We start from the raw sequence: 116,640 nt of genomic DNA on the forward strand, positions 1-116,640 counted from the left end.
TTCACCTCGAAGAAGAAATACTAGGGTGTAAAAGAATCGTCTTGGATACAAAACACCCCCATCTGCTTACCTACGTTAGCAATTTCCATAACAAGTAGCACCGTAGGTTTGAATTTGAAGAAATCAATGGATTTATAACATGTTCTGCCCACTCTACAAAACGTATAAAATGCATTGTTCGGAAAAACCTTGCATTAACCAATTCCATTATTGCGAAACTACGAGTTCATCGAGGAAACATTACGAACGTCGGAAGTTTTTCAATCGTGATATTGATTGGCGCTGTACAAATATAAACGGTACAACGTACAAAATTGAAGTATACCAGTCATTTACAAATCTGACGATATCCCGTTCGACTAGGCTTTTTAAACACGCTCGAACATGGAAACGAGAAAGCGAGGAAATATCCAATTTTTAGAGCACATTGGACGATAAGAGACCCACACTATAACCAATTTTAACGTTGTCAACAATAGATGAACTTTGGAAAATGGAACTACGCTCAAACTTCTGACAAACGTCTTCCTATCGTGAAACTGTTGGCATTAAAGTCAGTCGGACATTTACATACAAGTACCTATTTGTATCCTGATCGATCAAACGAGTCAAATCGATTCGCGAGTCTGACTAGTGATATTCATGTTTGGGCCAAAATCTTCATCGCGAGTCAGAGTCGTTAAAGTACGGGAAGGGGTTAACATAAACACATATGGTAACAATATATCGAAATCAAAATCAGTTAAACATTGACAGACTTCGTCAAACTCGTTCAAACTGTTTCAGACCATGCTAAATGGAAAATTGTGTTTAAATGTGTTTGAATGAAACTAGAAGAACCGGAGTATTTTCTAACGCGTCGAATGGAAGGTTTGAACCCGCCGATATCACTATATCGATCTAAAATCAAATCGAGACATCGGAAACGGTACACGCTCGTCGAAGGGAAGACGTAACGATCGTGCCAGGTCTGTCGACCGTGAAATTGACTCGCGTTACACAAATACGCTCGGTAACGACTCGTCGAAATGAAAATCAATCAATCACTCGTAAACCTGCGGCTCGACCCTAACGATCTCTAGCTCGAAGAGTTCGCGACTCTCGTCGAGGAAGATCCGTAGCCGCGGCACCCGGAAGCGTCGGCAGAAATTCACGGTCCGCCTCGGCGGACAAAAGCGGAGGTTCGCGGAATAGCGAAAGGAAAGAAAGAAAAAAGAAAACGAAAGAGGAAAAGCCAGAGGCCGACGTCGTCGCGGCGGAATATCTCTCGCGCGTAAGAGAGAGAAAGCTCTCTCTGCACACGTGTCTGCCCTTCCTGCGTCACACGTTTTCCCCAATAGTCGGCCACGTAGCGCAATCTCCAATTCGTCGTCCGCGGCATCGGTGTTCCTCATTCGCGTGTCCGTGTACACGTTCACAGACGGAGCACGTCGGAGGGCGCATGTCTGACCGACGACGACTAGGAGGGCGCGAGCAAGAGGGTAACGCGAGGGTTAGAGGGAGACGAGAGCCCAGTGTTAACCCCCACTTTGCCTCTCGCGGCATCCGGCACTGCCGAGCCCTGGTCACTAGTCCGACCAGTCTGCCCTGTCACGTTACGCGTATTCGTTCGTCGGATTCCTTCTCTGTCTCGTCCCGTACTCTGCTCGTGGTCGATTGGAAAAGAAAGAAAAATAAAAAAAAAATATATAAAAATAAAAAAACAGTCCGAATCACGATCGACGCGTCGCGTCGCTGTGTCGGCGTCGAGATCGAGAAACGCCGCGACACGGTCCGCGTGCACGCTTCGCGAGGACCGGGGCCGTTGATCGGCGATCGTTCCCTCCGATCGACGATATATCCGCGTAGTCTGTTTGGAACTCGAAACTCTCGAAATCTCTAAATCGAGTTTAACCCCGACAGCCTTCCCGGAAGTCGAAAACGTTATAATGCATCGCGACGCTCGTGGGAAGTTCAGTGGCACGCGGTTGGGGAATTGAATCGGGAGAAGCGATCGAGCCGGCATCCGTGGAACCTCGACGCCAGTGATATGGAGATTACCTGAGTCGACGCGAGCCTCGTCGTCGGAATTTTATGGGATTTCAATCGTCGGGATTACCGCGCGTCGCTCAGAAATTAAGTTACGGGGCTGGAAAGCCTGCCGATCGATGCTGCTAGTCGCTCGAGAGGAGACAGTCTCGACGCGCGAGAGAGGAAGGCGAACCTGGAGAAAGTGAAGCGAGAACCGAAGTAGATGTTTGACGACCTCACGTGCGTCGAGGTTCGCCGAGGTCGTCGACGGTTCCTGGTGGACGGTGACGCGTGACCTTCGACTATGGTTCACGCGTCGGCGACCGATGCGCTTGATTTGATGCCGGTCTGTCAACCCTCGAAGGCTCGAACGGGGCCGCGGACTCTTTAAAGAAGATTAAAGGAATCGATAAATCGCGAGACGATTCGCGTTAGGAACGTTTGGCGAGTTGCATTAGGGATTTCGTGGACGACTCGATCTCCTGCCGGCTAATTGGCTTCGCTTATATTTCACAAGTGTCGCGGCGAGAGCCGTTTAACAAGGCGATTGGCGCGTTTCGCGTCTGCCCTTGTATCAAAGGTTGATCGGTCAGCCTGCACGTTCAATTTGCTACGCGCATTAATCTCCGTGTATTGGCTGCTGAAACCCTCGCACGAAGTGGATACGTTTCGATCATTAACGGGTACGATTCGATCAGCGTTTCAGTGCTCGAAATTCGGAAGACGGTTTGCCTTCAAAGACGTCGGAGAGGAATAATCAGCGTACCTTTGTGCCAATTTGTACACGGTTGAATCGAATACAGAGATAGAACAGACGTTTGATTGTTCGTCTTTGGAGGGTTAAACGTCGATTAAACAAATTGATCTTCGTAATATTGGACCACGGTGTCTGTATTTCGACTCCATCGTCGTGTAAATCTCGCTTACGCGTGTCACGTGTTTAAACGTCTCGCAAGGTGAACGATTAAGGAGACTAGCTGCGAATAAAGTTCACCTTCCTACGCGCCGGAGGCGGTGGGTTTAATTCGAGAAAGTGTGATCATTGGGGGCGGTGATGAGGAAATTCCGTCGAGCAGGAAAAGGAGCGGACCGAGGACGTCGTTTCCACGTGGCTATGATTGTGTCCCGGATCGGAATGTAATTTTAGCGAATAGATTCCCGACAACGCCGAGGAGGGACCTCCACCCAAGACCTTGCGACTCGTGTCTGCGTCACGGTCTCGACATTATAGGCATTTATCGAACCACGTAAACAAAGTTGAAGCGATTTCGATAAGCAAAGAATCGCATCGCGTAATTTTGGATAAAACCGCGTTAATCGCACCTCGGTTGCGTCAGAAATCTTTAACGAGAATCAAATCTGTTCATACTTGAGCGAAGTATCATTTTACCACGATCAGGGTAGTCGATCGTTTTTAATTATCTTTAAGCAGTAGACAATCACCGATGTCTGTCGTCTTGAGAACCTAACGACGGACCAAATGTATCACGCAACCCCTGATTCTGCTCTAAGCGATCGGAAAGTCGATACGTGGACATCGAGGACGTAAGAAGAATTCGTTCAGCGTTCTGGCTCGATTTCTGCAGCGGTAGGAACGAGAACGAGCCGCGTCGAGGTCACTTATGATGGGCTGCAGATCGGCAGCTAAGTCGAAGGCGGAGGAAGGGTGCGGTCGCGGGCAGCTCGAAGCGGCTTCCTCGTCACCGAGGTGTACCGAGGTCATCGAGCTTCCCAGCGAGACGACGATCGTTCAGAAGCGGGAGGACCGCGGTTCGATCAGCGCCGGTGAAACGGACGAGGAAGAGGAAGACGAAGAGCAGCGGACGTGGTGGTTCGAGGAAAACAAGTCAGAGTCCAGCAGATAGCTGCCAAGTGAGGATGCAGAGGCTGCGCTCGACCTTCAAGAGGTCGCGCACCCCGACGGGAGCCGAGATGAAGTCGCAGTCGAGCCTCGAGGTGCCGAAGCAGGTCAGGTCCGCCTCGTTCGACGAGATCCAGCTGGAGGCTAAGCGCCAGGACGACGTCAGGGACGCCAGGTCCACCAGGACCACCTCGTCTTCGTCGTCCTCCTGCTCGCCGGCCAGATCGCAGGATTCCTCGCGCGGGAGACGCGCGTCGACGCTGAGGGTGCCGCAGCTGCAGAGCAGCCAGCGTTCGAAGAGCTTCGACGTCTGCGAGAGAAGCTGCGGCTCGTCCTCCAGCCAGCAGTCCCTCGGTGGCGTACGACGACCGGAAACGCCGACGATACAGGTGTCCGGCTGCTACCACTGTGCCTGCGTCGAGGAGTATAAGAGCCTGTATTCGAGCAGGGAGGATGACGATCCCTCGTCGAGGGAGGACGAGGCGGCGGACGACGCGAACGACACTTCGGACGACGAGGACTCCGAGTTGGATCCGAAGAGCGAGGGCAGCCCCGAGATCAGGGTCACGCTGATGACGTTCAACGAGAAGGATCTCGACGATCGGGACGCGACGACGGATACGACGCCCCCCGCTGTTCCGGAAATCGGTACGGAGGTCGCTCAGGAGAACGTCGATACCAGAGACGTAAGGGGCGGCTTGTTTCCGGAGAGGCAACGCAGAAGGTCGATCGCCTCGCCGAAGCTCGCGCGACAGGAGGCTCTGACCTCGTATCCCGTCGAGCTGCCCACTGTGGTCAGTTCGACGGAGGACGAGGAGAAACCTGAGGACGAGGATGACGACGACGACGAGGAGGACAACGTCGGCGCCAGCAAGTGCAAGTTCGTCGTCAGGGACATATTTCTGATGGTCCCGGAGCTGAAGAGGGACCGGGCCGCGTCCGTGGACTCCTGCTTCAACAGCAAGAACGGGAACGGCGAGGACACGGACACCCTGACCGTGCCACAGCAGAACATACGCTCGAAGAGCGTCGATATCGTTCTGCCCACCGAGGCGCAGACGAGGTACACGGCTTTGCTGCCCGGCACCGAGGCTCGACCTACAAGAGGGTGGGTACGTCTGGTGAATGGAACAAGAACCCTTGTTCCGAATACTTTGAATCTTTTAAATGTTTCTCGCGAACGCCTCTTTCGCTTAAGCTCGTCTCCATTCGGGGAACGCTTCTCGTTACTTTCGCCGCCCCGTCGATGTTGTTTTTTCTTTGTGCCTCTTCGCTGTTTTCGTTGTTGCTCGTTGCTCCATCGTCGTTGTTTCCCCTGTCCAGCCCTCGCATTTTGAAATTTACAGGGGAAAAAGTTACTGAGAAATTATAAATTATCTATACTCGTGGTTGAGTTGCGGTAAAATTTACTGTTCGTAAGATGTGCGACATTACGAGGAATTTTAATTAAAAGAAAAATATGTTTCCTTGCAATAACTTTCCTGGCTAGTTAATAATATTTTTGGTACAAATAGTCACTGCATTCTATCCCTGATCTGCTGTTTGTTGCTTGCTGTAATTATTTGTGTGTTAAATAAATTACAAACCGCGATCGTTCGAATCCAATCAGTAGATCCAGGTTGAAATAATATGATTCTTCGTACCCGAAAATATTGCAGAAGAAAGTTCCTTTTAATATACTGAGTGTCCCGTAGTATGTGGAACCCGCTTCAGAGATGATAGTTATTGTTTTCTTGTATAGAGTCTATCTCTGATGTGTCCGTCTAATCCACCCTGTGATAGAGGGGGCAGGTTTTCACGTTTGAAAGACGCTGGTTGCAACGACGCGGCAACGATCGAATACTTAATTTGACAGATGTTTACCGAAGGATTTACCGGTATTCTGTCGACGATGAATGTTCATTGATAGCTGTCAGTGGAAAGATTTTAGAGATTCTTGAAGACTCGAGGATCCTATGGTTTGCGTACTAATTGCATCGGCTGACAAGCTGCACGTTTTTCGTGACTCGCCACTCGCGTCAGTTTGCCTGTAGAGTAATTTTAACACGGTTGTAGACACCGAAAAACTAAATGTTTATTTAGGAGTGTGGGAGGAGGTTCGTTAAAATCCTATTTAAATTTACAACAAGTGCTCGAATTTGAAAACATGACTCATATATTTTCATTTAAAAAATACTAAAGGAGAACTACATATTTTAAACCTTTAGTATTAAATATACAATAGTTAAAGCGACTAAAGTTAACGGTTGTCAAATTTTTAAAGGATGTTTTATTTCAATCCTGGGCTTCGTACAGTTGTAGCTACGTAAACATTTAGAACAGAGCACGTGTTCGTGTATTTTTCAGTAGATACCTGTCTCGATAAGTTGTCTTAGTTTTGCATACTCGTTATAGAACGCCTTGCTCATCCGACAGCGGTGTATTAATTACCGTTTAAACGTTTAAATGACTGCCAGTGACAGGTTTTATCAACTGTACATAAATTGTCGTAGGTTACGGAGTATTATTCTAAGACCGAAAATTGTTGTGTAATAAATATTAATTTCTACGTGTACTACATCATGTTTTGGAAGTCGATAATATCATTTTAGTAATTAATATTATGAGGTCCCTTGGTTCAGAGTTGGAATATATTTGGTTAAATTTCGATTAAGCTTTTAAGTACCTGGATTTCGATGAACCATTTTGGCCGTGATTGTGTTTGCATTTCTACTAACTTTATGAATTTTATATATTCATAATTCGAACCATGGTATAGTAACAGTTCAAACGCCATTTCGCAAATAATGATTTTTATTTTATCCAGGTAATTATATTTAAACAGTTCATGTGTTCGTGCCTTATTAGGTCTTGATAAATAAATTTCATGTTAAAGTATGGTGGTTAGACTTACTTTCGATCGTAATATAAAAATGTTTTAAAAGGAGAATTCGGATAAAGAAGGTTTTATTGTACTCGTGTGGGATTGAATAGGAATACATTGCTATGAAGTTTCGATGCTACCTGAGATATGCTTGATCCTTTCACTAAATCATGGAAACTCTATCCAAGAGTTCACTAATTTCATTTCACTAACAAACTGTGCGGAGTGAAAGAGAAGCGACAAGTTACTCTCGTAAAACATTAACGTTTTATTAAGGCAGGAATGTAGAACTAGCGGTCTTCTGGTACGTTGAGTACGGTCTTCTCGCATATTTCGTTAATCACCTCTTCGTTTATAAATTACATTAGGTTGTTCAAACTATGCTTTCATTACATTTGCGACGAAACAAACCAGTGTCCATTGAAGAAAAGCAAGGGGTGGTTCTTCAAGGAAAAATAGGTCGAAATATATAATAAAATTTTACTAACTAAACGTTGTAGTAATTTGTACGATTATTTTAATAATTTACGATATTTTCTTCACCGTTATTCCTTTTCAAGATAAGCAGAGACGCCTGTATCCTATTGTTTTTTGGTCCCAAAGGGTTAATTCGAGCAGTATCGAGTATCTGTTCGCAGTATTGGTAAAATCGAGGGTCTTGCGAGGGTTTATAACGAGGAATCCGTGAATCGACGTACGACCTTCCAGCGTCGAAAGGTTCTCCGCCCTCGCGCCGGGCGTTCGACCGTTGCAAAAGTTCATACGCGGTGCGTTTAATCGAAGCCAATTTAATTTTACTGCCGTTACGTTTACGGCGACTCGATATCGGCGTCTTTTGTGCCACGGCGAGACTCGCCGCTCCGGCCTTTTCTATTTCGGGAAGATCAAGACGTCAATGATTCAAGAGAGAAGTTGATTAGAACTCTGACGCGTCTAATTGAAGCGCACCGGCGCGCAGAATTTATTGTGGCGCGGCCGAAGTTAGTTAAACGTTAAGCTTCTAAAACGAAAGTTTCGTGTTACTGGAAGTCAAGCGAAGTCGGATAACGAGATTTTTATCACCGTTGTTACGTCGAACTATGATGCAGGGATTAAACGCAATTTGTCCAGCTAATTTTGTCGTCTTCATCATTTTTTCGCCTCACGTATTCTTCTTCTATCATTTTTTTTTCTATTTTTTTTTTCTCTCGTTCCTTTAATACGAACATTCTTTTCTCGCCATTGTTACCGGCTGTGTTACGTAACCGGCAGCAAGAATATAACTGAAACTTTTACACCGATACCGTCGTGTCGCGTCGGTAAATGTCACTAAGCTGTAATTTAGCAATTTTACAAGCCGCTGGCTATCTAAACGAACGCTCGCATCCGTCGCGAAATGCCGTCCGACGGTATTCCACGCCCCGTAACTTCGTTCAGGTTGCGGGGAATTTCATTTAACGATTTTTTCCTTCGAACGTAGGACGATGGTGAAAGCGAGTTTATTATTGTCATCTTGGCCTTATCAGAAGTCGTATTCCTAACTTTTATCACCGTGGCGATGATGTACTTACCAACTTGCTGGGTAGAAGTCCTGTAACCCGTCCATTACGACCCACGCAAACGGATGACCTATTTACATCGTTGCTGTCGTCGCGAGAATTCGTTGAACCGTGTTATTAAACTTCGCGATTGTTGAAAAACATTGGTTCTACTTGGTATACCTTGTAATTGAACTGGACTATAATTCTATTCCCAGCGAAGTTAGAAGAAAATTACGCAGAATAATTTTCTATCGATCGATTGTTTAATCAAATCGAGACTGAAGTACATTTTAAGAATATTAAAATGTCAAAACAGTTGTCTCGATGCTATATCAGTTTTTATAAAAATAGATTTATCGGTTGTGTATACAGGTTGATTGCTCGTGGTGCAGAAAATGAAAAACTAAGTTGGAAATGTAGAATAAAATTTTGTCGTACAATGCATCGTTTTCGAGATAATTGAATGCTACTTGGCTGGCGCGTCTGTCCATTACTCACTGTTTCTACTTGAGTAGATCGCAGTTGAACTCTAGTACGCGCGAATATGTGTTGAAGCCTTGAGTTGCCGATGACTTTATCTCGTACCTTTGATACGCAGAAAGATTTATGTAAAAACAATCATTGAGTCCCATTACAAAGGAAAGAGCAATTGAACTTTGTAACGTGAACAAATTTTTATCTGTTTTCTTACAATTTCACTTGGTATTGTTGTAGTTCGTTCCAGTAAATTCTCTTGCGTCGATTGAAATCTTTAGAGGTTTGGAAGATTGTTAACCTTCCCAGGAGTATTAGCATATACATTGCCGTTCAGAAGTTTGGAGCAGCTTTCTATCTTTGAAATTAATGACTCTTCTTTTATACATACGCAAACGTTTCATTGAAAATATTATCCCTACATATTAATTGGGCATTACTTCCGTATAATTTCGCGTGGAAAGTATAATTATATTTTAATTCATACATTTTAAGGTCGTTACTTTTTAACTATCTTCCTCCGTGAACTTTTTTAAACTATTGCTGAATAATAAACGGTTATACTAATGGGAATTTTGCGATCAGCAAAATGATCGAACTCGATACAGTTTGTATTTATTTCGATAAAACACATTTTTTAATTTTCGTATTTTTATTTAAGAATATATTTTATTTGATATCGCATACATTATTCTTTTTAATATGGCGCAGTAAAATTTTCAGTGAAATATTGGAGGGTTCTCCAAACATTTGGGAGGAATCGTATATGTACGTTCAGTTTCGTAATTATTTTAAATATTACATCGTGAATATTACTGAATAAATTTTCAAAATAAAATTTTTATTTTTCTCCTTATTTGTTATTGTTCAATTTATAATTTCGGAAAAAGGAACTTCTACTCTCGAGCACTATTTTTATTTATAAATTTCATAAATGAAGAAGAATGTTTTGCGAGCTATTACTGTCACCCCTAAAATGTGTTTGACCGAATTACTCACACTCCAATTACTGTCAGCTGACCAAATACTGTCAGGATAAGAGACTCAATTACTGACCCCTTAATCAAAAATCAAATTCACTTATTAACGAAGTTCGACAATACCTTTGTGCCATATATTTTTATAAATTATAATACTTATGATAATCGTAGACTAAAACATAAATTCTTCTTTTTATTTACATTTCTCTTAAATTTTCATTGCAATTACACAATCGTAGTCGCTCGTAAAAAATGAATGGAATTTATAATACTTTGGCGATGTCTTGGTGTTTATAAACAAATCGCGGGAAATCGCTTCGAAATCAACTTCCAGCGGAGGCTTTGCGGGGATTAAAACTTCGTCTTGCCTCTTTCTACGGAACTTTACTGTTTTCGTCAATTTTAATTTCAACGAGCCAGCTCGCGACGAAGTTTCGGAAGTTCGCAAACTCAATACCCTCGAATGTCTAACCGGGGAAAAATTATTTTCATATTCTAGGACCTCGATATCCTCCGAAAACTGTCCTTCATCGTTGAAAGACGATCCTCTCGACGAGTTTGCTCGTTGAACGATATCGAACTCTCGTATAAACAAACGTCCGCTCGCTGGAACGATATCAGCCATTTTTGTTTTTTAAGTAATGTAAATTCAATTTTTACAAATTAACCGATACGAATATAGATCCAGAAACATTTTACTTTACTTTAAGTTATATTTTTGGTCTTTAAAATATAAATACTCGAAGTTCTGTTCGCAAAGCGTCGACTACTGTTTGTAAAAAGGATCGCACAACAAATCGACGCGTTTCTGAGGGAACAGAAACACGAAATAAGCGTATTGGAATTCACGAATACGTTTGAATCAATTGAGACGCAATCCATTGAAAGTATCTCGAGGCAAGGAAATTTGTACCGGCACTTTAAATGAAGAAAAGCTGCTCGTATATCTCGTTCGGTTAAATTTAAACGGTTCTCTTTGTGCCTTTTCACCGCACAACGAATCGTTTGATTCGCGTAAATAAATTTAACGACGATACGCGGCGGGCTGTACGTCTTTCGGTACGGTTTCCGCCCGGTACCGATGAAAATCGTCCGTTTATTGGTGGGAACGATTGATCGCGGCGGTCCACAATACGCCAGCAATTGAAACACGCCGAACGAGACTTTTCATTGCCGGGAGAAAATGCAGTTGCAGTTTTACGCCTTCGAGCGAGCTATTTCCGGTTAGCTCCTCGGATAACGAAGACTCGCAATCGAATTACGAGCGATACTCGTTCCATTCGGTTCGCCATGGACGAAGGTGGTATTTTCGCAGAATTGCGTCAAACTGTGCGGGGGAGTTGGTCGTTTAATTGACGTTTCTTTCTTTCTCGCGCTTGTTAAATCCTGCGAATTACGAATAACGAATTCAGACCATTTACCTCGTGTTGTGTATAAAATTAGTTCCTAATCGACGCTCTTCTTTCGTTCTATCAAGTGTTTCCGCCTACAGAAATAAATAAATATGCTACTCGTATCATGCATTTCGCGTTACATGTTAGGTTTGAAAATAGCCTTTGGCTGTACCACGTGTCTTCCACGCAATTAGGTCGTTACTCTGTTATGTCACGTGCTCTTCCTCCCAATATGCGTAATAACGACGTTACGATAACAATAATAATTTGCTGTACACAACGCGAAGGACGGCCATCGATTCACTGTTTGTTGCACCCTCGGTGAACCTAACTTGGGAACGTTTTTTAACGATAATACGAGCACGAGGCAGGTAACGGGGAAGTTTTGTCGAAGATACTCGTGGAAAGTTTTAGCAATTTTCTCGCGTTCCAGTTTCGTACCCCACTTGATACGCGCGTTACAAACTGTCGATACTCTTATCCATTTTTCGCGTTATAAAAGGCCCAGGAGAGAGCTCGTAAACCTGGACACCAAACACGTTTCAGCGATAAAGGTACAATTTTCAAGCGTCTACGATAGCGCAAGTTTCGCGAAATTCTCGCGTTCCACTTCCCCTTTCAAGGATTTCTCATCCCGATCGATGACCGGACCGCACAAAGCTTTGTGAAAAAAAGAAAGAGGAACCGTGATCGACGAGGAAATTACGTCGAAGGACTTTGAAAAAGATTGCCACGATCCTTGGACGCGTAAAAAGTTAAAAATTGATTTCAAACTCGACGAAACGTCGTTTGAAAAAGCGATCATGAACACAATCAGCGTATTGTACGAGCTTCGACAAATTTATTTTCCATTCCGCGTACTTTAATTAACCGAGGGATTCTATATGGATTAATTAACTAGGGGATAATAAATTATTGCACCGGTCCGTTTGCTGTACATGGTACATGAATATGCAAACGTTCATTTAAAACACTGATTACAACATCGCGACGGAGCTAATTACGTTCACCGTGTACTTGTACCTTTTCTGATAGTCGAAGCAGATTGTACTTCCGTGGTCCCTTACGCAAACAATACTTGCATAGGTATTGTTTTATCTGTAACAATAATTCCTCTTTATTACGTTTCGAAGCAAAAGTAGATATTTATTCGATGCAAAGACGAGGTGCATGCTATTATTAATCTAACCCAGAAAGCGTAATAAGAATGAAATAAAATAATATAGAGTAAAGAGAACGGAGGAAGAAAAAAACGAAAGGTTACAAGAATTTTCCGAGCTGTTATCCATTTTTAAATTACCCTATTATGAAAACAGTATAGTTAAAAAAGTGAAACTCTTGCACATGGTTGCTAATTATTTCATGTTACTATTATTTGGGAAAGAAAAAAAAATTTAGACGACGAGAGAATTTTCGTACAGTAAATTTTACGTTGCGAGGAAAGAATAATTTCTTTCGTTCGTTAAGGATTCGACATCTCGATTTATTCGACAACAGATTTGATAAACGAGATGAATGCCAATAGGGGGATCGACTTTTGAATATTGAGAGGTCTCGAAAGGACCATAGACCGACGGACAGAGTGCGGTCTATTGGCAAATGAAATTTTCAGGTTCGGTATTACAGCCGCGTATCCTCGAGGGGGTGCTCGTGAATCCTTAATGACTGCAAAGCGTTCATTATTAAAGGAGTAATTCTACATAGCGTACAGTTCCGCAGCTAACTTCCGTTATATTTAGAACGTATTCACGAGCACAGTAACTACACGTGCTTCGACGTTTACTCGCCGTAGACTCGCGTCCGGATTGTTACCTTTTTTGGTCTAATAATGATCGAACGATTTCGTAATCGAGAGCAACGAAAGGTTCTTCTCGTTTCGTTCGATATCGAAATCTCTATACGGCTGTCTACATTTACAACCAAGAATTCCGATAGAATTTTCGTTTAAATTTTTGTCGTTCACGGATAAACGGTATTTCTGTAATTTATTCTTTTCAATTTTTAGTACCGGATACTTGGACAGGGATTCGACAGTGAAATCCTTGTACGGTCGAGTAATGGTCTTAAATACGTAATTAAATCGGGTGACCACTAAATCGGGTACGATGAATACAGAGTTCCAATTTGTTTCGTAATATTTGATTATCGTGTACGAAATGACAGCCCGGATATTAAGTTATTACCGTTGGAACGATGAAATCGAGTTCCTGTATTGTATTACCGTTTCCCTTGACTCGTTTTTACTACTTCAGTGCAGTCATTTTTATCGTAGACAAATGTAGGAATTAAGAAACCAAAAGAAACCAAAAGAATATGGGTTAAAATTGACCTTTCTCTGGACCATAGAATAATTTTCCAGTAACAAATATAGTTTTCTCCATCTAATATCGCTGAATCGCGCACAAACGTAATTGAAAGTTCCCCGAAATTCGTTGCTAGATGCTCCCAAGTCCGGAGATTCTAATTAATGCTATGATTCGTATTTCAACCAGAGAGACGGGGCGTTTCATATATTGCGACCCGACTGATGGCGAGCCTTGATGATACGGACGGCGACTGCTCATTGGGGGTTACATAGATGGGATATTCAGTATCGCAGTAAATGCTTGTGCAGTAGTAAATACGAAGTGCTCGGTATAATTGCTGATTGCCAGTTGAGAATCCATTTGGTACGTCGAAACGGTTATGTCGTTCTCGTAGATCCGGTCTTCGGACTCTGGTGACTCCGTAGGGACCGAACGGGTATCGATCTATTTTTTGATCGCGTGCCACGCGAACTTCCAGTAACGTTGTCTTTAACGCTACAGCGCATTGCAGATCATCCACGGGTTTTCGAACCGAAATCGTGACAGAATTTCGCGACGGATGTTTGAGTTGGCCGGCTAAACCTCGTACTTGAAACACGATTCGTGTACATTGGTTTTCAGACGACTTTGCGAATGGAAGTTTCAGTATGATTTTGCACGATACCCAGCGTCGCTTTAATTTGAAACGTTTGCCAATGAGCTAACGAAACCGGATTAAAGCTTCGAATCTTTTTTGTGCTTCTTATACTACTTTTGATCGAAGCACGGCGTCGAGCCGTGGATAATTTCTCTTCTGTAATTAATATCGTTCATTTTTCCACGACCAAAGTAATGCCTCGCGTATAATTAATATAATGCTTGGCGCATTAACGTAGAAGATATCGGGGTAATATGTACCCGTTTCGCTGGAGGGCTGTTAGTCATAATTAATTCCTTGGATACCGGATAGGGGAATTTTCTTGTTCGATGCGTTTTAAATTCCTAAGTTTCGATAATAAGCAAGCTCGCATATTCTAGCACTCGTTTCAACGTAAACTTTGTTTACTGTACTAGTTTCCAACTCGATAACGATTACGACTGATCGTTGCTTTGCGAACGGCGGTTGCATAATATTTTCGATACAGCGTCTCGAATCCGATCGAGGCTTTAAAATTATAATTTCGTATTTTATTCGCCCTGGTTCCGAACCATTTGATCAAACCATTACGAGTTTTGTGGTTAATTGCAGCTATCATATACGTCCAAGTACGAATATGTCGAGTTTGATTGCTATGTTTACCACGAAATTCGGGTCACGGTAATTGAAACCGCGACAGCTCGATCGATATAATAAGTTTTCAAATTATGCATACGTAATATGAAAACTTTTTCCCAAACAGTACTGTCAATTCGATCAGAATATCATTGTGTTCCCGAAAGTTTAACGAAACGAGTCTTTTTCTGTTTTCTTTAGGAAAACTTTGCGCGTATTCGCGCAACATTTATGGGATTCGATTCGAAATGTGCGTATCGAACCTGGCCACGTGAAACTACGTCACGACGTGTTCCGTTTCCCTGTCTCGTGTTCGACCCAGATATCCGGTAATTTCCGCGGACTAATTATGCAGAAAGCAGTCACGTAGCTGTGCGCGAACTCAACCTAAAATTTTTATATAATCGTCCAAAGGGACTCGAAGTCCAAGGGATGGCATTTGTCGTTAAAGTTGCACGGCGCGGCGCGCATTATGTTCCGCTTGCGTCTCTGAAATTTAAAGTGTCCTTGAATTTTTCACGAGCCTCTACTCTCAGGAGGCTCTATAGGATGGTATTAAGTCTCTCTTTGGTCGTTATGTCGTCGAAAATACTGAGCAACGGGCGAGTTCAAGTTATTCTCGAAGTTTTGACGTGCCGTTGCTTGCCCTTCTAACAGTAAAATCTGAAGAATGCTCGCTCCTAGCGAGGCGCAGTTATAGCAATGAATAATCACGGAACAATTTTGATAGGAGAAATTTATCAGAAATTTCATTAATAAATTCTTTAAACAGCATACTTCGAGGCAACGATCGCTTGCCAATGTCTATACAGAGTGTTCGGCCACCTCTGGAAAAAATTTTAACGAGAGATTCTAAGGGCCAAAATAAGACGAAAATCAAAAATAACAATTTGTTGATCGAGGCTTCGTTAAAAAGTTAGTAACGTTTAAAGTTCTGCCTGTAGACGGGGTATACGAGTAGACCTTACATCCAATGTATTTTTCAGTCAATTTTTCTGGGGCCCTACAACTACATTAATATGCATTATTTGCATTTTGAAACATTTCTGATCACACAGTATATTTTCGGTAAAGAATTTTTTTCTCGAAAGTGGGTAGGAATTCGGTGGTATCTCTATTGACCAAAAATAATTATAATTGACCTCTGCAACTAAAAATAATTTTTTTAGAACGATTTGAAAATTTTTTTTTTCTCGACATATCGATTGATCCTCAATCTTCAACAAATTGGTATTCTTGATTTTCGTCTTATTTTGGCCTCTAGAATCTCCCATTAAAATTGTTCCCAGGGGTGGTCGTACACCCTGTATAATTCTAAACTGTGTGCAATGTCTTTATTTAAATCACAATTCACGAGTAACAGTGTTCACAGGACGAAGACTCGCACAGCAAAGTAGTCGATCGAACAAAGGTAGCGGCTCAAGTTTAAATGAGCATTATTTTTGTTTAACGCTAATCATTATTCGCATTAACAAATCGTAACTGTGTGTAATGGACTGCGGATGCTCGTGGGACTCTGACTTAAATTTATTTCGTCATTAGAGGGATTTAAAACTGGGCCTTTCAATTTGTATATTTTGCATATTTTTGTCGATTTCCATAGTAGTCACGTTTCTAGTTCTTCCACTATAATTTTTAAAAAATTACTATAAAGTCCAATAATCATACTTTTCACCTTCTTATTGACCAAGCACATCACGTTTCTCGAAGGCACTAGCTTGGATCTTCTTCTCCATAATAAACGTAGATTTTCGTACATTACGTGCATACGTTAAGCGCACAAATGACATGTGTTATTTGCATATTCTGCGTGCACGAGCATCCGCAGTTTGGTGGTCAGCATGTCGAGTGGCGGAATGTCGCAACGCTGGAAGCTGCTTTTATTTCAGTGTCCAACGGTTTTGATTCGAGTGTCGATGCGTAACAAATCATTTGTCCTTTTTTTCTTTTTGTTTACCGCTCGAACGATTAATTGTTCGTCGTTCTTTCGATTTTACCGCCGGTTCAAATTTCCGTTTCGGGGACAGTCGTTACTATTCTTGTCGGGCACGCATTGTTCGCGCAGCGGTGGGATTTCTGTAGAGGAATTAACGTCAGCTGCAAGAATCTGCCCTCGATATCGAAGTGTCACTCCCTAATCGAGTGTCTTGCGGTTTCAGAGGGAGAGAAGAGAGCGGAACGAGTGGCGGCCACCGTGAACCTCGATCGACGCCCGATTGGGGTCCTGGTGCAATTAATGGAGAACATCTTTGGGTACCAACGTCAGCTTCCGGTGATTTCTGCTACGTCAACGACTGCTCGGTGAGTTTTACAGCCATCGTAAGCTCGGATAAGCATCGAGGACGAAGAAAATTTGTATTTTAAGAAAGCTAACTGGCTCAAATTTCGTTAAATTATTTTTCTAGGCGGAATATAATCGCTGTTTCAATTTAAAATTTCTCCCGTTAATATACATATTACAGGAACAAACTCATGTTTACTTTCCTCGTACTATCGTACAGGTTGCGGATTCGGTTATTGTATTATCTCGAATTTCGAGTTTCGCGCGATACCTACGAGGTCTGTATTAGCCAACCTGTCCGAATGGCAAATGGCTACCATTTCCGAGTATTAGGATTAAGGGCGAGGAATCTGTTGTCCGTTTGGACGGTCCAGCGAGCATAGTCGAACAGTATCTGAAAATGCCGAAACTAGTCTGTTCCTCCATAAATCAATCACGTGAATATTATTAATTCTACGTTAACGTTCTAATTAAAAAAAAAAATGATCGAAACGTTTATATTCCATCTTAAAATATCTGCTTGAAAGTACGAATGCTCTTGGGAAAATTCGAAACGGAACAGAGACGGATCGAATCGTTGGAAAACAGCTTTTATTTATAAAAGTTAACGGTTTCGTTCGATCCCTGGTTTTCCAATCGCTGGCTGAAATTGTTTCGTCGACACGAGGGAACGGCCAAGTCGGTATCCGTGCGATGAAATTGAAAAAATTTGCATTCGAACAAGCGCATCCCGTAAAATAACAGCGAAAAAAACGCGTTTCATTTATATCGCGCGTCGGTTTGCTAGTCGCGATATTAAAAAAACCGTCGAACGAGAAATTAATTGTCGCGTAAACTATATTTAGATGATACGTCTGATAACGTCGCGTATAATTGATGTCGTTTTGTCGTTACGTCGCGCAAAGGCGGAGGTGTGAGCGAAGCATCGCGACGAACAATGGCACGTTAGGTCACGACTATTCGTGTCACGCGTTGACGTTACCATTTACCTGATACCTTTAATCTGGGAAGTGACGCACGATTAGAAGCATCCCTAGGAGAGAAAGGAAGGATCTCGCGCGAATAAAACGAAGGTCGTGTGTTTGTTGTGCATCATTTTTTTTCGGGGTGCGAATGCATCGCGTGCACGAAGGCGAGAGAGAAAGAGAGAGAGAGAGGGAACAAAGATTTCCCGGAAACAAAAAGACATTGTTAGCGATAACAGGGAGGTATGAATGCGTTACAAAGTGTTTCAATTAACACATCGCAAAGGGGGACAGTGTACGTGTACACGAGGGCCAAGGTAGCGAGGCATCGTTAACAGAAACCAGCGAACGCGTTCTGCTACAGGTCGCATTGTGTGCGGCAGAAATGATCCACCTAGTTCCTGAAAAATTCCCGGCAATTAGGGGCGTCGTTAATTTAACGGAAATGCACGACGCTTTTTTGAAGTTATCCGTTTAGTTCCGCGTTGGTTCTTCCGTTCCTCAAAGTCCCTAATTGCCCTTGTTAGCTTCGCGCGAACTCGGGTTTCTTCTACTTAAATTAAACGATTAAAGATTTTTCGATTTAATAGCGATAAACGATAGCCAGGGTTACTGTAATATTGACCATGTGAACATTTATTTTGTACGATCGAGGAATGAGGTGCATTGGATAACTGAATCTCATTATTTCGAATATAAGATAAAGCAGACTAAGCAGTGATTTAATAATACGCAATATTTATTATCAATTTAGTGTCTGTTGCAAACTCTTCTTTCACAAACTTATTCTATATTTCACCAGCGTTTAAGTATAGACTCGTAAACACCGTCTAAAGCGGTTTATCGTTGAAAAGAGCTCGAAAATTCTTTTAGGAAGGGATTACGAAGCCACGAAACGGCGTATATATTATAGAATGGAATATACCGAGTTTCGAGCGATACTTAAATTTTGCCAGGAACTTTTGAAAATAAATGGATTAAAAAGCCAATCTGGATCTCGGTCGAATAACGTAATTTCAAATGTTTCGGCGAAGCAATGAATTTTGCAACACGCAACGGGCAACAAGTGCGAGAACGGAGTAACCGCTCTATTTAATCTCCCATGATTTATGTTCTTTTCGCTGCAAATAGCATCGTGGAGACAGGAGAGACTTCCGTAAATGCGGCTTTAGAAGGGACTTATCCAAACCAAATGGTGTCACCGAAACAGGAAATTAACTAGCGGTTGAATACACTTTTGCCAGAGAACACGTTCATTGTCTTTCTGGCATTGTCGTTTCGCGCAAGTTTTTGTTTAATCGCGTCGGACTGGCGGTTCCATTGTCGGAGATAAAAGCGACGACGAAATAATGGTGAAATTTGCATGCGTCAATAAAAACCTCGTTTACGAACAATCGCGTTTCGACGTCGATCCGGGCACGTAAAATCCTTTTCGATCTCGAAATTTACATTTTAAAACAACGATACGATAATTCGTATCGTCGCGAATAAGAATTTCGACAAACTTGTACGATAGATTACCTGGTACCTTTGTTAAATCAAATTTTCCAAACAAATGACACTCGTCTCGGTCGATAGGAGACTCGAGTACTATAACTTACGATCGAAGTTTTTTCAAAACTAATTGGACATTTGGAAAATTTTTCTTGTCAATGAACATCGTTCACTCTGCTCGTCGAATGGTATACGCTCAGCGTCGATTCGAAATAATGGAGGTCGATTCTAGGAATAAAGTTCTCCACCGTCCCTCGTTAAATCGCTTCGAACGGAACAGAGTTTGAACATTTTAACGAGTGACTACCGTACGCAATATTGTGCGTGTTTTTTTTATCTCAACAGCTTCGGTGTCAGCAGTTTTCATAAGCACGCTCTGATGAAAATATGAATAAAGCATGGTTTCCGTCCTTGTCGCGTCGCAGATCCTTAGTCGGATGTGGAATCGTTGGTTCAAAGGGAATGTTTAACCCTTTCGTTCCCGCTGTAGCCAGTTAGAATTAAATATCATTCGCATCTACTTTCTTTCGAGTCTAGCGACACGTACTGTTGCAGTTACAATCCGTTCGATTATTTTATTGCATATATTTTACTTAAGATGTTTAATTTAATTAAGAAACGTTAAATATATACGTTACAATGGTAAGATCGTGCCGGAACTGTGACGTAACAGACTTATGCAACGAGGAAATACAAGTTTCTGTTGTGTGCAACTTCCTTGGAGAGGAAATTGAAACTTATGGACGAAACTGGCATGTGGACGTTTGAAGTTTCCGCCTACAGTAGTAGATGTTGTTTTAAGGAAAGTTTCGCAAGCTGTGTTCAATAATTCAATAGGTTAGCCTGTTATGTCGATTGTTTAATTTTGGTAAAATTAAAGGAAACAGTAATAACTCCCAACTTTCATGGGGTTGCTTTATTCTGGATCCATCATTTCAACTTTTGGTTTTTCCTTTTCTCCTTGGTGGAAGTTTGTTTTATTCCGAAAAAAGATTCTCGAAACTGTTTAACTCGTGAAACGTTTATCGAAGCTAACAAGATTCAAACAATCCCTTTTCGTCTTTCGATTCGTTACATTCGTCGATTCGAATTTGCAGCGAGACTCGACAGTGGAGGGGAACGAAGGCGTCGAAACGATTTTTAATTACTTCTCCGTTGGCCTGTTTTTAGCGGAATCGCATGCTCCGCCGAGGACGGTGGAGACACTTTATCGGACTTTCGCGCGTTACTCAAAACTCGCGATTCCTTCGTATTTGTTGAACTTTTAATTACTGTTTAATTCAGAAACACGAGGCGGCCCGGCCCGTTTGCTAATTATGCTCGCTGTTTTCTCACTGGTTTTTTATTTTCTCGTCCCGTTCCTTCGGCTACGCCGTACCAATCTCGCAGCGTTACGATCCATGTTACTTTTCATTAGGGCGCGTCGTCGTTTCCAGCGCACGCAAAGATGAAAATGAGTTAGCAATTTACAGTGAGGACCTAATCTATTCGCGCGACGCTCGTTGTTTAAACGTTACGCTTGTTTGTTACTCGTCAGGGGTACGAAATCGCGCTAACAAGATCACCGTTTCCGATCGATGTTACGCCGCGATGAAGATACAGCAGACTCGCTAACATCCAATTTTTATCCGTGTCTATACTTGATAGGTTTCTTCGTCAGTTTTTAAAATCGCGAACGGTCTCTTCTGGAGAAATATTCCGAAAAGAATGTCCTGTAAAATACGTTGTGCGCCTCTGTATAATAACAAAACTGTTAACGAAGTCTTTTGATGGTGGTTTAATCTGTTTTCGAATATTTAGGATTACGGCGTTGTCTGTCGGAGAGTTTTACGCAAACACACGACCGGAGTCTTCGTGCTGGAAAATAACCCTTAACTTTTGAGAGCATAACTTTCCAAGTGGATCCCAGGAACAAGTTTGTTTTCAGTCTACCGACGAGATAATAATCATTCGGGGTCAAGTTAAACTCGGATGGAATATTAAGTCCCATTACGCTTTCCGAATCGTTTCTCTGGGGCATCCGCTGAGATTATACCGAACGAAATTCCACGTTAAGAATTAGTCTTTCGTACGTACGATACAAACGATATTCGCGAATATTGCGTATCAAACGAAAGGAAAGACCATCCTTTGCTAGTTCTGTTAATTCTTTACGCAGCGTCGCAAGAGAGACAATTTGTAAACGGACTGCCTCGGTGTACAGGCTTGTGTAATCGTAAAAACCAGGAGGAAAATGCTGGGGAAGAACGGAGTCCGGGAACCGTGTTTTTCAGAAATACGGACTGCCTTAAACCCCGAGAAAAATGCAGCGTGGTTGGAGATGAAAAATAGCGTCTATGAAACTGCGTTGGGTACTCGAGACGGAGAAGAACTGTGACTTGGAGTTAAAACAACTTTAGAAACTTTGCATTTTTTATTAACTGGATAACGGGTATGTTCGTGCAGTCTGCTACCTTCGAATCGAAATAGATGGATACGATACTTCTTGACACGTAACTTTACCGATATTTCAATTGAATTTTAATGTTTATTTGAGACTATGAAGAAAATATTCAATTCCTTCGAAGATCTGTGTAAAACGTTTAAAATACAACTTATATTATTTAAATATTTTATGAATTTCCATGTTGCAGGAGTTACGTAATACTTGATATTAACGATAAGATTTTAAAAAAATTTTCTCGATTACTCTTCTCCCGTGCAGGTCGAGAAGTAAAAGGTTTTCTCGCGATCGAGCAGCTATTTTTGGAAGCATCAAAGCAGAAGATGAAGTACTCGAGGCAGGTAAAAAGTTAATGCGACGTTTTCATTGGGCATATAAAAGATTATAGTTGAGAGGAGAGTTGTTTTAGAGGCTCTCCTTTGCAGCGCGAAACTGTTTCTTTCGCATTTACGAGCAACATCGGTCTCGGAAGTTGCGTCCCGTTTCGGTACCGATGCTGCAAATGACATTTTCATTCTGCAAAATATTTTGTTTACGCTCCGCGACTGCAAATGAACTTCTTTTTTCCGCGCGGTATATTATTTTTTCCGACGTAGCGAAAATTAGACCAGAAATATTAAAAAAGTTACATCTTCCTCGAGGCGCTGCGACACGGTTTTCGTTCGAAGCGGTTTGTTCAAAGGAGCTGAGTACATATGTTATACAAGAGATGAATTCACGAAAAGCATTACGATTAAAAAAAAATTTTGTAATTACGTTCCACTTGACGGTCAAATTAAAAGAGTAATTACGATGTTTTCGACTAAATTCCGTGTACATTTTAATCGCGGAATTAATCGAGTCGTGTAATTGAATGCGTCGTTTCGGACAAATTCCCTACAGTTTTTAAGTATTTGGTTCACAGTGGACGTTATTCCGCGCGCATGTTTAAGTAGAAAAATGCCAGTAAATCGCTTCCCGAGGATGACTCTGTTACCTCGTTCTTTTTAAAACGAAAGATGAAACTTTTCAAATATAGAAGAACTGTCTTACGAACTTTTTAATAACGTCATAACGGAAAATATTCTTCCTTATAGCGAAAGATTATGACTCTTACGTAACGACGATTTGACATTAATTTTTCAATTTTGACCTGTTCGCGTCCAAGTATTCGCGAGTTCTTTGACTTTTCGTCGTCGAGCGCGCCACCTCATTAAGTTAATGCAATCCATTGATTTTACGCCTTTCCGTCGTGCCGGTTATAGTATATTAATTGATTTCTAAGAATGTATACGCAATATCTATTTATAGGATCGTCCGACGAACGAAAATAAACATTGTGCCCTTAAACAGTCGCGCGTAGAGTTACAATAACATTATTTTAGTACCTCTGTCAAAATTCTAATTACTTGGAGCATCTTGGCTTTCTCGAAATTTAAAAGTATTCAACTGTTGCGTTTATTTGCCGTTCGCTCGCGCTTATAGCGAATGTTTGTTACGGCCGAAATAAAAACGGGCTTTTATTCTCGTACGCGTATAGGTTGACGCTCGGGCTACGTGCATGCAATTTCTTCCACGGCTGGCGGAAGATCTCGTGGGACACGATACCAATTACCTCGGCTTTGTGGGGCTCCGATAATGAAAATCTTCGACTCGTTATATACGGTAGAGACTTCGTGGAATACGATAGAAACGAACACCGACTCGGCAGACACGCAACAGACGAAAGGGAACCTGCGTGACCTGGCCCGGAGATTCCACGGATATCGCGTAGATTGTACTTCCCATACTCGCCGCCAGATGGCTATCCGACCGATCCCTTTCTCGCAAGTTCTCAATCTATCGTGGAGAAAATGAAAACTACGAAAGATAATCCAGTACTCGATTACATAACGAGCTTTGGATAACCAGCTGATTATCGAACGAGAAAAGTTAGGCGTGACGGATTCGAGGCGCGGCAATAACGGAAATTGGCAATCTACGTAAACGCTTTGGCCGCGTATTAAGGAAAAATAATCGGTAGTGGCTCGGTACAACATTTTCGCAGCTAGTTTGCGTGATTCGAAATCAGAAGTTGCCGCGAAGTGTGCTCCCGACCGCAAATTTTGCACGTGACCGAAGCTCATCCAGTCGATGTTCGGGTTAACCGGGAGGAAGAAACGACGCGAACTCGTTTCGCGATAATCCAGTTTTTACGGCAGAAGTATTACGAAGCGAAGCAAGCCATGAAAAATTGTTCGAAGTAAATTATGAAACGTGGAGCCCCAAATTGCTGGATGGATTCGATGTTAAACGTGATTAAGAATAATTGAAATACATTCGAATATTTCGAATTAAAGTTCATCGAATTATATTTTTGCACGGTTGAGAGCGTTTCGTCGTGCAGCGTCAACTTACTTTCCGCGACGAGTGTACATAAATTAGATGAAGACGTTTAAGATCGTTATAACGGGTTATGTTTCGTAACGGAAAGGGAATCCTCTTTGCCATTTTTCCTTGAGAACGTAGAGGCGCGGCGGGTTGTATAACAAAATTTGCAGAACGAGGAGAGACGGTGTTTCTTCGTCCCGTGGCACACATCGCGAAATAAAACCGGCGAGAAGACACCGTTCCGATGACACGTGATCAACACCGGAAAAAGAAGCAAGGCGTGCACTCTTGACCCGAGCGTCGTTTATATATTTGAGGCTGCATAAAATGTAAGGACCCGTCCAGCGTAATTCCATTGCGGTGTCGCGAAAATAAACTATCGATTCTCGCCGCGGTAGTAGAATCTTTGTCTGCTACGCATCCAGTTCGGTCTGATTTAAAATTATTTGCCGTTTCTATAAATTGAAGTTTTCCGCCAGACGGCAACGGGTCCTTAATCGTAACGATCCATACTTTGGAGAAGAAAATATCGAGGGCCAAGCTCGAAAATCTTCACAATTACTTTATATTACTGCATCGTTTTACACGAGTGGAATTCGTTACCACAAATACGAGATCGCCTGATTTATTGTTAGTGTGCAATTTTTACAAATCAGTATTATATTTTCGTGAAGTATAGTCTGAGAAATTCACGGGAGACGTTGAGATATCCTTTAAGACATTTCTTCCGTATCGCTATACGTATACGACATCGCATTAGCCTCGCGGTTTGTATCAATTTGTAAACTGTTGCTCGCTTATAATGTAGCATAACCAAATCTGAAATCACTTTATCTTCCACTAATATGCGTACACGCGGAAGTTCCATGGATCATTAGCAAACAAAGCTTTCCCTTAACTCCGCGAAACAAGCCCTATTTATATTAAATTACAATTATTCCTGGTAATATCAAATTTCGTTTAACGCACTCTGAAGAGCATTTAAATTAATTACGAACCGATTCGTTTCATTATCGAATTCGGATTCTGGAAACGGAACAAATAGAAATAGTAGATATTGTTTTCCTTTATTTTGTGCCTTCTTTTTTCGACGGTGTAAATAATTTTTTATTTACTTTTATTTACGGATCGTCCGGAAAAAAGTATGTTTCGCCGCTTCTAAATTTAATTACGTTTTACGACGCGCAACGCCAGGATTTCGAGACTTTTGCGGTCTCGCGTTTCTCCATACATCGCACGTAATTTCATTTTCGCCACGACTGTACCTGCAATGAATTTTTTACGATATTAATTCTGCTTTGCATGTTACATATTTGTTTGCTACGTTCGATCCAATTATACAGGCGATCGACGAATATTCGGATTCGGTTTTCTCGTTGACGAAGCTTCGAATAAACACATTTTACACGTTTTAAATACAAAAGACAAGTTGTAATGTCCTGAGGCCTCTTACCTCTTGCTAAAAAGAATTTTAAGAGATCAGACAGCGAGGAAATGCACGCAGAATAATTGTTTCTGGGTGAAAAATTGGAAAGAGCCTTTATTGGGATCAAATGCTATCGTCGATGGGGTTCGAAACGACGAGAAAAATGCGGCGAACGAGCATCGGGGCGAGCACCAGGTAGCTCGAGGATCTACCTACGATTTATAGAACTTCCGATTGCACGATCCACGGGCAGCAAGGAATGGCCCCCGTTTAACTGCAATTTTCGCAGCGCGGAGCGGTCGAAATCGGTAGCGAAGAGCAATTTCGACGCGATAAATAAATCTCACGGACCGTCAGCGCAGACGAGATATACGAGTAGACTTTTCACCCAATGTATTTTTTCGACCCATTTTTCTTACCATTTTCGTGTCACTCGCAACATTATCAACAGATTTAGAAATAAACACAAGAGGACATGAGACAGAAAATGAAATTACAGAAATTTTAGTATTTTTTAACGGAAAGAACGCAGCCATTAGCTTATATTATTTGTTATGTAATTAATAATTATATTAATTACATAGTAAATAATATGACCCAGGTCTCACCGCGTGAAGGTTGCTGCGTAAGGAGACCCGCCCCAACCACCCTTCCTTTGGCGAGGAATTCGAATACCTATCTAAGAGAGAAGCTATCGAAAAGTTAGAAATGAGCTACAAAGGAAGAGTTCTTAAAAGAACAGCCCAATCAAGAGATGAAAAACCTAACAAAATGTCAGTACATGTTTTCTAGAAACGAAATTGAAATGTGCAACTGCACGTACGAACTCTGACTGATGAAGAGATCAAAAACCTAACAAAATGTTGATACATGTGAGATAATCTAGCACGTGTTTTCTAGAAACGGAATTGGAACGTGCACGTATGAATTGGGGTAGAATTATCTGTTTGCCTATCACACTGATTCGGTGAGTTTCTCAACTGACCGACATCCATGAGAAAAGGACGCTAAAATCACTTCTCAATTTTTAGGTCGGTATGACAGTAAATTTGGGCCACGAAAGTTCATAAAGTGTAAGGACTACTCGTATACCTTGACTGTGCCGTCAGCAGCGAACTGTTTTATCCGCGTCGAGAGGAATCCCAACAGCGTGTACCGTAACGAAGATTGATTCTACCAGTGGCCCCAGACTTTGATGAATCGGCAGTCGTTCATCCGCTGAATTTTCCATTTAAGTTTTCCGCTCATTGCGACCCTTTCTCTCCCTAGCTTCCACGTACGCCAGGCCACTGTACAAGTACACCTCGTTCGAGTGTACTTTTCAGATCTTTCAAGTTCACCAGAAAAGTTCAACAACTAGAAAGAACGCCTTTCTATTAAACGAGAAAGTTTTGGTACTCGAGAACTTCTGAAATTTACATCTCTTCTTCCCGCATATTTTTCCGCGTATTATTTCAGCGAGGTCCAACACGAAACTCGACGACTTTCGCCTCCGTGTTCTCTATAGATTGCATAACTTTTTACTGGTACCGGTATACCGTAACACTAACAATGCGATCAAGATGGAACAGTATGTTAGAGACTAAAACTATGGAACGGGAGAAAATATGTACATAAATTAAGTTGATTAATGTGGCGAATTCGAAGTCTAATAGAATACAATAATATTATAATAATGTATGATATTAATTACCATTGTATACGATATATTCGTACGCACTGTGAATTGATTTTGGTTAATAGACGGCATAATACAACACGTTACATGATCCTACATTAATTAAATTCGCCGTTAGTCAGCTCGTTATTTTCCTTTATTTTTAACCACTTTATTTTGTTTGTCCTCGTCCACGGTGGAAGCATAAAATTTTAAACATCACCCCAATGCTTTATTCACCGTGGAATACTCGTTTCGAGCGATGCAGCGTCGTAAAATATTCGTAAAAATGCCGTCTGTCTCGTCTCGCCGTCAAAATCGCTGTTGTTTCGTTTTATTTTCGAACGCTAAGTCCGACCGTGGCAGCACGCCATTTTGTTTGCCTCCGTTCACGGTGGGAGCATGAAATTTTAAACATTATCGTATGTTTTATTCATCGCGAAGTGTTCGTTTCGATCGAGCGTGCAGCGTCGTAAAATATTCGTAAAAATGCCGTCTGTTTCGTCGTCGAAATGGCGAGACCACCCCCTCTTTGTATGATTGATCGTCACGCACTTTACTCTCCAGACGAGTAAATTCGAGGCGAGTAAATTTGCAAAGTAATCCCCGTTTTGCCCCCCGAAGGGGCACGGAGTTTTGGCACGCTATGATTCGCTGGGCGGGGGTGGATCGACGCTAGACGACGCGCGATTAAATTTGAAAGGTTCGCACGATTCGACGCGACCCGGCGCGTACACGCAATTAAAAGTATTGATTTAACGATTAACGGGTTGAATTGACTCGTGCATTGTTCCGCGACAGGTCCTACCTTCTCGTTTCTCTTTTTTTTTTTTTATTTTTTTTCAACGCAGAACAGAGCGTTTGACGAAACGCGCCGCGCGCACGGAGCTTTTTAATTCCCCGGAATGTCCAATTCTGTTCGCGTTACTTCTGGAACAAAGGGCTCCCCCTCTCTGGGCGTTTTTTTTTGTCCTGTCCACCGGACGGACGGACTCGCGATTAAAATTAGCCGAAAAGCGTTCGCGTCCCGTGGTTTATATTCGGGACCCGTCCCTTTATGCGAAAGATTTTCGATTACGTGCTAGTAAGAAATTAACGATCCATAGAACGTTTCTATCGATTTCATCGGTTTTATTTCGAATAACGTGGACAGGTTAGACAAAGGGCCCCGCGGAGCCATTCGTTCTGTTAGATAACCGTTTGTTCGAGAACTGTCTGGGATACTCGGTTGAAACGGGACGCTGCACCGTCATGAATAAATCACACGCGACGCACAATGTCTGATGGAAGTTCTTTCAATAATTCATACAATTCATTACGCAAGAAATTAACGTAAGATCGATCTGATAATCTCCCATTAAAGATAACGAGGAGTTATCGAACACAAATAATTGAAGATTCAGTTTATAATCCTCACTTGACATTCCCTCTTCTGAAAATTTCTGATCTAAACTTTATGTTCCTCTTATCGTGTTCCTTGTTCGTTATCTTAGTTCCGCTTGATTATCTGGCGAACGTGTGCTCGAGTTGACTCAGGCGCGGCGCTTAAGTGGTTAACTCTACGGTGCGCAGTTTTTTTTTTATCGCAATTCTATCTGAAGGAAAGTGATGTCAGAAGGACGAGACGAATAGTAATTATTCGAGAAATTAAGAAATCGTTCTTAATCAATATTTATTGCTGCTTCGAACTAGCAACCTGTCTTCGAAACGTTCGAAATAAACGAACCTTGGTATTTATAATGTTTTCAATAACGTCAACGACGTAGAATTCGTAGTCAACGCGTTTATATATTGATATTCTACGAACCTGCAAACTCCTGCACGATCCTTCAGAGACGTAGTACAGTTCCAATGTTCTTGTTGCGAGACTGGGGATTCCAGGATCTTGGAATAGGCGCGGGTGTTATAGGACAGAGCAAGGTTTATTGCATAGTGTTTCGGAGCATCCATCAGGATCTAGTGACGCAGGTGCTAGGCTGACGCAGGATTTAGATGGCGTAGAATTTGGGTGATGTAGAGAAAGGTCGTGTTCGAATAGATACACAGTAAACCCTCGATTTAACGGATTTCGGATTTAACGGATAGAAATCTCGTATCGGTGAATCCCTAAGTCGTATGTTATTTCCGTCTTCGTGTTATTTTACAATTGCATAATTTCTTGAGGATCGTATCTTTTTGATCTATACTGGAAAATTGTGTGTGAGAAGTCTGTAAATTCTTCGCTGAAAAATTTGTAATTTAATAATTATATCACCCTACATATATTATATATATACATATATATAATTGTACGTGTAAAGTCATTTTGCTTGGCACTCCGTTTTTGAGATAATTGAATTCGTCTGACCATTCATCGATATTTCTACTTGATTTTCTCTAGAACACGGCCACAAGCGAAACAAAATGTTATTTTTTTCCCCCCACTTATTTTTATACATTGAATTATCCTTGCTCGATTGCACCACCCTTCTGCCCTGTGTGCTACAATATTAAGATCCAAAGTGTCCAAAGAAAGCGGATCGAAACGTCGATTAAATAATGCGTTCGCTAACAGCGAAGGAACTGCCTTCCAAAATTACTAGATTCGATCAAATAAATTAAAGGTCCCATTCGTATTTGCTATTCGATTCAACGAAAATGTGATTTCTTTTCTATCGTACGTCGAGAATCCTCTTCTTTTTCTTTCGGTAAATCGTTTGAACGACACGATCGATGCACGTTTCGTAGGCATATATTAACTACGACGACTGAGCAATATCGGAAGGGAAAAGCTTTCTTTGAGAGGAACAGAAACGACGGAGAAGAGGTTCGACGAGGGTCTGTCGACCAGCCTTGACCCTCTAGAAACCGCTCGCTCCTCTACTCGACCGCGTTTCTCACTGAAATCGTCACAATTTTAGAGCACACCCTTTCCACTTATGCAGCTATTGCTGCGGGAATAGTTTGTTTGACCTCCCTGACCGTTTATCGCTTTCATCATAGACAATGGGAACCGATGAAGCTTTTAAATCGTTTGTAACCGCGCGCCGAACCGACCGGCGCGGTTTACACGTGTATCGTCGATTTTCGAGTATTCCACGAAACCCTCTGTCCCGTTTTTCCTGTTATTTTTCTAGCACATGCTTAAACCAAGTGTGTAATTTCTGTAACGTTTCCCGTGGAATAAACCTCTCGTGGAAAAAAGTCCCTGGTTATTTCAATAAACGTGTACGTGTCAACATTTTTGGCAGGTTTTTAAAACTTATTTCATCCAAATCCTCGCTTTCGAGAAAATAGATCTTATAGATTCATCGCGTACGCGTGGAAAGAGTACGACTCGGACTTCAGCGCAAGTAGAAATAGTGATTAATGGACAGACGCGCCAGGCAAGTAGTATTAAATCGCACTCCTTTACGACAAATTTTCAATTTCAGTTATCTCGAGAACCGCGTCTCGAACGAAAATATGTTATTCGTTTTGTCCACTTATTTTTACGCAATTTACGTTAACAAAATAATTTCTAAGAAGATTGCTAAATCGCGTTTCGATAATTTCGATCGATTATATAATTAAAGTCGTCGACGAGACCACAACGCTTTTTTTTTAACACAATTTAATCCGATTTCGCGCAAACTGTGGGTTTTATTTTCGGAACAGCCGGTAAACTTAATAGGATTATGAATGTATTTATGAATTTTTTCTTCCCTTGTTTGGTAAATAAACCGTAGCCCGGATATTTTCTCGTGAAATTTAAGATCTTTGATGAATTATTTACTTCTTATTACCGAGACGAATGTGGAACTTAAAATGTAAACAGTAGCCTTTTCTACCAGACAATTTTTTAGCAACCGAGACGGTTAATTCGATTTGATCAATCGTTGAAACAGTAATATCGAAACGACGTCATACAGAAGCTTTCCATAATTGCATATTTCGTTTCTTATTTGCATTTACGTTGCTCGTACAGGTGCTCGGTAAATAAATAATTGCACTCGCGAGTACAAACGCGAGGAACGATACAAGTGCCCTCGCGATTGAATAAATTTAGACATTGTTTGTATCGTGTACGTTCGCAGCGCCGTTTCTGGTGCTATATTTATCTTAGTATGTAATACATAATTCAACGCTCGCCGCTGCTTCAGCATCGGTAGGCACACAACAAAATTGCACGGCGCGGTTATGCGCAAAGTGTTCACGATTTCGGTACCTTGTAATTGAATAATCGTGTAATTGTATAGAACTGTAAACTTGCGTATAAACGACATGGAATTTAGAGAGCACGTTAAGTGCTCTATAACCAATAACGGCGAGAAAAATTGTTCAAGGCAGCCAGACTGTGTACTCTTAATTGCGCGTAACAGTATCGAGACGGTCTATACTATAAACGAAGCGAAAACGAATTTGAAAAGAGACAACTAGAATTAGCAAAGATAGATCGTAAGAAAATTGTTTTCAACCAAGTAGAAGAACTCGTCTCGATTCCAAGCCTCGTCGACTATGCAACCACAAAACTCTGCATAAGCCACGAGGAACGTCGTTTTAAGTCTCTTATTTGGGTCTCGGAGCGCGCGATCCATTTGCACTTTGCGGTTCTATTATTTCTGCGCGCTGAATTTAGACTTTAAGTCCATATTTTATTCATCCGCGACACGGATGAAAAAAGAGTACGATCGAAGATCGATCGTCGCAGCAAGAACTGTACTTCTTGGGTACGGTTCAATATAATTAACAATCTACGGTTGCAAAGAACGAGGAAATCGTGGAACACTGTTACCGAGGAAAATATAATTGGGAGGGCAAATACATACGCTATGGTTAAATTGCTTTGTTAATTATAGAGTCGAACATCGAAGAGGAGGGACGTTTTATCGATGAAAGGTTAATTTTTGATTTCAGAAACACGGACCTCGAATGAAATGCGCCGCGTGTAGAGTGGTGGCCCACGCAGTGTGCGCGGTCAGTTTAAATTTCGCCTGCAAATCGAGTTTTCGGGACGTGGGCGTCCGACAGTATCGCGAACAGACGAACACGCTCCACCACTGGGTCCATCGTCGATCGCAGAAGGGAAAATGCGGGAATTGCGGCAAATCCTTTCAATCGAAGCTGAGCTTCACGTCGAAGGAGATCGTCGCGGTGAGCTGCAGCTGGTGCAAGGCCGCCTACCACAACAAAGAGGCGTGCTTCAACGTGCAGAAGATCGGGGAGAACTGCGAGCTGGGCGTCCACGCGTCCATAATCGTGCCACCCTCTTGGATCGTGAAGCTGCCCAGAAAGGGTAGCTTCAAGAGCAGCCTGAGGAAATCGCCGCGGAAAAAGAAGTCCGGCGAGAGCAGGAAGAAGTCGAAGGACAAGGACAAGGAGCAGGAAAAAGATCAGGGGAGGCTGTGGGTGGTGAAACCGATACCGACCGCCACCGTGAAGCCGGTGTTGGTGTTCATTAATCCCAAATCCGGTGGTAATCAAGGAGCCAAGTTGTTACAGAAGTTCCAGTGGCTCTTGAACCCGAGGCAGGTCTTCGATCTCACTCAGGGTGGACCTAAAATGGGGTGAGTTTGTGGATAACGCGCAAGATGGACCGGGAAGGGCAGCATTACCAGCGTTGTGCTCCGAACTGATCGAATTACCTCGAATATATCCCTCTATCGCACGATACCCCTGATCCGGGAACGCACAATAAGTTTGTTGAAACTCGATTCTGTGTACATTCTTATAGAGATTCGCCAAGATTTTATTTAAATTGTCTCAAAAAACGCCTCTGAAATTAAGCTGGTCTTAAAAATATTCAGCGACGAAATTATAGAAGATTCGTGCAAGATGTAAAATCGTTTTGCTTTTTTAAAGACAGTGTTTTATATGTATAGAAGCATAGGAATGAACATCGAGCCAGAGGATTTTGAGCGACAGTTTTAAATTTAGAGGCTTAAGTTTTAATAGAGAAGCGGGTTATTTGAATGGAAATTGAGTTGAAAATGAATTGACTGAATGGATTAGGCGAACGGGGGGTCGGGATATTGGAAAATATGATAAATGAACAAGAGGTTTAATTAAAGTTCCACTGGCTGGTTCGCTGGCGGGAAGTAGGCGAATAAAGGTGAACAGTTGTCGCTATGGTATTAATGAAACTTTCTCGAGAAGCTTATTCGAAAGTTCGAGCATTTCGTTCGTTTGCATTCATGGGGACGTAAACAAGAGTCAGTGAATAGTATCGCAAACTAGTTACTGATAAAGGCGCTACGATCCTTCGTTTCGCTGGTCCTTTGCTCTTTTCAGAAACCGTTCGATTCTTCCTCGAATATTCCACTTTTTAAAATAACGAAACTCCATTTCCATAAACATTTTCAGATTATAACGTAATTTCCGAATCGCTGAAGCATTTACGTTTGCAATATCGAACTGACGATACACGAGAGCCACGTTAAAAGAGAATTTTAAACTTTCCGGTGTACAGCGAGTCGTGAAATTATTATTCGATGAAATTACATAACGTGACGAATAAGTTCTCTTTGAAGCACCGAATTAAAAAAATAATTCTAGGCACCGCTCAGATATTTTGGGAGGATATCGTTGTATGAGGTTGGAAATTTCGATTTTTCCAGGCTGGAGTTGTTCAAGACAGTTCCTAATCTTCGCGTTCTCGCTTGCGGGGGCGACGGTACCGTCGGTTGGGTGCTGTCGATACTGGATCAAATCGGTGCATCGCCGCCGCCAGCGGTCGGAGTGCTTCCACTTGGCACTGGGAACGATTTGGCCCGAGCCTTGGGATGGGGCGGCGGTTATACGGACGAGCCAATCGGGAAAATCTTGTCGAATATCGGCGAGAGCGACACTACGCTGCTGGACAGGTGGCAGCTGGTCGTCGAGAGAAATCCTGACGCTCAGGGCGACGACGACAACGGCAAGGGCAAAGAGAATCTACCTCTGAACGTCGTTAATAATTACTTCTCCCTCGGCGTGGATGCTTACATCGCCCTCGAATTTCACGAGGCCCGAGGTTAGTGTCAATCGCAGACGTTTCATTCCGAAGTCTCTCAATACGTATATAGTTAATTAACGTAACGTAAATATTAATTGCTGGCTGTACCCGTCGTTCGAAGAGCAATTAATCTCGCCCGAGAGCGCGCGAAATTTTCCATAAAATCGATTCCCCCTCTGTCGCGAAATTAAAGAACAGTATCTCGAACAGTAGATTCGATACTTATTTTTGTAAGTTTGCTAAAATTCGTAAATCCTATCCGAATTTATTTCCCTCAACATCTGAACTCGAGAATTAATTTTTCTTGTTTCACAGTGGAAAATCGGTGAAAATGTTTTTAAAAATCTATCGAGAATAGATATCTCGTGGAATGGTTTTGTTCCCTTTGAAGACACACGTGTACGAAAACGGAGAATCGCGTTGTATTGCAGAGGCGCATCCGGAGAGGTTCAACTCTCGACTGCGGAACAAGATGTATTACGGACAGATGGGCGGCAAGGATCTCGTGCGACGAAAATGGAAGGACCTCTCGGAATTTGTGACGCTGGATTGCGACGGCCAGGACATGACACCGAAATTGAAGGAGCATCGCGTTCATGCCATAGTCTTCCTGAATATTGCCTCTTACGGTGGCGGAACGCATCCTTGGGGCGCGGCCAGCGGAACCAAGGAACCATCGACGGACGATGGTATGATCGAAGTGGTCGGTTTGACGACTTACCAACTTCCGCTTCTTCAAGCGGGCGGGCACGGTACTTGCATAGCACAATGTAGCGCGGCTAAGCTGGTTACCACGAGGACCATTCCAATGCAGGTTTGTTCATTCAAACGATAAAAACGCTTCTTCGAGTTAATTTCATTAGCCAAAGAATTAATTTGCACTTATTTGCTTCGATGGTTTCAACCCAAAGAAGGTTGGTTTTTCGAACAATACGAATTATCGCGTCTCGTCCTAGATTCGCTAGGCTCACACAGACTTTTCTAGTAGAAAATCTCTATGTTTTTATACAAATAAAATCGTCGAGTAAAGATTTCAACATCTTTAAATTATTTAAAACGCGATTAAAATACAGATTTACAAAGGGTGCATCGCGTCGAAGTGCTCGGTTAGAATTTAAATCAAAGTTTGGAGAGTTTATACAATACAGTGTCCCTTGGAAACTGTAATTAGGATTTCTCTAAAAGCGGGAGTAATTAAGGTGGCTCAGCATAGAGAAAGTAGAACGGGAAATGCAGCGAGACGGGCGATCCTTCATAATCCCATTTTTAAGGTTGCCTCGACCTCCGCTTGTTTAATGATAATTTAATGGCCACGGGTATCGGTACGGCGCTTTGGAAGTTTACTTTTTTAATTCCGGCGAACGGAGAATAACGGCGTTATCGATCGCCCGGGGCCGTATTAAAGAAAAAATGTAATTTCTAACGCAGGTTGACGGAGAAGCCTGTCGCCTGCTGCCATCCATCATCGAGATGAAACTGCTGAATAAAGCAACGATGTTGGCGAAACGGAGAAACGCCGGCAAGCCGCAGCAGGACGTCGTTCAGTTGGAGAGATTGAAATTGCCGGTGATGAAGATAAAGATGTCCGACTACGAGAGGTATCATCACGATAAGGACATGTTGAAAAAGTCGGCGACGACGTGGATATCGGATCCCCTCGATCTCGACGCCACCACGGATCTCGAATCGCTAAGGAAGATCCTGGCCAAGGATCACAACATGGACGCGTGTTGCTTCCTGGACTGTGAGTGTCGATGTACGGTAAATTAAAATTCTATCGCGCCACGATTCCGATCTTCTTTTACAGCGTGCACCGCGGAGCGATTCTTCAGGATCGATCGGGCCCAAGAGCAGCTGCACTACGTCACCGACGTGGCTGTAGACGTGGTTTACGTCCTCGAGGAGGCCGCGGTCAATCAATCATTGGGCGAACCCGAAGAAACGAAGCTTTCCCCGAACCAGGAACCGAAAACGGCTCAGCCGTCGCCGAGGTACTCCAAGATAATCCTCTCCATAGATTCGTTCATCATTCATTTACACGTAGCTTCATCGTGGCTGTACCGTCCTCTGTAAATTCTGCTCCTTTCGAGAGGGTTCTTCGTGTCTCGAATAAAAAGAAATACTCTCTTTTGGCGCAAAAGTTATTAGAAACCAATACAGATAACTCGTACAATAATAATTTTTTTTTTTTGGTACTGTACTGGGGTACATCATGAGCAACTCTTTTACCATTTAAGTAAACTATTACGGAAAGTTTCAGTTTAACATGTCCGTATATTTAAAAAAGAAAAGGTTTTAAGACACGAGGAAACCTTGCGTAACGAAATACACGTTTCGTGTTCGTCGTATAGCGATATCTTGTTTCTCCATGTGGTAGTGACTTAACTTCCGTATTTCTGTGTGTTACAACGACGAGCATAGCTGTGAAATTTGAACGCGTAGTCGCATTTTATACATAACTATGTGTAATAATGATACCTTGGCTCCAGCGTCTTGTCCCCCTCACACATTCGTCTGTGTGTCCATGATAATGTAATGGTAATGGAATCGTATCATTAGATTAATAGAAAGAACGTGTAATATAGCGAAGAACGACCAAAGACAAATGCAGCCATGACAGAAGAGCCGGTTAGAGGCGAACCGGCTGAAGAAACACCAGCTGAAGAAGAACCAGCTAAGGAAGAACCGAAGGCGCGACCGAATCCGGTACCGGAGAGCACAGCGCCAAACGATCGAGACTCCACGAAGTCTCAGGAATCGATAAGCAAAAGTGCAACGAGTAGCGAACCAAAGAATGCAAGAAACGGGGAGAAAGCGTCGGTTAACGCGAACAGAGTAGCTGGAGACCCTATAAAGCAAAGTAGTTCCTCGAAATCGATCTCTGCGACGGCTGTCGGTCAATCGCAACATCAGGCACCACTTACCTTCATTAGGTGGGTCATTTGCAACGGCTGCACCTGAAATGGCTTCGACTCGAAGCCAGAACGCGAGAAACAGCTCAACGTTCGTTTGTTGCAGTCCACGCGATAGGCTTTTCGGTCTGAGTTCTGAGGTCCACTCTTTTAGCACGGGATTACTCGAGAAAACCAGCGACGGCATCCTGAAGGCGGCGAAAATCGGCGATTTTCAGGCTCTTAAGGATCTCCACTCCAAGGGTTACTCCCTCTTGTCTATCGACGCCACTGGACAAACTGCTCTTCATTTGGCCTCCAGGCATGGTCACAGGGATATCGTCAGATATCTCATTGCTTGCGCACCATCGACCATTCTCAACATGATTGACAACGATAAGTAAGTTTTAATTTTGTCGTCGATTCTTACGCCGAGGCGACCTCGTCTATTCTGAGATTTAATTCGACGTTTCGCTGCTTCGAAAAATAAGTCGAAGTCGAGGAATAAATTGCTTTGGAAATTTTTCAAATTGTCAAAAGCGATACTAGCGTTTGTCTAGAAGTTTGAATCGATTGAACTCTATTTTTTAAATATCCTGTACAAGGCGACATCAATATTGGGAAGCGACATCGTCTGAACGGAGGATGTCGCCTCGACATTGTTTACGGAGGATGAGACGTCTCCGCAAGCAGAACTATCGGGTATCGTTAATCCTATCAATTTTCTGTTTGAAAATAGCGACGGCTCCGTTAATAACGAAACCCACCGAAATTCCAAACGAAAGCGGCACCGCGTAAAAAACTAGTTCATAAACTTAACGACGTCGATACGGTAAACGAGGACATTTTAAAGTAGAGAGATTTTAAATAACAAAGTCTGATTTAGCGCGTTCGCGAATCGAAACGAAATGGCCCGTAACGAAGCATGTAAATGTACTCCCACGGCTTGGAAACAGTTCCGACGTGGTTCCCCAGAGTAAATTCGTGGGCGATTATCGATATTAGCTCCAGGAACAAAAGCGAAACTTGTCCGAAAAATTAATTAAAATACGTCACGAATATGAAAATATTAAAAATACAAATTCGAGGCGTTATGAGGTGCGTTTTTTTTTAAACTCCTGGGGGCCGTTTGAATATGAAACATTGTTTAACGGTAAAATCATCTTCGTTTTCTTGCTCGGTCCCCGGCGTAAAAGAATCTCCGAGGAAATTCAGCGTAGGAACGCGGAAAGTAGAAGCCTTTAAAATAACCCCGGGAAGATTATTGGACTCCTTTCCTCGGAGTTGGAATAATACGAAGATTATTACGAGCGACAGCGTGTTTACGGGATTTCCTCGAAGACCAGTCCCTTGGCGGAGTAAAAATTTATTTCGACTTGTTTTCGCTTTTTCGAGAAATCGCTGTTCGCTAAGTTTGTTTATGACGGGGCGTAATGTCGGCCCAAAGGGCACGCCTATTCTTGGCGTGTAAACAAAAATCAAATAAAAGGAGAGATTTTTTTCTACTTGCAGAGGTCAGACCGCTTTGCATAAAGCGGCTCAATATAAGCGTCGTTCCATTTGCTGCATGTTGGTAGCAGGCGGTGCTACTTTAACCATCGCGGATCGACACGGCCACACGCCTCGTGATCTTGCACTGCAAGCGGAGGACCGCGACCTCGCAGCATATTTATATAGTGAGTGTTTTGGTCTTTTTCTCTAAACGGACGTTATTAAGGAAAAAATTCTACCCGGATAAATAGAACGACCTTTGCACATAAGGTCGCCAGGATGCAGGCTTTAGCTACTCGACTGGAACCACTTCGTCGACTTCCTTCATACATTATTTTCGATTTTAATTACCAATTAATTAAATTAATTGCATTAACTTTGTAATCGTTGCTACTATTCAAGGTGGACACAATTTTTTTGCTCGTGAAACGATTAATACATTTTCTTTTTTATTTTATTATTTTATTTATAGAATTATCGAAGTGATTCTAGTTGCCTGGCATGCCTCGTATAGCAGGCCAAAGAGAATTTCCAAATAAAGCTTTCTTTTTATTGCGTTGTGCCATCATTATTTGCCGTTTTTTAATTACTTCGCTTTTTATTCGGAAGATTTCGAAGGAGGGGGAGTATAATAGAAATATCACGACAATGCGCGCGAATTGAGGAATGGAAACGAATAAGAAGCCACTGCTCACGTAAAGATTTCAAGATCATTTTTACGATAAATACACACAGCAACGGTGGTGTCTAAAAATATTGTTTTACCGATTTGAAAGAAGGCAAATAATAATCGTACCGCTCAGTAAGAATACTCGCGTCCATAATTTTCGATACTGTTCAAATCAACCTGATCGAGAGTTTCGTTGGATCGAACGAGATTCGGAAAAGTTAAATTAGCGTCGCTTTCGGCGCTGTTGCCCTTTCGGTGGATCGTTAAATCGACGTTGTTCGGTGATCTAGGTCAAGAGCAGTTCCAGCTGACAACGGAAGAAATGGAGAATGCCCTTTGACCTCCGATCGTAATTGGCAGGGCCTGAGCCAACCCTAGGTGAATCTGCCGTCGTTGGAATCCGGACGAACCCTAGTTCACGACGATCTACCCGATCGTCGCGTAAGCCGCGCGTATTTTGTCGACGATCTCTCGCGTAAGTCGCAACGTGATAAATCGATATTCTTCTTCGATAATTTAGGTAATGCGTATTTTACCAGGTGCTCTCCAAAAAAGAAAAAAAAAAGTGTCTTTTTTTTTTCTCATCGAAACCTCGAGATCCACTTTCCACGAGCGTGTTAACGGTACATTATACATACGTAGGTAATTCTGCGCTACACGTACGTGTTATATACAAAAGGTAGCGATTTTTCGATTACGAGTCTATACATACACGTGCACGTATATTTTTAAATCGCATGCCCATATACACCCGCGCAACGAGCATATACGTAAACAAATTATACGCTCGTTTCTCGTCGTCGACGGAACGACGCTCGCGTTTCGTTCGTAAATGAAAGACAGAGAGAGAGAGAGAGAGAGAGAGAGTGAAAAGAAAAAGGAAAAATGACATTCGACAACACGAAGATGGGGAGAGAACAAATAATATCGGTAAGAGATTTTTGCTCATTTGCGATCTTGCTCGCGACAGCGAGTCGAGAACCCGAAAGCGATCCAGACCGAATCAGTGAGAAACTAGGATTAAAAGGGAAAGTTTGATCGGATTTTAATCGTGAATACTATTATTCGCATCTTCGTTTGTATAATTTTTATTTTATATTTTTCTACGTTCCATTTTTAGCTTGTCTACCGACAGAGTGGCTTTACCGGTTTACCTTTAGTCCGCGATTTTTACATTTTCCTCCGCGTCTAGTGATAACGTATAATATTTTCAGCGCGGAAAGAAAATCGAACCTAAGTAGTATTTCAGAGAGTTGGACAGAATCTTCGCTTCTATTCCAATTATTATTACGAAAACTCGATCGTTGGCATCGTTCTTGTAGACGATATTGTTAAAATTTTTATTCGACGTAACGATTCGAGCGGGCTCCGAGTGCCACAGATTTATCGTACGCGATTACCGCGTTGAATATGCATAGTATATATATCGAGAGAGAGAAAAAAAATTCTATCCGACTCTGCTGGGCGTCCAACGTGTATGTATTTCTATTCTCCCGTTGAATTCTCCTCGCTTGTTCTAGGATATCTCGTTGCATCGGATACATATCTTTTTCTATAAGTGTCGCGTTACATATACATATATTATACATATACATATATTTTCTACGTACGGTTAATAATGGATATATTTATTGTCTCTAAGATGCAGAAGTTTCTTCACGATACTGTTTTTCTTGTCCGTGAACGCTCGTCGAACTTCTTGACGCTGCTTGGACACGCATACAAAAACAAACAAAAAACACTCACACACGAATAAATACACGTGAAGAAGAAGAAACGATACGCAAAAAGCAACCAGCCTTCCGGAAAGGATATTATTCATCGTTCGACTCGAAAATACGTTCGGATCGACGCGTGGCCGATCGATCTCTTACGCATCTTTCTCGATCGCTTTAAATTTAATCGACACGTTTTCCAACGCCGTAAATAGCAGGTCGCTCTTGAAAGAAACGCGGAAGTTTCGGGTTGCCAAAGCGCCGTAGATCGTTTCGCTTAGCGTCGATCCATCGATGTACACATCACTCTAAGGACGACGGGATCCAAGGTACCAAGCAGTCTCATGTTCATCGCGTAGGCACGTTAAACTCATTTAGGCGTTAATCGATTGAGATCGACGAGGACGAGAGAATGAAAAAAAAAAATATTGAAAAAATAAAAAAACACGAATGCAGCGCGTTCGAATGAAAGGGGCGAGAGAGTGTGAGAGGGAGAGCGAAACGTGATAAAAGAGAAAGAGAAAATTATCTCACTCGGTACCAAAATGAAAAAGGGGATCAACGTACGAACACCAATTAGCTCTTAAAGGACGGTCTATCGTCGCCATTATGATACTGTTAATTACACTTAGACTACTCTAATTTTACCGTCGAATTATATATTGTATAATGTATGCATAGTATCCTTCTGAGTATTCGTCCTGCGGGCAAGAGAATTATTCTGACAAAAAAAAAAAAAATAAGTACGGAGTCACGACGATATACCTGTAGGCGTCTGCGAGGTAAGTTGTCCCTGGGCGCGCGCGAATGTCCGATCGATCGCTCGATTCGATTTTCAACGGTGTATATATATTTTAAATAACGATTTTTAAACGTACCAGATGAGGAAATTCTTTTACAGTGACGATCAAACGTGTAATTTTTATAAATCTCGAAATATCGAGAAGATCTGTGGTTTCAAATATCAATTCAATCGAATAGTCTGAACACTTCTTCAGTTTTCACGGTCTTAAAACAGTCTAAAAACGCGTATTAAAAATACTAAAACTTTAGACGCGTGTAGTTCCGAAACTGCTAGTGTTTTATCCATTATTGAGCCATCGTTGGAAGCGGTAAAGCTTCCCCTTTAAAATGGTTTTTTGTTTTTGGTGATCCGACTTTTCGTTTTCGAGATATCGCAATTTATATAAAGGGGTAATTTTTCTTAATTCGACTATCGCTGTCTTCGTCTGACGCGTCGCGCTGGACCTCTCTTTCTCGCACGTGACTCGTGACCGTCTGGCCGACTGACCTACTTTTTCAATGTGCGCGCGCGGTCAACGACCTTGACAAGGCCGCAGCGAAAAAGTAAACAATCTTCGGACCCTTATATTTCCGGAACTAGCCACCGCATCGACGCGAAACTAAAATCGCTATATCTCTGGAACTAATAAAGCTATCGACTCTCACAAACGCTCATTTTAAAGGGCATTTCATCCTCTATCCAATGAGCATACCAACTACTATAATTTTTGCTATCTTCTATGTTTATTTTGAAATTTACTTTGACGCTGCATACCTAAAGTAGTTTCAGCACTTCCTATTGACCATAAATTGTTGAAAATTACTAATTTACTAATACTATTAAAGTACTAATGCATGTTTAGAGTAAAAGTATTGAATATTTTTGTGCAGGTTCTTAGAATTCAATGCTTTAAGAAAACATATACGACATAAAAGAGAAGGATACCTTACGAATAAACTTCAAAGCACAACTTTCTATCAATATAATGCAAAAATTGGAAGTACGTTGCCTCGTAAAAGAGGAAAAGAAAGACTGGTCATTTGACCGGTCATGGTGGGTATACATGAAGTGCCGGTAGGTTTAGTGTTAAGAGACCGATTTTCTGATCTTCAAATTCGAAACGTAATCGATCGTTAAGACGAAAGGATCGAATCGAGCGCGCGAAGAGTTGCCGCACAGTCGCGCGCGTCCCATCCTCGTGTGTCTCTTATCCTCTGTAATTACTGAGTACTTTTAAGGATCGTTAGGCCGATAGAGAGGTTTAGCGACGAGTAATCGTACGTGTACGTATATAAATAAGTACATCCGTAGGGTACAGGTATTCGATAACGATGGCGAAAAAAAAAACGATTTAGAGATGCCTTCGAGTGTAAGATACGTTGTTCTGATTATTTTTTATATGTAGAGAGTATTAATCGTAACGCCTTTGTAACTCATCTGGGGAATTGCGACGTTCATTGAACGAACCACCGTTGTATTTAATGTCCCTATTTAACGAAACGCCCGTCGCGAGCAAAGTCCTTCGTGTAATAAACGTCGCAACGATTTTAGAGACCAGTAAGAGAAGCCGGAGCATTAAAGACTTTGAACATTAGTTGAACACGTTCTGTTTGATTTACAGCGATCATTATCCTTGCGTTGTCGACGCGTTGTCGTTGCTTTCCGTTTTTATCCTTGGTTACGACGCGATCAAATCCTTGTCCAACATTTCCCCGCGTTTCGAACGGTCCCGGAAAATTTCGGGATCCTCGAATTCCCGGATTTCCGGTATCGTTCGTCGCGATTCGAGCCACCTTTGCGGAACTCGGTGCAGAGATCAAACGTTTCCGTCATAGGGCTCGCAGACGAAACGATTTTCCGTGCAATAATTCGCACCATTTGTCGATACGACTGTTCGAACGATAATTATCGAGCATTTGAAATAGAAACTGAAATAGTTGACCTATCATTTGCGAAGAAATATTTGCTTTTCAAATTTTATATTGGGATTTCGAAATGTCGTTCTGTATTCGATTGCTTGATATTCCATCGATGAAATGTAATATTGCAACGTTAGATGCATTCGTAAAGACAAATATCAGAGTAGCACAGAAGTCACGGTTCTGAGGTTTCCGACGAGTTTTATTTTGCTCCCACGCTGTGCAATGCCTATCGGATTCGAGGATATTAAATTTTCTTTCGACTGTAAAAATGATCGGATTCCAATACTGCAGTATTTTATTATTTGCATAGTCTTTCGCAAAGACTCTGCTGATATACCAACGTTTCAGTTATTTGAAATTTTTTATTTTTGACGGATTGTACGACTCCACGCATTTTACAAGCGTCGTTCGAACAATCGTATCGATGATAGTTGTACACAGTGGCTTTTACAACCGACTCATCGTACGATAAATCGTCGTGTTTGTGGTTCTTATTACACATTGACCATCGACAGGAACAGCTGGGTTTTACGATAGTCCTACAGTTCTCGTCTCGCGCGAATCCTTGACTCGCGGCTTACCGTATCGCGAATTATCGTCGAAGTCGCGTTTATTGGGCGAAGAGTGCACTTTCGACTACTGTTAATCGTCCTGTGGTACGCAGGAACTCGTAACGTTAACGAGCGCGATCGAAACATCCCGGAATAGAAGTTTAGGCGCCGATTATCGCGGTGCTTTTACACATTTCGATTCGACACTCGTGTTTTACGAAACGTTATTGATCAAGCGTCGTTCGACAGATCATGAAAGAATCTGACGGCGCAATCGTTCATCGATTAAACAAATTTTCGATAATCGGGTTGTCGGGTTAGAACTGTCGGATACTCGATGATTAGTGTTGAAGCGAATTTTGTTCGATGGTTGGTAATTTTAATTCGTAATTGTCAATCGAATCCAACTTTTATATTGTTGCAATTGACTGAAAAATAATTATTTGGATAAATCAGATGAATATTCGAGTCTCAACACTAATTGTCTCGGTAATCACGCATTTAAAGATACGATTTTACGAACTACCCAATATTTTCTGCGAGTTGTGTGCGATTTCAAGAGACCTCCTGTACCTGTATTAAAATTACGAATAATTGTATACTCCTCTCATTGGTACGTAAATCTAATACGAAACAAATTACGATGGATTAACTCTGGAAACGTTTCGAATTTCTTACAAATTTCCACGAAATTTATTCTGATAGCGTCGTTGGTCAGTTCGTTCATATGTACGTGTATAAGTGTATTTTTACTAAAAAGCTATACTTATCGTCTTAAGCAACTAAACTGAACGTAGATACGAATTCGAATACACCGATATCTTGTAAATTTCATTGTACAAAGAATCGATCTAATTTTGTCTGTTCTTCCCCCTCTTGGACCACTCGTTTTCGAAAGGAACAGGACGCGACCAACTTGACATTCCCTTTGAACTTTCTAGAGTTAATCGTAGCTTTTAACCTTTCGTCGGAATTCAATCACGGACGCGAAGCCTGTTCTCCCTTTTTCTTCTATTTTTCTGTTTCTTTAGGTCGATCGATTAATAAACGAACGACCCGTCGTATTGGAACGTTGCTGCGCTACGGTGTTCCTTAAACGACTAATAACGAATATTAAAAGCCAATTTCTTTAGATTCGCAATTATCGAGCAGTAATTTATCTCGAATTTTGAAAAATTTACTCGAAAACAAAAAGGTGAAAAGAGCACTCGTTACTTTTGCTACGAATAACTCGCATAACCATTTTGGGACACTGTATCGCGACAAAAGTCCTCACCTGTACATTGATACAGCGTAATGCACGGATACTAATGTATATACCTATACGCCAGATACGAATACGATGATATTTATTGAATTTTTCGAGTACTTAATAAAAAAAGAAAAAGAAGAAAATCAATGCCTTTTGCGGTTCGAAGCTGTGTCGCGAATCAAGGGAGAACCGGATTGCGAAGATGGCGAACGAAGCTGTAAGATCGGCCGCCACGAGCCGTTTAATATTTCTTTTCGTTCAAACACTGTTCTATTCGTCGTCGGTTAGGAACCGTGTGCCTATTGCTCGGTTTAGCGTTAATCTTAGGGGATAATTAGGGCGGAGTTTAGGGTCGAGTGTCGAGTCGCGGGTCGAAGCTTGCGCCGATCAGTCGGTCGAATCGTTCGAGAGTCTTGGCGGAGAAGTTCGAATCCGACGATAACGAGGATTGTACGTGATGCTAATTAGAGAGCTAAGTTCGCGTGGCCGCGATCCGGAAACTCGTACGGACCGAAACGAACGTTTAACCAGGAAGATCGATTCAGCCGCGGATGGATATCTTCCGACGAGATTAAGCTCGTAATTTTAACTAGTTGGCTGGCGTGCAATTTCCAAAATCCGAAATCCATCGGTAGATTCGAAGAGGATCGAACGAACGAGTTCGATTACCGATGGATCACCTGACAAAAATTACCCTTAAAACGTGCACTCGCTGTTAGGGTGTTAACGAATATCCCGCAGACGTCGGAGCCGACATGTCGAAAAGTGGACAAGCGGTTTTGACGCGTAGAGATTGGCCTTGCCAGTTAAAGTTTAATGAATCGGATCGTTAAGCTCGTGGGAGCTTTGCCCGCTTCAGTTTTAGAACCGTCTGGATGCTATTATCGTCTATCGCCCAGGAATAGTTCGTAACTAAAGTGAGTTGCGATCTCGTTTAAAATCTGTTCTCGTTCTTAGCTTTACGGTTTTAATCGAGACTCGTTATTTTAAGTTTTCTCGTATTAAATCTCCGACACGACGAGAGAGTTTAACCGTAGCGCTTGAAACCGCGACTTTTCTTTTATGGGCGCCAAGAATGGGAGACACCGATAACGAAACTTATAAAAATGTTATCAAAGATCGTCGCTACCTGGGTCGATCAATGGTATTAATTTCAGAAATTCTAAAAAGTAACGGTGGGAAGTATTGCGAGTCACGCTTTTTTTAATACAGAGTGTACAGTGTCATTACCCGAACAACCGAACGGTACGAGTACAATTATCCGAGCGATATTGTATTTGTTATCCTTTTTCTAATGTAACCCGATCCTCGCGTGAAACTCTGTCCACCTGATCGACAGTGTGGAATCGTATCAGATCGCGACGCGAGGAGGCGATAGATCATAAAAACGAGTACACAAACCAAATTTCTCGTTAAATGCGTTATATGTGTTTCATGCGACGAACGACCGTATCGTAAACCGATCAAATTTGGTTTGATGGATCGAGAGCGAATCGTGGCCAAGAGTCAGAGAACAAACCACGTTCGGGAAGTACTCTTTCGAAACTCGTTATCGTTCGAATGGAATCGTGATCCACGCATAAAACGGGAGGACCGAACGGGCAAAGTTTCGCTCGAGACCGCTGAAAAAAGGACTCGAGGCAAAGGCGGCGTTAGTTCTAGTAGATAAGTCGTGAATGATGATGAGATGACGACAAAGAGAGTGTGAGAGAGTAAACCACTGAAAGAGAGAGAGTGATCACAAGAATTGTGCAGAGTTTCCCAAGGGAGGGAAAGAAACACAGTATTGCCTTTCTCAGGGACGCGGTCTCGGTCTGTGTGTTTCATCTTAAGTTCTAGAGCAATAAATCGGCGACAATCACGGCGTTTCGGGCCGAGTCCGCGTCGCCGCCATTTCTCGTCTGTCCGCGCGATTATTTACTTCCTCTACGTTTTCGACGGCGAAATCCACGCTGACGATCGATCACCGAGCACTGCCTCCCTTCTTGCATCGATACGCGCCATTACTGATTCGCTCGATTCGTGCAGGAACACATTATATTCCTTAAATTAGCATTTTGTTATTTATCATAAAATAATTCTTAAACCAGACACGCGCTACGAGACTTTGTCACGCTGAAGGAACGTTAAATTTAGATAATGGTCCAAGCTAAAGTTGCAACGACCGTGTCTAGTACCTAAATAAACAAGTCACATTGAGTCTCGTGGTTGCCTCTGCGCGATTAAACTACTAATTTTGCTCGTTTTCGTGGCCAGGGTGTACGGTTCCCCTGTTAACGAGGAAACCTCTCCACACGAAATCCGAGAAACCCTATTTCATTGCAAGAAGGGAGGTAGTACTGTGTACTCGAGACCCCGGAGAGAATGTCCCTGGACGATCAGAATTTTTTAAAACTATTATTTCGCGTCGCGTAACTGGCAAAATCTGACTTTCTCTTCGCGAATGTAATTCGGGGGCATTCTTTGTGGCGCCTGGTACTTCGCGCGACCAGCATTGTTTCCGGTCCCGCGTTCAGGAACGCCTCGTCGACGACAGTGGCACCGCAGTTTCGCCTAGTTTTCGCGTTTAATTATTTTGTTGAAGCGTCGGGGCGCCCGTAATCTGTTGGCACTTCGACCGCCGAGCACGGAAATGGTTCGTGGAGGTGTTTCGCTCCGTAACCGGTGAACCATGAACGCGAAAACGTTCCACCGTTGGTCGTTACGTCGCTAGAACGGGCCACGAAATTTATTCCCCGTTTTAGGGACACGTTCTTCATGGAAATATCATTTGGCTTCGTGCACCGAAGCAATGGCTGTCGCGCGAGGATTTTTAACACTTTCCACAACTTCGAAGAGCATGTAACTTGAAAGAAGATATATTAAAAAGTCTTAGATTTACAAAAATATTGTTTCTTTTATTCATTTTAAATATCTTCTTGCTGTAGGAGCCATTGCTTCGCTGCTGCGAATATTCGTCCAAACGTATAATAAATTGTACAAAAATGACGTTTCATTGCAAGAACAAATATTTTTGTTGTTCGCGTTACTGTACAGGGTGTTCGGCCACCCCTGGGAAAAATTTGAATAGGAGATTCTAGAGACCAAAATAAGACGAAAATCAAGAATATTAATTTGTTGATGGAGGCTTCGTTAAAAAGTTATTAACGTTTAAAGTTCCACCCGTAATGAATTTTTTTCTAGAAAGGGAGTAGGATTTCGGGGGTAGGTCTATTCATAAAAAATTATTGTAATTGACCCCCGCAACCGAAAATAATTTTTTCAGAACGATTTGAAATTTTTTAATTTTGTCGAAAAATTTCAGGGAAACATGTCAATGTATGGTCAGACATTTTCGATAAGGAATTTTTTTCTCGAAAATGCGTAGGATTTCGGTGGTATGTCTATTCACCAAAAATGATTGTAATTGACCCCTGCAACCAAAAATAATTTTTTTAGAACGATTTGAAATTTTTTTTTTCGCCGAAAAATTTAGGCACCTGTCGATTTTTCTTAAAAATTCGTTTTTCATTTTTAGTAATTTTGTTTGACGCCCTATAGAAAAGTTGTCTAATACATTTTTGTAGGTACCCATGAGCTCTACTCCAGAAAAAAGTTTAATTGAAATATATTCACAATAGTAGGAGTTATGGCTGTTTGAAAATTGGACCATTTTTATGGGGGTTTTCTCATTTTGCGGGGTAAAGGACCAACTTTTTGAATATTTTTGCGATTTGTACATATTCTCCATCAAAATACGCGTAGTTTGCTTTTTTAAACATTAAAATCGTCCAATCCGTTCAGAAGTTATGACGTTTTAAAGATTCGCATGAAAATTCGGGCAGACATTTCTGGCCAGAAATTAGATTTACGGTAAGGAATTTTTTTCTTGAAACTGAGAAGGATTTCGGGGGTATGTGTAATGACCAAAAATGATTATAATTACCCACTGTAATTAAATATAATTTTTTTAGTATGATTTGATATTTTTTAATTTTGTCTAAAAATTTCAGTACCTACTCGAATTTTTTTCTCGAAAGTGGGTAGGATTTCAGTGGTATGTGTATTCACGAAAAATTATTGTAATTCAGCCCCGAAAACGAAAATAATTTTTCCAGAACGATTTGAAATTTTTGAAGTTAATTGTTAATAACTTTTTGACGAAGCCTCCATCAACAAATTGGTATTCTTGATTTTCGTCTTATTTTGGCCACTAGAGTCCCCCATTAAAATTTTTCCCAGGTGGCCGAACACCCTGTATATTATTAACGAAGTTTGGATTGTTTTCTTTGGATTCTACTCTGCTGTTCCAATCTTTCTCGACCGTCAGTTTGTGTATTTTTCTTAGCGTTCTGATTCCGATGAGATTACTTTCTCTCTGTGCTTCGTACCATCTCAAGATAGATCTCGATGCAGCGAATGCTACCAAACGAAATAGGATGTTATTTTTGCTCCGATATTCTCCTTCTTTATTATCTTCTTTATTATTAGTGCATCGTAATTTTCATATTTCACGAAGCTCTCAATAAGACCGTCTCAATGGGTTAATATTCGCTTCTATTCGAATAATCATAGGTTCGGTTAAACAATGTTTGGATAATCAAAGTTCCACTGCATAACTTGCTTGATTAATTTGGATACAGTATACGACCACGAATAATTCTGAAGTTACCCAACCTTGAAGTAATTTAGCATACGTAACTGTATGCTCTTTCATTAATCTCTATCGATCAATAGATATATTGTTTTCATACGTATTAGATCATTTCACGAGTGTTTACGTATTATATTTAACTAACTTTTGTCTCGATGTAAACATTGATTTAATTCTACACGATTTACATTGCTCAAACATGGATTAGAAAACGTACTTAAAAGTACAAAATGTAATATACTAATTTTCGTAAACGCGCTAATTTTCGTAAGAAACGCATTTCTTTGCCTGACAAACTGAAACGTACTGTTCTCCTCGAGTCAAATGGAACCGTACTACTTTTCGTAGCATGCGTTGAAATAATATACCCATTGTCCTGTGTACTCTTCAATTTCATTCGATGACTTTCTTTATTCGCATTCCACGTTTCAAAAAGAAAACATAACATAATAAATAGTACAACTATCCTGGAAAGGGACCCAAATAAAATAAAATAAAAATCAACCAACTCCGGTTCAATTTTACAAGGGTTGACCAACACCCCTGCATTGATTTTCATATTGTTTATTATTTTTCCCTCCCCCATGGACTCTGTTTAGTGACACGAACAACGTACGGGGATCGAGAGAAAGATTTTCGCGTTGTAAAGTGTCGGGCAAACTGGGTTACGGGGCGTCGATTAAGTCCGACCAGCGAAACGTTTAATTTGTTAAGCGTACGTAATGTTGAATTGATTCCCTGGACGATTTTAGCCGGTTGGTTCGTTGCGCGGCGCTAATTTAGACTGCAGGCGGTCTGTTTTGACTGCGGCAGAGCGGGAAACAAAAGGGCCACTGTTGTCGCTCGGTGCGTATTGTGAACGGCGACCTGAATACTTCGATTTTACCCTCGGTAACGAGCCGAGCTTATTCCGTTCGTATTTCGTTGTCGCGAAAGTTGGGTCTGTTCTATTCTGCGTTCGCCAAATACAGGCACTTGGCCTGCGATAATTGTTTGGCCCAGAAGAGCTGCTCGGATCGATTTCGCCGAAGGTTCATTCGGATTCGTTTGACGGGATTCGATTCCTAAAACAACCACGGTACATGCTTTGCCACGAACGAATTATTCGAATCCAAACACGCTCGCGTTATTTTAATTCTCTTCTGGATCTCTTTAAGGATCGCGTCGCTTGCTCGACGGTTTGGAAGAACCCTTCGATATTAATAATTTTTTATATTTTCATATTGGAAAAACGTTAACTCAGCCAGGAAAGCTTAGATCATGACTGCTTTTGTTTCGATAATATCCTCCTGGAAGTATTATTTTTAACATTTTCTTCGCGAAGCGTCAATTACTGATACGCGATTATGCCATAATGTAAACAACGAGGTATCCAATCGATACCTCTACGATATTATATTAAAATTGCTTGTCATAAATATTTTACGACGTCCTCGACAAAGTGTCAAATTTAATCGCTTTGGATGAATAATTATTTCATTATTTATTCTGTATCGCGAACAATGTTTTTCTTCTTCGAAAAAGTTGAACGTAATTATTATTTTCGTCTCAGTTTGTTTCAAAGATCGAGGGACACTCCAAATTTTCGAGCAACAGCGCCCGTGCACGTTTAGTTCCCTAATTTGTTATAATTGCAGTTGTAATCGTTAATTCCTGAGGCGGTGAACGTTCGATGATTTGCGAGCGAGCGTGTTGGAGTTTGAATGGAGTTGTTCCGGCCCGTTTTATTAGAAAACTTTGCCAAATGCAAGTATTTGGTAACAGACAAGGATCCGAACCAACGTTAACGCAGGAACGACCGTGTAATTGCAATGACTTCTCCAATTACTTCTCGCTATTTTCTGAGTCTATGTAACTTGTACGAGTAACTTCTGATTAGAAGGATGTATCAAACGATTACTTTATAAGTAATAAAAAATTTCTGATTCTCGAATTTCCTCTTTACTATACCCTGTTCGATGAACGTATCAGTTGTCATTTTCGATTCGCCAGAGACGATTATTTTTTCCATATTTTCATTCTACAATTTTCACGCAAATTGTATCGATTTAATTCACCATTCGTTAAATTCAATTACCTGTGCGCGCGTATCGTTAATTCACAGCGTACAACGTGTGATTTGAAACGAGATACGCATCAACGAAGCGCACTGTTACGTAACAGTGGAAATCGAACGTTTACGAACAAATTTAGAGACCCAATGGAAAGTCAGATATTTTCAGTCGCCCATTGATCCGCGAATTTTCAATGGCCGTCACGGTAGCTATTCGTATATACAGAGAAAAATTCTAATTTCGGCGAATAAAATTTAATCCGACAAACGCCACGAGTAGACCGCGAATAGCTTGTTTGTTAACTATTGCTCGAATAAAAAAATTGTTTCCCGTCTACGGTTGCGTGGTCGCGCCACAGTAAGACAATCAGCGATTGCATCCGACGAGACAAAGTAATCCAGAGAAAGGGATCACGAGTTGCAGACTCGTTTCAGCGACGAGGATCATTATCCTTCGCGTTTCGTTTCTTTGGGAAACGGGATAACGAGCGAGCTGACGAAACAATAGCCAGTTCTCCGGCCATGGGAGTGCATCGGGTGGATAATGAAGATCGATTCGGTCGCGTTTTCTCGCTCTTGATTTCGAGAGCATCGAGTGGACGCTTAATTAACAATTTGACGATGTTCGGTGCTCCTCCAGGGGACCCTTCTGGCCCCGGGAATATTTCGGTCATCGATTCTATTATTGTTCTCGTACCGAGTACGAACTTCTCTCGTTCGATCGTGTACAATATCGTTCAAAAGTAACGAATTGGAATCGCCCTCGCGACGTTCGATAAATTCCCTGCGCGTGGATCGCGTGATTTTTTGACGTTTCGTACGCTTTCAAATTTTATCGTGTTAGTTTACGATCGATTCGTCGCAGTTGCAGCGGATAGGTAATTTTATTGCTGTTCGAAACTAGTTGGGGAATCTTCGATTGGTCCAAACAGACGCGGCTTCTGTGGACAAAGCAATAACGAGGTCTGCCACTCAATCTTCTCCTCGGCGAAAACTTCGAGACTACTTTTCCAGCTAGAAGGCATTAAGCCTGCCAAACTTTGCCTCGCCTGCCTGAAGCCCCCGCGAAGATTTATAGATTGACTTCGCGAACTAAATTTCGTTTATGTAATTACTCTCGAACTTCGTTCCATCCTCCTCGTATTAGATTGTTTAGCTTGTCGCGTCGGATCGTGATCGTTCGCTGAAAAACTTACGTAAATCTAGACTCTGTTTGGCAGATTTAAGCAGTAAAATTCTGAAAGATTTCAAGGGAAAAACAAAGTGATAAAATATATATTTTCAACGGTAGTACAGAAACGTGTGTAACAAATCGATTAATATTGTAATACGATCGTAAGTGTAATTAATACTGTTGAACATGATTCAGTCTATATATCGAGTACAGATCAAATCAATAGTAAAATATAGCAAACTGAGTTATGTAAAAAGTTTAACAGTAATTCGCGTTGTTGTCGCGATTGGTGCACGAATAAGTTAAGTTAATTTTAGATGAAAAGCAACGCCTCTACGTAACCAGTCGTCGTGCTCCTCCCTGTGACACTTGACCGGAAGGGAGCAAATTAATATCTCCCTTTGAGAATTCGCGTAAACCGGAATGCTCAGCGTGTCGTCGGAATCGTTGCTTCGCAAATAGTCGCCCATTACTTTGTTGTCCGAACTATCCCGTGTGCAGTTTTCGGGCAAGAATGCAATTTGGCAGCTCGGTGCAGCCGCAACGGATGCCGCGTTTGCGTCCAGGTCCACCAAAGTACCGTTCTCTATTAATGCACCTGCGTTTCAAACAGTTAACATCGTTTACCATACGTGGATGAAAATTAATCTCTACTCTGACTCTTAGAATTACGTTCAATTTGTTCACACATGTCGATTTTGTAATTTAATAGGACGTACGATTTTTTAAGATTCAATTAATCGACGTGGTTACCTGATATTAGAAGTCCCTCGATGATAAACGATATCTTCCACTCTTCGTTTCTACGATTCTCCAACCAATTCACGCGAAGTCGAAGGTTCTCCAAAGGTTGCTGCGTTTCTCTCGCAGTGTGTTGTTTCAAGACAGTTAGAAACGCTCGTGGCCTGGCCAATCGCGATATATTCACTATGGATGAGGAAATCGACAGCATGGACTCGAGGGCTTGGTACCTGGACATTAGCCCTTTAACGAAAGGCAAAATTTCTTTGGGTCCACATTCCCACTCTTTCATCCAGCGTGTTGGAGTCTATACAGACAGATTAAAAATATTGTATGCCTGTAATTTTATAGAAGGAAATTACAATAATTAATGTTACACCTTAGAATCCTCGAAATGTAGAATATCAACGTCCACTCGAACAAGGTTCAGCGTCTTCTTAGTCAAATTCATTTCGTCGACGAAGAAACGTTCCAGCGTGTTCTTCTTCCTGTCGGTTTCTATGCTGGACGATCCAAAGATGAAACCATTACGATCGATCAATTCCTTCAGGTCTCTTTGTACCTGCGATTCCGTCTTCTTACTTCTTTCGTCGCTGCCCGATACTTTGATCAGAACGCCTGCGAACAATCACGCAAACGGAAACTATTATTATTTGTAATGCTTATACAGACTGTTCTGTAGCATGCGGGACTAGATTCTACACGTGAAAATTGTAAAAAAAGTTCTATCCAACCTTGCATTCGAGTTTGGTACCACCAACTTTGTCACTTCGTTGCCCTTACCTGTGACTAATGCTTCCCACATTCTTCTCATTTAAATTACCTAGTGTCTTTATTAGTAATCTCCCTAATTATCTCTAATTATGTCTCAGAATTTCGAACTCAACCTTTGAGATGCGACAAGGCAGCCTCAGCAGCTCCCCTTTCCCAAGCCCTATGCGCGTTAGCAGGCAGTCCAAAGCACTCTTTGGGTGAGTCGCTGTCAGGCAGCTGTTCCAACGCCTTGAACGCGTCCTCGAACGATCTTTCAGACATCCTCAGCGTGCCAGCCAGCTTCCTGCGGCCCTCGAACACCGCGGAGGACCAGACGTCGCGAACGATCGAGCACAGAGCTCTCGTGTCGTAGTCGTCCTGAAGCCTACCGCCGTAAACGGCGACGTCCAACAGCCCCCTGCCAGTCTGCCAGCTTCCGTCCCTGTCCTTGTCCTTCCTCGAAGACATGTTCTTGACGACCAGCTCGTAGGCAGCCTCGAGATCGGACTCGTTCCACTCGTAAGGCCTGATCCAGCCTTGGGGCACGAACTTCCGTCGCTCTTGAAGCGTGGCGTGGAGCCAGGACAGCAGAACGCTCCCGGGTACGTTCGCGTCGTTTTGCTGCTTCTGTTGGAGCTGCTGGAGAGACCTCTTCACGTTCCTCTTGACGCCTTCCGGCGGCTCGTACGCCAGCTTCAAACAGAGGCCCGCCAGGCTGGGGTAGAATCCTAGACACTCCTCGGTGGTTAGCCAGATCCTCGTGGCAGCGTTCTTGTTGGTCGTGCACATCGGTGACCGTAGAAGACTCTCCAAACGGGGCAGCCAGTTTAGGGCGAGGTGCAGGTTGCTCAGAAGAATCCAGCTACCGTTTCTGTTCGATTATCATTAGGGTTAGCTATTGAAATCGTACGTTTGAAATCGGATTGGGAAGATACGTTACTTGCAAGCACTTTCCAGCGCCAGTTCAGCCTGAGCAACTTGGCCCTGGCCCAAAGACACCTCCACGAACCCAGTGGCAGACGCAACCTGGTTGTTGGTCAACGATCTCAGCTCCGAGCCAGGGTCCGCTCCCGGCGATAGGAGCAACAGCACAGGATTCGAAGATTCCTGCTCGGCCACCTTACCCAGGGACCACTGCGGAGGCGCCAAGTCTTTCACACCTTCGAAAAATATTTGTGGGATATTGTTATACATTAAATGCGTGCTTGAATGTTTGGTTTATGAAACAGACTACGTTTTAATGAAGGCCAGTGAAAATTAGAGTTGTGAGAGAATTGAGAGAGTTTTGAAATGTATTAAGGGTTCAAAGTTGTGTTCAAATCCTACATATTTGATCATGAAACGATTTTACCTAGTACTTCTGCAGCCAGTTTCGAAAGAGCAGTGTGCAGGTAGTCCGGACGAAGGGTCTTTATGATCAAAATTTTCTGGAACGTGGTCAGCCCGGTTTCGGCATAAATGTTGCTGACGTCGTTCAGCCAGGCTGGCTTCATTCTTATGACTATCTACAGGGAAGAGAAACGTTTCACGCGAACCGAAAAGTGGTGTTATGCTTGAAATCGAATCGAGAATTATACTTGAGGCAAGGATGACACCAAAGCTCGAACGGATAGGCGGCGTTCCTCGGGTACCCACTCGGGCACTCTGTAATCGGGATCTTCGTCATCGTCCAATACCACTTCACCCAACAGGAAGTTCCTCTCGATGTCCGTCACTGAATGCAAGGAAAGCGCCAGCTGCAACGCCAAGGGTAGTCGATGCTTTCTGTACACGGCGTTCGCGCAGTAATACAGGGTTAAACCTATTAATCTGTGTCGAAAATATGATTGAATAGCGTACAACGGAAACGGGATATTTTAAATTACGAAAATATTAGTGACTCGCCGTTTTTCGATCAGTTTATCCTGTTCTTTCTTGTCCTGGGAGAGTATCGAGGATCTATAATCTTCCGCTTGCAAATAAATATCGGTGAAAGCTTCCGCCGAAAAGACGTACAGCGGACTCAAGGCTGTCGAGGCCTTCACAGTCTTGTACAAGCCAGCTGCGAATTTGGCTAATTTCTCGTGTTCCTTGGCTCTTCTGAATGGAGATACAAAAATTGTATAAAAATAAAAGAACAGTGAGAAATTAATTCAGCGAGCGCAGAGAAAAACGATCGTTATGGTAATATCGTTGCTAACCATTGAATGGTGCATTGTCTGTCCGATAAATAACCGAACTGACGCTGCGAAGAGCGAAACAATGGTCGTATCGGAACAAACCATCTTTTCTTTTTGTTTGAAATATATCCCCCCTGCGTCGATAAAGCACGGGGATCGATCAAGTAATGAACTATTTCTGAGGCTCTTATTTCAGAATTGCCTCGAGTACTCTTATCGCGGCGACTTTGATTGCTTTATTATCGTCGTATCGGATCCCTTTCATCAGGATTCTCAATTTACGAAACAGAGAATAATCTTATTACCAGATTCTATCGAATCTAAGAAGTTTTCGTTGGTTTGTTCTCACGCAAGCTTGGTCATCGGTTAATGAGCGCATTCTGAAACGAGCATCTATCACTTGTTCACATTTCTAATTAAAACTTCGCGATATAAATGTATATGATTCTTTCACCGAGGAGAATGAGAATCGAAGGCATTATAAATAATGATAAATTCTTGGTACTGTGTTTTTCTAATCCACGTAAAAAGGAAGATAGAGACAAATTGAACAGATTAAAGAGATTCATTATCGACTATGTTTCCAGTCGAAAAGACTTTTGTCTACCTGGTGACGTCTTCCAAGCTCCGTCGACTCTCCTCGAGGGCCAGCGCGATCTCTTTGGCTTTCGACTGAGTGGCTTCCAACGACGACAAGAGCCCGCCCTGAGATCCTTCAGACTCCTGGAGGAGATCTTGACCTTTCGCGGTGGCCAGCTGCGCCAACAGATCCAATCTGGCGGTGTCCCGTTCGCCTGATAATTTTTCTTCGCGTTCCAGCGCTTCTTTCCTCTGCGTCGCCAGCTCCGGCGTCTCCTTCAACAAAACCTGTCGGGGTAAAGTAATTAATCTCGACCGTCTCATCGATCCTTTCCAATTTCAAAACGATCCAATACCGTCGTAAACGAAAAAGAGTACAAAACAAGACGCGAAGCGAGCAAAGATCCATAACTATTAACGTAAACTGACGCGGAGATTCAATTTTCCTCACCCTTTCGACAAATCTTTCGGCGAGGCTCTTCGAGCCGGCCCCAAGGGCGATCTTGAACAAGACCGCGTCAACTTCCCTCGGAAAACCATCCAATTTGTCGCGTCTGGTGGCCAAGAAAAGTTTGAAACCCTGCGGAGCCGGCAAAGTTCGCTCGCCGAGCCTCAGAGGACGTCTACGTAACAGTGGCAATAAAATCGAGGGAAAGTCCACCAGTTCCTCCACCAACAAAGGTTTCCCGAAACGCACGGCGAGCTCCAGGGTAGTCAGAAATTTCGCATCCTCCGGTTTCGTGGTTTCCATCCTGGAGCCGATGTTGTTCTTCAGCCACGAGACCGCCACTCCCGATGGGTCCACGAATACGGGGACCAACGGGCCCCTGAGGGCGCAGGAAGCACCCACGAGACTTCCGGTGTCCGCTGGCAAACCCTGCGCCCGCCACAGCAATCTCTCTCGCTCTGTGATCAATAGCTCGATTGCCAACTTTTTCCATTTGTCTTCCCTCCCGGGATCCTGCGATTCATTATTTAACGTCACCGTTCACCGCAATTCCGTGCCACACTTCAAAGATTGAACTTTATCATTCGATAGTTGAAAAGTCTAATAAACCTCGATGCAAAAGGTAAAGAATTAAATTTGAATTATAAAAGTACCCAATGATAAATATGGCGGCTATGAAAATTATTGGGAAGTCTTTAATTAACTATTAGATTGTGAAGAGTAGACGCTAAAATATAAGGAAGTTTGTGAATGTTAAATTGCTACATGCCTCGTACACCAACAACGACGCCACATTGGCAGCCTCCACGTCCAGTTTCTCCTTTCTGTCAGTCAGTTCCTCCAGCTGTGCTTGCCAATCTCTGTGTTCCGTGTCCAACTTCTGCAACAACGCTCTAGCAGTTGCTAGTCTCGCTTCAGTGGCCTCAGCACGCAATTGTAGTCCGGCTGCGCCTCTAGAACGCTCTGCAAGTTCCTCCTGAAGCTGTGCCACGCGACTTTCGACTGTGTTCAGTCCAGCTTCCAGCTTGCCAATCTGAGCTTCCGCGGCTGACAGACGCCTGGAAGCGTCCAAGACGTTCACTCACCGACGTGGGTGGATATGATTGCAATATCTTAGCTTTCTTTACATTGGACTATTTTTTTTTGTGAGTGGTTTCTATTTCCAGAAAGCAGTTCATAAGTCTTGTGTTATTTTTAAAAACAAATCCCTTAGCCTAACCAAGGATCCGGATATAATTGATTTTTCAATCATTCAACGAAAACTACGCTCGACAGAAACAAAAATAGAACTATCCTCTTTCATTTGGAACGTACTCAGCCAGTAATCGTTGTTCCCTCTCGAGAGGCGCGACCTGCTGAATGATCCGACCGTACTGCAGATTCGCCAGGACCCAGGCAGCCAACGGAGCCGCTGCCACGGATGCTCTTTTCGCGGTTTTCTCCTCGAAGCTCTCTGGCCGCTCCTTGACCAACTTGGCAACCGCGTCCAAGCTGGACGACGTGCTTCTCCTCGCGTCCCAAGTTCTAATAGAAAGATCTTTTATGTATTTGTACGGAAAGCCGTGCAACGAGGACGCTCACCTAATCTCGTCTTTGATCCCGCGTTTCGCCAGGAACGTTTTCATGCTGTTCCAAGACGTGTCTTTTATTCCCATTAATCGAAGAACGCCCTCGAGGACGTCTCGAACTGGTGCTGGAGGCGCTCTCAACGAACGGACCTCCGCCAACGCGTCAGCGCTGATACCTGCTACTGCTTGCGCAGCTTGTTCGACCAGAGGCTCGACCTTGCCCAGTTCCCCTTCGATATCCGCCTGTACGATCAAGTATCTACCAACGATTCCTAAAAATCAACCCTACTCTTACCTTTCTGCGCGCCAGTTCCGCGCTCTCCCGTTCAGTCTCAGCCTTCAAGTTGGTCATCTCTCCTCTCTGTCCGGTGGCGCCTCTCATGGTGGCTGTGATCTGCTCGAGAGCCGCGTTTGCACGTCCTTGTTCCGCCTGTGCAATTACAATTAAAAAAATACGATGCAAACAACATGAAATGTGGATCTTTAAAAGGTACCTCCAGCTCCTGACGCTGCTTCGAGACTTCGTCCTCCAGTTTGGCGACCTGCTCGCCAGCTTCCTTCAATCTGCCTATCCCAGCCTGGAGGCTGGCCACCTTCTGCTCCATTTCCTCGCTCCAGGCGACGCGCAGGTGCTTCCAAGTGTGCACCATCGCCAAGAACCGTGCTGGAGCTCGTTGCTGTCGCGGAGCCTGGAGATGAGCCTTGACCATCGCCTTCACGCCAGGCAGCGTCTCCTCCGCGTCGTCGACCTCGATGCCGCTTTGAAGGTTCGCCAGCTCGATCAACGGGACCTCCCAGGACCACCATTCGCTGCCCAGACCTGACCCGATCAGGGCACAGTGCCTGAGGAGCCCTGAACGCGACAACCAGGACGATCTTACTTCTCCGGTGTCCACGATCATCGCAACTCGAAGATAATTGCGTAGACCTGCGACCAGGGATGTTTCAAAACACTCGGTGAACTTTTGTTGTTTGGGTAATTTCAGCTTTGGGATGTTTTGTTCGTTTTATTGATCCTAGAAGACTAATTTAAATTTTCAACAAACTACACAATGCACTTAATATAAAAAATACTTAAAGTAAGTAAATTATTATATTTAGAGGTTCAGACAACCCTCTGAGAAGCTCATCTCATTAATTCTATTAATAAAAATGTGAATTTTCGGTCTAATCATCACTGTATATGACTGTATATTTTTGTTCGAAACGAAGGCAAATTCGAACTGAATCTTGAAAAGTAAAAGTGCCAGACTATATTTGAACCAGCTCCACTGTAATAAACTCATCAGTTTACATTGAAAATAATAAATTTGCACGATTAAGAGGACGATAGACGATTTATTCGTCGAAATGATTTTAATTCTCGAGAGAGGGGAATGTTATGAATGAAATTGGAACGCGATGGAGGCGATGTTAAATGGCGGGATTATTGTCGTTCGAATGGCGGTCGTTTCGCTTTCGAGAAACCATGATTGGGTGCTTACGGTGGTAGAGGTATTGTTCCAAAGTGCCCGAGAAATCTTCTCTCCTGGCCACGTCCGCCAATGGCGCTATTAAGCCGTCGAGTTCCTCCGCTGTAAATAGTCCTGGTAGCTCTCCTCTTGACACTATTGCACTCGCCAGGACAGCCAATCCACTCTCTCTCATGTGGTGCTCCTCCAGCAAGAGGAGAGTCGGTTCACCGTCGATCCCAGCAGCCTGAACCGCAGTTTTCATCGAGGCCCGACCACGCCCTGAACAATCCGTCCTTTATCTTTCCAAAATATGAATTTCCTTCGTTAAAAATCGTATCCCATACTATACCAGGCCCGGAGTCCACCAAACGCAGGGTGGAAAAGGTGGCAGCGAGTCTCACGGCCGACTTTCTTCCGGCTCCGGGTCGTCCAATTAAAATTACGCCCCTCAGATTGGTCCCGAAAGCCCAGCTCAGACCTCGGGAAAAATTAGAAATTGAATTTCTCGTATTCTAATTAATATATGAAGATTGCTCGTGATTTAAATCAATATTACGACCATTCTCAATCGTTGGGGAATGCAGAAATTTATTTTACGAAATTAGTGATAAAGCGCATAGAGAGGAGGTCGATTGCAGCAAGAACGTTTACGGCGAGCGTAATCTTGTTAAATTTACAAAGTGGTCCGATAGGATTAAACCGCCGCCGGATTGAGCTCGTTTTCAAAATAACATAAAATTAACTCGATTCAATACGCGTACCGGCCACTGTGCGCAACAGGTGAGACGAAATCGACGCTTGCACGGGATCGCCTTCCCTGGCGCATCTCGCTGCAGCATTAATTATCTCCTTCGTCCATTGTTCCTCGCCCAACGGTAATAACCCGGTATTCCCGAGTTTCCATATGTACACGTCGTTACCAGGTATTTGTGTCCTCGGTGCTTTCGACAGGATTATCGATTCCCAGCGTGACTGATCTCGCGACGCCAGTCTGACCAAATTAAAATCGCTCGATGATCGATGGTTAAAAAAATACATTAAATGTGTCTCCCAAAAATTAATCAAACTTGTCGTTTCTATCTTAAGATTTTGGGAGTAGATGAATATAGTAATCCTGTATTTAAACAAAGTTATTTTAACTAAAAATTTGTGATACGAGTTCAAATGTCGAGAGCTTTCCATTTACAGTGATTCCGATAGTCGACTCGCGGAGAGATGTTACCTAGGATGGAACAACCGTTGTCCAGCGTCCAACAAATGACGCGTAATGTCTGCTTCATCTTCCGGAGTGGGATAGTACTTTAAACTGTCTGCCCAGGAAATCAGATCCTTGGGAGTCCACTCGATGGACGAGCCACGGGAGGATTTCATTAACTCGAAAGCTTCCAGCATGGAGGGCGTCATCTGGGCGATCCAGGATTCGATCAGTACATCGTTCCCCACCAAGGAGTTTTTCAGGTGCAGCTCCAACACTGCTACGATGTCCTTCGCGCTTGGATACCTAGGATGCAGAACGTACAACCGCGCGAAAAAATAAAATAACAGAAAACGTACTTAAAACATTTAATTCGATGAAATAAAATTGTATCTTAGACGATGTACGAATTAACAAACGAAACCGCGATGGGAACCGAGTTCCAGTTTATTTAAAAATACTCACGGCAAATAGTGAGTGGATAAAAGTGCTTCCAGCCTGGGATGCAATCTAGTGGTTGCATCAGCTGTGCATACAATGGTCAAAGGAACTATGGCGAATTCAAGATCCTCCTCGTGGAATCCTCCTTCTTGAAGCAGCTCTCGCACCAGCTCCTAATTTAAATAAATAATATATTTCTTTCTGCTTTCCCTTTTTCATCTTCTCGTGCAAAAACTGTTTTTCTACTCTTTGCGGAGGATTAATTATTAACGACAGTACTTGAAGGTCCTTGGAAGCCAGATGCAAATCTTCCAAAATCAGAATAACTCTGGATCCACTTCTGGGCTTGTAGGTCCTCCCGTGAGAAGATGAGTTCAGTTGCACGCAGCCCCTTTTCAATTTTGCGACCAAATCCTGCGGCCCGTAGAGGGAGGATCCTTTTATCAAAGTCGAAGGCTCGTTGCTTCTGACAGCAGAGAGTACAACGGATATTAGGGTACTTTTCCCGCAGCCCTCTGGACCTCTTATCATAATAGGTTGGTTGTCCCTGATCCACGGCAAAACAGACGACAAGGCCCCCTTCATAGTGCCTGCAAACGTAATGTTTATCGTTCCAGGAAAAGGGGCGAGGATAAATTGGATAAAGGCGAATGCAAATAACTCGTTTCGATCGTTTTAAATTTAACGGAACCATAGTATCGCGATACCTGATAGCGAAACAGGACCATCGTCCGTGTCTGTTGATTGATCAGCATCACCGACAGCCTCCAATCGATCCGTATCCCCATTGTACAGCACAGCGCTTGGTTTCTGCGGATTTGGACACCTGCGGTTTCGAACAACAAACTAATCCATCAAAGGGACGAAATTGTATTCAAATAATAGTGGACGAATATATACAACTCCCATCGATCCGTCGATAATGAACTGGTTTAGTTTCAGTAAATTAGCTTTCTCTTAATTTTTAACAGAACAGATAATATGGATAACGCGAACAACGAGCAACGCATAATAAATTGTATCGATGATGACTGACGCAAACAAGAAACATGAATATTTATAACGTGTAACGAGGATAATGATACCAATCTTATTTGCACGATGATCTAGATTAGTGTCACTGTGTATTTATATATTTCGTACACAGGATGTACAAATGGTGTATTACAAATGTTATAAAAATGTATAATTAATCCGTATCACTTTGGAAAGCACAGCTACGCGATTTGCAACAAGTTTGCATCGGTTTGAAGTTCGGTTTGCGACGGGAAAACGTCGATGAAGGCAAATAAAAACGTAAAGGTGTTACGCTTACCAGCAGTCGGTCGATTGGTAAACGAAACGTGCCAAATCGTCTCTGGGCCTTTCATCCCCTATCTGGCTGCACAAAGACGCGAGTAGAGCGTGAGAAGCCGCGGTGTGAGTGCGAGAGCTCTTTAAATGGCAACACGCGGAGTCCATTAAACCGGAGGCCGAGGAAACGTCAGCGTTGATCTTCAAACATTCCTCGATACAGGGACAAAGGTGGGAATTTGCGAGCTCTTTCGCCGCCTCTGGCAGTCCTCTCAATCGCGACGATACCAGCAAAGAGCTGGGGCTAGTCGAGCCCAAATGAACCACCCCTAATCGCGAAACGGTGGCTGGACTCGCGCCGGCTAGCTTATGGGTCTCGAAAATGAACCTGTTTAGAAATAAATGCACGTAGAATAGTATTCTAACGTTTAAATGTGAAGCATCGACCCCTTGCCTCGTGGAAACCCTCATAATAGAATTGCATTCGTTATTATTCCTAATGTTTCATGATTTTTATTAATCTCTCAGTGGCCTGTGGCGGAGTAGATTGAACGTCTGTTCCGGACAGTGAAAAATTCAATGCCTGATTATGACGCGTTTATATTACAGAAAACGAGTGGGAAAAGAAAAGTAATATATAAGTGGTGAGAAGTGTACTTTGTTCCAGAGCCAAGTTTCACGCCCACGCCGTTAGGTAAGGTCAGTAATCGATTGTCGTCCAGAGCAGAGTTCAGAGCCTCGGCCCAATCGGGTTCCACGTCGCCGTTCAGGATAATCCAAGTCGTCGATTCACCGGCCGATGCCACGAAGCTCGACAGCAAACCTTCCTTCCATTCTCTGATTCGTCCAGACGAAGAATTAAATATTATTAAATAGCAAAATCAAGTTAAAGATATATCTATAACTTTGGGCACCGATGATCGTCATTTTCCTTAACTAACGCGGATCAAGGGCAATCTGTTTCTCGTGCACGCCAGACCCATTATCAATCAAGCATCATAAACTAGAATCGCTGGGCAGCAGTATGGTACATGTGTCCGTGCACAGCCATGCATCACTCTGGTCATTAGTCACCCTGGACTAATTTTCGGGATTCCCAGGACAACGTTTGATGGAGATACGGTAGATATCTCCTCGTCAAGAAATACTGCGCTATGTTTGCAACAAATTTGTTCCTATCGATTCGAAATTATTGCCAGTCCCTTCTTATTTTATTTTTATTTTCAGTCATTTGCTAGAGTAATGGTTGAAATCATTTTTTAAATACACTGTCTTCAGGAATAATTTTCCTAGGAGATGCTTTCGAGTCAATAACGAAGTTGATTTATAAAGAAATATTAACGACGCTACCTGGTTTCAGGATCGATGCGCCCGAGAAGCCTGGATTTCGGCATGGCGCCAGGATAGACGTGAAACTCGACGACCGTTTCTCCAATTTTCGTCAGCGCGTCGCACAGCAGTTTCCTGATGGTCGTTTTGCCGCTTCCTGGCGGGCCGACGATCGCCACGCCGGTTCTGCTTTTCAATTGATCGTTCAATTGAATGCACCTGTTGGCGATCTCCTTGCCCAGTTCTTGGTCCTCGCAAAGCTCGAGCAAAGCAGTCTGTAGATCTCGTCTGTCGATGAAAGTGGAGGACGAGGGATTTGCTCTCGGGAAAACGTCTTCTAACAGCGACAGAAACTTCGACGTGTCCTCCTCCGTCAATTTAGGCAACGTGGAAGCCCTGATCGCGGCCACTAATCTAAAAATCAGAGTGAGAAGACTCTGTGAGGAAGAAGTCGAGAATTTTGTCAAAAATAAACGAATCAAAGGCAATCACGAGACTTCCTAACAAAGTATTTCCAACAGAATTGGAAGAGAAGCAACCTGCTGGTCTCGTCCAAGTCAGCTCCCGTGGGAATCGCGTCGAGCACGGATCTGAGGGCCCTGAGGCCCCAGTCGTAGTGTGGCTGATTGGAAAGAAGGATCTCCGCGGTGTCCAACGTTTCCACGAGCTGCACTGCGAGGGTGGAGGCGTCCAAAAATCCAGCACACTCCAACAACGCCTTCACTATGTCAGATCTGTCGGGATGAGCCATTCCGATCGGTCTAAAGAGTCTGGCCAAGGAATCCGGAAGCTTGCGACGACCACCGTACTCGATCCCGGCGGGATTCATCGTGATGAACACGCAACAGTGCGGGTCAAGGTTCACCTTCTGGTCGTCCAACAAAACTTGAGACGCACCGTCGCGGACAGCTTCTTGAAGGGGTCTGACCAACATCGCCACGGCGCTGAGCGTCTCCTCTTCTAGACGATTAAACTCGTCGAAGCAGCCCCATGCACCAGCTTGTGCTAGACCACCTAGGATCCGTCGCATGCTACCAGCGTCCATTCCTGATATCGACATTTTTGTAATCAGCAGTATACGGATTCTTTTGATACGGAGATCAAAGAGAATAACCTCGAAAGTTCGTTTTTAATTCGATTTATAGAGCATTCTTTCCAGGAGTATACTGGCAAGAAATATTCATGAATGTTTTAACGCGTGGAAGTAGTCGGTGTTCGGTTTTAGACCCTAAAAATCGATTCGCGAACGTTTTATTCTTACCTTCGTCGCAATTGAAAACTAAAACCAGCCTGCCAAGAATAGCTCCCAACGCTTTGACGCTTTCGGTTTTTCCAGTTCCAGCTGGCCCGGTTGGGCTGCCGCCCAAACCGAGTTTCATAGCCTGAGCGAGAGCCAGGAAACACCTTTCTGTCAACGGCGTTTGAACCAAACCTACTGCCGCCCCTTGGTACTCGAAACGGTATGGAAATTCCGCTCCGGCACAACGCACTACCGGTCCTTTATTCTACGGGAACAAATCGCTTCTTGAATTACCATACACTTGACCCCCTAACTCTAGAAAAGCGCGGACTCGTGGAAAATGCACCGGTTAAAAAGCCTACAAATATTTGTGCTGGTTTAATGCATTTACGAAACCATTAGGTCGTCCCACAATTTGATGCCGTGTTTTATAGTAAACGAGTAAACATCGTAAACGTTCTATATTATAATTTGTTGGTTGTTAAATTTAATGTAAGTAATATTTTATTACTTTGGAAATTATTTGATAATTAAAGTTCCAAAAAAACATAGAAGGTAGCAAAAATTATAGTAGTTGGTATGCTCATTGGATAGAGGATGAAATGCCCTTTAAAATGAGCGTTTGTGAGAGTCGATAGCTTTATTAGTTCCGGAGATATGAGGATTTTAATTTCAAGTCGATGCGGTGGCTAGTTCCGGAAATATAAGGGTCCGAAGATTGTTTACTTTTTCGCCGCGGCCTTGTCAAGGTCGTTGACCGCGCGCGCACATTGAAAAAGTAGGTCAGTCGGCCAGACGGTCACGAGTCACGTGCGAGAAAGAGAGGTCCGGCGCGACGCGTCAGACGAAGACAGCGATAGTCGAATTAAAAAAATTACCCCTTTACATAAATTGCGATATCTCGAAAACAGAAAGTCGGATCGTCAAAAACCAAAAACCATTTTAAAGGGGAAGCTTTGCCGCTTCTGACAATACCTCAATAATTAATAAAACACTAGTAGTTTCGGAACTGCACGCGTCTAAAGTTTTAGTATTTTTAATACGTTTTCCTGGACTTTCGTATAGCGGACAGCGAGATGGCGTTCGTAATTGAAAAATTACCCTTTCATTTAAATTACGATATCTCGAAAACGAAAAGTCGGATCGCCAAAAACAAAAAACCATTTTAAAGGGGAAGCTTTACCGCTTCCAACGATGGCTCAATAATGGATAAAGCACTAGCAGTTTCGGAACTACACGCGTCTAAAGTTTTAGTATTTTTAATACGCTTTACTAGACTATTGTAGGACGGGGAATGTGACAGTGGAAATAGAGCAAATCATTTTAAAAGGGAAGCTTTGCCACTTCTAATGTTGACTCAGTTCTGGAACGACCTAATATTTTCAACTCCTGTTTGTTTAGCGTTAGTAGCAGTTTCAAAGATATGTAAATGTATCCATTTACATAAAATGGTCTCTGCATGGAACAATAATCTTTATTCATTAAAACTGGGAGAATCTTACAGTTCTGTAGCTTCTGAGCTGTCTCTGCCAGGCCCAAACGGTGCTCTCCTCCTGCAGGGTGACGTTCAGAAGATTCCTAGCTACCTCGAGGTGGTGAACAGTGTCAAGGAGGAGGCCGCGCGCTTTCAAAGCAGTCAATTTGTCACCAGCATCCTCCAGCCCCCTGTACCTAGCCCTTTGTGTCTCCAGATATTCGACGAGGTTCTTCAAAGACGAGCGACCTTCCTTCAACGCGATCTCGCATCGTTCCGTAAATCGAATTCTTTCCGCCAGTAGCAGAACCTTAACAGGCGTCGCGTTCGTTACAGTTTCTAAAGAACTCGGAAGCAGATACTCCAAGAAATTATACAGAGGAGCGAAAAATGTTTTTACTTGAGTCGGATAGGACGACGGATCCGGCGTCGTGTCGATCAAGCATTTCTCCAAGCCTTGACGAAGAGCGTTTTTCATCCCCTCCTCGAGATTACTCAGCCATCGCGGTAATGGATCGCGGAGGTCAACGGGACTGGATAACTGCAACGTTTCACCTTCTGGCGATACAACAGCTGTCAGTCCATTATCGTCCTTTATTATTGATCCGACGCCCTGGTATAATTTTGGTAGATGAGCCTCCAGACCGCGGCCGTTGGCTGACACTAATTCGAGGAGATCTTCGTCGCTTAGGAAATACAGGCGCGGGTAGGACGACCGTTTCTCCTGAAAGTTCGAGTAGAAGACAAAAACGTGCGTTATAACAGACACAGACAGCTCTCTGCAATTACACGGGCGAAATATTTGTCTGAAACAGACTCTGTGATACCTCTAAGTACTCGTCGAGGCTTCTCTGACACCTATCGAGGAGATCCTTCAAGTTTGTGAAGGCTGTAATAGGGAGCCTCCTTAAGGACGACAGCCTCGGATCGCGAGACACTTCTCCCATGAGATACCTGAACGTTTGTTCGAATTACTATAAGCAACCTTTGAGTATTTATTTGAATACAAATCTAATACTATTTTTGAAGCGTAATTTTCATGAAAAATGTCCCCATCGATCACCTGAATTCTTTGTTGGCCCTGGACCATCTCCCAGTGTCATTCGGGGCTGCGCCCCCTTCGTAAACCGGTTCCAAGTAAACCCATTTCCTCTGAATGGTGCTCAGGATCTTTATTCTCTCCTCGACCTCCGAAAGTCCGCTTTCACAACGAGCCACGCGGGCAGCGAACCTTTCGTAGCCAGCCGCCCCCTTCGCACCCTCCAACAGCAGTCTCAGTTCACCTTTTCGTTAACGAACGTAATTAGTTTACCGCGTGCCTCTTTCTCTCTCGGTAAATTACGAAAGCCTGGTGGGCTGTTTCTGAAATGGAAAAATACGGTTTACCCGCTCTCGCTAATAGGGTTCCATATTCCTCGACGAGAAGGATATTAGCGTTCTTGCTGTCCTTTGAATCTTGTAGTTGAAAATGAGCCGACGCCTCCCAGGATTCGAGTTCCATCAGCCCTTGGCGTATACCGCTCTCTGCCGCGGCTCTCTTTGTTGTTTCCTGGGAGCAAAGTACACGCGAACGTAATTAAAGGGTCCGGGAATGAAAGGGGAAACGTCAAGCTTTTCCATTTAAAAATTTATTTCTCGTTGCAACGTCCGCAAAATAAATAAAGCATCGAAAATCCTCCCTCGAACCGCAACGACTTTGGCTACAGTTTTCACCGTCGCGTTTTGCAATCTCGAGCGGGATCGTGCAATTAAACCTTTAATCGTCACCTTTATCTTCTCGGCGTGTTCCTGGATCTTCCCCACGGAATGGAGCAAATGTCCCAAGGTAATATCCCTCGCGTTCCTGACGTCGTTCAAATTCAGAAGCGGCTTCAATTCGCCCCAATGTTCCTCCGCAATTTCGTCCCCACGGAGAAGCTGCAGCCACTCGATGGCGTCTCTGACCTCGCGTACCTTTCTGCCAACGGACGTGTCCATTTCTATGCTATCCTTTCGATCCATCGACTCATCCTTAAACTGACCCTTCAGCTGTACGCGTATTCTACTCTCCCAAGAATCCAACCAGTCGTGAAGCCTGGGCAATCTCCTTCTCGCCACCGTCCACTCTTCCTCCTCTTGGTTCTTCAGTTCCTCCAAAAATTCGGCCTGAAACCGACAGTTGGACTCCTCCACGTCCAACTGCAGCTCCAGCTTCTTCATGTTCTCCTCGTTGTTCTCCAAAATGTCGTCGGTGCTTAGCTCGACTCTTCGACAGTCGACGTTCAGAGCGTCCAGCTGCTCCTTCAGGTTCGTCCATCTCTCCCTCATGGATATGATCCAGTCTAGGGCGAGGATCTCCGGCTTGGAAGACCATTTCGTTTGCCATCTTTCCAGCTCGTCTCGCAGAGCCACCGTTCTGTGACGAAGATTCACTTTGGCGTCTTCAAGTTCACGAGCTACGACCGCCTTGTGACGCTCCAAACGATCGGCCAAGTCTTGCCAGGACGTGTACGCTGCGCTGACGCCTATTTTAATTGACAAAAGCAAATTTTTAAGAAAAATCGTCAGGTTGTAGGTGGAGAAATTTTTCAGCGAAATTAAAAATTTTTAGATCGTTCTGAAAAAATTATTTTTAGTTGCGAGGGCTTATTACAGTCATTTTTGGTGAATAGACATACCCCCAAAATCTTACGCATTTTCCAGAAAAGAACTGTATACTGTAATTCTTTGCTTGTAGATGTAATTTTCTTTTTCCTGCTTCTTGTTGCGTGGAATGTTATCCAATTTACTCTTTGAAATTGTATTCTTACTAATTTTGAAGTCGGAGGGAACTGTAGGACCTCTACGACCTAGCTTCTGAAATATTGATGAGGGTGAGGATATTACGTAATCCCACCACCATCGTAAGACTCCACCCCAACTAATTTCTGAAAGATAGACGTGGGTGGGAGCCTTACGTATATAATGTATTATGTAATATCTTATTCTCGTCTATGTTCCAGAACACAGGTTTTAAAGCTCCTTCCTGGCGAATGGTCGTTAAATACCTGTGTCAGTGTGTTTAACAATCTCAGTTATATGCTTCTAAAAGACAATAATACTTTCAATGCCTCTTCTAAAGATACAGTGGGGTTCGTGGAAATCAGTCCACGACGTACTATAGACAACGTTTCGTCGTTAACTTGCTAAAAATAAATCTAAGGGTGGGAACATCCTTTCGTAGAAATTCTGATCGCCCATACTTTCGCTAACATTTAAAAAACGTTGTATACGAGATATCGTAAGAGTTTTCCTTCAAGAAATTTCTCTCGTAGCTCCTTCAATTTAGAAAAATGACGTAGTTCGATAATCGTCGAATAGAAAGGGAATAAATAAAATTTATCGAGACTGCTCGATTCTTGCGTTGATAGTATCCGTCGATTACCTTCGAGATTCTCGCTGGTCCAGGCAGCCAATACTTTGGAAAGTCCAGCAATGGCTTCCATCTCTTCAGCCATGCCGGACGACTGCGCTTGGATTCGTTCGTGTGCCTCGTAAGCCAATCCAACCTCTTCCACGCTTCGAGGTCTACGTTCCAGTTCCTTCGAGGCGGAAGAAAGGAACTCCACGATGGCTACCAGCCTCGACGAGGCTTCCACCCTCAGATCGGAGCACAGACGTTCCCAGAATCGACGGGTAGCCGATTCCAAGTCGTTTCTGGTCGTCACCGTGTCCACGCTGACGCACCAAACTCTCACCTCGCCTCCCCGCAGTTTGCCAACCTGATTTTTCGTTAACCGTACGTGAAACTGGCGAACTATTTACGGCAAAGCAAAGTTAGCTGACCTTTTGAGCCCATTGTTTGGAGTCTTTGAAAGCCCTCGTCCATTCTTGCGGCGAGCGTCCTTTCAGTCTGCTCGTTGCAGAGAATTATTAAACATAACATTATATAATAAACGAAAGAAAGAGGTATTTCTGCGTGTTATTGTTTCGCTTCTATTAAATATATTACTGAGAATTAAGTTTCCATTATTGAAATAAGGCGATGTAAAATCGCCAGAGCGAATAAACAGTGCATCGGGTACGCAATTTCTGAATACGTTCCGCCCCTGTAACATAATTTTCCGGCCCCGTACCGTTCAGCGACGTCAATTTTCGCTGGCGCCGCCAGATGCAGCCATTTCATTCTGAGCGTTTCCAGAGCGGAAAGAGCAATTTCGGCCTGCTTGTAGACGCCGCCGAACAGATAGCCGTTTCTTTGAATCAGATCACCGAAGTGTGCATCGGCCGCGTCCCCGACCCCCCTGAAGTTCATCGGGATCGAAAGCGATCGACGTATCGCCGAGTACAATTTCGCGCGGATCTCCTCGAGAGGCGGCCTCCATTGCAAAGATCCGTCCCGAAACGTCAGCTCCACTTTAATATCCGGCAATTTCTTCAATAGCGACGGCAGAGCGCCTCTGCAAAAAATAAAAGGGGGGTGGATGAAAGAAACCGTCCGTTTTATGCAAATCGCCTATGAATATGAAAATTGCACATTATCGCGGACGAAATTGTTTCAAGAACATTCGAAATTCATTAGAAACCAATTCTGCGCGCTTCATTATTACCGATTGGCCAGAATAACACGCGGTACGAACAATTTTCCATCGATTTGCTTCCATTATACTGAAAAGTCTTTTTATTGTAATTTTTTACTTTTCTTTTATCGTGACGAAGTCTAGTCTAACGTGAGAAAATATTCTGTTATATTAAATTCTGTTTCCCTCGCCTGTAAGCTACGTCCAGTGCTTTGAGCAGCTGTCTGTCCCAGTGCAGTTTCCATGCTTTCGTGTTTCCGTATTCAGCTTCCACGGTGTCGACGATAGTTCTCATGCTCATCAGGGCGTCCTTCCAAGCGTTTTGATTCCCAATTAGGTTAACAGTCTCCCCTTTTAATAAATTCGACACCAGGTCTCGCAAAGCGCCGTGCTTCGCGGCCAGCTCGGAATTCTGCTGCGCGAACTTTCTCACCTGCGTTAATAACGATGAAGATACTCTTGAAATTCTCTTAAATATTTTACCAATCCAACAATGTACCGTTCCACGTACTCATTGTTCAAAGTTCCATGCAACTATGAACGCAAATATTTAATTATTGTACTAAAAACCCAATAGTACACGAGAGAAAATATAATATTTTTAATACGTAAAACTTGCAAAAATTTTGCCAATTTCTGCATTTCGTCCATTGGGAGGTACTATAACAATCCTTGTGGTAAATTACCAATTCCTTCAGCCTGGCGGTGTAAGCGTCAACAGCCAGAGGATCGGACCAAACTACTCCGGATTGTTCTTGGACAGCGCGAGCCAGTTCGAGGGCAGTTGTGAGCATCAGTGGCCTCTGGGATGGCACCATGCGATCGCCAATAGTATTGTGGAAGGTCGCGACCTGCTGAAGAGCCCGTGCACGACCCGCCAGAGCTCCTGCCCTTTCCACCAGGTCCCTAACTTCCCTAGGAAGCTCTACTCCTTGGCTCGAAAGCGCCCTGGCTTCTCTTATCAGAGTCATCAGCCTTGGATCGTACGTCACTCGCATCATACTAGTCCCTGTCAACTCCACCACCGCGGAATCGGTGCCCAGAGACAATTCTCTTCTCGCCACAGCGTCCTTCGTCTCCTCCGTCTGTTGAACGAACGCTCCAACAGTGTTTAATTTCCGTAAATATTGCAATCGATTCGTAAAGAAACGTTCACAGTATCAAAACTGTTTATTTGTAAAAAAGGAGACTCGAGTTTCGAGCGTATTATTGTAAGAATCGATTTCTTGAGACGTATAGGTCGCATATAAAATGATTAAAAAAGTTACCCAAGCCTCGAGGAAACTTTGCCGTTTCCTTTCGACGTCTCTCAGGGCTGTCGTTACTTTTGATGAGATTTCCTCGTATCCGGGAAGATCAGCGAGCAGCTCTTTCCCTAATTTGCTTAAACTTTTCAGCCTCGTTTCCGACGACCTGGCAGCTTGAACTTCTTGGAGTATTCTGGGACTGTCTAAGAGATCCCCCGTGTCCGGCCCGGCCAAGCAGCTTTCTTATGTTTAACGAATTATAGAATAAGTCTCGTCCCGTCGAGGTCAGATTTACTGTTTCAATTACCTATGAGGTCCCAGTACGCGGAAAGCAAAGCCTCCCGTTCTCCGCGTAGGGCCCTCTTCAAGCCATCTCTTTTCATCAATTCGAAGTAGCGTCGAAATTCGGCGAGCAGCGAGTTCGGGGTGGTGGCATCGGCGATTTGGGACTTCAATTTTTGGGCAACCCGTTCCTCAGCGGGAACCAAACCCTCCTCGACCTTTCTTCTCAGTCGATTCCAGTCGGTGTTCCTTTCGTCGTCGAAGACGACTGACGACATTTATCAATTGCAAAGTTATCATGTATCAGACTAGAGATAACTTTATTGAGGAAAAATGTTACTTCAGTGCCTAGTAAAATAAACAGACGAATAAGGAGGATACCTCTAACATCGTCGAAGCATTGCATCAAGGAATCCGTGCCAAGTCCAGATCTTTCATTGGCTGTCAGTAGCCTGGTTAATTGTCGATACTGAGCGCGTAACTCGGCAATCTGCCTAAAGGTGACGAAGATTGCATTTTACCGCGGATCAGGAGGAGGAAGAGTCAATTCTGATACCTGAGTCGTACACCGATACGAGAACATCTCTCTGGAATGTGACTAGCGCCCTTCCAGGGATGAACGGAATGATGGGGCCAGAAGAGCGTGGTGAACTGTTCCGCCATGTTCGTCCATTTCTCGCAAATACTCGCGCCGGTCGAAATCGCTTCTACCTTCACTCGATCGTCTACAGTACGCATCTGTTTCATAAATAAATTCATACTCGAATTATGAATAAATTCCTTGATTCCAATATTTTTCTATTACCTCGTCTATCACGTTTCTCACAACTGACACCACTTCATCTCCAACGATATTCAAAAAGGATTTCATGCGTTCCTCAGTGTACACCTGGTCCCCTAATTTCCACAAATCGTCCACGTAACCGGAAACTGCCTCGACGGCATCCTCCACCCCGATCAACCCATCTCTAAAAAATGTAAATTGGACGGACAGAAAGTGACAGGAATCAAGAAGGCTATTATTTCAGGAAGATTCGAAATGTATTGGGTGGCGTGTTTATTGGGATTTGTTTCAATTTTTAGGATACCTAGCCACCGCTGCGCTCTCGAGTTCCGCCCTGATACTCTTCAAACTTTTTACAGCCTCGGCGTAGATCGTTCTGTCGTGGGAACGATTCGCTTCCTCCCATTTCTTCCTCCAGTGATCCTCTTCCTCCTGAACGGAAGCTGCAGCCGACGAACCGAGAAGATTCTCCTCCAGTTTCTTCAAATACGATGAACTGAGCCCAGAGGAACGGAGAGTGGGAGCCCATACTTGTCGAAGGGCCTCGATCAACGCCGATCCTTTGTCGCTTCCGGTGGATGTCACGTGAACGAGCTCGTGAAAATTCTTCTCCGTAACCGGTGCCTCTGTCAACTGCCAAAATCGACAGTATTTCTCGTAAAGAAAGGTAATCGAACTCGAGACTATATTAATATCCAAATACTTTTACTACAAACTGTACTCTGCTTTGATAATCGCTGGTTAAATTATTATCGAAACTATTTCCAAGTGTTCTGTGCAATTCACTACATACTTGGATATTGTTTATCAATATCTCACTCTATCGATAAATTCCAAAACCAGTCGAGTTTCATTTGGAATTTTCGTTTTACCTTGAAGAAGACCAACGTGTTTCTGCCGACAGGTAACTCGTTGCTCAGTTCCAATCGTGTCTGGTCGTCCTCGTCGTCAGCCGGCTGTGCACAGAGGGTTCTGCACGTGGCTCTGTCCAGGAAATTGTCCAGCACCGATTGGCCATTGGCGATAGTCTCCTCGTCCGTCAGAGATACGCCGAAGAAATGGCCCGCGGTGGACACTATCAATGATCTACGTTTGTCGTGCACCACCATTGTTTTTTCTCGCGACTGCAATTTACCTTTACGTGCCGCGAACGGATCCGTAAACGATCACAGACGCATTATGGAGTTTCCACGAAACGCCGACCGTGTGTTTGCCCTTGTCGCGTGGCGATCGTTCCAGTCGTCATGACGACTCGCGGTCAACACAAACCAGCTGTCAGTTAGGCCACGTGCTGGCGAGATAGTAGCTGTCGCGAATGGTCGAAGCGACGTTATCGTATATTCTGCCAATTTTTCACGCGAATTTTTCATTTCTATCGAAAATTATTCGAAGAGATTATTGAGAAATTATCGAGTATTACGATTGGAAATTGTAAAGCTTGTTTTTAAGAAAATATCGATTTCTACGCATTGTGAGTACTCGATAGTCATCGATTTAGGTATTAAAGTAATTGTAGTTTCCGCAAAATGATATACTTTATGGCTCGCGTATCATTTTTGAACCAATTGGACTATTACGCATCTCTGAGAGCGTAGCATGACGATCCACGGTTAGCGCAGTACTTACAACCAATTAAGGAACAATGTAACTGGCAAATAAAACCACGTCACTGGAAAAATATGTAAGAGAAAAAAGATAAACGATCCACTCGTGAATCGACTTCTGACTCAGATTGTTCTTTCGCCTCGTTTACGACGAACGAAGTTATTTTTTAGTATCAGAGTCGAATTAGGGAACTGCGATCACTTTTTTTGATATATCGCGATACCCAGAAATAGATTCGTTAATAATCCATATTTTCTGCTGACGCAGCATGTTATACGCGGAAAATAAGATATCGCGGATAAAAAGTGTCGATGAAAGGTCAACGAAACTTCATTGCGTAACGTATCTGTGATGCAATTGCTTTCGGAAAATCTTTTCTAATTTATAAGTAAAAATAAAACGTCATCGAAGAACATCGATGAAGCATATGAATAACGATATTTAATTGCGCCTTTGACCTAAGGGCACTTATAGCCGGAGTCATATCGGTCATACCCTAGATACGATTTTGTACATCTATAATTGATACAAGTAATAAGAATTGTTCGTTCTTTAATTATGCATTTTCATCGACCCGTTCTAAAAACAGTTGCGGCGAATTAGTACACGATTTGATCGAAATTCTTGACGCTTACCTTTCAAACTATAAAGATAAGCTACAATAAGACGTCCCAACGAGTTGCATGTGTGTCATGTTCGTGACGTTGTATAAATTCTTAATTGACGCGTGACAAAAAATTAAATACGCTCTGCCCCAAATAATTTCGGTAGAAATTTTTCTCAGCAGAGGCCAGTAAAGACAAAGAGTAGCCAGTAGTGGTCGTTATACCACAGACGAGGTATACGAGTAGACCTATCACCTAATGTATTTTTTCGCCCCGATTCTCTAGGGCTCTAGAGCCCAATTACCATCTCACACTATGTCAGATCACGCGTACGTGAGCTCGTGGAGTTTCGGAAACCCGACAAAAGCAAAATGACACATGCCCTCTTTTTCAATTCTCCAAAGTTGCCCAAAGTAAGTTCGGACCGCCTCGTGGGAGTCGAGAGAGAAAGGCTCTTGAACAACTAATATCCGACCTTTCATCAACAGGTCTCCACTGGCCTCTGCTGACCACTGCTGACCACTCCTGGAATTTCTGACAACGTATAACGATGACGACTGGCTACTGTTAGTATCTCCCAGCCTCTGCTGACCGTTGCTGACCACTCCTGTTACTTCTGACAACGTATAACGATTACGACTGGCTACTGTTAGCCCCTCCCAGCCTCTGCTGGACCCTGTTGACCACCGCTTATATTTCTGACAACGTATAACGATTACTACTGACTTCTGCCTGCCTCCGCTGGACTCTGCTGAGCGCTACTGACTACTCCTGATACTTCTGACAACGTATAACGATTACAACTTGCTACTGCCTGCCCCTGCTGGACTCTGCTTGCCACTGCTTGCCACTGCTAGCCTCTGCTGACCACAGCTGACCACCCCTGATGCTTCCGACAACGTATAACGATTACTACTTGTTACTGCTTGCCCCTGCTGGACTCTGCTTGCCTCTGCTGACCGCTGCGGACCACTGCTGACCACCGCTTATATTTCTGACAACGTACAACGATTACTACTGGCTACTGCCAGTCTCTGCTGACCTCTGCCAGCATCTCCCGACCTAAGCTGACCTCTGCCAACATCTCCCGACGTCAGCTGACCATCGCTGACCACTGCTGACCGTTGCTGACAACTTGTGACATGATGTAATATAATATAATATGTTTATATGTATTAAACTTTTCTATAATGTAAATCTATGACAATAAATGATATAATTTCAAAGTATTCAATGTGTTCTCATCATTTTTTACTGTCATTTTCCTCTCCAAATCATTCTCTTACCTATAAGATGCGTACCATCTTCTTCGCAAGTTCACCAGCATTTTAGAAATGTTCCGGGAACTTTGGAAATCCGAATTTGACCTTGACCTTGGCCCAGTTTCGAAAATGAGTCAAGGCCATTCGAATCTTAGAAAAATTCCGGGCACTTTGTAAATCCGGATTTGGCCTTGACCCAATTTCGAAAGTAGGTCAAGGCCATCGAATCTCAGAAAAATTTCGGGCACTTTGGAAATCCGGATTTGGCCTTGACCCAATTTCGAAAGTAGGTCAAGGCCATTCAAAATTTTTAGAAATCTTCGGGCCATCTTGGAAATCCGGATGGCCTTGACCCAATTTCGAAAGTAGGTCAAGGCCATCGAATCTTAGAAAAATTCCGGGCGCTTTGGGAATCAGGATTTGGCCTTGACCCAGTTTCGAAAGTGGGTCAAGGTCACCGGCATTTCAGAAAACGCTCCGGGCACTTTGGAGTTCCAGTTTTAAGTAGAGAAACGGTTTCTTATAACTAAGGGAATAATGGGGAGAGGAAAAGAAAGGTAAAAGTGATGAGAACACATAGAATTCTTTGAAATTATATCATTTATTGTCATAGATTTACATTATACAAAGTTTTAATACATATAAACATATTATATTATATTGCATCGTGTCACAATTTGTCAGCTACGGTCAGCAGTGGTCAGCGATGGTCAGCTGACGTCGGGAGATGTTGGCAGAGGTCAGCAGAGGGTGGCAGTAGCCAGTAGTAATCGTTGTACGTTGCCAGAAATATAAAGGGTGGTCAGCAGTAGTCGGCAGCGGTCAGCAGAGGCCAGCTTAGGCCAGGGGACGCTGGCAGAGGTTAACAGAGGAAGGCAGGAGTCGTAGTAATCGTTGTACGTTGCCAGAAATATAAGCGGTGGTCAGCAGAGTCCAGCAGTGGGAAGCAGAGATCACCAGGGGTGAATAGTAGCAAGTAGTAAGCGTTATATGTTGTCGGAAGCATCAGAGGTGGTCAGCAGCGGTCAGCAGAGACGAGCAGAGGCATGCAGTGGCAAGCAGAGATCAGCAGGGGCGAACAGTAGCATGTAGTAATTGTTATACGATGTCAGAAGCATCAGGAGTGGTCAGCAGTGTTCAGCAGAGGCCAGCAAAGGCATGCACAGGCAAGCAGAAGCCTGCAAAGGCAAGCAGAGACTTGTAGAGGCATGCAGGAGTAAGTATTAATCGTTATACATTATCAGAAATACCTGCAGTGGTCAGTAGCGTTCGGCAGAGGCCAGGAAAGTTCAGCAGAGACAAGCACACGCTGACAGAGATCAGCAAAGACCAACAGAGGTTAGCAGAAGTCAGTAGTAATCGTTATAAGTTGTCAGAAATATAAGCGATGGTCAGCAGAGTCCAGCAGAGGCAAGCAGTAATCAGGAGCAGTCAGTAACAGTCGCTGTATGGTGTCAAAAGTTGTCGGGAGTTCTGTACTTTTGTCAGCACTGGTCATCAGAGATCATCAGAGGCAAATAGAAACCAGGAGTAATTAGAAATAATAGGAGTAATAGGAAAGGCAAGTAAAAATACCTGGGCAGTCGAGATTCCGAATCGTATGCCATAGACGGGAGGTCGGATTTCAGTTGTTAAGAGCAAGAAGGCAAATGTAAGCCTTCTTCTTTCGACTCCCACGAAACGGTCCGAAATTACTTTGGGCAGTTTCGGAGAATCGAGAAAGAGGACATGTGTCAGTTTGCCTTTGTCGACTCTCCTAAACTCTACGAGCTCACTTGCATCTCTGGTGTACGTATCGAAATACGATGTGCACGAAAATAGTTGAATATCGTTCTCGTTGAATTAGAGGCACCGAGATTTAATCGAGCCACGGGGATTCACGCATGCATGAAGTTGCCGGCATTGTTAACGTTATTAACGCCGAATATTTGCATAATCAGGGTATAGTTGGCATCCACGCCTCGAATAAGCAATCGGAGTACATTCCGACGAACGTCGAGGCCGATTTATGCGCTCACGTGCATACGTATGAACTGTCCATGCATACTTCCGTCGCAGCAAATGGAGTGTGCCAGGGATCGCTCGTTAGAATTACAACTAACGCATCGATCAATGAAAAAACATTGTCCATCGTGCAAGCCTCTGACTAATGGCATTGTTTCGCAGAGATAATTCATCTTCGATCGGTGAATAACTCCGGTGGAATTATTAAAACGATCGATCTTTGATTCTTCTTAAACTCCTTCGAAGTCAATGAAATTGAGATAATATCGAAATAATTTAATAAAGTAAACATACTGATATGTTTTAATAATTTTTATTTAGCTTCCTTTATTATAACGTGTAACTTGAACTTATCGTTGAAAAAACAATTCAAGAAGTGATCAATTTGTGGTGGTAATCTCTACATAATCCTACTTATCTATTGCTAATCTTACTACTCGACGCAACTTAGTCAATCAGATAGACTGTTTGAATTTTTGCAAAACCTAACTTTAAATTATTATTGGCTGTATATAGGCTCTTAAGCTATCGAATGAGTTACAAATATTTTGTGAAATAAAAGATTTTATTAAATCGCGAAGCGACGCAATCCCCTGCGTCACTGTACGTCGACGCCTTGAATAAACGATGGTCAATGATGTTGTCAGAATACACAAAAGCCTGTGATTGAAAAACAGCCGTGTGTTTACGTAAATTTTATTCAGTTTTACACGGATGTGAACCGCGGTTAAATCGATCCGAACACGGCGCGGACAGTTTTTATCGTCGCGAACGAAAATAGACCATTTTTCAGCGGCGTTCAAATTGCAAAAATCTCGTCCGGGAACAATGGTAAACGAGCGGATACGCAAAGCAGCGAGCATCGTATCCGGTGGGAAATCAGACGTCTTTAGGAATTGCCCGAGGAAGTCGCGCTTCCGTGTAAAACCGTTGAACGCCAAGGCCTCCGTTTTCATCTTGCTCGTTCCGAATATCGTCCGAATATCGCTGGGCCCACCGAAAAAAGACCTTCATTACGTGGGTGGAGAGGCGAAATACACGAGCTCCGCCGACGGCCACGTGGTCTTGTAATCAGCAGTCGCTGACACAGAAGTGCCGTCATAAAGCTCGACGTAGCGGTAATGCATAGCTTAAATCGACTACCTCGAAACGGCTCCGCTGTTTATAGGGTGTCCCAAAGGTGCTGAAACGGGAGACTAGAAGATTGGACAAGTTTTCGCGACGATAAGGCTTAACGCCAGAAAAGTCTTCTCGCTCGTTCTCGTCTTTATCGCGAAACTATTGACGTTTTCGACTCATATTTTTCGCATTTGGTAAGATTCAAAGGGAGTTTATTAGTGTGTGGCCCATCCTGTGTATCCGAGAAGTTTCTTGGAAGTAAAATCATAATAAAGGAAAATGAAGTTTATCGTTATCGGACGCGTTCTTCCCCCGGTCGTGACGGAATGTTGATAAATCTGTCGCTGCAATTGCATAATATCAATTTGCATAACCGGTACGCGGCAGACGAGTGAAAATGCACGTATCCTGCGGGACGGGAAAACAGAGTAAACACGAATCTTATTATTCGTTTCTTTGTATCGATAAATCGGTGTCCGTCAACTTAAATAAATAGAAACCATGGAAATCTTTGAGTTTTCGTTCGTCTTCGTTAATTTTACATTTCTCGTGGTGAAACGTGGATATCTGTTCGAAAGAATCCGAAGTGCTGTTCTACTTTCAAAAATTCTAGAAGAAAATATCTTTGAAGATAGCTAGTACAATTAGCGCAACTAAATTGCAAATAACGGTTGATATTGTGCGAGCCTCGATGACTCTTCTAGTGCTCTGTACAGAGTGTTTCACTTTAATCTATTTCGCATTGTCACATTGTTTATTTATTATACGTTGAGTGTTTTATCTAGATCGTTGGCGCGTGTCATGACTAAAACATTTGTTGACACTCGATGTTATCAAATAGGATTATAGATTTCTATCACGCGATACTGATTTCATGTAGTTTTGGCACTCGTGTCTAAGGAGAAGATTATTTTTTTTATATTAATATTACAAATATTGAGAAGCCTGTTATAAAAATTGTCTCATTTTGTAGCCTCCTTATCCAATGAATCTGGGTTACATTGCAAAGAAAACAACTTGTAAATCTTTTGTATGCAACCTACTACCAGAAACAATAATACAGTAAAGATACTCGATTATCGGAGAATCGATTATCCGAATGTCGATTAACAGAATATTCCATTATTGGTGTACCGATTAACGATTCGATTATACGAACGAGAGTATCTAGCAACAACGACAGATAAATGCACGTAATATTTTCATTTCGCGTTATCTCTCTATAAGTCAAGATCTTTTATCGTGCACGTATTTTGATTATCATTTATCATTAATAAGACAGATTCCATGAAAGAAGTCTGCGCTTTGTATATCACAATGTTGATGAAACGACAACAAAGCGCCTTATCATTGAAAACAAATCATAAAACAATCGAATGCAAAATTAACGATGTAATTAAAAATCGAACGGAAATTCAAATTTCAAAGCTTCGTATTAACTCTTCGATTTCAATATTTCAATAAATGGAGTTATTCGATTATCCGAATCTACCATATAGTTGACTATTTTATTAAACAGAATAGAATTAGAAACTCGTGTTCCATCTGATAACGCGTGATAAAATATAAAAGAAACGTGCATGATTTCGTCGAGCTCTAGTGTCCGTTTCATCGTTTCCGTGCACGAGTTGGAAATAATCACGACGATACTTCGTTGCAACGATTTCTTCCCGTATGGAACGAATTAGAACCGAACGACCGAAACGAAGGAACGAAGGAAGAAAGTATCCTACAAGAAAGCTTGAAAAGAACCGGCGTCGAGCTTTGTTAGGAGCCACCGACACGCGATATTGGATCACGACGTGGCGAACAATGGGGCCTCTGATTTACTACTGGTCTCGAACTAGATCTGTTCGAGTACTTATTGTTAGAGAAAGCTTCGAGCATCGCCATGGCGCGAATACTCGAGCCGAACAAAGTAATCAAACACTCGAACCGCTGCGAATAGCTCGAAATATTTATTATTTATTGTAAACTGGGTTGCTCGGATTGTTTACAACGTTACCTAAAAGCAGTTCGACTATTTATTATCTCAAACAGACATCGAAGTACCGGAAGAAGCGTCGATAGCAGCTTGTAAAGCTGTCCTGGCAGGAAATACGTATCGTACTAGGTCAGACACTTCAGTCTTCGCGAGGCCTGCCACACGCAAATATTACCTACTGTCCGATTCTACTTATGGATCCTCGATATTTATTTAGAGAACGTTAGAGCAGAGAATTACGTGGATAGTTGCAAATTTTTTCTGATCGAATCGATCGAGAAAAAGTCTGGAGTCTCGAATCCGTGCCAAAAATAATATTGACTCAGCAGGCCTACGCCTTGTCAATCATGCTACGTTCTCAATTATGAAGCGCAGCCGTACTTCGGAAGATAAACTGGCGTCCAAACTTTAACGTTAGACGCCTTGGAAACATAATTACGACGCGATGGCGTTAATTCGTCTTAATCGATGACGACAGCAACGGAGATGGAAGATCCATTGGTCGTTTCCGCATTAATTTTTGACGATTTAAAGGGGAACTTTGAACTTGAGACTTGATCATTTTATTCTCTCCATCAGTAATCGTATTTTTTTTTTCACGGAAAATAGTTCTGGATAGAGAGTGTTTAATTTGTGATCCCGGTTGCTCGTCGATTTGAATATTAAGTACACGAATGCGTCGAGCGCTCGACCGACTCTAGTTCCATGCACGCGAGCAGCGTCCATTTTATACGGACCGTAGGAGATCGCGGCGATTAGGCGCGCCAAGGCCGCGTGTACTCGACGATTTTCCTCCTCGTTTGTAAGGAGTATCGGCAACGCAGCGATAGATCGTTACGAGCACACTTCACCGCGTACTTCAGTCGAGCAACGGACGTCGTTCCGTGCTCTTTCTCTCGCGCGCGCGAAATAAAAATAAAAAATAACGCAGTTCCGTTTTTGGAAAATCGACGCGGCGCCTTTACCGCTACAACGTTCGATCACGCGATTCTATAGCGTCCAAGGTGAGTCCCGAGACGGGTTTCCCCTACCAACCAGTTAGTCCACTGTCTTTTCTTGATCCTCGATATTTGACAGAGATACAAGTTCTTTCGCTGGAGACTTTTCTCGTATTTGATTAAAATATGAGACGCGAACGTCCAATTTTGAGTTCTTGAGAAGAAACTGCGTTGGACGAGTGCGTAGCGCGCGAAATCTGAAGTTCAAATCCCCCATTATTCACAAAATCATTTTGTCTATGTTCTATTTGAATATTTAATATTTATCGTGACCAGTTATGAGCTGTATTTTTCACTCTTTGTGGGTTCGATTGTTTTTATAAAATTGTTTTGGGGATAGTTGTGTCTCTGTACCGCGAACATCCAGCACGCGTTTTAGTTTTCGATGCAGAAACACAACACGAGATTTCGCTGTGACGGGCGTATTTCGCTCGGAACTGTGAAAGCGGAGCGTATCTGAAAGTATGCCGCATTGGGTCACGAATCGGATCGTCGCGGTGGGCGTGATTACACCGTAATAAATGTAATCACGCTGCGGTTGTAATTGCCGGAATAACGAATCGAGTATTCGCTCGCGTCGACTCTGGCTAACCGCCTCCCAATTCTCTCCAATTTAATCACGGCAAATTTCGTCCGCAGTCTTGCGAATTATTTGAGGTTTCAATCTTTACAACGGGATCGAAGGCTAAATCAATTTACAACCTTACGAATTGCTTTGATTTTGAATCGTTGAAACTACCAACGAATATTAAATTCGTTGCTCTTTTCCGGTTGTGACGTCAGGAATTTTTTAATTTTAACCGTTTCCGATGCGCCTCTCTGTTACGAGCAGATTTTTTTCCGCCACGGTGGAATAATTAAATTCTGTATAAAAGTTGTCACGCAAATATCAAATGCACCGTGGACGTCTATTCTATAGATAGGAATATTTTTCAATATCCGTTACTAAATATTTGTGTTAAATTTCATCGCTGGTCCCAACGGAACAATTAAACTACGTTACATAACTGTATCAAAGGTTTCGAAAAAAATTAAATATTGGATTTGTCACTGTCGATTCTACGAGATATTATATTAATCTAGCTCTGAATATTTCTCGATGGACATCGATAGCAGGGGTCATAGAATGTTTAATTTCTCGTTTGCGTGTACAGCAAATTTTTAAGCTTAAATAGGACGTGGGAAAACGAGGAAGTTGCATTCTGCTTTCCAATGATCATCCTCGCCAGTGTCGGTCATCCGAAACCTTCCCGCGGTCGGTCGTTCGTTTATTCAATTTAAGGAAAGAGTCGTTAAAATTTACAGTTGTTAACACTTGAACCTCCAGTTGTTTGCAAGAATTACTGGCATTACAGCCTTTGAGACGGATAGAGAGGCTTTTTTTTAGAGAAACGCGATAAACCCGTGCACCGGATAATGCAAACGAGCTTATAAAACAATAAACGATAATATCGGGAAATTAATTGCAGCATAAAAATAATTACTATCTATGCACGTACTGGCGATAATGTAATCATCACACGATCGGACACAATAAGCGTCTATCGATCGTGTGTCGAGTAATAAATTATATTCGATTTTTTCCTAATAATCGCTTCCTGAAAATTTTTAATCGAAGCTGCATTTATTGCAGTTAAGAAGAAGCATTTGTTTCCTCCGTTATTGCACCAACGACAAGGACGTTTTTTCCATGATTCCAGGCTTAGAATTTCGCATTGTCAGATTGTTGTTAAAAGCAGCGTTTTTCTTTTCAAAGCGATCGTCGCAGATGTTTACTCGAAGTTCTAAAGATAGCGATCGGATGCTGGTAGGTTGCGTTATCGGCAAGACGAACGAGGAAAAATTACTTTAATTTCATGATGGAACTTTGAATGTTAGTATTTACAAGGCAAATGATTGTACGTGTCTTCGCGAGCGTCCGGCTCGAAGTAAAATAGTCTCGATTTAAAAAAAAATGTTCTTTAATAAGAACATAAATTTCAAAGTACAAAGATATTAATCTAGAATATATTATACTAGTTCATTGGCGAAAGAAAGTAATGAAATTAAATGCGTAAAATCGATATACGGTTTAATATAGAAATTTCTTTCTCGATCTGATTTCGTAGAATTATTCTCAGACGAACGTCACAGCGGTAATTTTATTATGCCGTAATCGCTATTGATTCGGAACAATATGGAAATTTCTTCCGTGACCCGACATTTATCAACTCTGTTTTACATAAACGTAAGGGCAATAATTTATCAGAATAAACTCCAAGAAAATCGGCTCGAAACAGCTTTGGAGACGCTTCTTGCAATGCTCGATCGTTGAAATAGTTCGAATGAAACGTCAGCGAATTCGCGACAATAACGGACTCTTCGATCGCGACGAGCGTCTACTTAATCAGCAGCCCCATTTATTAAGTTCGAGCTTGTGCAATTGTAAAAGACGACGTTCTAGAAGCTCGTCCAAGTGGATGCTGAAAGAAACGGGGAATCGTGCCGCGTAATTAGCAATGAATCACACGTCGCGCATTTAAACGACCGTAGGAGCAGTTGCGTCAAAAGAATTCGCTGCGACTCTCTTGTTAATCGAAGAATGGGAGCCTCCACGCCTCCTTGCATCGTGTTTCCTTCCAGAAATTCGCTCCTACACTTTGAAATGAAATTTCTAAATTCGAGCCGACACGCACGTTGCGAGAGCAAAAGGAAACGGTTATGCAAAGCTTTCTTCGCGCGGAATAATGATCACCGATAAGGCCACGAAAAGAAAGAATTTAAACGCCAACAGTTTTACTTTAAAAGAGAATTTACCTTTTTATAAAATTCACAAGCAGGTCAAGCAAAACAATGATTTTTACCATTTAAGATATGAATGCCTGCTCGAGTATATTTATTATTTATTTAAAACAGTCTGATTTATTTCTCCTGTTTTAATATTATTAATTCCTCGCATGATTATTATTTCTAAGTATTATGAGCGCCGGTAGCATAAATGTTTTGGTTCAAGTCGCGTTGATGTAAGCAGAACGATCGCCTCTTTATCGAGGCATATTACAGAAACGTAGGTAAAGAATCAAACGATTGTTTTGATTAATATCTGAGGGAAAGAATTTTCTAATTAAGCGAGTGAGAAGTGTTAAAATAGGAATTATTTCTCGTTCCAGTATCGTAAGTAGAATCGACTGGAAGATGTCTGACCCACCAACAGGCAAAGGACCACCGAGCGCCATAACATTGGCGTTTTCAACCCTGACTCACGTTCTTCTACTGGCGCCAGTTATCTACATCCTGACACTGGCGTTTGGACGCTACAGCTTCTTCTCCTGGCATCCCATCTGCATGAGTCTCGGAGTAAGCAGTTAACTAGATAACGCCAATTTACCGAATAAAATTTGTAACGAGAGTACAAGCGCCGGGAATCCAGATCCACGTTCGAGCCTATTTCACGTTTTTCGACGACCAGTGTCTTTCGACGCGCAGAAAATTCGACACAACAATTTACGAGGCAATAAATCGCCTGTATTTTTACAATTGCTCGTGCAAACACGTTTCGTAACGCGTGGATGCAATAAATTCTTGCGCTGTCTTTCAGGAACGCTCTACAGCTACGTAAACTCAAATGTTTCTATTCGAAATCAAGAAATTATGGAAAGCGATTTAATTTGAGTCGAAACAAATAATTTTTATATATTTTATATAAAATGTTACTGTTTCCAAATTGATGGAGATATAAAAAATAGAGTATTTAATGAAGAGAATTGAAGTCATACTCTACATGAAACTGCATACTTCCATGAATTAAGACATAGTATCTCCAGACGTGATTCACGAGGTTCCATTCAAGTCTTCCGTGTCTGCGGTCAATTTTCTCACAGTAATCATGCTTGAGTTGAAAGTATCCCAACCTTGTAATACAACGCTGACTAATTTACCTCGAGACATGCGCCCCATCATTCGGTATGAAAAACAAAGCGTAGACATATTTCTTGACTTATCAACAACGCATGTAAAACGGTGCTTATCCCTTCTTTCCAAAAATTTGATCGATGCACAATTATTCACAAGTATATATTTCGTAGAAGCTTTTCTTGACCTTACCTTTACCTGAGATCCTCCAAAAATGGGGGATATTATAAAGACACGATATCTAGTAAACTGCAACTGTTCTTCAACGTTAGACCTTGATCTGTTATTGGAGTATAGCTAAATTGATATAACTAAAAAATTCATGAAGCAATCAAAGGACGAGAATCTAAATCTCAATTCACTTAAAACCACCTGTGTCTAGAATAATCTGTCATTGGCCTGTGTATAGCTAAATTAATATAACTAAAAAATTCATGAAGCAACCAAAGGACCAGAATCTAAATCCCAATACACATACTATCACTTGAGTCAATTCTTTGCCTTGGATCGAGCCTCTGATGACAGAGGATACCATAAAACACAATATCTTGTGAAAAACAGCAATTCTTCGCCCTGTATCATTAAATTCGTAAAGGGACCAAAATCGAATCTGAATTCTTTTTGAAAATGGAACCAATCGAATGTTCTTTGCCTTAGGTGGGTCTCCTGATAACGGAAGCCGTGTTCAGTGTTTCCGGGGAGGCGTACATCGGTCACAAGATCTCCAGAGTAAACAGGGTGACGATGCACTGGATCCTGCACACGGCAGGGTTGGCCCTAGTGCTGGTCGGTTTGATCATCATCGTGGTGAACAAGGTCAACAACAATGGATACCATTTCGCCTCGCCTCACTCGATACTAGGCTTGGTCAGCATCATCCTGGCGTTCCTCACCGCCGGTTTCGGCATCGTCACGAACAACCCTAAGTGGCTTTATCCGAGGTTCAGGCCTGTTCTCCTGAAAATCATGCACGCGTTCGCTGGCATAGCTGTCACGATACTTTTGTTGGCGAGCGTGATCACTGGAACCTACACCGGATGGTGGCCAGGCACCCACACAGGAAGAGACCTGGTATTCGCGTCGTTGTTCATCGCTGGCTTCTTCATTCTTTTGAAGCCAATTTTGGGCGCGATTTCCAGAAGCAAGGTCGTTTTCGGCCCACCACCCACCACCACGTAACTTCGATAATGTGCGCGCTCTGCGACCGCGATACTGATAGACTTTGGCGAGAAAACGCGATCGGTGGATTTCGTTTCCATCGCGAAATCGATTTTGTGAAAAACGTTTCGAGTTTTGTATAAATTGTACGTGTCCAATCGTTTGACAGTAGTCCCTCAAAAAGAGTTTCTTCTCGCGGTTCGACCATTATATTTGAGTTTTTGTACTTTGAATATTTATGCGGAAATTAATGCGTGTTGTGTATTTTTTTGAACCGAATTAGCAATTCTGATCAGTTAAATGAAATGAAAAGGATGATTTCGATTATTTAAACAGTGTTTGTAATTATATGGAAGATAAGATTAATTAAGTCAAACGGATTGCGTGAATCGCAGCACAACATGCGTGAATTATTCAAAGTATTGTCTAATAGGATTATTCTGCAAACCACAGGATGAATAAGATATTGTATGTAGTACAGTTTTCCCAGATTAACGTTCGATAACGCTGTATAATTTGAAATGCAGTTAATATCTTTTTTACGTTATCAACGATGATCGATAATATTTAAAAAAAGGTGCCTTACAAGCAACGATTGAATAGTAACTCAGTACCGTCGTAAATGTAACTGCGAATAAGGTACTTCCTCAACTTCATTTATGAGTCATAAGACATACATTATTTATCTTGTTATTAGACTTGTTTTATACGTTTGTGACGTATGAGAATTATATGAAGCATACGCTAAACATGCTTAATTAAAAACTCGTAAACGAACGATAAATAAACATCGATGGAAAAGGAATCCATAGGGTTATCGAGTTGTTGAGATCGCTAATGCAAAATGCGCGTGGAACGCGGTGTTCGAGGTCTCTGTAAAAATTATTTTTATATACGATAAACACTGAATCATCAACGAAAATCTGACTTGGAAATCGTATGTGCGAAAGCGTCATTGTGTTCAGGAATTTATTTACTGCTTCGTTTCGAAACTCGAAGTATATTATAATAATACAGGTTTGATCAGAGACTTAAATTGTTACGATAGACTCAAGAAGTTCTATTTTAAAATACCGATAGAACACGTATGCCTAAGTAATCTATACTTATCGAGTCACGTACTGTCAGATAACAATTTATCGAAGATATCGTGACAATACTTTTTTCTGCCAAATATGTAATCGTTTTTAGCTGAACGATAGTTTTTTTTTACTCTTTTCGAAAGCTTCAAGACATAATCATCGATGAACATTTCTTCAAGCAAAAGTACTTCCTCCTGTTACACAGTTTTCGAAAATCTATGCACCGTTTCGCCAATTTAAAAACGTAGCTTAAGAAGATCGAGATCTAAAAATATTGTGAATAATAAGAAACGTAATTTAACAGTTGACGATTATAGTTATGCGCGATTCTACTCTATATCGTGTCTTTTTATTAAACCGTTGTGTTCATCGAACTGTTAGCCTATTCAGGACCAATAGGATTATCTTTATTCTTTAGAAAGTTTCCGTAACTAATTTTAAAATGATTTTACATCAACGAGACGTTGGTCCTTAATAGATTAACATAATCCAAATACATCCGTTCGAACGGTGCAACGAAACGCACTAAAAACGCTTGTTAAGTCGCCGATGGGAGAGAACCGTTTATAGATTTAATCGACTAGTATTTATAAGGAATATTTACCAAAAAAAAAAAAAGAATAGACTAGGATGTAATATTAATTTAATTCTAGCTAACTTTAACGTTAAGGCCAAAAATCGTAAAACTGGAGAAAAAAAGAAACCGGCGGAGGATTATCGTCAACCATATATATCAACACTTTATTAATTACACACGCATCATATACATATACATAGAATTTACATAATGTATATATTTCCCGCAATGTAATGTACATGTATAATAATACAATTTCTTATTTTTCGATATATATATATGCGTGTGTATATATATATATATAAATGTTTATATATATATATACACATACTCATCGTTTCTCGAATATCGTTTTATTTGTTTTGTTAATCATCCTCTTTCTCACTGGTTCACAAATTGTCAACGCACGATAAACATTTCGAATTGAACTCGTCACGCGTAAAACTTTCCCGCCGTGTCTATGCGTGGGTGGGTGTCGCTGACATTGTGCAACAACGTGTATACATATGTATATACTTCTTAGTTTTATATACATACATATATACATATCTATGCCTGCATATATATATATATATACGTGTTTGATCAATATAGATACAATATATAATTTCAGTTTTTCATTTAGCCCTTTTACTTCCTGTTTAACCTTACGTACGAAGATAAATCGAACAGCGTCGACAATTTGTTTGTAATAGTACTCGATGATGGAATATTTCTGTATTTAAATTCGTCACATTCTATTGTGATTTTTAAAAACATACTAAACTGTATAGAATTTTATAAAAATTACAGGTGTAAGTCAGGTTTTAACGAGAGGTTTTAGCCAGATCTAATTAAATTTGACTAGTGAGATACTTCAAAATTCTGTAAAAATTCTTTAATTTTGCTTCGAACGTATCTTTTGTGAACGAATGCCAAATAAAAACAATCATAGAAGTCTACAACAATCTTTTTTCATCAAAGAAACGACTTGTCTATATACGTAAATAAATTCAGAATAAAAATAATTCTTGATTTGCCAGGAAATAAGTTACGTTTACTGTTCGATCCACCCTCGCGCGTCATTATTCTTCTTTCTTATATTTTGATTGTATATCTTTCACCACGTTCTGAAAGTGTCTCTCGTTTTGATCGAAGGCAGAGTATCGCGAACGGATATGAATTATTTATAGGACACACCGAGGATCTGATATGAGTTAACCATTAATCGTTACTTATACATAAACCTCACGCGTCTCGCACCAAGGATGCAGGGGAACTAACCGATCCGTTCGTTCGTAAAATTAAATAAATGTACAAAACGGTTAATAACATCGAGGAAAAATTTTAATTTATTTTTAAACATCGTTCGACAGCGTGAAATAATCTTCACCCTGCAAAGACTGATTAATTTACAACGTGAACCTTTGTCTCCCATTGCGTTCGGGATTAAATTTATCAGCGATTTACACTGTGCGTGTCGGGTAAAACGATAAAAATGATTTACGCTCTATAACAATAACAATTAGTTCTCCGTTCTCGCGTCGGGATCCGTTAAGTTTTATCTATCGTACATAAAACTCTTCAAAAGAATGGATTACATCTAACAAGTATACTTTAATCTTAAGTCTCGTGATGTTTCTCTAGGAATCGAGATCCACGAACCATAAACGAAATTCGTGACTTTCGAACTGTACTCGGACGAAATGAAACGAAAAACAGTTTCGCGAAATTTAAACGAAGAAAATCGAGAGACACGATAGCGCGCGTGAAAGCATCGTTCGCGACAGAAGCGAACCGTTTCCATTCATATACTTTTTTTTCTTTTTATTCGTTTGAACATTTTATCAGGAATTTCACTATGCGTGGTTTTTTTTGATTCCATTCTTTCGATCGTCCGACGATTTTCTACGGAATCACGCTCGCCGACGTACAAAAATCTTTGCCTTAACAAGAAGGAATAACTAATATAACCGCATTCACGAAACTTAACGCACCTCCTATCGCTCTCGAACGCTTTCCCTCTTCCTCGATTGGCTCTAGGACACGTTTACTTTGTACTGTTCGCTCTACTGGTTGCTCTTAGTGACGTAAAGTTCGTAACATAACCCGGTAACCGTGGATCCGTCCGGCAAAACGAGATTACCGAATCGGCGCTTCGTTTAGGAATAACGCGAGACAACCTAAGCGATGCTTTTTATTTATTTCGACCATTAAACGGGCATCGATCGGAAAAAAAACAATTTGTAGAAGGTCTCGATTAGATCCAGTTGATACAAGAATATTTATTAAAATATTTATTAAAACGGAAAGTTTATCTTATAACCGACCTCGAATTTTTTTTTTTTTTATCGTCGTAACTCCGCTACTTTTACAATACATCTAGTAACATCTCATACTCCGTAAATACTTGCACTCGTACGCTAATGTATTCTTTTTTCGCTTATATACACACACCTGGGTTTCGTTTATGTTTAATTCTATACTTAATTGCATTACCTTGTAAGCTGAAGAACATCGAGAACGTTTTTAATTGAGAAATGCTCACATCGACCCGGACCTTCGACAAATCGTTTCTAGCTATGTAAGAAATTAGAATCCTGTTACCATCGAATCCTCCCCTACGATCGGATTTTCAAACGTGTATATAATCGGAACGTGTTGTTTTCATCTATTTCGTTTTCATCTCTAAAATAGAACGATCGATTTGTTTGAGAATTTCCGTGGTAAAGGTTTTCAACGATTCCATTCGTCTACGATATTGAGGTTTCATTATCTGACTGTAGCTTCGTAGGGCCGCAATAATTTGACTGTTCAAGGTCACTTGAACACCAGGCACAATCCCCCACTCGCGACGCGAATGGGCAACTAGTGGTTACCGGACGTAAAAAGCTAACGAACGAGAATGAGACGTTCGAACCGTCGTGGGTTTGATAATCGTTCGGTATCTGTTATCTAAAATCGTTGTACAGCTAAACTGCTCGAACAAAATTACGTTAAAATAGTTAATAAGTATCGGTAATATTTGTTTCTTTCCTTGTTATTGTTACTGGCAATGTTACCGTGTTGTTACCGATAATTCTACGTCACTGAATCTTAACCCTACCTAGGACAGTCGACCATGTTTGGCCTGGCCGGCTTAACCCGGCTTCTAACGCTATTTATTATTATTCTTTACTTGTAACATAACTTTTTTTATAATTAATATGTATTATTATTGTTTTTTTTTTTGTTAATGACCCACTAATTGCAATTTTTTGTTTAAATTCCTTTTTAAACCTGCATTAGATTCGCCTACTTAGCCTAAGGACATTAAAGTTTATGAAATGCTTATCTATCAGTCGCCCTTCCATCGCGAATCCCAAGTTTATCAATCAACGATCGCAATTCGTCGCTGACTATCATCTGTTTGTGTCGATTGAACGGTCCTTTTCAAAGGAACGGGGTGGGGGACGCCTTAACAAAGGAATTTTGTTCTTGATTATGTCTCGGATATGGCTAGTTCGAAACGTATCTCGCATTTTGTTTTTCCCCCCGTCTAATTTCAACATGGTTGCTGGGCGATTAGTCTATACCTCTTTTCGTAAAATTAAACACGAAACAACTGTCCGCGCGGTGAAAATAACATTTTAGTCGGAAGCGTTGGAGACTTTCCATCAACCGGTTTTATCATTACAATTATAGATTGTTGTCGGCGGAGAGAAATTAAAAATTGGGATTCAATTCTGTAAACTTTCATTGTCTTCGACGCGAGACGTGGCTCGATTAGAAACGAATTCCGATTCTTGGGATTCGAGTGTCTGTTCTTGTCGAATGGTTTTTTGCCTATTCTCCGAAGCTCTGAGTATTAACAACGACTAGATTCTAAGACGTTAATTAGGTCACCGAGGATCCATCCTGCACGCGGATGGCGAGGATCCTCCTCCACTAGTTCGTCCTTTTGAGCAAAGGATCGATGGCAAAGGGCGATTACTTACTTCTAACATCCACCTCGATAGTTTGCAAATTAGATCCAACGAAAACCATATTGAAATTAAAGTACACGGATCGTTTGTACGAATCTTTGGTTTCGTGTAAATTCAGAAAATCTGTGGTTGATTATTTCCCTAGCAAAAAAATACTGATACTCGATAATTAATAAGGAAGAGCTATTCGAACACTCGTGGGATTATTATCATCAAACTAATCGATTACTAACTAAATTATCCGCGCGTTTCTAAGATCGATTATGCCGAAGACAAAGCTTCGTACAAAACGAAGTTTATTCTGCGTTTTCTTTATGATATCCTGTATAGTATCTGAAGAACCTTCTAAAGAATATTGTGACACTCGTATAAACAATCGATCAACGTCAAAAAATTTGGCAGCGATCTCCATACGCGAGAGAAAAATTCTAACGAAAAGAGGAATTTTGTAAAAATGTACGCAACCATCCAACATGTGCGCGTGGATCGTTGAGAGGACGAAAAGTGGAGTTAGGCCCATTTTTACACTAGAAAATATACGTATACGCTCTCAACGTACACACTTTCTTCATTTGTTCACACACGGAAACGCAACATCTCACGCATCGTTTACTTTCGCACGCTCACGGATATGAGTTAACATATTTAGTTATTCTTCTGTTTTTAATTTTTGAACGCAGCGGGTTTCGTTTAATGTTAATTGTATTTTTTTTTTTTCACGTTTTCTTTTTTTCTTCTTTATTCTTTCAATTCTCTTTGTTTTGTCTCTCCGCCCATAGCCTCTTGTGTCAAACGACGATCGTGTCGTTTTTATACTGCTTTTGTACACGTAATAAACTATGCGACGCGTACACCAATGTACAAGCGTCTATAAATATATTTATATATTACATATATATGTCATATGTATATATACTATATGTATATCTGTAACGTCTGTGTATGTATATATAGAGGGTGTTTCGCGCGACTGGGTCCAGCCAGAACTCTCGAACCGTAAAAGATAGAAAATCGGGCGGAAACGATATCGAGCATTTGTTGATTGCTTTAATAATTAAAATTTCGTACGCGTCCATTTATTTTCTCTAAAAAAAAATTGAATATTTCGGAAGATGTTTTAGACTCGACTATCTTGTACGGTTCAGAGACTATGGTTGGGCCCAGTTTCTCGAAGCATCCTCTATATATATACATATATATATATATATGTATATATACTTGGTACGATAAATGTTATATTATATACGATACAGCTAGCAACACTTTACAAATGGGGTCACATAAAAAATAAAGAATCACGATCTCTCACGTTATTGACTGTACGTACACGTAATTGTCTAACATCTCGACTTCGCCGACTTAATGTTTATTTATATTTCCTATGTTGGGTCGGAAACGATCCGAAAACGCTTTCTCGCTGACCCGTGAAACGACACCCCTCCTTCTCTTCCCTCTGTCCCTTCCGTCATCCGTGATCGGCACAAAAATATCGTCCCTCTAACGTGGCATGCAGTCTTCGCGCAACGTCTATTTAATCTATTTCCCTGAAAGTCCTCGACAGCCCGAAAATAATAGGAATCGGAGGCGCGCGTGTACAGGAACGCTCGACAATCACCCTAATTCGTGCGAAAATATTCTTTACTTTGAACCAGTACGGAGAAATCAAGCGTTCTTTGTCTTCCTCCAATATCGCGCTTCTCTTCTCTATCCGAAAGCAGACCTGGTCACGTTCGAGTGAAAATTGAAAACGATACGTCGATTTATTTGAAACTATTTTAAATGAGTTATCTTTCAAATTGAGCTATACTTCCATCGAACGATAAAAAGAAATGGGTGACAACCGTTAAGAGTTTCTGAGCCTTTCTTCACTTAACGCGACAGTATTTTAAAAATAAAATAACCGTACTGCGAGAAAACGTATCGTTTAAAATAGTATTCCAAAGGTGGCCAGGTCTGCTTGAAAGTTATATTAGCGTAACACTTAACTATTTAACCCTTTAAGCGCTGTGCCGCGTTTACGTTGATCGTTCCTGATAATAATAGAGATAGCACTTAGCAGTTAAGAATCAATTGTATGGAATAAAAATAAAAGGTGAAGATCGTTAAACGTTGCACAGACTTTTCAATTATTTTTAAGTACCGAAGCCTATAGTTTGCGAAATAAATACACGAATATGTTCAGCTATAGTTATACGTGTGACTACTTTGTCTTCGATTACGCTTAAAGAGTTAAAACATCGGCCAAAAATAAAGCAACAATCGAGACGACCGGGTTGAAAATAAAATATTCTATTCGCGTCGCGTAACGATTGTTGCCATTTCTCTGTTGGAGGACATCGACGAGTCAATGCAGGAAGAAAGCTCTAATTCTAATTTAAAGGTGTGGCTGGAAGGATTCCTGAAATGCGTGTAATTGTTTAAAAATGTGATGCTACGGTAATCGTCAGTCATTTCGAGTCCTCTAGAGTTCCTAGCGACGAGTCGTCCAAGCGTTATTCAACGGATCGTCAGCGTTGTAGCGTTGTGATAATTAGAGTGAATATCGTAGCGTCCCGAAGTATAGTTTTCCGTCGTATCGTTCACCTTAAACCGTAAATATACTTTATATTAATCAAAGAATCTCCGTGTCGCGAACCGTTTGTTTCACTGGAACTCTATCGACGAGGATAACGCACATTTCGCGAGTCAACATCGAGAAATACTCAACCGGTAGCGAAACTACAAATTTATAAAACTTACGATCTCGTAACGGCGAACCGTTCGCGATAAAATACTTTTTGCCTGGGAAATTCAATTAATTGCCGACGAAACGGGATTTCTCGATCGTTCAACCGGCTATATCGAATGTCTATCGTTCGAAACGTCTAAACCCATCGCTACGCAATTAACGTTACCGTGGATGAAACTCGCGCGTGGAGCAATTAACCAATGTCGCGCCCAATTTGATCAGAGCGAACGTTCGCGTCTCCTAATTTTGTGTGTCGCTTGCGTGCAACGATAAATACGTAACTTTCTTTTCTAGAATACGTACACAATTGTTAATTCCTTACGTTTTTATGTACAATCGAAAAGCAGTAGAGTAGCGTAATTGTAATGTTTACATCGCAACGTGTACGGAGCGTTTCACAGGTTCCTCGTACCGATTAATTCTCTGTCGATCGTGCAACGCTACGGTCCTGAACGCTTACAACAGACGAATCACGATGCGGAACGACTCAATTACGATTCGCACTTAGGAATACTGGTAATCAAATAAACTCTTTCGCTAATAGTCGTATTCGTTTCCTAAATCAACGCTCGTATAATTCACACGATCAACGGTCGCGTCGAACCAGTCGACGTCGAAAACTTTAAAACCTCTAAATGTCTATAACAATGCTCTAAAATGTAACCAATGAGGAAGGATACCTTCGTCGAAATGAAAACCGATCTTTCGTAAAATTATGACTTCGAATCAAAAATAGATGGTGCTACCGGATTCTGTCGAATACGTATATAAAAAAAATAGTCTCGTAAATTTCTCTTCTATCCGTACGTTCGTAATCATCCTTTCCGAAACTTCCTATCGATCGATCGATCGTTACGAACCTAATCGCGATACGCAACTACCTTTTTGCTGACGTGTTGTATTATTTGGCGATAGACTCCTCGGCAGACTCGTCCTCGGATGTAAAATGAACATCGTGTCAAACTTGTTGGGACGTGATCAAGTCGGTTTTACTTAAATTCTTGAGGATCGACGGTCCAGGCAGCTTCTGAGACGTGCCTGACGAGCACGACGGCTGCATCATCATTGGCTGACCGTACACCAGGACTATGGTGTTTCGCACGGAATCGTATCCTCCTGGTGGCCCTGCGTTACAATTATTTCATTAAACTACATCAAATGTACAAAGTATTATCCATCGAGTAATATCAAAGGCAGTATCTTTATATACAGGATGTTCGACCACCCCTGGGAAAAATTTTAATAGATTCTAGAGGCCAAGATAAGACGAAAATGAAGAATACCAATTTGTTCATGGAGGCTTCGTTAAAAAGTTATTAACAATTAAATTCAAAAATTTCAAATCGTTCTGGAAAAATTATTTTCGGTTACGGGGGTCAATTACAATCATTTTTGGTGAATACACATACTTCCGAAATCCTACCCACTTTCTAGAAAAAAATTCGAGAAAGTGTGAAATTTTTCGACGGAAAAAAAAAATTTCAAATCGTTTTGGAAAAATTATTTTTAGTTGCAGGGGTCAATTACAATCATTTTTGGTGAATACACATACTTCCAAAATCCTACTCAGTTTCGAGAAAAAAATTCCTTACCGAAAATATAATTTCTGGCCAGAAATGTCTGCCCGAATTTTCATGCGAATCTTTAAAACGTCATAACTTCTGAACGGATTAGACGATTTTGATGTTTAAAAAAGCAAACTACGCGTATTTTGGTGGAGAATATGTATAAATAGCAAAAATATTCGAAAAGTTGGTCCTTGACCCCGCAAAATGAGAAAACCCCCATAAAAATGGTCCAATTTTCAAACAGCTATAACTCCTACTATTGTGAATATATTTCAATTAAACTTTTTTCTGGAGTAGAGCTCATGAGTACCTACAAAAAAGTATCACACAACTTTTCTGTAGGGCGTCAAATAAAATTAGTAAAATTTAAAATCTAATTTTTAAGAAAAATCGACAGGAGGTAGGGTGCCTAAATTTTTCGGTGAAAAAAAAAATTTCGAATCGTTCTAAAAAAATTATTTTCGGTTGCGGGGGTCAGTTACAATTATTTTTGGTCAATAGACATACCCCCGAAATCTTGCGCATTTTCGAGAAAAAAATTCAGTACGGTCGGAACTTTAAATGTTAATAACTGTTTAACGAAGCCTTCATCAACAAATTGGTATTCTTGATTTTCGTCTTATTTTGGCCTCTAGAATCCCTCATTAAAATTTTTCCCAGGGGTGGCCAAACACCCTGTATTTCTTCGTCCTCGAAAACTATTTCCAAATCTATGGGAATCGTAGATCGATTTAAAGGATTATAAACTCGTGATGAACACACGATATAAAGTTTGAATTTCAACGAACGTAACAACTTGAAACCATTTTATTTATTTTGATAATAGATCTTCTCTGAATCGTACAGTCGCAAAAATAAAATTCGTCGCGTCCTCGATAATTCATCGCGTTCCAGTGTCAATTATTTCTAATCGGGGAACAATTTCCGCGAAAATCCTTGAGCGTCTCGACGATAATTAAACGGTTAAATCTTATCAGAACGACGATGGACGGGCCAAAGTAATATTGAATCTGCCCCGAAATCGCGGGTCCCGGCGACGTCGAGTCTGATGAACTGCGGATGACGTTCGCATTAGTACTCGACCCGGGCACATCTCGTTATCGATCATGCTGGCACGCACGTAGGCGGAGACCTCTGCACGGACCTGGCGATCCCGTTAATAAAAGAAAAATACGGTCTCTCGTCCCTTCTGCTCGAGATTTTCCGTGCCCCGAGCGTTACCGCGCCACGTAACGACCGCGTCCATCGTGCCACTGCACTCCCTCGCTTCTTGCATCAAACGACCTTACGAATACTTGCGACACGATGATCCCCACCACCCGTTTCTATTTCCTTCGACGCGAGCCACCGTGCAATTAACGCGTAAGGAACATCAGGCTTACGTAGAGTTGCTCAACTCTGAACTCATATAGACAGAGTATTAGGCCAACCCTTGGGAAAATTTTAATGGCAGATTCTAGAGTCCAAAATAAGACGAAAATCAAAAATAGCTATCGATGCAAATTTGTCTCTCCGCCTCCGGTGTTTCGTATTGCTCGATATTTTTAGATACACCGCGTCCAAACATACGAAACGTACGAATGTTGACCTCTGTAACGTTTTATATCTCAGGAACGGTTTATCGGAAAATCAAGAAAAAAATTCCTTTAACGTGTGGCCAGAGAATCTCCCATCAAAATTTCTCCCAGGGCTGGCCGAACACCCTGTATATAATATTACAGAAACCCAAGATTCCAACCAAGTTTTCATTTCTGTTTATTTATCGTAATAATTTGGGAATTCGACTTTTAGAAGACGATAGTACACCTATGATGTGTGTGAAATATCAGACGAAGTTATTTCATTTTCGAACAACGAATACAAATTTTAGACGCGTTCGTAAACTAAGGTCGAAGTATATAAAAGAGCATCGAGCTCACATTAATTATTTACGAAAGCGTACGAGCGATGAATATTATAATATAAGACCGGAAAATCGAACGTCGTTTCTCGAACAAATTCCATATCGCCACCTGTGTTTCGCAGACGCGTTAAACGCTCCATTGTGCGACGGTGTATATCTAGATTAATTATCTTTAGTTATCCATTTATGTCGCCGAGCGACGTAATCCGATTACAACGGGAGCCGATGGGTCGGTGATTTCGCGTCCGGGTAAACGTCAACCGCGACGTATTTATTATTGAAATACACATTCCGCCGGATGATGGCGTTTAGTTGCACACGAGTGGAGTTTAATTAAGTTCCTGATTACCTGGCGACGGCGTGTGAGTGAGGATTCTCGACGGGGTCGAAGGATTTCTGACGGCCGGTCGCCACTCGGTGGTCGGTTGCAAAAGTACTTTGGCGCGCCACCACACGCTCTTGCACCTGCTCTTCTTCGTCCTGCCCTTCCCGTGTCTCTGATAGGACGACCTGTTCAGGTCCTCCTCGTCCTCGCCGTCACCGTCCTCGTCGTCGTAGGCAGTTCGTCGTCGAGGGTCCCTCAATTGATTCTGAGAAAATTAGAATCGACTCTTGTACCTAGGTAATCCTCCAGTTGTGAATCAACTACGATTCTCGTGGCAAGATCTATCGATCCACCAAATCCTCGGAAACCAGTTGACAGAGTTCGAATATTAATTACATACGAGAGTCATGCCAACGATGACCAGAACGGGTATCAGCCCGATGATCCATCCGACACCGTTCGCCCATTTTGGATAAACGTAACCGCCGTACGTCAGAGGCTGGTATTCGATCCAATTGAAGAAAAGAATGAAGAACAACGTCGCCGGGGTCACGATTCTCCACATCCATGTCCAGAAGAACATCCAAAGACGACTCTGTGGCCCGATCATCAGCTGGACGTCGTCGAGGAATCGATCCGCGCCGTAGATCCAACCGACGAGAACGCACTCGCCTATGGCGATCAATAACACCGACCAATTGGCCGCGTATTTGTCCATCAGTTGTAACCAGTACACCCCGGCCTGGAAATATATCCAACAATTTCATCGGATCGTTAAAAATTCAAACTGCTTGAGTTTATTCAATTTTTAAATAAAAGTTTCCATCGACCAAACTAGCAGACGCGTAGAATTTTACGTGCAAAAATAAGTTGGGGAGATAGGAATGACCATTATTTTGTTTTCGAGATAATTGAAATCGGAGATTTATGGGGTACGCGCGCGATCGAATACGATATGCCTAGCGCGTCTGACCATTAATCGTTATTTCTACTTGCTCCGATGACCGAGTCGTATTCTATCGCACGCGCGACCAATGAATTTTCCAGGTCGATTTTCTCGAAAACAAGGCTTCCTTTCCCATGTACCGTCACACTCGGTATTTGAAATTATTTTGTAAACCGTTTGTTTAATAAATAGGTGTTTCAAACAAAAGTTTCACGGTATCAAAGAAGATATATTTGCACTCAGTTTGTGGCACTTGCATGTATGTAGAAGGATGAAGTTTTTAAACCCAACCTTGAAAATATACATAAAATGAGATGCAAACGCAAATATATAACGATATTGATATGTATAAAATAAATAATAAAATAAACAGCGGAACTAAGAGAGCGAATATAAGGCAGAGTATTTAGAGATAGTAATTAAGGACGAAAGATCTGGTAGGTTGTTCGAAAGAGAAGTAGGTTAGGAAGTTTTGAATATTAGAGGGAAGAGAATTGTAGCAGGACGCAGCTGTATAATAAACGGAGGCTCGAAACTTGGAAGGTGTATGCTGGGATGGATAGATGTAGTTTGGGATCGAGTGGGATGGGTATTAGTGGAATGATATGAGGGATTAGTACGGATTAAGGTATATAGGTAGACTGAGTGGACAGTGTGTCCTATAATAAGACAATACAAATGAAAATTTCGTCTCTGTTTCGTTCTAAGCTGGTACGATTTAATAAATAAATAAAAGGCACGTACTTCTTCAAGCTCTAAGTAAAGGTACTATGTTGGATCGAAAGGAAATAATTTTAACGTATGCACGCTCTAAAAGCACAGAGCACATTTTGTGGTTGTTTTTACCGTTCGACGTTTTCTGGTATAAACCGTAATCTTTAAAAGGGTATTACGATGCTCTGAGAGCATACTGATTCCAAAGTATCTTAACGTTCGTTTAAGTTGCTTCTATTCCACATTTTTCAAGAAACTATATAAAAAGGAAGTTATAGAGAATTATTTTCTCGACTAAAAATATTTCAACTTACAAGTAAGCGACAGAAAATTTATTTTGGATCTATCTACTGTGTTTCATTTTACGTTCTATGATTTCATGCGAATTTTAAAATACATTTCTTTTGGTAAACTTACGTTGGTGGTGAAGATAATTCCACCGGCGTAGCCGAAAACAGCCGCCGCGAGGACGACCCACACTTTGAAGTTCCTCAGGGCCGGAAACGCGTCGAGTATAGCGGTGGTGACGGTCTCCATCAGAGCGAATTGCGAATCGAGGCCCAGGGTGAGAAGCATCACGAAGAAAAGCAACGACCAAACCGGCGCGACCGACAGACGTGCAACTACCTATTTTTTAACAAATTTTTCTTCAAAGCCGGCGACATCATTTACACGAGCAAAAGCATTTCACGCTTGAAACATCAGGCGAAGAAGCTCAATTAACGAGATACCATTGTACGCGGAACGCGTGCAAAGCTATCGTACGCGTCCCTTTGTTATTCGAAACCTTTTCGCGTTGCACGGAGTTGGAGAGACAGACGTCGCGAAATTTATTCCACCGTACTTAAAATCGTTCGAAATATAAATTATAGCCTTTCTCGAGCGATTGGGCATCGAAGTGAGGCGAATTATGAGCACCAGATCGGTTTAAATTCTTGATCTATCGGTACGGTGTCGGTTTACTCACTTCAGGATAGACGATGAACGCTAATCCGACGCCTTGATCGACGACGGAGGCGACTGGGACGTCGAGCTCGTGGGCCAGGAACCCAATCACCGAGAAGATCACAAAACCGGCGAAAAAGGACGTGCCGATGTTGCTGATGGCGACGATCACCGAGTCCTTGTAGCAATCGTTGTTGAACTTGTTGTAGGAGCTGAGCGTTATCAAACCGCCCCAGGCTGGGCTCAGGGCGAAGAAGATCTGCACCGCGGCGTCGCTCCACACTTTCGCGGACATTAGTCTCTTCCAATCGGGCGTTAGATAATAGATAATGCCCTCGCTGGCACCAGGAAGCTGAATTCCTCGAATGAAGAGGGCGATCTTCGAACAAAACAGAGTGATTTCGATCTTCGCGATTCCCAAAAATGGCTTAAAAAAGAACGATCCAGCGGTTATTCGAGAGCAGAGTATCTATCTGATGAAATTTGTTCTGTTTACAAAGCTGGAAAAATAAAAAATGAATTTGAAAAGCTAAGGGATGATTTTTAATTAACCCCACTTACCAGAACGACGTAAGGGAAGAGAGCAGTGAAGTAGACGACCTTCCCAGAGCTTTGAACACCCTTGCTCAGACAGAGGAAGACAATGATCCAAGCCAAGAGAAGGTTTATTGCCATCCAGGGTCGAATGGATCCTGTCTCTTCTATTCCGCTGCTCATCCCCAAGACGTGATTACTGAATCAAACGCAATTTGAATTACAATTACCATGTTGGTGCACGAAGGTTCCCGCGGTATTCGAACAAAGGAACGATCGCCAATTAAAAAATTCTCCCAGAGAGAACGACCCTCGCGCGGAGAAGGAAAGCAGCTCGATAACGACGAGACTTTCGTTTCCAATTAAATCGAGATCGATAAGCCGAAAAAGTAAAACGAGCACGGGAAACAATTAAAGAGATCTAAAATTCACGGTAATCGTCGAGAATTTAAACTCGAGACTGGATGGTTGCGGACCGTCTGAGAATTTATGAAATGTAAATGTTTCGATAAAAATGGAAATTTTTACGAAACTCGGGGATTGCATCCGGAAATTTAAATGGCTATCCTCCTTTTTATTAAATCGCTTAGCGAATTTAATTTAAGATATTCATATACATGAAATTTTTAAGAATAAAAGAAACGTGTTTATCGACGTTTGGGTCGATGCAACTTTATTAATTTTCGCGTTGGTAGTACGTTGCAGGGAACCGATGATTCTTACTTGAAATATTCCTCAGCCGGTGGTTTCCTAATGGCACTAGTGATATTTTCGATAGTCAGACCCATGGAGGCCATTTGGGTAGAATTTAAGCATCTTCTTTTGAAGTACGTCATGTTTTGAGACACGCATGCTTCGGCAGCTTCTGGCATGAAACAATCCTCTGTGCTCCAGGGTGGCTCGCACTTGCTCCACGGCAGTTTACCAGCTCCTACGACGATAAAGACATTTTCTTGGTCACGAGGGAAATACCAGTAGGTCGCTACAAGACCTTCTTCTTTGACATACGGATAAGAAAAACCATGAAACACTCGAAACATTTGAACGTCGATTAATTTTATCACTGATTGCTTACGTATTTATTATTTTTGTTAAGGATTAAAAAAGATTAATTTGACAGTCGAAGAATAACAGGAAGGAAAGTGACTGTAATTGCGTAATATTTTCCGAGGCATCCCGACGCAATACATTCTCTGGAAGCAATTTCGAGCGAGCAACTACGGTTGAAGTACGACCTTCTCGATTAACTTTATGATCATTGTCTCCCTTCAAAAATAAGAGGAAGCGTTTCATTTTCCCTGATTTAATGTTCATTTTTACGAACTATAATGTCCCACCCATCAGGGACGATCGATATCGAGAAAGAAACTGCATTCGATTCGAAAGAAAAACGACTCTTAACGCGAACGTTACAGACACAGCGTTGTTGATTCTTTAATAATACAGTGCCCGTTGAATTCGTAATGTGGCCTCTTTTTTTGTCTCTGTACGCCCACCGCGTTCCTAGAAACGTCAATTGCATTACTTCGTGGAAGCAGCCCCGGTACCATCGCGCTCATTTATTCCTCTTAAATTCAATTATGCGATCTGTGCTACACCTACGGTATTTGCGAAAACTGTTAAAGCGTACGATCTATCGTTTACTCTGTTCGAACTAATTTGCATAATTTTCTGTACCTCGGAAACTCGCGTCAAAACTTTCACCCGTACATTACGAATAAATTATTTCGTGTACTTGGAGTTCGCTAAACGTGCCTGCTATCAACTCGGGGAATTTTAATTACTGGGGGAAATTCATTGCTTAAAAAATTGACAAATCTTACCGACAAATTTCTCTCCCCCTAAAAGTAAATTTCGATATAATATAAATTATTTTCGACTTGGTTCTCTTATCCTGTCCATTTGCATCCGTTGACCAAAATATTTCTTTCCACGGTGGTTCTCGCGGTATCCTTCGTTAAAATTGTTTATCGAACATCGAGTCTCTACATATTAAAGTCAGCTTGTTGGGAATATTTGAAAAATTAATTCTAATTAAAATTCGTGAGCACAGAAAGATTAAGGACCACCAAAGCGTCCCTGAAAATGCTATCCCGCGTGATATATCGGCCGGGTGCGAAACCCGGAAAGGTCCCGCTCAAAATGGACCGACTTCAAGCTCCGTGGGATCAATACCTCGGCGTTTGATGTCATATTTTCATCGCGGGAAGGAAAACTACCGTGGCAACGGTGTCCGTACGGTAATAAATCTCACCGGTGAGGGAGACGAAGATGTAGTAAAGCGTCCAGGCGATGATCAGGTTGTAATAGAGCATCACGACCGAGCTGATCAGGACCATTCCGTATCCCAGGCCGCGTAGCAGGGGGCAGAAGCGTTTGTAGGCTGCCACTGGGCCAAGGCTCGCGTACTGCCCTGGGGGGAGGGGGAGGGGGCAGAATATTCAAGGAAAAGTAGAATAAAAAAACAGTAAACGATCGATGAGCCATCGTGCCAGATAGTAGTAATGCACCTTGCAATTTGCGTTCATATCGCGAACGGTCGCCTAAAAATAACGTTACGTAACCCGGTAGCGAGATCGATCGTTCTATTTCGGCGAATCGACGGCGAAAAACTTGACCTTGGGAATCGCCGTGACGAAGAACTTACCCTATTCCCGTGCGATACGAAGCGCGTTTGCAATCGTAAAAGGTTATTTTCGTAATCAGTACGGAGGAGGATCGATCCAAGAATTGATAAGTCTTGCGATTCAACGTTGCACGAATCGCTTGGTCGGAAAGTTTCGACGCGTTCGACTTCTACCCGATTGAATCGATACTCTGTGGCGTAGCGCACGAAGCTACCCCTTTCAAAGACTAACTGATTTCACCGGAATCTCGATTCGACGAATTCTGAGGGGCGAACGGATTAAGACGCGCATCGAATACACTGGGATTTCGAGTTAACCCTTTCTGTCCAAGCGATTTCGTGTAGTAAGTTCAGCGTGTAAGCTCGACGATTCCATTCGCAGACGCGATAAAAATTTGCAACGAGAGGCAAATTTTATTGGTATCTTTCATTTTTTTATTTTAAAATGTATTAACAATCGACTTGATTATTAAAAATTTTGAAAAATTTGTTTTAGAAATAATATCATATAACGTGCTCTATCTCTTCAGTTTTTAGAAAGCTGCGAACGATCATCGCCTTTAAGTCTTTAACCCTCCTATAATTTTCAGTATAAACTATTGATTCGAGTGACCCCCATAAATAAAAGCTTGAGGGTGGTGAATCCGTCGATCGTGCTGGACATAATATCTCATGAATTTTCGAAGTCTTCTCTTCTCGAGCAGAAAGGTTGCTACAATTTTATTTTGCAAAGGTGCACTAATTACTTACGATGGCCGTCGAAGCGTAGATATTTTGATCGCGCGATAGAAATAAGTTCTACTTACCTAAGGAAAGCTCCATGAACATGAGAGGCAGTCCGGCGATGATGAGCATCACCGAGAACGGTATCAGAAAAGCACCACCCCCGTTCGAGTAACAGAGGTACGGAAAACGCCAGACATTGCCAAGCCCGACGCTGTACCCCAGAAGGGACAGCAGGAAGTCGAATTTCCCCGTCCATGTGCCTCTTTCCGGGTGCTCGTCCACGCCTGCCTGCAACGACGCTTGGCTGTTCGCCACCGAGTACTTGTCTTCGTTCTGCTGAAGAGACCACAACGCGAAATCCTTTTCATTTCATTCTTATCAATATTGTATGGAAACACCACGCTTCCGTAAACTTTCGCGTTCTTGGTACCACGTGTTGAACAGCTATCTATTTTTAATTCCCAAACAGTGGCTTTCGACTCCTTAAAAATTCATTAATTCGTACTTAATTGTCGGTATTTACAGTCGATAAAACGTTATTATACTTTCGTACGTGTCGTTACTATCAACGATTATAAGATAGTCGATGCTTGGAATAGTTCTTTTTTAATATCAAGGAAACAAGTATTTCCAAAGTGCAAATATGAATCGTTGTAAATCTTTCTGTTCGATTTTATACGGCGACTAAGTCTTCTCCGTCTATAATTTAATTTCAAGTATACTCAGCCCATTCCACTACTGTATCGCTTCAGATACAATTAATAACAATTTAATAAGAAGGCTTAATACTTGGTTGATAGTAGAGGAGTAATCGTAATATTGGTAAGTACCGAACTAGGTCAGACAATGGCGGTGGCGTGCATTGAACGTATTCTTCTTCGACTGGTCGTAACTTGAAAAATGTTGCCTGGAATATCTTACGTCCACGTGACTCTTTTCGCGTTTACCAACTTTGGCAATTAAGTATCGTTTCTAACAAAAACAACGGAATGGCGTCGATCGAGAACCACTGTTCCGGGTCGAAGAAAGACTCGAAAGTTTCGCGATTTTCCTCGATATTCCTCTTCCCAATGGTCATGATTCGATCTGTGGCAGTGTAACGCCACAACGAAGTAAACTGCAGCCTCTGCAGAAGTTTCCTGAGGAATTACTAATGCTAATGACCACTGGGAAATCAGGGCTAACAAATTGGTTCAATGCTCCAATCTATCGTGCACCGTCTAATTTTCCAGTCGTCCTCACTTTTATCGATCGACATCGCCCAACGAGTAGATTTTGCGAAATAGGCGCGGGTGCAACGTGACGTCGACAATGTACGTTTAATATGGCGTGTGGTGCGTGGAAGCGTAAATTCTCCAAGAGCGTAACGTCCTTTTAATTAAAATACATCGATCAAAACAATAGATATCCCGATACTCTGGCCATTAAACAACTCGACGAACAAAGAAGAATGCTTCATGCTGTTCCGCGTTAACGGAAAATAATTTTTCGTCGATGTTTGTAAATTATTGCTAATTGAACAAATATTAAAATTTAATATAACGCATCAGAGTTCCGTGTAACGATAATTTACAAACAACTGTTTCCCGGTACTGTATTTTCTATTATTTTCACGGCCGATACTCGTGCAAGCACTCGATAAAAATCGACGAACGCGCTCGAAGCTGTATCTGTCAGCGACCACTCGAGTCCCGGAAAAAAAAATTGCAATAAACGTTCAGCGTCACAATAAATCACAAATTCGCGACGCAAATATTAAACGACACGCGATATCGGAAACGAGGCGATATACGCGTGACACGTATTTCCCGGGAAATAATTTTTCGCCCCGATTCTGTTTCCACGAATGATTTTCTTGGCTCGTCGACGAGCAAGGTTTGCTTTTTCGAAGAAACATTAAAAGCGACCGAAAGCAAATAATTCTATACGTCACTACTGCGCCAGTCAGCGGTGAGTATGCATTTAATTATTCGGAGTTGCATACCTTGCCTTTAAATTCCATTTAACAGGATCTCTTGAACAATCTCTCTTTCCTATGGCTCTGTGCACACGATTCGATGAATTAGTACGATCGTCTTAAGAATTCTTATAATTGTTCGATGCGCAAAATAAACTCTAATCGTTTGCTCCCACGAGTCTCTTCGAAAAATAATTCTGTATTTAAAAAATAACAAAAGAAATAATACAACTTGAATCTTTAATAGTAACCGTGAGATACGACGTTCTTCCTGAATTATCGTTTTAAAAATAAAATAGAGTCATACTTTCAGGACTCTCCTCTAAGAGATCCGTATCTCGAGGAATCGAACCAAGTCGGGGGAAATGGGGCAAAAAATAAATCTTACAGCTCGCGTCCTAGAAAGTACAGTGTCTAGATATTACGAATCTTTACTGGCAACTATAATACTTAACCTTGTTTTAGACACAATACTCGACGTTATAGCCTGTTGATAAAAGCATGTTTGTTGCTCTCCACCGTGTAAAGTCTACGTTTCGAACGGATGGAACGATCTTGGTGTTGAGAAAAAAAATGGGACTTTCAGTGATGAAACGCAATTTTTAAACACTTTCCCGTTCCTCAAACTTTCCTCTGGAAAATTTTAAAAGGCTGGAACGATTTCGAGGAATTTTTAAAGACAGAGGATGACAGTTTTAATTACGGGGCGACGCATCGTTGCGTCTCGTCGTGACAGTGCCGCGATAAGATTCGTTTCGCTCTTTTCGTATTAACCTTGTTAGTCGCGAAAGATCAATACAGGAGTGTTTCCGTTCGCGATTATAAAAAGAGTCGGCTCGGCGTCTCGCGACGAATTAATTCGCGAAGAAGGACTTCCAGAAGGATTTCAACGGTGCATTCAGCGTACGTTTGTTTTGTCTCTCCGTCGTAATAGACGTTCGCATTAAGGTCGTGTAACGCTCGCCGCGTACGTTTCAACAGCTCTCCCGGCGATTTGTTAAGCGTTTGCCTTGGCGCTAGCGAACATTTCGTTCCCGCGAATCGATTAAAGCCCGAGGAGCCCATTCAGGCAAATTTCATTTTCGAGATGGATTCTGGCTTCGGCCGCGCTACTCATCGATTTCCCTTCAAACCGCTCGCTTTCTCCGACACCGACAATTGTATCGACGATTGATTATTGCGAAAATCCCAAACTAAATAATCCCCGTGCAAATGTCGAGTCTCGCGATCTCGAGGACGCTACGTCTTTCCTGATCCTGGTCGCCTTCGTCCTCGATTCTACGGAGAAACGGGGACTATATTTTTAAGAGAATCCGATGGAATTACTTTAATATTCGTCTCTCACGTCTGAGAATTTGCTCAAATTTTTAAAAATTTATCAGCGATAGGATCGATACGTTAATCGTTGTTAGAGAGTTGTCAAAATTGCATTTGAAATTAACGAGGGAAATATTTTCTTAAGTAACCAGAACATATCGAATATCGTAGATTTCAGTATTCGTAGTCTGAAATATAAAAATTTATCCAGTTTGAGATGCTTTTTAAAGGAATATACTGAATTTGTAATGCGTAAAGATAATTTAAAATTGCCTCAAAGTGCAATCTTTCGAGCCAGAATGTAAAGAAGATAGTATCGAATTAACCATTGATCGCGTTCGCAAAAACCAGCACCATACTACCTGTTCTCCGAGCATCGAGGATCGTACTTTTAGCAGAAACCATAAACGTCGAGCAAGGGTTTGAAAACTCTTAAAACGTTAAAACGAAAGTAGAACGTAGGTACTTCAACCGAGGCGAACATAAGGAAGATTCAACGGTAAACTTGCAAGTACCCGCTAGACTTTAACCTTTCGCCGCTGAGGCAGTATATATACGTTGACCTAATAATTTGTAGCTCATTTGCAGAAGATATACATCCGCGTCCCGATGCGTTAACACCCAATTGCGAAGGACGTGCATACGCTAAATTAACGATCATCCACGAACAATATACGTTCTCGCAATTACAAGTTGAATCGAAAATAAGACGTGCGGCAATTTAATCGTGGTATTCCGATCGAACGGTGATAATTTTTCATTCTACGATTGTAAGATACGCTTCGTAATTTCCCGTCGTTTTACGGACTCGCGACTATAAGTGCGATTACACCTATGGACGGTGGATCTATGAACTTAATCCGCTACTTAAAATTTCCGTTTAAGCAACGAAATGACTCTGTCGACGATACGAGCGACGGAACGTTGAAATATTTAAGTATCGGAGAATCTACGAGCGTAACACGAAAGGGTTGAAGAGAGAGGATCGGAGAACGAGCGTAACAAAATTCGCACGGTTGTGTAAGTATCGCATAGGACGATCGCTCGAGCAAAAAGCTTCGGGTGCTTACCAAGTGCGCGCGCCCGCGCAATTACCATAATTCGAGTTAGATCGAAAGCGTCCCGACGGTTACTTTCGTCGAGGGCCCCGGGCTCTTCTCTTCACCCCCGACTCGCCGACGCTTAAATTCGAATTCGAGTAAATTCTTCGAAACGCTCGAAAAGAAACGACGCGCGAGACCCGAAGGGATCAAACGACGCGCCCGACGGTCGGAATAAATCCGATCTAAATTTGCCTCGAGAGATTATATAGGAGTCGTTTACGAGGAAATTCACTTACGTCCCAGCAATCCAGATAGGGACGAATCCTTGGCGAGGACTCCTCCATCCTCCAAACTGGCACCGAACGTGTCTACGAAGTCAGGCGAGCCTTCTCCTCTTCATGCTCTGCATACGTCTGATTGCTCTTGCTGGCGCGTTTATTGTCGATCTATTGGTGTCCATCGTTAATTCGAGGCCCCCGTCGAACAATCAGTCGCGCTGGTTTCCATTTCTTCGGTTCCCTCGCGAGAATCTCTCCTTTCGATATTCATTCTTCAACGCGCCATCCGTCCGTTTGCCTGGAAAATAAAACCGTGGGATCGAGCACCTTAAAATTTGATTACAAATTCGTTACGCAATGTAAGATCGAGTATAACTATCCGTAGCAAAGTAAGATTCCACGACGCGTACGGGACGCTAAACAATAACTATTCGCGTCCTAATTGCTGTTATCAAGTTCGCACCAGATACACGGCCACGCAATAACGTAGTTACTCCTTCCAATGCTCGCCGCTTTGTAACTGACAGTCCGGGTCACGCCGTATTTCTACCCCCGCCAGCCATTTCCACCGTTCCCTTTTCTCCGCATTAATTTCGTAGCCCGCTCGACGCCGATGGCTCCGATACCGCGGAAATGTCCCACGTTTCGATATAATTAGGACGCCTCCAAACCCAAATCTTTACAACTCGTGTACACGGATCGTCGATGGGTCATTACTCAAACGAAACGCGTCATTAGCGAGTCGTTAAAACATCCACCCTAATCGCTCGAACGTTTCGCGAATTTCTAGTTTCGAGAATAATTTCAAATATCGGGGACCTCGTCGAATTCAAATAGAAAAATTTACTAAATTTTTACGATTTTTAGGCCGCATTTTTAAGGATCTTCGATAATCGATTTCAGTAATCTTTCGATCCTCTCATGATTTTAATCCGTCAAAATTTCTTCTTGGAAGGGTCAAACAGTGTGATCGACGAGAAGAAACGAATTCTCGGAGTGTGAAACAGGAAACAGGCTGACGTTAATTGGAATTCGCTTTCAATTGCGACCAGAAAAGAACGACGAACGTTCGCGGACGAATGTTCCGCTGGTCGAACGCGAAACGGAGTGTTTCTCGATAACGTGAAACTTGGGTGCGAAACGCTGTTACGTGATTAACGTCGAGCAACGTGATCGTCGGCGCGGAAAAGAATGACACAGTCGGGATTAATCGAAGGCCCGAATAAAGATGTTCCAACGAGTGGATCCGTCGGGCCACGGAACGGTTAACGTTAACCGTCAGCTGTTGACCTTGTTCGTAGCAGCCTTTCGTCTTTAACCTTTCCGTCGCGGAGGGTCGTGCGAGCCAAGTGCTCGTATCTCATTATTTTTAATCGCCTCCGCCGGGAAACGATTGTTCAACGCCCCGAAAACCACAGGGTCGAATCAATTACCTTTTCATTAAATCGCGCGTTCAAAAAATTTCGCTTAATATTTCCAATTTAATGGATCGTAGGAACTTGATCGCGCAGTGGAAGATCAGCGTGTTCGATTCACCCCTGCCGCGACGTCACTGCGATCACGCTTAAATGTCAGCCGGGTGACCATGGGTGGTAGTTCACTGGTCGCTTCGCGCGTACCTAATGCTTTACGGGTCTTACGTAAACCCGATTCTGCATTCTGTCCTTAGAAAATCTATGTCAGTGTAACCTGCCCCGAACTCGACGCGTTTAACATCCCCCGTTCGCGTGACAACGGTTCGACGATTCGATGTTTCGGAAAGATAGAATTTCGCTCTTAAACGTCGCCGCGTGGAACCATGCGCGAATTCCGGAATTCAAATGAAACCAGTTGCTCCGATCGCCCGAGTAAAATCTCGGTACGATCAATCGCTTACTGGATTAATTTCATTCGCTGGAATCGTTTTTACCGAAATGCTATGGAGGAAACAGCTGTCCCCGAGGGGATGGAAACCGAAATTAAACAGCTGTCGAACGCGACGAGCCGAGGGGGTACTCGCCAAGAAGATGGAGTGTTCGTGAGACTTCTGGCACCGTTCGCCGGCACAGTTTAGCCATTACGTAATCGCGACAGTGTCGTTCACCGGGTTGATCGCACGCACCTGATTACGCCTGGCGATGAAATCCGTGGACAGGTCGTCGCGGGTGATTCTGGTTGGTCTTTGGTCGATCAGCTGTGGCCGGTACCGTTGCACGCGCTGCCATTGGAGAAGTTTGGCGAACGGCGTGCCAAGGTCGGAGACACGCACTGTCACTGGATTTTCAGGGTCACAGGCCGCGGAGGTTGGATCGCGCCGTAGGTCCGCCGCGGGCGCACGTCGGCCAAAAACAAACGGGGCACCTGCTGGCCGTGTTCCCGACGACGTCGTCGACGTCGCGCGCGTTCCGTTGCGTTGACCGCGAGAGCCCGCGAAGAGGAGCGTCGATCGTGTAGGAGACGGTCGACGACGAGGCGGACGGACGGACAGACAGTGGAAACGGTCCGTGCCCGGGCAGCCAGCCAGCCAGCCAGCCTGCCTGCTTATGGGAGAGCTTTTCTACTTGCAGCACCCCCAGTCGACCCTGTCGAGCCTCGAACTCGACGGATCGATCGATATTACTGCTCCTGCGAGCTGCGTCCTACCCTAAACCCTGTGCCTCCGTAGGGCTACTCTTTCTCTGTACACGTATACAGGGTGTTTCCGGTACTAACGCTCCCTAACCACCAACTCGCTAGCTCCCCAACCTGACCACTAATTTCTCAAATTTTCTATAATATGTCAAATAATATGCCAAAATATATTCAAATAATTTTATTACTTAAACATACTAGTAATCAATTATAATTTAAATTACGATATGTTACGATTTTTTTTTTTAATATTGCCGAGAGTTAGTTGATGACGTTTGTCGCTCAAAGTCGATTTATAAGTTGAAAACGAACGCTCAACATTACAAGATGTGATTGGGGCATATTTGAAGCATGCTTTAATTGTTTTGGGTTCTTTAACAATCTGATCTCATAAAATTCGTTTCCTATCTGCCAAGGATACTTCAGAATTAATAATTAATACTATTCGTATCATCTATAAACTGTTACCATTAATGATTCGCTATGAGTAAACGCGAGATGTGTAAATATAGCTATGTTGTCATTTCTGCCATGATTATCGTATACAAACGTTGAATTAGTAAAGTGAAATAAACGTTCGGAAGTCCATATAAGCGTTAATTTTAGGAATAGAAATGCAATAAACATATATGACATATGCAGTATAACCACATTTATTTTTGTCTAATAGATAGTCAAACTCATATTTTTATTTATAAAATTAATGAAATGGGAGCTTCGCAGAGGGTTGCCTCGACCCCTAAATATAGTAACTCTTATATTTTTGCATATTAAGTGCATTCCGTAGTTCCTTGAGAATTAAAATTTCCCATAAATGTATACGCATCCGCAGTCTACTAATAGAGCATCAAATAAAAATTATGAACCTCTTCTTTTAATTCTAATAGAGCAAAGGAATCTTTTATTTTTTTATTTTTGAAGTTAAAAATATTTTTGTGAAGTTTGTTTAATTTTATTTGCTTTATAGTCAACCACCGAGAGCTTTTGCAATACTCCAACAGTAGCCTAACAAAATTGCAGGGCTCGAGTCTCCCTAGTATCAGAGTCGAGCGAATTTTATTTGCGAACAACAAATACAAATTTTCGATTCGTTCGTAAACTAGTTTTCATAGGTTGCTTCGCTTGCAAATCAATGTTGCTAGTAAAACGCGAAGGGGAGTTAGTTTATGAACGAATCTGAAATTTTTATTCGTTGTTCCGTGAATAAAATTTGCTCTGGTGTCTCTTTTTAAAACATTCATGGTCATCGACTGCTCCACAATTTTCAGAAAAGTAATCCAGACGAGAGTTCAAGAAATGAATA

At 42.3% G+C, this 116,640-nt stretch overlaps 4 protein-coding genes across 11 annotated transcripts; 2 read left to right on the top strand and 2 right to left on the bottom strand.

The window, feature by feature from the left end:
- The first annotated feature begins 649 nt into the window (after positions 1 to 649).
- Rdga (retinal degeneration A) lies at positions 650 to 43,378 on the top strand. Of its 3 annotated transcripts, XR_013081025.1 has the most exons (12): positions 672 to 4,979; positions 16,820 to 16,961; positions 32,151 to 32,800; positions 33,851 to 34,245; positions 34,659 to 35,041; positions 35,656 to 35,971; positions 36,035 to 36,218; positions 36,813 to 37,160; positions 37,246 to 37,518; positions 38,631 to 38,794; positions 39,570 to 39,754; positions 40,922 to 43,378. XR_013081025.1 is itself a non-coding variant. In XM_076781433.1 (11 exons), exons 1-11 carry the CDS (start codon positions 3,889 to 3,891, stop codon positions 39,617 to 39,619), a joined length of 3,996 nt encoding a protein of 1,331 aa, XP_076637548.1. In that variant the 5' UTR covers positions 672 to 3,888; the 3' UTR covers positions 39,620 to 43,378. The 3 variants fall into 3 exon arrangements, 2 of the variants coding, with proteins under 2 accessions (XP_076637670.1, XP_076637548.1); XM_076781433.1 differs by having other exon boundaries at positions 39,570 to 43,378; XM_076781555.1 differs by lacking the exons at positions 37,246 to 37,518; positions 38,631 to 38,794; positions 39,570 to 39,754; positions 40,922 to 43,378 and having other exon boundaries at positions 650 to 4,979; positions 36,787 to 36,986.
- Positions 43,379 to 53,558: 10,180 nt separating this feature from the next.
- Positions 53,559 to 76,000, bottom strand: Btv (dynein cytoplasmic heavy chain beethoven). Its single transcript, XM_076765503.1, has 45 exons — positions 75,761 to 76,000; positions 75,193 to 75,521; positions 74,910 to 75,072; positions 74,661 to 74,842; positions 74,486 to 74,598; positions 74,130 to 74,372; positions 73,844 to 74,064; positions 73,262 to 73,660; positions 72,767 to 73,008; positions 72,132 to 72,455; positions 71,842 to 71,908; positions 71,441 to 71,777; positions 69,805 to 70,541; positions 69,424 to 69,586; positions 69,101 to 69,320; positions 68,865 to 68,991; positions 68,438 to 68,761; positions 68,066 to 68,347; positions 66,585 to 66,828; positions 65,863 to 66,370; positions 65,345 to 65,737; positions 64,652 to 64,831; positions 64,017 to 64,382; positions 63,409 to 63,527; positions 62,981 to 63,291; positions 62,726 to 62,874; positions 62,288 to 62,566; positions 61,827 to 62,056; positions 61,415 to 61,543; positions 61,096 to 61,344; positions 60,106 to 60,539; positions 59,907 to 60,041; positions 59,625 to 59,854; positions 59,358 to 59,567; positions 58,813 to 59,101; positions 58,047 to 58,556; positions 57,624 to 57,883; positions 56,742 to 56,936; positions 56,435 to 56,666; positions 56,209 to 56,362; positions 55,798 to 56,017; positions 54,992 to 55,728; positions 54,484 to 54,722; positions 54,117 to 54,411; positions 53,559 to 53,961 (listed from the first exon to the last, which is right to left on the bottom strand). Exons 1-45 carry the CDS (start codon positions 75,995 to 75,997, stop codon positions 53,666 to 53,668), a joined length of 12,303 nt encoding a protein of 4,100 aa, XP_076621618.1. The 5' UTR covers positions 75,998 to 76,000; the 3' UTR covers positions 53,559 to 53,665.
- Positions 76,001 to 84,318: 8,318 nt separating this feature from the next.
- Positions 84,319 to 91,793, top strand: LOC143344803 (transmembrane reductase CYB561D2). Its single transcript, XM_076771245.1, has 3 exons — positions 84,319 to 84,471; positions 87,615 to 87,801; positions 89,014 to 91,793. Exons 2-3 carry the CDS (start codon positions 87,640 to 87,642, stop codon positions 89,533 to 89,535), a joined length of 684 nt encoding a protein of 227 aa, XP_076627360.1. The 5' UTR covers positions 84,319 to 84,471; positions 87,615 to 87,639; the 3' UTR covers positions 89,536 to 91,793.
- Positions 91,794 to 92,481: 688 nt separating this feature from the next.
- On the bottom strand, positions 92,482 to 115,277 carry LOC143344785 (sodium- and chloride-dependent glycine transporter 1). 6 transcript variants are annotated; one of them, XR_013080145.1, is made up of 12 exons: positions 114,829 to 115,276; positions 112,746 to 113,025; positions 108,213 to 108,468; positions 107,035 to 107,193; positions 105,504 to 105,711; positions 104,808 to 104,979; positions 104,269 to 104,625; positions 103,719 to 103,928; positions 102,042 to 102,383; positions 101,666 to 101,906; positions 98,727 to 98,970; positions 92,482 to 97,700 (listed from the first exon to the last, which is right to left on the bottom strand). XR_013080145.1 is itself a non-coding variant. In XM_076771233.1 (12 exons), the coding sequence occupies exons 3-12, from the start codon at positions 110,132 to 110,134 to the stop codon at positions 98,804 to 98,806; spliced, it is 2,127 nt and encodes a 708-aa protein (XP_076627348.1). In that variant the 5' UTR covers positions 110,135 to 110,173; positions 112,746 to 113,025; positions 114,829 to 115,277; the 3' UTR covers positions 92,482 to 98,803. The 6 variants fall into 6 exon arrangements, 5 of the variants coding, with proteins under 5 accessions (XP_076627348.1, XP_076627328.1, XP_076627339.1 ...); XM_076771233.1 differs by adding an exon at positions 110,117 to 110,173 and having other exon boundaries at positions 92,482 to 98,970; positions 108,213 to 108,465; positions 114,829 to 115,277; XM_076771213.1 differs by adding an exon at positions 110,117 to 110,173 and having other exon boundaries at positions 92,482 to 98,970; positions 114,829 to 115,277.
- Positions 115,278 to 116,640: the final 1,363 nt, after the last annotated feature.

Source organism: Colletes latitarsis, chromosome 1 (assembly GCF_051014445.1).
Source record: "Colletes latitarsis isolate SP2378_abdomen chromosome 1, iyColLati1, whole genome shotgun sequence".
In the NCBI taxonomy this organism is placed as follows: domain Eukaryota; kingdom Metazoa; phylum Arthropoda; class Insecta; order Hymenoptera; family Colletidae; genus Colletes; species Colletes latitarsis.

Excerpts from the sequence above, each read along its gene's own strand:
- Rdga (XM_076781433.1), top strand. The coding sequence starts at position 3,889 with ATGCAGAGGCTGCGCTCGACCTTCAAGAGGTCGCGCACCCCGACGGGA. Across the intron at positions 36,219-36,812 it reads ACGGCTCAGCCGTCGCCGAG|CGAAGAACGACCAAAGACAA; the intron begins GTACTCCAAGAT and ends CGTGTAATATAG. Across the intron at positions 37,161-37,245 it reads GCACCACTTACCTTCATTAG|TCCACGCGATAGGCTTTTCG; the intron begins GTGGGTCATTTG and ends CGTTTGTTGCAG.
- Btv (XM_076765503.1), bottom strand. The coding sequence starts at position 75,997 with ATGGTGGTGCACGACAAACGTAGATCATTGATAGTGTCCACCGCGGGC. Across the intron at positions 64,383-64,651 it reads AAACTTGGCTCTGGAACAAA|GTTCATTTTCGAGACCCATA; the intron begins GTACACTTCTCA and ends ATTTCTAAACAG. Across the intron at positions 60,042-60,105 it reads AGCAGCGTCAGGAGCTGGAG|GCGGAACAAGGACGTGCAAA; the intron begins GTACCTTTTAAA and ends GTAATTGCACAG.
- LOC143344803 (XM_076771245.1), top strand. The coding sequence starts at position 87,640 with ATGTCTGACCCACCAACAGGCAAAGGACCACCGAGCGCCATAACATTG. Across the intron at positions 87,802-89,013 it reads CCATCTGCATGAGTCTCGGA|GTGGGTCTCCTGATAACGGA; the intron begins GTAAGCAGTTAA and ends TCTTTGCCTTAG.
- LOC143344785 (XM_076771192.1), bottom strand. The coding sequence starts at position 112,793 with ATGGAGGAGTCCTCGCCAAGGATTCGTCCCTATCTGGATTGCTGGGAC. Across the intron at positions 107,194-108,212 it reads GTTCATGGAGCTTTCCTTAG|GGCAGTACGCGAGCCTTGGC; the intron begins GTAAGTAGAACT and ends CCCTCCCCCCAG. Across the intron at positions 102,384-103,718 it reads GAATTATCTTCACCACCAAC|GCCGGGGTGTACTGGTTACA; the intron begins GTAAGTTTACCA and ends ATATATTTCCAG.